The following is a 144,179-nucleotide window of genomic DNA, read 5'->3' as shown; positions in this document are numbered from 1 at the left end:
CAACTGCATTTGCACAAAAGTGGGAATGTAGCCTTTGCTTTCCTGCCTTAAATCCTGGTGCTCACTTCTCTTGCTTCCTCATAAATGTGTTTTGTGGCATTTTTCCCCAGAATAGGGCACTTCGATCTACATTAAGAACCTGATTCAGAAGATGTCCTTTTTCCTCATCGATTGTCTTAATGGCATCTAGCAACTCATGAGCTGTCTCTTGTTTGGTAGAAGATGCTGCTCCTGTTACCTTGAATTCGTTTTTTTTAAGCCAAACCTCTTTCTAGAATAACCAAACCATTCTTTTCTGGCATTAAATTCTTCAGCTTGAAAACCTTCCTTTTTCATTTCCTTTAAATTGTCATGTAATAAATTGGCTTTTGCTCAAATCCTATTAGAATCTTAGAGGTATGCCTTTCTTATAGCAATCCTGCACCCACATAAAAGCTGCATTTTCAACATGGGACAAAAAGGTATTTCACAAAAAGTGCAAGGATTTTACACCTGCTGGTGTAGCTGCAGAGATGGCTTCACCAATTTCCTTTTATTTTTTTATGATGGTCCTTAGGCTGGATGTATTTATGTTGAAATGGTGGGCAACTGCTCCTGCAGACCTCAATCTATGGTATAAGTAGAGTAATCTGACTTTTTCTTATCATGCCTTGACTTTGCTCTGCTCCTTGGGAGTACTTATGGCATTACTAGTGGCAATTTGTATGGGTCCTGTGGTGCTATTCAAGGTTTATTGTATTGGAGTAAACACGATGAAAAATAGTGAGGGCTGTGAGAGATCACTTTTACTGTGATACGCAATTTACTGAAGAGACAACAGCTCATATGGAGATGATTAGTGTCACATGGCTTTCTAAACAGATATTTGCAACATGAGCTCACTGCAATAGCAGCAGAAGGTGGCTGTGAAATTATTACAGTAGTCCAGTAGGCACTCCAGTTAAGATGCAGTATTAAATCAAAAATACATAAATTTTGTTTGTCTTTTCTAGGGCCACACCCACAGCATATGGAGATTCCCAGGCTGGGATTCAAATCAGAGCTGCAGCTGCCGGCCTACACCACAGCCACCGCAACACGGGATCTGAACTGCGTCTGTGACCTACACCATGGCTCATGGCAACGCTGGATCCTTCACCCACTGAGCAAGGCCAGGGATCAAACCCGCAACCTTATGGTTCCTAGTCGGATTCGTTAACCACTGCGCCACGACGGGAACTCCCCTAATACTGCATCTTTGTGTTTGTTTACATTTCTCCCAACTGTGAATGGTGCTGTGCATGGTCTATAAGTGTGGTGTGCATAAGTACTGACAAATGTAAAGTTTTTATAATAGATTTGTTTATTTTGTGGTTGCAGGTGATAAAATAGTATCTGGATATATTTTGTGTATTCATGACATACCAAAGTTTTTCTTAATTTTTTTCATTATTTCTAGGGTATGTGATTCATCTATGAGTTTCTTAAAATTGTCTCAAATCTCCAAAAAATGTTCCAGTATCTGTTGGAAAACACCCTCATATAAAGTGGACCCATGTAGTTTAAGCATGTATTATTCAAAGGTTAACTATATGATATATAAATATATATAAAACATCATCTTTTCTTTATCCATTCATCCATTGATGGACTCAGGTTGTTTCCACAGTTTGGCTATTGCAAATAATCCTGAACCAACAGGAGGTGCATATGTATTTTTCAGTTTTTGTTTCCTTCAAATAAATACCCAAAAATGGAATTGCTGGTTTCCATTTTTTATTTTTTGAGGACCCTCCACACTGTTTTCCAGAGTCGCTGAACCAATTTACTTAGCCGCCAATGGTGCACAAGGATTCCCTTTTCCCTGAAAACTCACCAACAGTTGTTATTTCTTGTCTTTTTAATAATAGCTGTTCCAGCAGGTCTGAAGTGATATCTCATGATTTTGATTTCAATTTCCTGATGATTAGTGGTATTGGGGACCTTTTCTTTACCTATCGACCCTCTTAATGTCTTCTTTGGAAAAATTGTTTCAGATCCTCTGACCATTTTTAAATTGGGTGTTTTTTTTTTGTTTTTTTGTATTTTGCTATTAAGTTTGTATGAGTTCTTTATATATGTTGGATATTAACCTATTATCTGATAGATGATTTGCAAATATCTTCTCCCTTTTAGCAGTTTGCCTTTTAATTTTGTTTACAAATTGACTTTTAGGGAATTCCCGTCATGGCTCCTCAGAAACAAGTCTGACTAGTATCCATGAGGATGCAGGGTTGATCCCTGGCCTTGCTCTGTGGGTTAAGGATCCGTTGTTGCCATCAGCTGTGCTGTAGGTCACAGACATGGCTCGCGTCTGGCATTGCTGTGGCTGTGGCATAGATCAGCAGCTACAGCTCCGATTCAACCACTAGTCTGGGAAACTCCATATGCTGTGGTGAGGCCCTAAAAAGACAGACACACACACACAAATTCATTTTTAGATATTACTCATCCTAGTGCTGGAACTAACTACAGTACAAGAAATAGAACAAATGGTGTATTTTTTTCTGGTTGTTTGGGAATGAATTTCAGTTTAACAGTTCTATTGATATAGATGGTAGTAAAATGAAAAAAATATTTATTTATTAAAAAAATGGAATAGATAATTCTTACATAATATTAAGGAAGGCAAAAAAAGACTCATAAGTATTTCTTCCATGACCTCTTTCCATGGTCAGTATTTAAAATTATTCTCAACATAGATTTTCTTAAACATCCTACTCCAAATTTTTGTAAAAGATAACCAGCCACTTTCTCATATTCATTAATTATATTTTAAAAGTTTTTATGGTCATTCTAAATCTTCTTGGACCTACAATATAGAGAAGCAGCTGGAATTCTTTCCATTTAATTTGTTAAACACTTTTAGAGATCTAGATTTGACTAATAGCATGATAGAATCCTCAAATGAGCAGAGTTTTCAGATTAGATGTTTACTAATCTAAAATCTAATCCTCAAATGAGCAGAGTTTTAGATTAGATTTTTACCAATCTAAAATATGCCAACCTCTATGTCTAGTTGATACTGTCTGTTGCAAATTAGTTACGCTGTTCTCTTTTTGAGTTGTAAATGTAATTTATGTTAAGTAGATTATTTACATATATTACCATTTTAAGAAATCAAATGACAGAATTTTTACAATATTAAAAATGATGCATTTCAAATTTTATAAAAAGAAAAATGAAAATTAAGTGACAATGTTAATGTGACTATGTAACAAAAGATCTACGTTTGGTGGTGGATGGGGAACACCAAAAGGATATACCAATATTAATAGGATAAAAGATCACTTTAAATAATATATACTGAAGAGCTTTAATCAAAAGTAGCGGTTACCAAATCCATTCTTTGATTAGAATTGCTAAAGTGTTTTTATTTTATTTCATTTTATTTTTTTGGTCTTTTTGCTATTTCTTGGGCCACTCCCTCGGCATATGGAGGTTCCCAGCCTAGGGGTTGAATCAGAGCTGCAGCCACCGGCCTACGCCAGAGCCACAGCAATGTGGGATCTGAGCTGAGTCTGCAACCTACACCACAGCTCACGGCAACACCGGATCCTTAACCCACTGAACAACGCCAGGAATCGAACCCACAACCTCATGGTTCCTAGTTGGATTCGTTAACCACTGCGCCTCAACGGGGACTCCTAAAGTGTTTTTAAAAGACAGAATTGCCTGGACTTCATCTTATATCTATCACGTTAGAATCCCTATGGGTAGTGCCTGGTAATAAGCATTTTTAGAAAAGTTTCCAAGGAAATTTTAGTCCATTGTTTTGTGTTTGGGACCTTGCAGTACAGTATCTATTCATTCTTTTAGAATATTCTGATTTGTAGAATTTCCTTATTAGAGCCAAAACTTAACACACCCTTCACTTTTATTGAGAATGGCTATAAGGAATGGCAACTCTTGAAGCACTTCTGAGTATTTAGCAAAAATTAACACTAAGGAGAGTATCAGTGGACATGCATTAGGTCTGATAGGTGGAGTGAGGATTCATGTGCACCAGACATTTGTTCTGAGCCTAACCTAAAAGGTACAGGTCAACATGAATGAAGGCCATCAAACTTAAGATTTTGACGTTTTGATTTCAAAGCATATGTGACGTTTAAGCGTGTGCTAAAAGGGTTAACTTCTTACATGTAGATATTTTTAATATAGCAATATTTTTGTAATTCTGCTTTTTCCTTCATTTTTAAATATATTAGGTACTAAAAAAACCTGATGTGGCCTGGACCTCTCTCAACTTTGAATGACCCTAGCTTAATACATATCTTCTATTTAATGACTTATGAAAAGAATTTCATTTGAAAATTAGGTAATGAGAGTTACCTAGTGAAAGACTTACCTATCTTGAAGAATTGTGAGACTGGGCATGAACAGAAATGCTGGTCCATATTCGAAGATTGAGACGTATAAGAATAGATAACTCAGCTTTAGCTTGCTCCTTGATTTATACTATTGACCCAGCAAACCAGCAGAACAGCTAATCCATATCAGAGAACAGTGGAGATGGTTACCTATCTCCTGTTGCCTCTGTTGTTCTCACAGAGGCCTGCATATCAGTAGTACCTTTGCAGAGTTAGGGATCCATTCAGTGAGACGAGCCCAGGGCCAGGTATCTGCTTTTTATTTTCATTTTTATTTTTTTAGGGCTGCACCAGCAGCATGTGGAGGTTCCTAGACTAGGGGTCAAATTGGAGCTGTGGCCGCTGGCCTACATCACAGCAACATGGTATCTGAGCCACATCTACAACCTATACAACTCACAACAGTGCTACATACTTAACCCACTGAGTGAGGCCAGGCGTCGAACCTGCGTCCTCATGGATGCTAGTCAGATTCGTTGCTGCTGGGCTGCAAGAGGAACTCCAGGTATCTACTTTTTATACACATGGCTCCATGGAAAGGCCACTGGCATTCAGGGTCCACCTTGAGTCTACACTCTACCACAATCATGTGCTTCTGAACTCTTGTCTTACTCCACAGTCAAGCCCAGAATGTTTGATTAAGCCTCCTATAGGCTGATAACTTATCCTGCCATCAAGTTACTCTTTTATTTGGCTCTTTGTTTTTGTTTTTGTGTTCAGTCTGTGTGTGTTCCGTCCATGATGGCAATAAGTTGGTCTTGCTCATCACTGAATCCGCAGTGTCTTTGATCATGCTTAGCCCAGAGTAAGTGCTCAGTGATTACTTGTTAAATACATGAATGAATACAGCAGCTTCTGTTAACCTTAAAAATTAATTTTAAAATTTTATAACAGGTTTTTGTTTTTTCTTTTTGCCTATTCTAGGGCCATTCCCACTGCTTATGGAGGTTCCTAGGCTAGGGATCTAATCAGAGCTGTAGCCACTGGCCTATGCCAAAGCGAGGTTCCTAGGCTAGGGATCTAATCAGAGCTGTAGCCACTGGCCTATGCCAAAGCGACAGCAATGCAGGATCTGAGCTATGTCTGTGACCTACACCACAGTTCATGGCAATGTTGGATCGTTAACCCACTGAGCAAGGCCAGGGATCGAACCCGAAACCTCATGGTTCCTAGTGGGATTCGTTAACCACTGAGCCACGAAGGGAACTCCTGCTGTTCCCTTTAAATAGCCTCCTCAAAACTTTTTTTGGAACACCTCAAACTATTTTCTAAAAATTAGGTTGTACCATGACACATACCTTATTTTTGTTATTTTTTACTTTAAATTTTTGCTCATTAATTAGCCATCTTTACTATGTATAGAACACTATATGGGGCACTTGGAGAAATGCAAAATATATATAAGACATAGCCTATATTTGAGATGATAAAAACCATTTATTCATCTGCATATATTTGGATGAACTAGACTTAATAATGTGTTAGGAACTTAATAAATGGAATTTCCATACAAATATAAATATGTAGATAAATAGATAAGGAGATAGTTATCTAGCTGAAGTTTGATACTGGTTAGAAATTGTAATTAACCAAATCATAACAAAATAAATTTTCTATGTAAAAGATTTAATACAATAAAAAAAAACCTGGGGAAACCAGGAAAGTTCTCATGTCTTTCCTAACCCCCCTATTTCTAATCACTTCCAATGAAATAACCAAAGAATCAGTTAATAGTTGGGAGTATTTCATTCTTTACACATTCTATGCATTTATGTTAATACAGAATAGATTTATCCAATTCTGAAAAGGCTAAATTATTTGGCACTAGCCATTTGCTTGATTTAAGCTAGTTTGACATTTTGAACATTCTTTATGAACAATGCTTTATTATTTTCTAAGCTGATTTATTTTCCATTATTTAGTCATATTTCACCTTATTGTCTAGGTGCTAAGATGACCTCATTTTGAGAATATTTAGCTCTTGAGATACTGGTTGATACAAAATTTGCTTTCTATATACATGTAAATATCTTAAAATAGCAAATAACACTTTTTAATTATTATTTAAATTTAACTTATTTTAAAAAATTTTAAAGTGAATAATGGATGCGGTTTTTCTAATTACATAGTGTCAGTCTTTCATACAGAGGCATTTCTTTCTTTTTCTGGTATAACTCTACCACTCTGGGCCTTATGCTCTTTGAAAATGGACTATTTCTAGGCAGGGGTTAAAAAAGAAAGTAGCCCTCTAATGGCCACTGACATATTTGCTGAAAGCGCGAAAGATTCTTAAGAATAACTGTGAGAAAAGAGAATTTTGGGAGTTCCCTTCCTGGCTCAGTGGTTAATGAACCCCACTAGGATCCATGAGTATGTGGGTTCAATGCCTGGCCTCGCTCAGTGGGTTAAGGATCCAGTGTTGCTGTGAGCTGTAGTGTAGGTCACAGATGTGGCTCGAATCTGGCGTTGCTGTGGCTGTGGTGTAGGCCAACAGCCATAGCTCTGATTCGGTCCCTAGCCTGGAAACTTCTGTATGCCACAGGTGCAGACCTAAAAAGAAAAAAGAGAGAAAGAATTTTGAGGGCTGCTTGTCTCCAGTTCTTCCTCTCATTTTATTCGAATGAGCCACGTCTAGTCCAACTAGATGCTGTTGTAATAGAAAATTAAGCATTTAGATTTCAGATAATGTGCCTTTAAATATATGCGCTTAGTTCCCAAGAAACTTTTCCTTTCAAAGTGCATTGATGTAATGTGCGTTCAGATCAGAAAACTCAATCAAAATGTATAATTTCTTAAAGCATGTAATGAATCTAACAAAGAATGGGAATCATGTTCTCTGGCTCTGAAATAGAGTTTTTAATGCTACAAGTGCATAATCTGGGTGCTAATTGTCAGAATAAAAATACCTCAAGCTCTAATATTCCAAGGGGCTGGCTCAAGGAGCTCACCAGCATTGAAACAAAAGGAAAAGGCATGATTAACTCTCATTTACAAAACGCAAGCATAGCATGTCCACTAATCGAGATTTAGATCCAGGCTAGAAAGTATTTTATGTAAAGAAATTATTAAATTTTCACATTAGCCTACTTTTGAGTCATAATAAATTGCTTGAGCAAAATATGTCCTAGGAGTGGAAAAGGGATTCCCGCTTTGCCCCAGAGAGCAATGCTGTGATTAATTTCACCACCTGGAGCGAAAGAACTCAGAACAAAAGATCTACCTTCAATATGACAGTCCCAACCAAGAAAAATAATTTCTTCAAATGTTCTCCAGTATATTTCTGTTTGTCATAATATATACAAAATTTCTAGTCTCGATACTGTTGAAACTTACATACTATAGGAATTACCTTTTATAATTAGGGTACTTTGCAAATCTTAACATAACTGGAGTCATTCAACTCTCTATGTCCTCGATTCACTGTTGTGTGGTCTATTAGAAAGGATAACTTTTAGCCATACTTTGGGTTCTAAGAATGTACATTTCATGTATATAAGCTTTATGTTAAGTACATTACTTGTGAAAGAATGTGTTTTTAGGTCAAAAATATTTTCCTCATGACTGAAATGAACACAGACTGAACAAAATTTGATTTTATGTTGCTCAGTTTCATTACTTTAAAGTAGGTGGATTGCAATACTGAGATTTGAGGTGAACGAAAACTAGAGATTCTGTTGAGTGTGTAGTGGGGTAGTCATGAGGGTATTAAGGATTAAGAAAATTTCAAAAAATTACCCTAGCTGTAGGTGGTATTTCATACATTATTTGAAAACTCCTTTTATCCCAAGTAGTATAATGAAATTGTACTTTCAGAGATTACGGGTAAAGATTAAAAGTCAAAGATGACTGGTAAAGATTGAAAGTCAAAAGCAGAGATCCTTTTCTGTCTTCAGTCTCTTCATCTTTCTTCAGTGAGTTTGATTTGACAGTAACATATGTATCACCTCAGACAACTGTTTCCTGTATTAACCACAGAGTTGGGTCACATGTTTTTTTTTTTTTTTTTAAATCCCGACTCAAATGTGCTTTTCCCAAAAGATAACATATTGGCTCATGGAACTAGGAAGAACAAGGGTGTGTCTATTCTGAGGTCAAATTGAATCTATAAAATAATAGAATTTTTATCCTCCCTTCATCTTTTCTCTCAGTTTCTTTCTGTGTGTCAGTTTGAAGGGGTGCTGTCCGTTTGGCAAATAATATGACTACTCAAAATTTGAGTCATAGTCCTCCAGTTTGTCAATCATGGGGAAAGAGAATTTCTCTTTTCTAGCATTTCTGAAAACCTCTGGGAAGGGCACCCCTTGGGCTCAGCTTTAGTCCATGAAAGCTCAAGTCCCTTCCTGTGACCATGAGGCAGTGTACAGTGACTGGGAACCCCAACAGAACCCGGTAGAACTGAGAAAGGGGGATGTCAGCCCCCCAGAGATTCAGGGAAGGAAGGTGAAGGGTCTAAGGAAACATTTCTTTATTCCTAATTCCCCTTTGATGTCTCTTGATTTCTTTTCCCCAACTGCTGCATTGTTTTTTTCATGCTCTTCTTATGCTCTGCCTCTTCATTTAGACATTCCTTAACATTCTACTGTGCTAAAAAATCTACATGATGGAGGATAATGTGAATAAAAGAATATATGTGTATTACCTGGGTCACTTTGCTGTACAGTAGAAATCATAGAACACTATATAAGCCAACTATAAAAAATCTATACTCTCTTCTACAAATATATTTTTTTTCATTTTTTAAAGTTTTATTGAAGTATGGTTGATTTACAATGTTGTCATAATTTCTGCTGGGCAGCAAAGGGATTCAGTTATAGGTGTACACACCTCCATTCTCATTCAATTCCTTTCACACATAGATCATCATAGACTATTAGGTAGTGTTCTTTGTACTATACAGCAGGTCCCCACTGGCCAGTCATTCCATAGACCTCAGTGTGCATATGCCAATCCCAAATCCTTACTCCATCCTTCCCCTCCCCCATCTGACATCTTAACACACAGTTTCAATTAGTATCTATACAGAAGCATTGTAAGTTTATATCTTTATACATCAATACAGTCACCTTCTACTTGTCACACCTGAGCACAGGTGTGGTTTACAAGTTTTCGCACCTTCCAGAAGCTTATATGCTGTAGAAAAAATGCAAACATACAACATCCATGATAAGCTAACTTTTGACCTATTTCTTACATCATAGGGAATTTGATGAACCACATTTTACACTTCCCCAGCACTGCTGACACGTATATGGAGTTGGCATTCTTACTAACAAAATTAGTTAAAAATTGTAAATAATAGAACTTTTTCATAGGTCAGAAACATAAATGTATATACATTACCAAAAAACATCTGAGAAAACATCCGGTGAAAGAGAAACCTTGGCAATATCTTCTACATCATGATAATACTCATAGAATTTCCTCACTCCAGCACTACTGAGTCTAGTGATTTGAGTCTTTATCACTATCCACATTGGTCACATCCTTAGTTCATTCCTTTATGCAATAGAAACAGACAGAAAAATCTCTTTTAATACATCATAGCAAAGCATAATTTGAGAAATCAGCCTAACTCTGTTCTGCTGCTGGTTCTGCTCACCCCAGCATCTGTATAACAACGGATCACTGTGGGGAAAGGAAGACTTCATTCTTTCGACTCAAAGTGGTCAACTTTACATCACTCTGTATCACCCATTATAGGGCAGCTAGAGGCATAATGTGACAAAGTCACAAGAAAGGAAGCAAATGTTAGGGAAGCAGAAAGGAAGGGGAGATGATTATTTGAAAGGACAGAATAGACAGAAAAGCAAATTGGGGAAGAATATGATAAGTTTGATGTTGAACATTTTTTTTTACATTTGAGAAACATTCTTCCAGAAGTGGAACATTGGAATTTAGAGTTCAGGACAGATTTCTGCTAGAGTTTGAAATATGGGAACCATTTAATGAATCAAACTGTACAAATGTTTAGCTGTGTGAATGAGTGAATAATCTCAGCATCCCTATTTTCCTATCTTCAAAATTGGGGAAAAAATATAACTTAGGATTTTTGTGAGGAGTATGAATTTATGTAGGAAAATGTCTTTGCCCTTTTCTGATTAACTGGTAAGCCATTGTTACCAGTATCCCACTCACCATTACAGTGTGCTTGACTCTGTCATGCTGATGGGAGTGAATAAGTTGCCAGGAAAGTGAGTCTAATAGAAAAGACCATGATATTCAACTCTGCTGAAGACTGCATTCACTGGCTATTCGTCACTTTGTCCTCACTCTCTTTCTTCATTTCCCAGGACCTTTATTATTTTTGATTTATTCCTTCCCTTTTATACCTTTAATCTCTCCATTGGCCAGTACTGTCAAACTATCATATCACTGATATGATTTTGCTGTATTACTAATAATATTGTGATAGTTCACATTTATTAAGTGCTGGCTAAGTAATCATTCTAACCACTCTATGAGGAGAAAATTGAGCCAGAGTCATATCAAAGAACTGGCCCATGATGCAGAGAGTAAGTGACAGAGGCAGAATTTGAACCAAGACTGTCTGAAATAGGGTATCTCAGGCTTTACCACTTCCCCAAAATATCTCTCTTTATAAGAGAAGTAGTTGTACTCAATCCTCTTTGTTTGAATTTTGCCTATTATCTGATATTTACTTCTAGTCTCAAGTTTTCAGGAAAGCATTTCTTGAACACAGTGACCACTGATGGTCTTGTCTAAAGCTCAGTACTTACACACAGCATCTTCCCCAGGAATATGATTCTGAAAGTTGGAATTTCTATATGAGATACAGTGATTGGTGAAAATAGCAGAATAGTCAGTTTGGAAAGCTGGAGAGAAGGAACAGAATCTTTTATACAGAGGTATGGCACAAGCTTAGGTACCACTTAGGAGTGAGCATGGAGTGACAGAGGAATGGTGAGGCCCCTCCTGGCAAGATAGATGTAATCAAGGAGAGAGTGACCAGAGAGTTGAATGACAGGTGGAGGGTCTTGAATTTTATCTTAAATGAAGTGATTAAACAGAAAATTTGAGAAAAGAGAGTACTAATTATTCAAGTTTTCAGGAAAACTTAACCCATGTTTGGTGTCTATGATGGATTGATAAAGAAAAAACAGAGCCAGAAAAACTTTAGAGAAGATGTTGCAACAATCCAAGAATGGAGTGTGAGTGCTTGGAATGTGGTATGGTGGGGAGCATGAAGACAAAGGTGTGTTGACTCACAAAGCATTTGGAGGTAGAAATGAAGGAGCTTAATGAGTCATGGGCCGAAGTCCAGGTGATTGGGAAGTAGACTGAGTCATATCTGCCTAGACTGGTCAAATCTATGTGCCTCTTTGACTTATTTTCCTTTCAGTAGGGAATTAAGAACTGAGGAACTCTGTAATTATGCCCCTCTTGGCTTTTCTTCTTATTCTGAGATGTGGATTTATCCTAGTGATATGAATTGTGACTGTCAGTTTTTGATATCTTGGCCATCCTTGTCCAGCATACTTGTTGACAGCTATCTTAATAATAGAGGATCATAGAATTACTTTATTTAGAATTTTAGGCCTAACTACTCTTCCCTGGCTGCTCAGTGAGGGAAAAGAAAGCAAGGGAAAGAGAATCACAGGGTTTCATGAATTATGTGATGTCATTTATTTTTAGGTGTATAAACTCTGTGTTCAGGATGCCCTGTTAACTTGAGAAAGCATTGGTCAACATTGACTTAGGCCACCTCCTATGCCTCCCCAGGCAGATGTAATCCATTCTCCTTACTTACTTCTATTATTTCTTTATTATGGCTTATACCCCATTTCCTCTTAATGAGGTATACAATTGCAGTCACTACCATTAAATTGTGAGTCCTTGGGGATAGTATTACACTTGGAAGCAACAGTAGCTTCTCAACAAATGCAAGAAGGATATGGAAAAAAGGAAAGAGGAGAAAGGAAAAAAAGACTTGGATATAGCATATATGAGTGTTTATATAAGTCTACATGTAAGCAAAGAAAATAAAACTTCATAGTAATTAGTAGGAATTTCTCATTGTCAGTAATTATGCACTATACACAGCACACACACATATAGCACCTGGCTATTAAAAGCTTGATAAAGTATCTATCATGAATGTTTTGTTTTAAACATGTGTCAATATATCTGTGGTATTGATGAGGTTAGAGCAATAAGACTAACTTTTAATTTTTATTTCTTGCTAGTTTTAGACATAAGTAGTTTCTTCCTTGAGCAAGATATTATCTTTTTATCCAGAATGAAGCTGATCACGAAGTGGTAAATCACTTCCTGTAGGGTTAATGACTGAGCCAAGAGACAGTGGCTATAAGACTAGAGATGAGTTACTGGGTGAGTAAAATATAGCGCTTTTTAAAATACAGCCACCCAGTTCTATTTATTTGTGGGTATTTCTGAGATACCTCAATATTTTCTATGTATATATTTGCCATCTTACATTGCACAGGTTTTCTCTTATGACCCCTTATGAACTCTTGTGCTTACTGTTAAATAATTTAAGATAGACATCATATCTTACTGTTTTGAAATTCCTCATAGTGTTTAACTGCTAGAATACAGAAAGCATTTTTCTATATTTAATAAATATGTTCATGTCCTATCAAAATCTGTTTCCCATTTTCTTTCCTTTTCACTTTTTTTGATCAATGTGTACTAACTGAGCACATTTGTCCAATACTGAGATAAATTCTAGGAAATGTTTTAAATGATAGAAAGAAATACAGGAAAATATGGTTCTTACTCCCAAGGAAAAAAACTCTTAGGTCACATGATATCAACACTTTCTCAATTTTTATTTGCCTAGTGGGTTTCCACTTTCAAAGACCATTTGTCTACACCTATTTTTTTCAGAATTTTATTATTCTCTACCCAGAGTAGAAAACTAACCATTTGTGTAGGAATTGAAATATTTGCCTCCATCTATCATTTCTATTTTCATCCTTTAGTTTATCTTTTCTACTTAAAAGAAAGATAAAATTGAATGTTATCTTTAAATATTAAGATGAGTGAAATGATGCAAATTTGGAAGGAGCAATGGAGTATGTGACAGTCCATAGTACTAAGGTCTGAGACTATTTGTTTTATGGGTCCACATTGTCTCTGTACCTCAAAATTGTATAATGGCTTAGAATAATAATTTAGGGAATCTATTTTTTCATCATTTAAGAAATAATCTGAGGAGTTCCCATCATGGCTCAGTGGTTAACAAACCCAACCAGTATCCAGGAGGATGTGGATTCGATCCCTGGGCCTGCTCAGTGGGTTAAGGATCCAGCATTGCCATGAGTTGAGGTGTAGGTTGCAGATGCAGCTCAGATCCTGAGTTGCTGTGGCTGTGGTGTAGGCTGCTGGCTACAACTCCTATTAGACCTTTAGCCTGGGAACTTCCACATCCTGCAAGTGCGGCCCTAAAAAGCAAAAAACAAACAAACAAATTAATCTGATAATCCATAACATTAAAGGTTGTACTATTATATGAATTTTATTGCTGTAAAGAATTTAGGAGCTTACCAAATCTGGTCAGTTGGTTTTATAGATGAGGTAATAACCTGTGCAAGTCTCAGTGACAAATTTGCACGGTCAAGGCAGAACTTTGCACAGAACCCCAAATCCATGACACTCATTTGATGGAAGATCTTTGTCTCAGACTATGTTTCTGAAAAATACCTCAGTTTCTGAACTCCCTCTCTAAATAACTTTCAAATATGCAATACAGTGTTATTAACTCTAGTCACCATGCTGTATATTTCATCCCCTTGATTAGTTTATAATTGGAAGTTTGTACCTTTTGACCTTCTTTACCCATTTTGCCCACTCCCCACTGCCTGGCTCTAGAAACCATTAATCCGTTCTCTGTATCTGTGAGTTCAGCTTCTTTTTTTTTTTTTTTTTTAAGTTCTACATACAATTGAGATAATATGGTATTTGTTTTCCACTGTCTGGCTTATTTCATTTAGCATAATGCCCTCAAGTTCTATTCATGTCATCCTCAAGAGAAAGATTTCCTTATTATTTATGGGCCAAATAATATCCCTCTGTGTATATGTATAAATACTTAAGTTGTTTCCATATTCTCACTATTGTCACCAATGCTGCAGTGGATGTGGGGGTGCACATATATTTTTGAATTACTATTTTCATTTTCTTCAGATAAATATCCCAAAATGGAAGAACTGATAGATGATATGACATTTGTATTTTTAATTTTTGGAGAAACCTCCAAACTATTTTCCACAGTGGTTGCATCAGTTTACATCCCCATCATCAGTGGACAAGTGTTCCCTTTTCTCCACATCCTTGTCCTTATTTGCTATTTTTTGTCCTTTTGGTAATAGCCATTCCATTCTGATGGATATGAGGTGATACCTTACTGAAGTTTTGACTCGCATTTCCCTGATGACTCGTGATGTTAGGCACATTTTCTTGGACCTGGTGGCCTTCTGTATGTCTTCTTTGGAAAAATATCTTTTTAGATGCTCTGCCCATTTTTAAAATAATTTTTTTTTTTTGCCATTGAGTTTTATGGTGTCCATATATATTTTGGATATTAATGCCTTATCAGATATATGGTTTACAAATACTTTCTCCCAAGTTCATTTTGTTGATAATTTCCTCTCCTGTCCAGAGCTTTTTAGTTTGATGTAGCCTCACCTGTTTATTTTTGCTTTTGTTGTCTTTGATATTGAGGTCAAATCAAAAAAATCACTGCCATGACTGATGTTAAGGATCTTATCGGCTATGTTTTCTTCTGGGAGTTTATGGTTTCAGGTCTTATGGTCAAGCCTTTAAAAAATTTTTAGTGAATTGTAGTTGATTTAAAATGTTGTGTTACTTTCTGATGTACAGAAATGTGATTCAATTATACATATGTATTCTTTTTCATATTGTTTCCCATTGCAGTTTATTACAAGATATTCAATATAATTTCCTGTACTTCTTTATCCAATTTGAGTTGATTTTTGTGTATGTTGTAAACTAGTGGTCCAGTTTCATTATTTTGCTTGTGGCTATCTAGTTTCCCAGTAGGATTACCGAAGAGACTATTCTTTCTTTATTGTTTATTCTTGGCCTCTTCAAAGTTAATTAATTGACTATATATTCATGGGTTAATTTCTGGGCCCTCTATCCTGTTCCACTGATCTGTGTGTCTGTTTTTATGCCTGTATCATCCTGTTTTGATTAACACAGCTTTGCAGTATAGTTTGAGGTTAGGAAGCTTGATGCCTCTAGTTGTGTTCTTTCTACAGATTGTATTGGCTCTTGGGGCCTTTTGAGGTTCCATAGAAATTTTTGAATTTTTTCTTCTATTTCTAGGAGAAATGCTATTGATATTTTGATAGGGATTGCATTGAATCTGTAAATTACTTTGGGCACTATGAGTCTTTTAACAATATCACTTCTTTCAATCAATGAACATGGAGTATATTTTTATGTCTTCTTCAGTGTCTTTCATCAGTGTCCCAGAGTTTTCAGAGTATAGAGCTTTCACCTCTTAATTAAATTTATTCCTAGGCATTTTTATTATTTTTGGAGTAATTATAAATGAGATTTTTTTCCCTGGTTTCTCTTTCTGATTATTACTCTTGTATAGACACACAATGGAATTTTTATACAGAATTTATATCCTGTGACTTTACCATATTCATTGATTTGTTCTAACATTTTTTTGATTGTCTCCAGAGTTTTCTACATATATTATGTAATCTGCAGATAGTGACAGTTTTTCTTCCATTCCATTCCATTTGAGATGCTTTTTATTTCTTTTTCTTTCTTAATTGCTCTGGCTACTAATTCTAATACTAGATTGAATAAACACTCATAGTGGGCATTCTTCTTTGTTCCTGTATCTATTTTTACTATTTATTCCCAGATTTTTTTATAATTTTAATACTAATATGCTCATGTTGAAGAAAAAGCTACTTCTCTATAAATATAAAATTTTGCATTTAAGAAATTGTCTTTTTTTAATGACATGACAGTTTCATTTTGTGATTGATATAGTGTTGAAGAATTAGGCATTTGCTATTAGGCCTTTGGTTTTAAATGAGTGCATATTACTAAACACGATGACTACTGGCTGAAGCAACATTATCTATGTTATGAAGTGACTTTAGTACACTGTACACAATTTGGAATCTCCTGCCAAGATGTCTTAGGTTTCATGTTCTTTTTAACACACATACTGAGTGAAGAGGACTCTGTTTCATTTTGTCCTTTTGTGAAATTTGATTCCATTTTTTTTTCTGATGGAATATAACATATTCTTTTCTTAGAGGGCTCTTGTATTTCTCAGCTACATAAAGTCCTTCAGCTTTGGCCCTATAATACTATCCAAGGTGCTTAAAAATCATATGAAAACGCACTAATCTTATTTCATTTACTCAGTGACTAGCTGACCTTTAAAGATTCACTAGGAAAGTAAATAACATACTGAGTTTATTTCGTGAGGTTAGCTAATTTCTGGATTACCTTAGTTGATTAAAAAAAAAAAAAACTAGTTTGTTAAGAGGCTGTAAGTTTGATTTTATTTAAATCTTGCAGACTTGGGGGACTTTCAGTAGTTTATCCAAAGTTTTGCATCTCTTACAGGGCCTTTAAGAAAAGAACTATTCAGTGTTCATAATGAAAATATGTTCATTAAAACTGTAATTGCTATTTATTTTACCTATATAGACTGTATTCTGTTGAGGATATCAGCAGAAAGGATATCTTGGTTTAAAAGAAAATTTTTAATTTGTTTATGTAGTCCTCTGAAAACCTGGGTTTTCTATCAATTTTCAGTAAAAAAAATTAGATAAAACAGTTAAAGAATGGTAGAATACCAAATAATGTGTTTAAGTAAATAGCTTTGAAAATTAGAACCATTTAAAATTTTTGCTGTATATTCAATATCATAAACTCATATTATGCAAATATATTCTACTGTTAATATGCATTCACAGCGTACATGGATAATAGTTCCAGAGGAACTGTTTTAAGATATGCTCTGAATATGTATGAAGAAAAATAGACACATGTATAGGTTCAGTATATAGTAAAGGTGTAAAAGGCAGAATGGCTCTGTTAATACTCATTCACTGAAAATATTGAAGAAACACAAAGAGACACATTGCAGTGTAAGTCTGAATACATATTAAATACCAGAAACTTAGCAAGCCTTTGAGTCCATTGTTTCTGTACATTAATATGATGAGTGGTATTTTGTTATAGAACATTAGTCATAGAGAATGATTTAGATTGGATAATATAGTTCACATTTTAATAAAACTAAATGCTTAAATATATTTATAACTGTGTTCTATTGATTGAAGTATAGGCTTGGTGGTTTTGCTTCACCTAAGGTGGAAAAACTCATAAGACATTGATCCTTCCACAGAGTACATCTGTCAGTTTTGGAGAAAAAAAAACAACAAACCTGCCACCTGTCTGAACGCTTGGATAAAGATAGAGGGTGAAAGCAGAGAGATATCAGAGGGGAGTCAAAACTTAAATGAAGAAAATGGCATTGTTTGAGCTTCTGGTTTTTGCAAGCTTTGGACTAAGGGCAGAAAGTTGAAAGTTCAGTAGAAAACCTTTGGTATTTTCGCTCTCAGGAATCAACTCAGTGTGGCCACTGCTATACAGAAATGACAAGTAACTCTGAAAATTAATTAGCCAGAGAAAGTAACCCATGTTACTTTTATAAATTCTGCTGAAGCTTCTGAATGATAAACAAGGACCAAAAAATTAAACTGAAATTTGAGATGGCATAGATAAAGCAGAGTTTTCAGTAGGAAAATAAAATCACTTTAATTACCTGGCAAGACAAAAATACAACACTCTTCAAAGGAATATAGGGGAATCTAGTCTCCACAACATAACAATCACAAAATCTAGGATACAAGAGAAAATGAGTTAACATACAACAAGACAGGAAAATGTGATACATTCTCAAGAAAAAGATAATCAATAGAGGAATAATAGTTTTCCTTGATTCATAATAAATTACCACAAGTTTAGCAGTTTAAACTACATCCATTTATTCCAGTAGGTCAGGAGTTCCAATAGGTCAGGAGTCTAGGCACCGCCTAGCAGATTTCTGTTCTCAGAGTTACAAAGTTACAATCAAGGTGACTGCTGGACTGAGCTTTCATCTGGAGGCTCTGTTGGGAAAGGATCTGATTACAAGGTCTTTAAGATTGCTGGCAGGATTCATTTCTTTGTATGGCTGAGGACCCCATCTTTTTGCTGTTGTCAACAGAAGGCCACATTCAGATACTGGAAGCTTCCAACACTACCTAGAGACAACCTGCAGTTCCTTGACATTCAGGCTTATTTAGTATGGCTTTTTATTTATCAAAAATTGATCAAATTAAAAGAAATAGATAATTCCTTAATTATCTATTGGGGTAGATATTAGATCTACCTAATCATGGGTAGAATATTAGGTTTGGGATTGGAATTTTATTCTACTTACAAGATATTAAATTAGCCAATTACTGTTTCATGGATGCTGACTGAAAGTGTAAGACTTCTGAGTCAGAGAAAAGGGAGTTTCTTTTTCACAGTAAGCAGCATAAATGTCAGCATACTTGTATCAGTTCCCCTTGCTCCTAAGTTCCAAGAGGTAAATAAGATGGACCTAGATGGGCATGCAGTACAGCTAAGGAATACTGAAATGGGGGAATCCACTGCTTTATATCAAGCAGTAAGCAGGTGTGCTATTTAAATGGGAGTTGGGGGTAGCACCTTATCTTTCAAGGTTATCAGAAGCATTAACAAGTCCAAGAAATGGCCCAGATAAAGAGGGGTCAGAGTTTTTCAGTCCTGGCATATCTGGCAAAAAATGTAGAAATGTAAGAGGCCAAGGAGAACCATATCTCACAATTGTTTTTAACACAATTCTCTCAGCAATTGATAGAAAAACTAGATCGTTTATCAGCAAACATAGAAGATCTGAAGGATAGTATAAAAATAATTTAACACAACTGGTATTTACAGAACACTATACTCAAGTATAGCGCTCATGGTATATTTACCAAAATCGATTATATGTGGGGCAGTTAAGCAAGTCTCAATATACTAAAAAAAAAAAAAAAAAATCAGATCTTACCAGAACAAGATTAAATTAGAAATTTATAATAGTCCCAGGGAAGATATAAATATTTGGAAAATAACACACTGATAAATAATTCACAGATCATAGAAGAAATTGCAAGGGAAATTAGAAAATATTTTAACTTAATAATATTGAAAGTGCAAAATATCAAACTTTGTGATATAGAGCTTAAACAGTGCTTACTGGGAAATTTAAAGCTTTAAATCTCTATGCACAAAAGGAAGAAAGCTGCAAATTAATGATTGACCTTAAGAACCCAGAACAAATAGAGCAAATTAAACCCAAAGTGCATAGAAAAAGGAAAAGTAAGAGTAGAATTCAATGAAACAAACAATGTGGAAAATCTAAGAAACAAAAGCTGGTTCTTTGAAACGATCAACAAAATTGGTCATCCACTACATTGCCTATCAAGGAAATGGTGGTCGGGGTGAGCCAAGAGGGAGATATATATCAAGACTTAAGTAAGGGATTATCATGGCATCCCCTGCAGACACTAAAAGAATGACAAAAATTTTCTTAACTCTTTGCCAAAAAATTAGCTACTTTAAATGCAGTTTACTAAGACTAACAGAAGGTGAACAGAAAATCTGCAACCTTAGTCTAGGCAAAGATTTCTTAGAAAGAAACACACTCATGTGCACACATACTGTTATGTAGTCCAGTTCCCTTTAATGTTCCTGGACCTAGTAACTTGCTTTTAAAATTGTGTTAATTTTTATTTTATATTGAAGCATAGCTGACTTACAATGTTGTGTTAGTTTCAGATATAATATACAACAAAATGATTTAGTGATACAGATAGCTATTCTTTGTCAGGTTATTTTCCCATATCATTTACAGAATAGTGAGTATAGTTCCCTGTGCTATAGAATAGGTCCTTATTGATTATCTATTTTATGTATAGTAGTGTGTATGTTAATCCCAAACTCCCAATTTATTCCCTCACCCCCACTTTTCCCCTTTGGTTACCCTAAATTTATTTCTGAAGTCTGCGAGTCTGTTTCTGTTTAGTAAATAAGTTCATTTGTATCCTTTTTTTTTAGATTTCACATATAAGTGATGTCATAGGATAATTGTCGTTCCCTGTCTGACTTACTTCACTGAGTATGATCACCTCTGGGTCCATCCATGTTGCTGCAAATGGTATTATTTCATTATTGTTTATAGCTGGGTAACATTTCTTTGTGTGTATATGTATATATATATACATATAGAACATCATCTTTATCTTCTTTATTCCTTTATTAGTGGACATTTAGGTTGCTTGCATGTCTTGGCGATTATAAATAGTGTTGAAATTAACATTGGTGTGCATGTATCTTTTTGAATTATGGTTTTCTCCAGCTATAGGCCCAGGAGTGACATTTCTGGATCATTTGGTAGTTCTATTTTTAGTTTTTTAAGGAACCTCCACACAGTTCTCCAGAGTGGTTGCACCAATTAACATTCCTACCAACAGTGTAGAAGGGTTCCCTTTCTCCATATCCTCTCTAGCATTTATTGTTTGTAGACATTTTGATGGAGGTCGTCCTGACTGGTGTGAAGTGATGCCTCATGATAGTGTTGATTTGCATTTCTCTAATAATTAGTGATGTTGAGCATCTTTTCATTCATGTACCCACATACTTCTTGGCCACTTGTATAACTTCTCTGGAGAAATGTTTTGTTTTTGTTTGTTTGTTTGTTTTTTGCTTTTTAGGGCCACACCCAGGGCATATAGAATTTCCAGGCTGGGGGTTGAAATTGGAGCTACAGCTGCCAGCCTGTGCCACAGCCACAGCAACAGAGGATCCAAGCCACATCTGCAACCTACACCACAGTACACAGCAACGCTGGATACTTAACTTACTGAGTGAGCCCAGGGATCGAATCTGCATCCTCATGGATCATAGTTGGGTTTGGTAACCACTAAGCCATGAAGGGAACTCCCTGGAGAAATGTTTATTTAGATCTTCTGCCCAGTTTTTGTTTGCTTGTTCATTTTTTTTTATTTTTAACTATAGACTGAAACACCTTGATGTGGGGTCTCAGTTCCCAGACTAGGGATTGAACCTGGGCTGCAGTGGTGAAAGCACCAAAATTCTAACCAGTAGACCACCAGAGAATTCCTGGATTCTTTGTTTTTGTTTTTGATATTGAGCTGCATGAGCTGTTTATTTATTTTGGAAATTGATCCCTTGTCTGTCATTTTGTTTGCAAAGATTTTCTTCCATTCTATGTGGTGTCTTTTCATTTTGTTTATGGTTTCCTTTGCTGTTCATAAGTTTTTAAGTTTGATTAGGTCTCTTTTGTGTTTTGTTTGTTTTCATTTTCTTTCTTCTTCTTCTTCTTCTTTTTTTTTTTTTTTTTTTAGGGCCAAACCTGAGGCATATAGAAGTTACCAGTCTAGGGGTCAAATCAGCAACACCGGAAGAGAGCCATCTCTATGACCTACACCACAGCTCAGAGCAAGGCTGGATCCTTAACTGACTGTGCAAGGCCAAGGATTGAACCCACATCCTCATAGGGGGTTTGTTACCACTGAGCCACTATGGGAACTCCCTATTTTTCTTTCTATTTGCATTACTCCGGGGGGTGTATCCACAAAGATATTGCTGTAATTTATGTTCTAAAGTATTCTGCCTATGTTTTCCTCTAATGGTTTTACAGTGTCTGTTCTTATATTTAAGTCTTTAATCCATTTTGTGTTTATTTTTTGTATAATATTAGAGAATGTTACAAATTCATTCTTTACATGTAGCTGTCCAGTTTTCCCAGCACCACTTACTGAAAAGAATTTTTTTCTCCATTTTATATTATTACCTCCTTTGTCATGTATTAATTGACTATAGCTGCATGGATTGATTTCTGGATTTCTTATTCCACTGATCTATATGTCTGTTTTTGTGCCAGTACCATACTGTTTTGATAATTACAGTTTTTTAGTATAGTCTGAGATCAGGGATCCTGATTCTTTTGGTTCCATTTTTCTTTCTCAAGGTTGATTGTTTGAGGTCTTCTGTGTTTCCATACAAATTTTAATTTTTTTTCTATTTTTCTGAAAAATGCCATTGATAATGTGCTGAATCTTAGATTGCCCCAGGTAGTATAGTCATTTTGATAATATTTAGCAATAGAGTATGGCAAAGGTGTTGGGATGTGAGCTCTGTGATTAGGTTACAAACGACCATATCTTTTATCTTGCTAGCATCCTCTGTCTTGCTGGTACCCTCTCTTGCCCTCTAGCTTGCTGGCTTTGTTGGAGCTAGTTGCCATGTTGTGAGATATTCCATGAAGAGGCCCAAGTGGCAAGGAATTGCATGAGGACTCTAGTAGATAGTTCAAAAGGAACTAATACATTAGTTCAAATGTTCATAAGAAATTGAAATCTGTCATCAACCTCTTAAGTAAGCTAGGAAGTGGGTACTTCCCAGTGCATCCTTGAGATGACTGAGACCTTTTGAGTAGACCCAAGGTCAGAGGATTTAGTTAAACCATGCCTAGTTTCCTAATTTATAGAAACTATTGAATAATAAATGTTACTTTTAACCTGCTAAATTTTGAAGTAACTTGCAGTGGTAAGTACTAATACATGCAAACATACACCTAACCATATGTTTAAAATAGAAGGGTAAAAGTAGAAAGAAACAGACCTCTAATTCTGAATATTTATATGTATAAGTTAGAGAATTTAGAAATTTTGGAGAGAGGGATCTTAAAAATCACTTGTTGAAACCACTTCCTTTTATTCACATGAATAATGAAGTCATGTGACTTGCCCAAAAATACAACAGCATGGTTTATTTTGGAATTCACTAGCAAATTAGTCTACTTGCTTAGTAATTTTATTTTGGCCCTCCATATTTATGTCTATATATATATTTTTTATCTGTTTCTCACTAGCAAAGACTCCTGACCCTAGCAGGAGTTGAATGCATGTTTATGAAAGAAAGGCGAAATTAATGAAAGTCAAAATTAATATCAAGTGAGATTTAATACATCCATGTTGTTGCAAATGGCAGGATTTCTATCTCTGTCATGGGCTTATAATATCCTACTATGTGTGTTGAACCTTGTGTGTATCACATCTTTTTTGGTGCACTTTTTAAAATGTTAGGTTAGTTTCAGGTATACAGCAAAGTGAATCAAAATCTATAGAATGCTTCGCAAATTTGCCTGTCATCCTTGAACAGGGGTCATGCTAATCTCCTCTGTATCATTTCAATTTTAGTATATGTGCAGCTGAAGCAATCACTGTATTATATATTCTTTACCCATTCATTTGTTGATGGAAACCTAGGTTGTTTCCTTATTTTGGATATTTTTAACAAGGCTGTGGTGAATGTGAGAGTGCAGATATATTTTTGATATCCTCTTTTCATTTCCTCGGAGAGTACCCAGAAGTGAATTGCTGGATCATATGGTAGTTCTATTTTTATATTTATTTTATTTATTTTATTATTTTTTTTAATAGCTGCACCTGTGGCCTGTGGAAGTTCCTAGGCTAGGGGTAAAATTTGGAACTACAGCTGAGGCCTATGCCATAACCATGGAACACCAGATCCAAGATGCATCTGCAACCTATGCCACAAGCTTTCACCCTTTCCAGATTCTAAACCCACAGAGACAATGTTGGGTCCTTAACTTGCTGAGCCACTATGGGATCTCCACTATAATTCTTTTAATAATTTCCCCTATAGGTCTTTCTAATATTTTTTCCTACAGGTCCTTTCTAATTCTTAATCTTGTGTATATATATATATATATATATAATGTATATAATATAGAAATATTAATACATTGCATATAATGTATTAATATTCTTAATTATTCTTGACTATACAGACCTTATTTTATAGATTTTTTTAAAAATTCTATTGGAGTATAATTGACTTACAATATTGTGTTAGTTTCAGGTGTACTGCAAAGTGAATCAGTTATACATACACATATATCCATTCTTTTTTCAGATTCTTTTCCTATGTAGGTTATTACAGATAATTGAGTAGATTTCCCTATTCTATACAGTAGGTCCTTGTTATTTACCTAATTTATATATAGTATTAATGTATATATTGAGCCCAACCTCCTAATTTATCCCTCCCCTCCACATTTCACATTTGGTAACCAAACGATTTTGAAATTTTTGAGTCTATTTCTGTTTTGTGAATAAATTCTTTTGTATCATTTTTATTAGATTACACATATTAATGATATCACATGATATTTCTATTTCCTCTGTATGGCAGATTTCACTTGGTATGATAACCTCTGTGCCCATCTGTGTTGCTGCAAATGGCATCATTTCATTCTGTTTTATGGCTGAATAATATTCCATTGTATGTATGTACCATATCTTCTTCATCCATTCCTCTGTTGATAGACATTTAGTTTACTTCCATGTGTTGACTATTGTGAATAGAACTGCAGTGAGCATTGGTTGCATGTATCTTCTCCAATTATGATTTTCTCTGGATAGATGCCCAAGAATGTGATTGCTGGATCATATGGTAGTTCTGTTTTTAGTTTTTTAAGGAACGTCCACATTTTTCTCCATAGGGTTGCAACAATTTACATTTCCACAACGTAGAAGAGTTCCCTTTTTTTCCATACCCTCTCCAAAACTTATTGTTTTAATGATGGCCCTTCTGACTGATGTGAGGTGATGTAAGTCATTGTAGTTTTGATTTGCATTTCTCTACTAATTAAAAATGTTGAGCATCTTTTCATGTGCTTTTTGGCCATTTTATGTCTTCTTGGAGAAATGCCTATTTAGGAATTCTGACCTATTTTATAGATAGTTATTTTGTTTTTGTTTTTGTCTTTTTGCCACTTCCTGGGCCGCTCCCACAGTATATGGAGGCTCCCAGGCTAGGGGTCTAATCGGAGCTGTAGCCACCGGCCTATGCCAGAGCCACAGCAACATGGGATCCGAGCTGCATCTGCAACCTAAACCACAGCTCACAGCAATGCCAGATCCTTAACCCACTGAGCAAGGCCAGGAATCGAACCCACAACCTCATGGTTCCTAGTCGATTCGTTAACCACTGAGCCACAACGGGAACTCCTTTATAGATTGTTTTCAAAGATTTATCATTGGATTTACTATTTCTGTCTGTTTTTATATAGAGATTTTTATTTTTTTCCATTAGAGATGGTTTACATTGTTCTGTCAGTTTTCTACTGTACAGCATGGTGACCCAGTTACACATACATGTATACATTCTTTTTTTAATTTCTATCTTTTAAAAGATCCTTTGTCCATCTTTAAGTCTGTTTATCAGTCTAAAATATTGTCTTTTTAAAAGTTTCTTAAAATTAATGCCATCTTCTTACTTCTTTAATCTTTTAGTTTTATTAATAAAGCCAGTCTAAGGCTACACATTGCCCTCTGAGTACAGCTTTTCCTCTGTTAGATTCAAATGTTCATTTGTGCTGTAGTTAGTTTGTAATCTCACTTCTGATTTCTTTTATTGAATGATTTTCCAGGAGTATGTTTCTTAGACTTTAATCACTATCTTATTACTTTTTAAAGATATATAAATCAATTACTTATATCTATACTAGTAATGAACAATGTTTAAAATAGCATCAAAAACGTAAGATATTATGAGACAGCTCTCTATTCATCTTTCTCCCTTTTGCATATTTCACCAGTGCAGACACTGCTCTTGTTCTGAACCATCTTTTCAGGTGTGCTTGTGTCACAAAAAACATTGGAAGACAGAGTTAGTGCCTTTCTATAGAGCAAAGGGAAGGCTTGATTATTGATCACTGTACAATGTTTAGGTATTTATTTATTTATTTAGTCTTTTTAGGGCCACACCCATGGCATATGGAAATTCCCAGGCTGGGGTGGAATCAGAGCTGTAGCTGCTGGCCTTTGCCACAACCACAGGAATTCAGGAACTGAGCCACATCTGCAACCTACACCACAGCTCATGGCAATGCTGGATCCTTAACCCACTGAACGAGGCCAGGGATTCAACCTCTATCTTCATGGATAGTAGTCAGATTCCTTCCCACTGAGCCATGGTGGGAACTCCAATGTTTAGGTCTTTAAACTTATGGAGTTATCACATGATTATTTTTTTTCTATCTCCCCATAGGAATTGGGATTTGGAGAAGTGGTGCAAATGCTAATACCCTGGCTAGTGCTATTGCTGTGAAAAAAAAGCTGTCATTTGTCTCTGACCTAGAATTCAACTGTCTTCTGCCAGCACCCAATGTAACTATGGCAGGCTAACTTGTTATCTTGCAAATAGGGTAACATTTCAGAAATTTCATAGTTATTGACAAAAATATTTAGGAATAGATCAAATAATGTATAAGAGCTTTACATTCAAATTATAAATATCACTGATATTAAGGAAAAAAACTAAATAGAGATAATATTACTGATTGAGAGTCAATATTTTTATCCATTCTTACTATATTAGTATATGGAGTCAATGAAATCTTATTCAGAACTTTAGCAGGTTATTTTCAAGAGATTTGACAGGTTATTCTAAAATTTACATGGTAATTCAGAGGATTATAAAGTCAAAGCAGTTTTTAAAAGGAACACTGTTGGAGGACATGTACCATATGATTTCTAGAATTAAGATAAACTACAGTTATGGCGTGTAGTATCTAGGTAACACCAGGAAAACAAGTTGATGGAACAGAATAGAAAGCCCAGAAATAGACCAACAGATTTATGGTCCTTTGATTTTGAATGAAACTGGCAAATTATTTGAATGTGGAAAGGAAAGTCTTTTCAACACTTAGTGCTGGAATAACTGGATGTCAGTATGAAAAAAATTCAATCAAGGAGTTTCTGTCATGGCACAGTGGAAATGAATCCAACTAGGAACCATGAGGTTGTAGGTTCGATCCCTGGCCTTGTTCAGTGGGTTAGGATCCAGTGTTGACATGAGCTATGGTATAGGTCACAGATGTGGCTCAGATCTGGCATTGGTGTGGCTGTGGCATAGGCCAGCAGCAACAGCTCCTATTAGACCTCTAGCCTGGGAACCTTCATATGCCGTGGGTGTGGCCTTAAAAAAAGACAAAAACACCAAAAAAAAAAAGGAAAAAAAGTCAATCATGATCTCTTTCTCACTCCATACATAGAAAGAACAATTTGAGATAGATTATAGATATAAATTTAAAATAGAATTTCTTGAAGAAAACACAGAAGCCCAGTTTTGTTACTTCAAATTAGGCAAAGATTTCTTGGACAGGCTGCAATAAACACAAACCATAACACTTAAAAATAAATGGCGCATTATCAAAATTTAACATTTTGGCTCCATTGAAAGACAAAAACAGAATCACAGACTTTGGAAAACTTATGGTCACCAAAGGGGACAGGCAGCAGGGAGGGAGGGGTAGACTGGGGTTTGGGAGGGTAATGTTCTAAAGTTAGGTTGTGATGATTTGACTATGAGTCTGTGTGTTCATTATTTTTATTTGTCTAGCCATGGGATTTCTGGGTAATCATATAGCTAACTTTATGAAAAACTGCTAAAGAGTTTATATTATACAACTATAAATATAATAAAATTAATTGAATTTAAAAAAAAGAATATGAATGGAGGAAATTATCATTGTAGCTTAGCAGGTTAAGAGTCCGACTAGTGTCCATGAGGATGTGGGTTCAATCCCTGGCCTTACTCATTGGGTTAAAGGATCTGTGAGCTGGAGCATAGGTCACAGACCTGGCTTGGATTCAGCATTGCTATGGCATAGGCCAGTAGCTGCAGCTCAGATTTGACCCCTAGCCTGAGAAATTCCATATGCTGCGGTGTGGCCCTAAAAAGAAAAAAAAAATTTAAAAAAGAATGTGAATAGACAAGCCACTGTCTGGGAGGAAAAATTACAGTGAATATATCTCAGGAACTTGTACCCAGAATACACACACACAGAGAAATAACAAAAATTCAAGCAACTCAATATAAAAATGCACAAGTTAATAAAAGTTTGAAAAATGCACCATTGCATTAGTTATTAGAGAAATTCAAGTTCATATCACAATGAGGTACCACTTTTACCTATGACAATGGTTATGATTAAAAAAAATTGACAAGATGAAATATTACTAAGGGTGTTGAGCAACTGGAATTCTTCTCTATTACTTATGGGATTGTACAATGTTATATATTCTTTGAAGAACTCTTTAGCAGTTTTTCCTAAAGTTAGCTATATGATTACCCAGAAATCCCATGGCTAGACAAATAAAAATAATGTACACACAGACTTATAGTCAAATGGTCATAGTGGATTTATTCATAATAGAAAAACTTCAAATAACTCAAATGTATGTCAGCAGGTGAATAGCAAAATAACTTGTGGTATATCCGCATAAGTAAAAAGATGCTCAGCAATAAAAGACAAAACTACTAACACATGCAACAATGTGGATGGCTATGAAAACTGTAATGTTAAGCTAAGATAACTCAGACACAACAAAATGCACTGTATTTAGAGCCATTATTATGAAATTCTGATTAAGGCAAAACTAATCCATGTCAATAGAAATTAGGTAGTTGGGAGGGCATGGCAGTCAGTGAAGAAGAATAGTAAGAAGAAAAAGGCAGAAAATGTTTCTGGGGTGATAGAAATACTCTTTAGCTTATTTTGGGTGATGGTTACATAGATATATACAATTGTTAAAACATCAAGTTAAGCTCATAATCTGTATATTTTATTGCATATTAATCATATATCTCAATTTTTCTTTTTAGAGCCATGCCTGCAGTATATGGAAGTTTCCAGGCTAGAGGTTGAATTGGAGCTGCAGCTTGACCCTACGCCACAGCCATAGCAATCTGGGATCTGAGCCACGTCTGTGACCTACACCACAGCTCATGGCAATGCAGGATCCTTAACCTACTGAGCGAGGCCATGGATTGAACCTGCATCCTCATTGATACTAGTCAGGTTCATTACTGTTAAGCCACAGTGGGAACGTCTTGATTTTTTAAATTGTCAGAATATCTGATGCTTTATGGAGGTAGAAGAATTCACTTATTACCCATAAGTATGATGGGAAAAAATCATGTGAGGAAAAGAATGTATATGTGTATGTGTGACTGTGTCACTTTGCTGTACAGTAGAAAATTGATGGAACACTGTAAACCAACTATAATGGAAAAAATAAAAAATATTTTTTAAAAAACAAAAAAAAAATCAGACACTAACAGGACAGGCACAAATTTACCCTTTGGCTGAAGGACAACTCTTGTGTTTATTTTGGTTGAGAAGCAAACAATGTTCCTCTGCTCCTGAAGTGCTGGACACGAAGACATTTGTCAAGGCTTGCTGTTCGCTTAAGTTCAAACAGTAGAACACCAGTTTGAATGGTGTTCTGTTGTCCGTAGATTTAGAAAGAAAAAAAAAAATGTTAAATGATGTATTAGCCATCACTAATGATTGTATTAGCCACTGGGCTTCATTACAAATTGCCCAAAATCTAATTGGCTGAAAACAACCCTGATTTATTATTGCATGGCCTGTATGGGTAATTAATCTAAGCTAAGCTTAGACAGGTTCTCTGCTTCAGGGTCTCTCAGAGGCTGAAATGAGGGTATCGGCTTGGGCTACAGTCTCATCTGAAGGCTCACCTGGGGGCAGATCTGCTTCCAAAGTCCCTTCTACCTATGTTTTTTATTGGATTTATTTCTTTAAATTACGCTGCTGGATGAGGGCAACCCTCAGTTCTTTGTCATAGGAGAGAAAGAAAGGAGAGAGAGAAGGTGCTAGCAAGATGGAATTTTCAGGCTTTGTGACCTAATCATGGAAGGTTTATAACATCACTTTTGCCTTATTCTGCTCATTGCAAGCAAGTCACTAAGTCCAGCCCACACTCAAGGAAAGGGATTGCATAGGAGGTGGGCGTCATTGAAGGTCAATGAATTCTGCCTGGCTGTACTTACTAAAGTGTTGAGCATAATGGACACAAAGTATAAGGTACTATTTTTTTATGAAAGTTATGTTTTCTGGCCTTCAGTATACATGATATTTTATTTAATAATGAGAAATTCCTTAGATGCTAAACATAAAATACAGCAATCTTAAATATACCTTCTTAGTGTATAGTTATGTGCATAATATAAATATTGATAAGAGAATGAAGAAATCCTTCAAAGTTATAAGTTACATTATAATTTGTATAGTAGCAAAGGTAATATGGTTTAAATAATTATTTTAATTCAGTTTTGTTAGCTGATCATTTTCAGAAATATAAATTTGGGCATGGTATAATACTTTTTGTAATATTGTAGTTTAATTGCATAAACAACTGATTACTTATTGGCTTGACAGTTCAGTGATGGAACTCATCCTGAACCATCAAAAGTAATTACTTTTCTTTAAAGATGGCTTTCTAGGATGTTGACTTTTTTTATGTATATCACTATTACTATGCATTTAAAATAACTAGGGAAACAAAATGATTTGAAGATATTTCTAATATCAGAAAAATTTTCTCTTTTATTCAGTATTTTGAAACTACCACTGGGCTTCTATAGAATCCACTAAACTACATAAACTATAGATAGGTAAAATTTTTCTCGCTATATTTGAATCAAGCTTCTGTATCATCTGTAATCCTGGAAGCAAGATTCTTATATGTAGAGGTTAGCACTTTTTGGAGAAATTTTAACAAACCTAAAGAAGAATGTTAAGCTTGTCAAAGACCCTCCAAAAATGGATTCCTTTCATTTCATCTTGCTTAAAGTATGCAGTTTTTAATTTATCTGTTGCCCTGGGTCAAAGGCCACTAGGGAAATATTTCAAACTGCTGATTGTTTTACTACAGTTTTTAACTTTCTCTTGGATTAAAGTTTCAAATTCTCTAATCAAAAGTCTTCTCTTTCCCCCTTGTCCTGTTGTCTACTCTGATTACGGTGAGGGCCTGGCAGAACAGATGGACTTCTTGACTTAAGAACCTTTGAGTCTTAGAAAGCATGACTTCAGCAGAGCCAAAGAAAGGAGTGACTTATCTTCTTCATGCTTAACTAAAAATTCAGAATTATAATTTGAGTTATTTGAGAATCTTCCATAGCTTTGTTTTTAAAGTAGTTTTCCTTAATTTGGGAATTATACTCAATTTTTAAAACAGCTTTTAAAAAGTGATGCTAAGACAATCCCAGATGCTCTTCAAGGACTGATTTATCAAAAAGACCAAAAAGGCAAAAACAAACAAACAAGCAAAAAAAAAAAAAAAAAACCCAACATCAACTAAATGGTCCTAAGAAGTTGCTTTCTTTAGGTTGTGAAGGTACTTGCATCCTTGTACAAAAGAGGTTTAGTGTCTGTAGTACTAAATGATCACAGGCAATGTTGGTCAGTAAGTATCTCAGGGTCTCAATGCAGATCTAAGTCAAATAGTCCAAAGATATTCCAGCAATTTTAAAGGTCACAATTTCATTTTGTAATGATTTGTTTCAACCTCTCTTCCTTATCATCTTTGGCCTTAACGACCTTTTTTTATATGATTTAGAGATTTCCTCTAATTTAGAAATAATTTTTAGAATTGTACTTTTAAGCATTATGTGAGCTTTTCAACTTACTACTCCACTGATTGTTGTTTAACCTCTCAAAGATTGTTTCCTTATTTTTATACAATGGGATTATATCACCTTCAATACAGGTCGCACATGGTTATCCCCAGGATAAAATTGAGGATGAGTGGTAAAGAATGTATAAACTTTAAAGACTTGGTATATGATAGTCATTGTAATTAATGCTAAGATATGGGCTATACCCATGCAGGTATTGGGGTGGATATATGTCAGCCTGGAAAGGTATTTTGATAAAAAGGTTGAGTCCCTTCAGGGATCAGAGTTGATTGTCTTTCCCTTTGACAGTGAGAGAACAGAAAAAAATAAAAAAATTAATGGTAGTACACTGGGCCCAAAAAGTTTTAATTTCACTTTTTCTAAAGATAGTTGTATTAGTTTCCTGTAGCTGCTGTAACAAATTATCCCAGGGTTGGTGGCTTAAAACAACAACAACAACAAAATGATTCTCATGGTTTCAGAGTCCAGATGTCCAAAATCAAGGTGTTGACAGGGCTGTCCTTCTCCTGGAGCCTCAGGGCAAAGGTGGAGCTGTGCCTCTGTAGGTCTCTGATAACTGTCAGCTTCTTTGGTTTGTGGCCACTAACCTCTAATGTCTGCATCCATCTTCATAGTGCTTCTCTTCTCTGTGTGTCTTTTATAAGGACACTTGCTGTACTAGCGTTCTCCAGAAAAATAGAACCCAGAGGCAATGTATATGACTTACGGTAAAGTATTGAATGGAGGCTGAGAAGTCCCAGGATTTGCCATCTGCATGCTAGAGGCCCAGGAAAGCAGGTAGTAGGGTTTGAAGGCTTGAGAGACAGAGAAATAATGGCACAGGTTCTCATTTAAGAGAACTTGGAGTTGTGAGGGTGACAAAAGATTGATATTCTAGCTCAGTCAGGCAGAGAATGAATCCAACCTTCCCCTGCCTTTTTGTTCTATTCAGACCCTCAAAGGATTAGATGTTGCCCATCCATACTGGGGAGGTGCATCTGCTTTACTCAGTCCACTAGTTCAAATGCTCATCTCTTCCAGAAACGCCCTTACAGACATACCCAGAAATAATGTGTAGGCAGCTATGTGGGCCTCCCCTGGCCTAGTCAAGTTGACACTTAAATTTAACCATAACACTTGCCATTGAGATGAGGGCCTACCTGCATGATCTAAGATCTCTTCATTTCAAAATACTTCATGATGTCTGGGACTTACTGTGTGGCTCACAACAAAATACTTCATGATGTCTGCAAAGACCCTTTAACCAAATAATGTAACATTCACGGGTTTGGGGGATTAGGATGTGGACATTACTTTTTAGGGGACACTCTTCTGGAGACTACAATAGTTGATATGCGAGTAAGTAAGGAAACATGGCTTTGTATAGATAGGCTCCTGTAACCAAAGTGTGTTTTTGGTATTGCTGACCTTTAACCCAGATCAATTAGGTAATCGTCTGCAGTGATTTTAAAGATATATGTGAGGCACACCTCTTGCAACAGATATCCTACATCTTCATTTCTTCTGGCCATGTTATTACACTGCCTGATAATCTACCAAATAAAAAATTCAAGCAAGTGTTATTATTGCTGTTATTACAAATGGATTTGTTACTGGCAATAGTAGTTGTAACTTTTGGGTCTCTAGAGCAAAGGACTGAGTTCATCAGCACCGTGGTATGTGGTATGTTGTCATTGGTCTGTACAAGTTTCCTATATTTATATGCCTATATTTATATATTCTCTTTGCTTCCTGTTCTTTGCTTCCTGTTCTTCGCTCTTCCCTCCCTGCATTACCATTTTACCATGTTTATATGTAAGTCCTGCTTGCATGTGTTCTTATAAATTGTGCTCTGTTGTCTTATATGTGCATATTTTTAATTATGAATTGGTGCTGCACTAGAATTAAATTGTTTCTTACTCTTTTCACTAAATACAAGGTTTGAAAGATCCATTTGGTTGCTAAAAGGTGCATAGAAACTGTTCCTTCTAGTAGCTACACAGTACCCCATGCTCTGCATTCACCCCATTAACTTCCTGCTCTCTCAGGGATGGCTGCGCACGTTGATTCCAACTTCCTGCCACTAAAATAATGTGGCAACAAATAACCTATGTCCCTTGACGGGCCTGAAGGCATTTTACGGGGACTATAAACATGGGAATAGGATTTTTCCTCCTAGAATTAGGAAGAGTTATTTATACCTATGTGTTTAATGCATTAAACCAGATTCATCCTTATAAACTTTGGAACATATGTGCACAGAGACTAAGGTTGGAGACCTGGGGTAGGAAGAGAATAGTAGGGGGATCCAAGTGCCTGGGGAACGGGGACTGTGCAAAGCAGGAGAGAAGAGAATAAGGGGAGGTGGGAGGATATTTGAGAAAACGGTGCCTTTCTCTCAGAGTAGATTAAAGGTCCCACACGCGAGTGAACAATGTAATTGACCTACAAGCCTGCATTTTTTATTTAGCGCCTATTTCTTAATACAAAACTTGGAAAAATGGAGGCATTTGTTTAAATACCAGAGTTGAAGTTCCCTTCTTTACCTGAGACTATAAATGAGTTGAGGGGTCATAGTAACAGGAGTCATCATCTTCTCCATCATTTTAAGTATCTTTGTCATGATCATCGTGCTGAAATTGCTTCTAATGGTGATTCTAGCATTGTTTTCAAGGCCCTCTTATATATGGATTGTTTTTCCACAATACCTGGTATATCCAGGTTCACTGCCTATGGACCTTATTATCTACTGCATGGGATACACTCATCTTCATTTGCCTTCAGTTATTCTTATCTGACAGGTGTCGCTGTCTGTCTTAACCTCCCACTCCCTTCATTCAAAACACAAGCAGGAAAGTATGGTGACAGCAAGGAAATACCCTGAAGGCCAGTGCCCCAGGCCAGAGGAGTCAGTCAACTGAAAGGGGCACTGACTGGGAGCTTGGAAGGGAAGGAAAAGTCAAGCTAATTCAGCAACAGGAGATTCTGTGCCCCATTCTTTGGTCAAACATCAACAACAGAAAATCTTTGGAACTCCTAAACACAAGATCAGACTTAGCCTAGCTTCCCTGTCACTTAACAGTGATGAATTCATTTACATGGCTTATCCAGATAATCACTGGGAACAAGGAGCCTGGATGTTAAGAAACTTAGCTCTGTCGTGAATCCCAGAAACAACCTTTGCCAAGTCATTTAACCTCTCTGGGGCTTTCACACTTCTGTGCCTTGTAGGCGTTAGCACTTCAGTCTGGAATTCCCGAAGCTCTTTGACAGGCAAACTTTTACTCATCAACAATACTCAGCTTGGTTATCTTCTTTCTGAAATGTCCCCTGGTTCTCCCCACCCACGTCTGTAGTTACAAGCTGCTTCCTCCAGGTTCCTGCAGTACAGCCATTATTTATGTGCTGTGAGTCCCTCTCTCATTCGGCAACCCTCCCCCCCCACTCCCCTGAACACTCTGAACGCCCAGTCTTTCCTCTATTTTTAAAATCCTACCACCAAGCATATGATTTTACATACAGTCAACTCTCAATACATGTTGGTCGAACCTCATTTATTAAGTTTGTCTTTGTATTTCTTTACATGTTAAGTGAAGGATTTGGGCCTTTGGGTAGTTTACAAATATTCAAAAAGTGGAAGAATCAGTTTTCTTGGTTAAAATTTAAGGAAAGGACTCATGCATTATGGTGAAAAAGAAGAAAGAGCTCTATCTGAAGTACGAATGGGATTCCAGAAAGCTGTCCACTTGACCTTCTCCCAGGAGGTGGAGAAATAGAGTTACAACAAATGGGCCAAGAATCATGATTGCTCATTTCCCTGGCAGCTATAAAACCATAATTGTGTGAAAGGTATTCTTTCAAGTAGCATTTTCTAATATGACCCTCTTTGGGGAGGAAGGGCGATTTTTTCTAAAACATAAAAATACCAACCTGCCTCCTTAAGAACCAGAACGCTGCACTAACATAACTGATTCTTTCCTTAATGACTCAGGTTCTTGTTAGGGACAGTCACTGTTTCACTGAGCTGAATTCACAAAGGTGTTATGACGTGTTTATTTCCCAGTATCTGCCCTGTCTGTCAGCTGTCATTTCTTCTGCTGTCACTTTTTCTGACCTAATAGCTCCCTGAGCTAATCTCTTTGCCTCAAAGCCCCTATGCCATAAATTTTCTGTGAGGTAAAACTACAGAAAAGAAAGTTGGTGTGGAAGTGTGTGTTCACACGAAATAATGAAAAGGATTTGATAAAGTTTGTGGCCATTGTGTTGGCCCTATGCGAAGGTTGTGGAGGTTACCTGAGGTATTGAGAGGCTCAGGGTTATTTTCTGGTTTCTCTGTCCTTGGGTGTGGGGATTGCTAAAGTCATGCTTCTACCTAAATGAGGTAGGTACACATGTTTTCTGGAAAAAAACTAACCTGCTATCTGGAAATGACTGAATGAATGTACCTTAAATGATTGTAAAGCATTCACACCATTTTTAAGTCAAGTAAAAAAATAAAATAGTTTTTAGCTGTATTCTAGAAAAACGAATTTTGGTACAATTTGGGGTTAACTGAGTGAATGTACCTTGAATGATTTAAAGCATTTAAATCCCTTTTTAACCAAGCAAACAAAAAAATACTTTTGAGCATGAACCCCTAATGTATATATGTTTATGAATTATTCATCTTTTTGTACTACTATATCATATACATTTAAAACATACTTAAACTAGAAATTACAAATGATGACATAAAAATAAACACACGCCCTATTATTTTCTTCTTACATTCTGGAGAATAGTCTTTTTTTTTTTCTTTTTTCTTTTTAGGGCCACACCCACAGCATATGGAATTTCACTGGCTAGGGGACAAATGAGAGCTACAGCTGCTTGGCCTGTGCCACAGTCACAGCAACACAGGATCCGAGCCAGGTCTGCGACCTACACCACAGCTCACGGCAATGCAAGGTGTCAGGGATTGAACCCACATCCTAGTCCTCATGGACACTAGTTGAATTTTTTTCCCACTGAGCCATAACAAGAACTCCCTGGAGAATAGTCTTGTGCACCCCCTGGGAAGCAGGCCCAATTGCACACCCCACTTGGAGACCTCTGGTTCAGATAACTCTGTAAGGATATTAACTTTGACTTTGGATAGGCAGACAGGTCTCTACCCAATTGAAAAGTAATGTTTTTCAAGACATTACATAAAATTAAAAAAAAAATTCTCCAGAACCTAATATGTAGCCTAGGATATAATAGCTGCTCAAGAAATGTTTGAAGGAGGGATAAAGATTAGGTAGTCCCTAACGATGCTTTATAAACTCTTTAGTTAATTGCATTTGCTTAGCTCGTGTCAGACCTCTTTCACAATATGTTTTCATGTTATTACATCATCATCCATGGGGACATAACTGAGCAGGAATGGTTTCAAGGCACCTCGAGATTTCACTGGCAGAGGGCTTTGAGCCAGGGCTAGGGCCTTTAATTCCAATGGAAGCCTGGTCCTCAGAGAATGTTTTCATCTACCCAGATGACTGTAGTATGAGACATGATAAAATCTGGTTTAATAAAAATCATATGATATACCTTGGGGTATTGGGGAAGGTGGGTGGGACAGAGACACTATCACTACCAAATAATGGAGATCCTCCAGGCTAGTCAGATAATAGTATTATGCCCTTGGAAATGACGTGGAAAAAGGGAGAGGGGCCAGTAAGGACATGTTTGGTTGTGTGTTTTAGGCCTTCTGTTTTTGCACTACATGCTTACTTTGGATACTCATAACCTCCTTGCCAGTAAACTACCATCTGTGTGCTTGTATTCCAGACACCTATCCAGCAATCTACTGGATGACTCCAATTAGCTGTTTCATAGGTTTCTCAGACACTACATCATCCACATGACGACCTCAGCAGCTTTCAGCCCAAAGTGCTTCTTCTAAATATTTCCATTTCTGTATGTTGCATTAGCACCATCTACCAAGAATCCTGGAAGTCACCCTTGGTTCCTCTTGCTCCCCCATCTTTTATCTCAGCCTATTTGGCTCCATTCCCATGGCTAGCCTCATGCTTTACCTCTTAACTCGACTTCCTAACTCCAATTTCAGGGCTTCCAGATCGTTTGACATATTACACCAGAGTGGCTTTTATATGTATATGTATTATTTTATATAATATATTTTATTATATACATATTTGCATTTCTTTTTTAAAAACATTTTTGTTAGTTTACTTATGTCAATTTCTGCTGTATAGCAAAGTGACCCAGTTATACATACATATATATATATATATATACACACACAATCTTTTTCTCATGTTATCATCCATCATGTTCCATCACAAGTGACTCGATATAGTTCCCTGTGCTACACAGCAGGACCTCATTGCTTATCCACTCCAAAGGCAATAGTTTGCATCTACTCACCTCAAACTCCCAGTCTATCCCGCTCCCTCCCCGTTGGCAACCACAAGGCTGTTCTCCATGTCCATGAGTTTGTTTCTTTTCTGTAGACAGGTTAATTTGTGCTGTATATTATATTCCAGATATAAGTGATATGGTATTTGTCTTTTTCTTTCTGACTTCACTTAGTATGAGAGTCTCTGGTTCCATCCATGTTGTTGCAAATGGTATTATTTTGTTCTTTTTTATGGCTGAGTAGTGTTCCATTGTGTATATGTACCACATCTTCTTAATCCATTCACCTGTTAATGGACACTTAGGTTGTTTCCATGTTTTGGCTATTGTGACTAGTGCTGCGATGAGCATAGGGGTTCATGTATCTTTTTCAATGAAAGTTTTGTCTGGATATATGCCCAGGAGTGGGATTGCTGGGCCATGTGGTAGTTCTATATTTAGTGTTCTGAGGAACCTATATACTGTTTCCATAGTGCTTGTACAAATTTATATTCCCACCAACAATCTAGGAGGGTTCACTTTTCTCCACACCCTCTCCAGCGTTTGTTATTTGTAGACTTACTAATGATGGCCATTCTGACTGGTGTGAAGTGATACCTCATTGTAGTTTTGATTTGCATTTCTCTAATAATTAGTGATATTGAGCATTTTTTTCATGTGCTTATTGGCTATCCATATGTTTTCTTCGGAGTAATGTCTGTCCAGATGTTCTGCCCATTTTTCAATTGGGTTGTTTGTTTTTTTTGCTTTTGAGTTATATGAGTTCTTCATATATTTTGAAGATTAAGCCCTTGTCGTTTGCATTATTTGAAACTGTTTTCTCACATTCTGTAGGTTGTCTTTTTTTTTTTTTATGGTTTCCTTTGGTGTGCAAAAGCTTTTAAGTTTGAGTAGGTCCCATTGCTTTTAATTTGTTTTTATTTCTATTGCTTTGGGAGACTGACCTAAGAAAACATGTAGGGTTGATGTCAGAGAATATTTTGACTTTGTTTTCTTCTAGGAGTTTTATGGTGCCTTATTTTATGTTGAAGTTTTTAAGCCATTTAGAGTTTATTTTTGTGCATGTTTATCATCTAATATATATAAATATATATAAATATGTTTACTTAATATATATAATAAATATATATTTATATTAATAATATAAATACATAAATCAATTTATCATTGATTTACATGCTGCTGTCCAATGTGGCTTTTATAAATATAAATTTGAAAAATATATCCTCTTTGTTCAAAGTTAATAAGACCCCTGCTCTTCTCTTTAGCTTCATCTGCCCTCTCTCTCCCCTTTGTACCAGGTTATCTTTTTTTTTTTTTTGTCATTTTGCCATTTCTTGGGCCGTTCCTGCGGCATATGGAGGTTCCCAGGCTAGGGGTCTAATCGGCCTATGCCAGAGCCATAGCAATGTGGGATCCGAGCCGCATCCGCAACCTACACCACAGCTCACGCCAACACTGGATCCTTAACCCACTGAGCAAGGCCAGGGATGGAACCCACAACCTCATGGTTCCTAGCTGGAATTGTTAACCCCTGAGCCATGACAGGAACTCCCAGGTTATCCTTTTATTACTTTTTCACTTCTTCAGTGATGCTAGAGTGCTCTCAAATCTCTGGGCCTCCATCCACACTGTGTGGACAGGTCTTTTCTTCTTTTGTCAATTTCTTCTGGTCCTGGCAGAGACCCAACTTTTTCCAGAAATTTTTCCCTGATCCCTAGACCAGACTGTACCTCCCTTTGAAGAAGTATTATCATGGCATTCTGGAACTTCCCTTGCCATCTCACTCAGCGATTGTGATTGTGTGTCCATATTTTCTTCTAGACTATGAGTGCTATGAAGGCAGTGGCCACATATATCATCTTTACTATTGCTTCCCACCACCTATGATAGTGCTCCCCACCTCCATACATATTTGTTGAATAAAACAATGAGAGGATGAGGGCACTGGAGTATGCAACAGAAACTGAGCTAAATGATAAGTCAGAAAGACTAGACACATACGGCAAAGGATGGGATAAATGAACAGCTTGGGCAACATGTGTAAAATACCAGACTTAGGGGCTTCTAGGCCCTCTAAGAAGGAAGAACTGAGTTTACTTGAAGAAGCAAGATACCCTTTCAGTCAGACAGAGTAGAGCTATACATCCTGGCATTGTAATCCTGGCGAGGTACTGATAGGGCTGATGTAAGAAGTCATTGAGATAATTTATGTAAGATACGGAGGCATGGTTACCTTCCTGGTAGTTGGATATGGCCCTTATGATATAACCATTATGTCAAGCAAGGCACAGAGAGGTTAACCAACTTTTTCCAAGTCACACAGCTGAGCAAAATACAGCATTTGGCTATCTGGTGACGCTACCACACAGACTCTCATTTGTTCCTAATATTTTTACTTGAATCTCCTTTCTTCCCTGTTGAAGAGTAAAATGTTTAAATTTAATGCAAGGAGTATTTATTGAAACACTTACTACGTGTGCAACATTAAGTACTGTGCGAAATTAACAAATATTTATCACTGATTATGACTTACTTAGAAGTGCTGTAGTTTCTTAAATATTCATGGAATTTAACACCTTAGTGTAGGTATATTAAAAAAAATAGGCAAGGAAATATATGAAAGGAATAAAATAGAATTTTCCAGAGCTGCTAAGTTCTATCCCATCCCTTTGATTACAGATTATCCTCCTGCAGTACACACGGACACTTCCTACATGTTTATTCTCTGATGGTAATGCAGAATTGACCTGCTTTCATCAAGGAGATTTCAAAAGTCCAGGCCCCTAGACAAATCTTCAGAGAGTTAACACACTTTTACACACTTCATTCCTGAAATGTCTAAATTGAGGGGGAAAAAAAAGCACTTGTTAGTCATAGGTCAATGGGCAAAATGTCATTCTGTTTTTGGGGTGGAGTATGGTCTGAATAACTATCATTGGAAACTTCAAAACTTTTTTTTTTAAGGTTTAATTGAGAATAAGTTTGGTTGCACTTGACTCTTTGAGAAGGCTTAATTCCTACCTTTAATCAGTTGGAATCAATTCCAGTTATTTAAGAAATAAAATTTCTGAGATATTATTCATACACCTAGAAGGAAAATGTATCCTATGCACATTTTCTTCAACTTTGATAACATGACTCTGATTACTCTCTTGTCCAAGAGATTCAGGGAATGAGTCTGAGGTTTCTACAAATGAATTTTGAGTTTCACTCACAATGCAATAGGGAGCAAAATTATCTGAAGGTATTATTAAAAAACGTCCTATCTGCAAATTGTATTTGTTATTCTGGCTCATCAGATTAAACTGCAATCAGAAAAAGTCTCCTTTATAAATGGAGACTTGGTCAGCTGTTCACTTCCTACAAGTTTATCTCCCCACAGAAGGTGTCAGTGGAGAAGGCATTAGGCTTGCCTTAGATTGGGCCTGAGGTCTTGGGCCAGCACATCCTCAAGGGTGTCAACCTTGCCTGCCCAGATGCCTCTAGCCTCCTCATGCAACTGCAGCAGGTTTTACCTGATCCAGGATCCTGTTTGACCAAGACAGAGAACTGAAAAACAAAATAAAGGTTACTTTAGATGAAGAGATGAAGAGCCAGGGGTCAAGGTTTCAAAACCACCCTTTCTGTATTCCACTCTCAAAGTGCGATACTTTTTTTCGTTTTGCATTGTCCACCCATAAGGTTTTTTTTTTTTTTTTTCTTTCCTTAGAGCATTCCCAAAATGTCAGTGGGTCTGCGGCAGGACTGGGCAAGGGAATTGGGAGAAAGGGGATGGGGTGACTCTGGGGGAGGGGCACTCTTGGGCAGCCTGGGAATAGCCAACAGCCTCCTTTTTCCCAGCCGGGGGAGGAACCCCTCTGCCTGGAGCCCAGTGCCAGCCCCGTAGGTCTTCGGCTTCCTGACCGAGACAGAGACGCGCGCTAGGGAGCTGGTGGCCCAGCCGGGTCGCGCCGCCCCCAGCCTCGGGGCCGAGAGCCAAGAGTTCGAGGCCTCCCTATCCGGATATGATGAAAAGGAGCAACAGAGGGAGAAGTGTTTCTGGCCTGTAGGAGTGGTGGAAGAGGGGAAAGAGAGGCAGAGGGGGGAAAAGTCCCCCTCGGAGGGGAACCGGCCTGGCTGAGCTGGCTGGAAAGAAGGGGCGGAGAGCACCAGTCACAGGAGCGGCCGCCGCTGCGGTTGCCGCTGCTGCGGTGTCTGCTGAGCCGGAGGGAGGCGGGGGCCAGTCAGGGGCAGCCGCCGCCGTCAGTCTGCCGAAACCTGTGGCCCCTGCCTGAGCCTCGCTAAAGGCGGAAGAGGAGGAAGAGGAAGGGGCTTTGAGCGAGTTGGGGGGATGCCGAGGTAGGTGGCGGTCGTCTGGGTGGTTGGAGGAGGGGTTTGCTCCCCTCCCCCTGGCTTCTCCCAAATCCGATCTCCCCTTCAGCCCCCTCTCCCTTGGGTGCCTCCCTCTGACCCCCAGGTCTCGCTGATCAAAGTGGTGGGTAACAGTTTTCCTCCCGGGTTTCAAATCAAAACTTCCCCGGGGTGGGGTTTGGGGGAGGGAAGCAGAGGGGGAGGGAATGTCCCGCTGGGGTGGTGTGCTCTTCTCTCCAAACACTCTTCTTCTTATCCTGGCCAGAAGCAGTTGGTTCCCTGCACCCAACATCTCCCAGCCCTTCGTGCTTCTGCCCCACAGGGCGGCGAGCTAGGCGGAGGCGCGGCGAGGGCTCGGTGGAGCGGCCCATGTCCGGCGCGGGCGAAGCCCTCACTCCCGGGCCCCAGCGCGGGGCCGAGGAGGGCGGCGGCTGGCTGGGTGCCCCAGCCCAGGGTGAGTGCCGCTTGCAAGTTGCAAGTATTGTTGCATTTTAAAACTTGTTCACGCGGTTACTGACTGTGGTCTCTGTGTAGGCAACTGGTGCGAGGACTGATCCGATTGTTTGGTTGTGAACTTTTGCATAGTTAGCATTACTTCCAGCGAGTTCTCTGGGATTGCAGCCCTAGATCAACAACCGGATAGGAGGGCGGGGATCCTCTGGTCCCTCCACTCCCCCTTCCTTTGGCTGCCGAGAAACTAGATGACAGGATCCCTTCTTTCTTAAGCATATGCATTTCAGGGCCTAAGACTCAACTGTGTGGGCTCTGAAGCACTTTCCCACTTCTCTTCAGTTCTCCGTCTTTATCAGGTCCAGAATTGCCGCTGCTTTCTGAGCAAACGTGCACTGCGTGTTGGTCTCTTTCTTGTGGGCTCCACACCAGCTCTGATAATCCAGGTTTTTGTGAGTAATTGCTTTGGAAAGGCTCATGCATACGTTTTTAGTAACTGTTTTTGTTTTGAAATAAACATGCTTTAACAGAAATGCTTTCCAAGAATGAATTAGTTCTTTGTGTTCTTCCAAAGTGTAAACACATACAGCCTGTAAAGAAAATACTCTGTTTCTGGGAAACTTCATAAAAAACTTAGAATCAAGTATCTTTCGCCTCCTGAAGGTAACATACTTCCGGTTTTCATTGGTGGCAGAGAGCAAGGATTTTACTCTTCTGATGCATTTTTCCTCTTAGGGTGGTTCTGATATAAAGAGTTCTGACACTGATGTGAACTCATTTTCTAGGCCTCAGAAACTTACTTTATACTCTTTATTTAAAGCATATCTGTTAGCTACCCCCAAACCTCCTTTAACAAGTATGTAATGAGCCTCCTGGGACTCTTTTTGTAAAGAAAAGGCAGTAAAAATTAGAAAAGTAGAAAAGAAGTAGTTCATGTTGAACCCACGATAGGTAAAAGCAGAAAACATCCATGGCTAAATTAAAATGTTCTGGCATTCAAGGGCTGTTAAATCGAATTATGTTTATCATTGCTTTTTGCTTCTAAACAGTGAGTCATTTTTTTCTAAATAGAGAAAATCAGAAAGTCAGAACTAGAATGATAAACATGTTTCCCAGAAGCAGCCCCTGTTTTCCGCAAGAAAATGCAGACATAGTCGTTTTCTTGTCACCAGGCATGCCCTCCATAGTCATATTGACTCATTGATGGACTATTTATGTTCACACTTGAGCTGTTAATCACTATTGTTAACAAATGCTTATGCCAAAAATCAACCTCAAGCACCCCGGAAAAGCAGTTGATTTGGAATGAGTGATATCTGCAATGCCCAACTTTTATAATGTGTATTCTTAAAGTCAGCTGGAAGAACTTGCAGTGATACTTAACGCACCTGTGCAAAGTGTTACATGATCTGACTTTAAGAACCAGGCATCTAGAATGGTCTGAAGGAGAATGTGGACTGCATACAACATGCACATTATCAGGATGCAAACTCTTGAGTTATATTTATCCTGAAAATTAGCTTAGCCTCGGCAACAGTTTTTGTTTTGCCTTTAGTGTTGCTTTTTAAAATTAAATTTGACTCACTGCATCTTTTAAATTGGCATCAATTTAATTGTAAATGTAGTATGAAGTTGTTCTTTTTTAAAAAAGAAAATCCTTCCAATTTTTTTTAAAAGATTGCATCACAAGCAGGCAGACTTGGTAAATTGTATTGAAAGAAAAAAAGTTTGGAAGGAAGTGGGTAGGGAGAAAGCTTTAAGATGTAGCTGCCCATGGTGGGGGTGGTTTTATTGGTAAAGATATTAGCGAAGCCCACTCTACTCTTAAACTCTTGCTCTGCTTTCTTCCTCTTCCTTCTGTCCTTGGATTCCTGATCATTTTTTTGGAAGACTAGTTTAAGAATGCTCTGGTAAGATATGGCTGCTTAGTTACTAGAAACCTAGTTTTAAAATTTTATATATTAAAAGCAGTGAGAAAAATGGAATGTTTTATGAAAGTTAACAGAAAATATCTTTATGAATATGAAGTGGTAGGATAAGGTCAAGTCTTCCTCTGCCAACAAGGATAAATATATGGGTATATTTATATGTATGTATATGCATATATACACTCATAAATACATATGACACAGCCTATGCACATATTACTGTGTTATGATCAGCTCTTTGCACTGCTGATAGAAATTTAAAGTTGAAAGTAGTTTTAGGGGGTCTCTAATCTGAAATCCCCGCCAAATCTAGAATTTCTTTCTACATTCTTGCAGGTGGTTAGAAACCTATAGTATAGTGCATTCTACTTACCAACATTTATAGTGTTGCAAGTTTTTCTTATTGAGAGCATAGCTCTGTCTCTATGACATATATGCTTTTGCTGTGATTCTGCAAGCACAATTCTGTTGCCCTGAAAGTCGCATAAAAAGTCTTGTGCAGTTTGAAAATTGTTACAGAGTAAGGACATAAGTTCATTTGCTCCAGGTTGTCAGAGAACAGGATGGATACTGGAAGGTAGAGGAGCAGTGGGGATTATTGGCCACTGGAGAGCTCGTGGGCCAGCAGACAGCACTTACCTCCAGCTCATCATTGCCATAGTGGGTTAATACCTTCCAATATTTCAAGAGATACTGGAAATACAGGCTTTTACATATCATCACTCCCCTTTTAAAAGTTGGCAACTAATTACAGTTTTTGTCCAGGCCAACAAAACAACCACACCTGCAAGCTGGAAATGGCCTCTAAGCAGCTGATTTGAAATCTTTATTACAGAAAATAGAAAGTAAATGTGTGATTTAAAACTAGTTTCCTATTTATGACTAACTTCTGTGAGACTGATGTGATTTGCCTTCTCATCTAAAGTACCTGTATAAATGTCTTGATAAGGGAAGGACAGTTTGGGCCAAACTTATTTTTGTTTTAAGAGAGAATGGATTTTATATACGTGTGGTTCATGTCATTATCATTTTTTTTCTTTTTTGGATTACGTGTCTTAAAGTTCATTGTGTTATCAACACTGCAAATGTAGGCACTGGCTTTTTTTATGCAAACATTACTAGAATCCATGTGGTTGAAAGAGCCTTGTAATTGCTTCCTTCATAAATTTGCAACTTGTAACTAGAAGATCTTTCAAAATAACTTAGTCCAGCTGGCTCACTTTCTAGGACGGATGTCCAAAGAATTTAAGTGACTTGCCCAAGGTCTCATACACAGTAGAAATCAGGGTAGAAGCACAAATTATAAAATATGTGTCATTGTGATACATGTGGTTGAAATAGAGAATCAATACAACTTTTCCTATGGGTGGATGAATTGAAGATAATCAGCTTTGCTTACTGTGAATCACTCGAGCCTCTTCCCATCTCTACGTTCCCCCTGCCCCCATTGCATTTGCCAAGATTTAGACGGTTGGACTGTGTGCTGGAATATTCTTTAATGTGATAATGTGTGATTTAATGCACTCTTCTCTCTTGGGAGAGTCCTCTGAGACTATTAGGCGGACTTTTCATAGCAGGATGCAAAATGCCAGTAAAGTTAATTAAAAATAATTTAAAATAGAAGCTAGGGAGAAAATCTTCGAGTTGAAATTACATAAGAAGAGCTTTGACTTAGAAGCTTAGCTGACTTGTCAGGAATTTATAGTGGCTAATCAGATTTCCTTTATGGGAAACCTGTTTATTTCATTTGATACCATGTATGCTTGTAAGATCCATATTCTTTGACTTTTAGTATATCATTTTATCCTTCTGATTAAGGATGGAGTTTCTCAAAGTGTGTCATCTTTGGGCAGCTCCCATCTCTGGTTCTCAGCCAGGGATGACTGTGCCTTCCAGGAGGCATTTGGCAGCATCTGGAGACATGTTTGGTGGTCATAACAGAGAGTGGGATGGGTGCTTGGGGCATGAGTGGGTGGAGGCCAGTGACAACGCTAAATATCTTACAATGTACAGGACATGGCAGCCCCTCCCAACAGAGAATTACTGACCCAGTATGTTGATAGTGTTGAGATGCTATCCTGGTCTCTCAAGGCTCCTGACATCTTTGGCTTTGCTCTTGGATTTATAGAATCAGACTCTGAAAAAGACTCAAGAATCTGCTTTTGGGGGGGGGGGGTTCCCATTGTGGTGCAGCAGAAATGAATCCAACTAGTATCCATGAAGTTGCTGGTTCAATCCCTGGCCTTGCTCAGTGGGTTAAGGATCGGCATTGTCGTGAGCTGTGGTGTAGGTTGTAGACGTGACTTGGATCCCACCTTGCTGTGGCTGTTACATAAGCTGCAGCTCCAATTCAGCCCCTAGCCTGGGAACTTCCATGTGCCACGGTGCAGCTCTAAAAAGCAAAAAAGAAAAAGAAAAAAAAGAAAAAAGAATCTTCATTTTTAACAAGTTCCACATGCTTTTTTACCTCTAGCTGAGAATCATTGTTTTTGGAGACATTTATCTGTAGAAAGACTGCTACATCAATAGTTTTGTTTTGTTTTGTTTTGTTTTCCTTGCTTTAGGTCCACAGCTGCAGCATACTGGAAGTTCCCAGGCTAAGTGTCCAATTGGAGTTGCAGCCACAGGCCTGCACCACAGCCACAGCAATGTTAGATCTGAGCCGTGTCTGTGACCTACACTGCAGCTCACAGAAACACCAGATCCTTTAACCCACTGAGTGAGGCCAGGGATCAGAGCTGCATCCTCATGGAACTGCTAGGGTTCTTAACCTGTGAGCCACGATGGGAACTCCCTGTATTGATAGATTTTTAAAAGGCCTTTTTTTTTTTTTTTTTTTGTGGTAGAAAGCCTTAGGAAAATCTTTTTTTGCTCCTTTTGGCTGTCTAGTGGCATATGGAATTCCTGGGCCAGGGATCTTTGCTGCAGCTTTGAGAACTTTAACCTCCTGTGCCAGGCCGGGATTGAACTTGCATCCCAGTGCTCCAGAGGAGCTGCCAATCCTGTTGTGCCATAGCAGAAACTCCAGGAAAATCTTTTTTAAAAATCCCTTTTTCAAATTCAAAATTTTAAGTCATGTCACTCCATGTATACTCTCTTTTACAGATCTTCAGCATTTTTATCCAGTATCTCAATGAATAAAAATAGGCCTGAGTATTAATCCTCAAAAGAGTTTCAGGTAGGGAGTTCCCATCGTGGCTCAGTGGTTAATGAATCTGACTAGGAGCCATGAGGTTGTGGGTTCGATCCCTGGCCTTGCTCAGTGGGTTAAGGATCCGGTGTTGCCGTGAGCTGTGGTGTGGGTTGCAGATGCAGCTTGGATCCCGCATTGCTGTGGCTACAGCTCCGATTAGACCCCTACCCTGGGAACCTCCATGTGCCAAAGGAGCGGCCCTCAAAAGGCAAAAAACCAGAAAATAAAAAAAAATTAAAAAAAAAAAAGAGTTTCAGATCAAGACTGTATAGACTGAGGAGTTCCCATTGAGGATCAGGTCGTTAAGAACCTGACTGGTATCCATGAGGATGTGGGTTCAATCCCTGGCCTTGCTCAGTGCATTAAGGATCCAGCATTGCTACAAGCTGCGGCTTAAGTTGCACATGTAGCTCAGATCCCAAGGTGCTGTGGCTGTGATGTAGGCCAGCAGCTGAAGCTCCAATTTGATCCCTAGCCCAGGAACTTCCATACACTGCAGGTGTGGCCTTACAAAAAAAAAAAAAAAAAGACTATATAGACTGAAATAGAGATATACTCTGAATGTTAGAAAAAGGTAAATAAAAATATAAAAGGATGAGATAAAGATAAGTAAATAAATAGATCTTTTACTACCTCAGTAGATATTTTTTCCTTCCAGCTTACACTTCTCTCTGGGCATCCCAACATTATGGCATAATAAGGAAAGATGTTTCTAATTTGCACATGGGTTGTGTTCATTTGTAAACTGGATTTTTGGAACCTGGATTATCATTTATTATAGAAACAATGATAAATTATGTTTAATTCTGTAATCTCAAAAGATTGTTGAAATTAAATGGTATTAAATTTCACATATTTAGAGTGATAAATGGTAGAGAACATACTTTATAATACTGGCAACCATATATAAATAACCAAGAACAAAATTGAGTAGAAGCTGGTTTGAAACTTTGAACATGGGTGCTTGAGAAAGAACAGGCATAATTGGAAAACTAGAAGAAGACTTGGCTAGATTTGGAAGGGGATTTGGGGGCATTTTCAAGTATCTTAGAGCTTTTACTCCCAATTCTTTTTATGTCTAAAGGAACTATTGTTCATTTTCTAAAGTTTAGTTCTAGAAGTGCAAGGTTTATCAGCTAGGCATAGTAATGTTCCCTCTAACAAGAAAAATAATCAAATGAGTAAGAGAAGGATGTAACTGGGAAAAAACAAAGAGTAAAGGGAAGAAGGAAGTGGCTAAAAAGATTGTCTATAAATTAAGAAAATGTTTAGAGAGGTTGAACTGTTTGAGCTGAGAGCAGTGAATAAAGTTCTGAGGGATAGCCAGCCTGTTATAAATTAAACTGGGAGGGGACCATGCTAAGCTAGTACATGATGGCACAAAATCTTAAGATAAGCAGGGAATAGAATACTGTTGACCTTGAGGTAGCCTCTCATATGTATTTGTGAGTACATGATCAGTTAAATGGAGGGCTTGATTGCTATCCAGAACAAGTGTGAGTCAAGGCAGCAAGTGGCAATGAACAGAAATAGTTTTGGGGTCAGGGTGGAGGATGGGAATAGGGAAAGCATTTATGTGTTTGTGTTTGTATACGTTACATTTTAATACTGATCTTCATCTATGCCATAGCCTTTTTGTTTGTCTTCACATTGGTTGTGCCTTACTCAGGTGCTCTCTAAGTGTTCCATTGTGTGTGTGTGTGTGTGTGTGTGTGTGTGTGTAAGATGCTATATGATATACAGAGATAGATAGATGAATGAAATCTGAGACATGTAGGATGATGGGGGAAATGTATTCATTCACACATATCTATAATATAAGGTAGATGGAAAGTTGCTATAATAGAGGCACAAAGAAAGTGATGGCAGAACATGGGGGGAGAGAGAACATAGCTGGGACATTTGGAAAAACCTCAAGGTAAAATTTCAGTTTGATTTGGACCAAGAAGCATGGCCATGGAACTCAGTTTTGTGGAGGTGGAATATGGAAAGCAAGGCTTGGAGGGGATTGTCACAGAATGTGGAGTAGTTCATTAAGACCATTGTGTGTGCTGTATTATTAAGGAGCTGAGAATGAACACAAGTTGTAAGATAAGCTAAAACAATTTTAGGAGGGCCCTGATTCTCCTGCTGAGGAATTTTTATATCCTTTCTGTAGCTAGTAGCAGCATTGAAAGTTCTTAACAAGGGGAAGGATAGGATCAGATTGGTGTTTTTAGGAAAATAAATCTTACGGCAATTCAAAGGATGATTTTGGAGGGAGGGGTAAGAGTGAAGACAGTGATTTTCCAGGAGGCTATTGTAATAGCCTGACAAAAGATGAGAGAACCTAGGGGAGTGCCAGTGGGAGTGGAATTGAGAATATGGACTTAACAACCATAAACACAGTAGGATAGAACTCTACCTTGCTATGAGATATTGAGAGCATCGATTTTTCTGTCTTCTCAAATGAGTTACCGTGTCCAAATTTTGTTGAATGACATTGATGTGGTTGGGCAAAATATTTAAGACGAAGATGGTGAAAAGGTAGAAGTTTAAGGTCATCCATAGGTTTGCTTTTTAGCCTGAGTAGAAACATGGGAGGAGCTGTCCAGTCTTCTTTTGATCACATAGCTTCCATGGAACTGATTCCTAAGCCAGGATAGTCTGTAGGCCACTGAAAAAGAGAACTGGTAACTAGGAGAGTGGTGAGAAGTAACTCATGGATGGACACAAGAGTGGGAAAGAGGACTGAGGACCAGATCCAGGGGAATGGCCACCCTCTAGAAAGGAGAAGGAAAAGAATAGAGAAAGAGAGTCCATAAGAATTGGTCACAGAAGAGTTAGATGTTTAGAAGTCATGGAAGATGAGAAGAGTTGTGGTTTGTTAAGGGAGAAACAAGGTGTACTGAGGGCTACTTTTTGGATGGGTGGGTTTTGAGCGTATCTACTATACACTAGTGGAAAGAAAGCCAGGGGGTAGAGAGAGAAAAATTGAAAGGGGCTGTATAGCACTGGGAACTATATCTATTCACTTATGATGGAGCATGATGGAGGGTAATGTGAGAAAAAGAATGTATATGTGTATATGTGACTAAGTCACTTTGCTTTCCAGTAGGAAGTTGACAGAACACTGTAAACCAGCTATAATAGAAAAATAAAAATCGTTTTTTTAAAAAAGAAAAGATGAAAGGGCATGGGGTAGTCTTGGGCGTGGATGATTGTAATTGAAAGAGTAAAATTCTGGGAAGGAAGGGGATGATGAGACCAGTCTTAGGAAAGTTGGGAACTTTCCCCTTTGAGATGGGCATGGGAGAAAAGGATGAGTGATAATTTAGAGAAAATTTCATATCAGCAACAGATTAATGTAGGCCTAGATCTTCTCTGCAAAATAGATGCAACATTTGCTGAGAGCAAGGGGGGTTAGGATGAGTCAAGAAATTTGAGATGTGTGGAAAAGATTTGAAAGAATGAAGAATTCAAGAGGGAGTCAATCTGGGCCAAACAGAGGAGCGGCTCAGTAACACTGAGGCTTAACTAAGAATGAATGGCATGAATTTTCAGTGGACATGGTCAGCATGGTTGATCGCCTTTCTCAGCAAAAAAGCATTCCAGAGCTTGAGAATAGAAGCAGATAGAATAGATTTTTGGAATTGGCTTAGGGCTGGAGGTTGACAGAATGGAAGCTCTAGGGTGTGGGGTGGGGAGGGAGGGATCAGACATGTTTGGAAAGAGTGTGTTTGTACCAGCTGATCTTGTGTTGCAGGCTGTGTGCGGAGCTGTAGAGACCAGCAAGGCAATTAGTAAGCTGTGATTTCTGGGCAGCAAGAATCATGCCTTTGGCCTTGTTTGGACTGTTCACCTACAAGGATTTAACGTATATATAAAATTGAGTGACCTTTTCAGGGCTACTGGGGAAGCTGTGGAATTTTTGGGTGTGTAAGAACCTTTCCTGTTGCTTTGAACCTCATTTCCTGGATCTTGTTGAGGTGATTTCATGGAAAGGTCTAATAACAGTGTGCAATTATTTTACTAGCATTATATTTTTGTAATAAAAGATTTTGGGAAAAAGGAAACATAAATTGTCACAATCTAAAGTATGCCATTTGCAAATGGAAAATTAGTCAGAACAACAACAAACAAAAGAGGGAAACAGTTCGACCAAATTGTTTTTCTGAGGTAATGTAATTATTCTACTGTAAGAAGGCATGGGATGTGATTTTTTTCTTTTTTTATGTTTCTATTCCTAAAATTGTTTATTTAGTTTTTATTGAGGGGAGGATATTGATTCTGTGCTGGCTAGAAGATTCTAGATATTTGGATAGTTTAACTTTGGTGATTCAGAGAGCAGATTAAAGATGCTGTAGCCCTTCCTGCTTAATCAGTCCTGTGTTTACGCACCAGTGTTTCGGATGCTTCTTGCTCTCTTTTCCTCTCTTTTTTTCTCTTTCTTCCCCCTCTCCCTCTTTGCCATAAAGACTTTACTGGAGTTACTTAAATGTTTTATATCTTCTTTTTACATTAGCATACACATTCTGAAGGAGGTAAGGGTTTAACCTAAAGGTTTTGAAATGGAGTTTTATTTTCTAGATTCAAATTCTAGTCACTTAAAGCTCACTAAGTAGAAACTATGAAAAGAGTTATTTTAACATTAATTTCGTTTGTGGTTTCTACTTGCAGTCCACTTCTGTTTTCTTTTTTCTTTTTTTTTTTTTTTCAAATTCATACCCACGTGATCTTAAGTAAGATGATTCATATGCATGTGCTTTTAAGCCTGATTTTTAAACCGTTTCAAGAATAAAGTCTGAAATACATGTTCATACTAGCTCATGTATTTTATTATTGGCATATTTCAAAGGGAAACCCTGTCAACGAATATTTCTTGTGTGCCTACTGTGTACCAAATGCTGAAGACTGAAAATGTATGATACATAGTTCTGCCCAGAAGGAAATTGTGAACTAGGAGAGAGAGAGGATAAGGTGTACGTGTGTGCCAAATTAAATTGAAATCCCTTGTCTCGATATCAATTCAAGACCGCAATAAGAACCATGTGCCGCATTAGTTCATGGCCAGTTGCCAGTTGACTGGCACGGTTCTGGAGCTTCCTAATTTAGACGTTGAGAGAGACTCTCAGGATAGCAAGGAGTCAGTTTTGTCTGGGTTGGGCTGTGAGTGACCCCGACTGAGGAATACACAGTTTGTTGGTCTTTTTGGTTTGGACCATGCAGAGCTGAACACTAAAAATAAAGCACTTGTGGTTGAGCAGGTGACAGGCCTGTGAAGGCAGGTGGCAGAGGACAGGGGAACCAGTTCCCTCTCCGCACTTTCTCTGCTCCAAGAAATAGTCCTCCTATTCTTTTTCATGGTGGATTAGCCTTTAATCTTCTGGGTTTCTATGAACGTAGACCCAGTCTACTCTTATTTCTTCCATCACATCACCTACTCAACATGCAGGATCTTAGGAAGATTTTCTGAGGCATTTGACTATTTCTCACTAAGCTACAACCTGAGATTATGGCACATGGGAAAAGTGGAGGAGTTTACAGCACTACTGTACATCAAAATATGTACAATGTTAAAATAACTCTATCAATTTTTCATCAATATGCAAAATGAATTTAATTTTGACCGAACCAAGGAGTAACATATTCAGTCTTTGTGTTAAAAAAAAAAAATCATCTCAGGCTGGAGGAGAAAAGGATGGGAGGCACTGGTAGTGGACATGGGCAAGAAAGTATAGGTTTAAGTGAAATTGGGAGACTGTATTTTAGCAGGGTTTGGTAATTGATTGTTAGGTTAGGGGAAAGAAGAAAATAGAGTTAAAAATGATTCTGTACTATTGTATTTGGAGTAGATAAGCAATGAGATCCTGCTGTTTAGCACAGGGAACTATTGTCTAGTCTCTTGTGATGGAACATAATGGAGGATAATGTGAGAAAAAGAACGTGTACATATATGTATGGGTCACTTTGCTGTACAGCAGAAATTGAAAGAACATGGTAAATCAACTATAATAGGAAAAAATAAAAATCTGAAAAAAAAAAAAAAAGATTCTGTGAATACCATTGATCAAGACCCAGACCACAGGTGGAAAAAAAGGCAGGGACAGAGAGAAGTGGTGATAGATTTTAGGAAGTGAGTTGCTAAAGATATGTTCATGTAGAGTTGAAACTTCAAATCCATAGATCAGGACAGGAATCAAGATGAAGGTAATGGGCCTACAAGTTATCCTTCTGGAAGTGACTGGAATTGGAAGTTAATGAGATTGCAAAGACTGTAAAGTCAGAATGGACCCATGGTCTTAAAGGAGAATTCAAAGAAGGTGGTTTCTGAAGAGATGATCCAGAGGGCAAGAGGCTGTGTTGGTGGATTAAATGAGAATCCACCTGGCTTGGGCCTTTAGCAGAATTACCAGAGAGGAAGCATACCCTGACTTCTAATCCATATCCATCATTCTGAAGTCCAAGAAATCAATTTCAATATACTTTAGATTCTCTTTTCATTATTTTATTTGTGCCTTTGCCACTATTTGAAACACTATTCTCCATGCTCTCACGCATTTATTTCAAGATCAGATTTACATCATAGCTTTGAAATGCCTTTACAGAACCAACCACCTCCTTTGGTTCATTGTTGATTTCCACTGGCCTTTGTTCTTGAATGAATCAAATGCAGGTTTATACCTTCACCAGAGAGCTTGGGATAGAAAGCGTTCTTGATTAAAAACTACCTGATAGAATGGAGAGGTAACAGAATCATTTTTAAAAATTGTGGCACTTAGAATAGTGATCATACTAAAAGACTAAAGATGGGTGTGTAGCCTTATTTTAAAAAAGAGGAAGAAAGCAAAGTCCTTAATTCCTTTTTATGACGGGGTTAATTGGCTGCTAAGTAAGGGGACTGCTATAGGTATGGCTTCTCTGGATTTCAAGAGTAAGGCAGTCTCTTTCATGATAGCTTTCTAGATAAGAGTAAGGAGACTGTCATGCCTATAAAAGTGGATAGACTGTGAAGGCTGTTTTACGTGGAGGCATGATTCAACTTTGTTTGATGGCAAAGAACAAAATGAGATGAATCAGTGAAAATTATAAGGAAGTAGATTTTAGGCAATTGTGGGGAAGTCTTTGAATAACTAAGGAGGCCTAAACTGAAATGAGCTGTCTTCTGAGTCTATTTCCTTAGTCCTAGAAGTATCCATGCTTCCTCTCTTTGCCTTCTTCCTGGGAAGGCTAGATGTTGTGTGTTCTCAACTGAGTTCATGTTATTAAGTTGGGCCAAGGGATCTATCTCTATGAGCCCATGTAACTCCAAATTCCATAAGCCTCTGAGAGTTTGGCTTTAACATGAGTATATTTGTTGGTGGAAATAACACAATTCAACTTGTATTTGAGGAGGCAGGATTTACTATGCTTTAGAGTCAATCATCCTGAAAATGCATTTTCTTAGGAAGAGGAACTTTAGATTTGGACATAAGAGGAGATTACAGTGACTGAAATAAGGTGTCTTAGTCGCCTGTATCAGCTTGCCTTTATTTAACCTCCCCACTACTTTTTTAGAAGTGGAAAGTGCCTAATTCTTCACCTCATCCAGAGCCCTGATTATTAGGATATTAATTGCACTATCACTGTATTTTACACTTATCTGTGTATTCATATTCAATTTCGTATTCATGTAATTTTTGTAATTGTTATCCAGTTTGCTCTGTGTAAAACCCATTGTTCTCTGCCCACTCCGACCTATAAACTAGTTGAGTTCATGTCATTTTTCTCATTCTTTACAGTTTAAACACACCATAGGCTCCCAAATGCTTAAGAAGCCCTTTGAAGGAAGAAATTTAGTTTTTGCTCAGAGGTCTTATTATTTTTCAAAATAATGGTAATCGTGATTTGTTGGTTAAATTGATTTAAGCATTTAATTCATTCAACAAACATTAATAGTACATCTATGATTATATAATTTTATTATATTTATACAATTATGAGTTGTGCCTCTGGTCATTCGTCTGTTAAAAGTGCTCTGGTTATCTTAAAATGTTGTTTTGGTCAATGAGATTTTAATCAGTTTTAGAACATTAGACAGAACAGGTAGGTTTTGCAATGTTTCTTAAAGGTCATTAAGCTAGAGGGATTTTTTTTTTTCTTTCTTTCTTTGGATCAGTGAAGAAGTAAAATTCCAGAGCCTCAGGTCTTCCTGAAAACTGCCTTATCTTTGGTTTTTAAAGGTTACATTTGGGAAACATTTGTAGATTTCCACATTGTTCCAAGCCTCTGGGAAATACAGACCCAGATTCCTTTCTTTTTTTTTTCTTTTTTTTTTTTTTTTTTGGTCTCAGATTATTTGATATTTCACAAACTAGAAATCACATAGATGATCTGAAATAATGCTGGTATTTGAATGGAAGAGTAAAAATGAAATTGTTTAAGGTGCTTTTGTTTACAGATAATGGAAGTATGAATATGGATTGCATAGCAATAAGAGTATATGTGTTACATAGATTATAAATTCTTTGTCATAAGTTATCAAATATTTAATTGAAGTAGAACTAACATGCCAAAATCCCAAATTTTAAGCATAAAGCTAATACTCTTTTCTGTAAGAAATAGGTGAATTTTATACTAAGTTTGATGAGGCTTTAAAAGGATATCTGCCAAGCACCATCATTTATATCACTCTTTCACAGAGTAAGCAAAGTATGGATAACAAGTAGAATATTTAATAACTGGTTTGTGCATTTACACATACCTCTGCCTAGTTCAGGAGAATATTTGAGGTAGTTTATAAGAGTATATTTAAAAAAAAAAGATTAAAACAGAATAATAGAAAATATGGATTCCCAGGAGACCTAAACCTGAGGGAAAATCAAAACACATAGGTATCACTATAGGGTCAAATCCAGTTATTCAACTTTGTCTGTAAATTTGAGGCAAAAAGAAAACATTCTCTCAAATATGCTTTTCATTGTCCATAAGGGAAAAAAATAATGCATATCTTCTCACAGGAAGCAATAGTTTTCCTTATATTCAATCTGGAAACAAATTTCTAGCATGGTTTTCCACATAGGGGTTACTGAATAGATAGATAGATAACGTCCTTGACAGCTTCCCTAAGGTTTTTAAAAGGTGCTTATTGTAATGTAATACTAAGAGCAAGTGTGAATGAGCCCTTATTATAAACCAGACAGACACTCTGCTTTCTAGGCATCATTCCATTTATTTCCACGTCCACCTTCTGAGATGTAGGTAATGCTGCTATTACCATTTTAAATATTAAGAATCTGGAGTTCTGTTGTGGCACAGTGGAAGAGAATCCAACTAGTATCCATGAGGATGTGGTTTCACTCAGTGGGTTGGGGATCCGGTCTTGCTGTGTTCTGTGGTGTCGGCCGTTGGCTACAGCTCCAATTTGACCCCTAACTTGGGAACTCCATATGCAGTAGGTGTGGCCCTAAAAAACAAAGAAAAAAAAATTAAGAATCTAACAAAGATTGGAGTTCCTCTTGTGGCTCAGTGGTTAATGAATCCAACTAGGAACCTTGAGGTTGCGGGTTCGATCCCTGGTATCGCTCTTTGGGTTGAGGATCTGGCATTGCCGTGAGCTGTGGTCTAGGTTGCAGATGTGGCTTGGATCCTGCGTTGCTGTGGCTCTGGCATAAGCCAGTGGCTACAGCTCCGATTGGATCCCTAGCCTGGGAACTTCCATATGCCATGGGTGTGGCCCTAAAAAAAGAATCTAATAAACAACGATTACGTCATTTGCCCACAATCCACATAGTTAGTGATGGACTCAGGCACCCTGATTTCAGATCCCGTGCTCTTAACTGTTTCTACAGTGCGAAGTACAATTTAGGATAATAGTTCTGTCCCAGAGAACCTAAAAAGAGTCTTTTTATTTATTCATCAGGAAGGATTCAGGTATCTTTTCTTATGTATGACAGTGTTGTCCCTATTTGTTAGAAAACCATGGCACCAACAGTATGTACAGGTTTTAAAAGTTCATTAGTATCTTTGACACGCTCATTTCATCCTCATGCAATGTTTCTAAATTCTTCTGTTACGTTATGTGTTAAAAGCATTTAGCTATTGAGATAATAAATTTCCGTGACTATAAAGTGATGAAAAAATATCCCTTTTCAGTAGATTGAATAGTTGTATTATGAAAAGTTTATTATTTCTACCTACAATGCGCAGAACTAGGACCAGTTTGAGATCACTTGATGGCATATTGATATTCAAAACAAACTAACCAAGAATAGAACGTGCTTGCTTGTGAGGTACCATCCCTTGGAATTTTGGAGAAGGGTCGAGATATTGCAGTGACGCTTTTACCCTGGGTAGGATAGGAAGTTAGCTGAGCTGCAAGATTCTTTACAATTCTGCACTTTATCGTCCTATTTCCAGTTGAGTATCTATCTCTGAGACTCGCTCTGTATTCTCATCAGTAGAATTGAGCTAATGTTTTCTTCATTATGTTGTTGATGGTTCTGAAGATCAAGTAAATATTATATATTAAAGTCCTTTGAAAATTGAAAATACTGTAATTGTAAAAATTCATTAATTCTTTCAACAAAAGAATTTTTGTTTTTTCTTTTTTAAATTTTTAATTTATTATTTTTTAATTTATGTTTTTACTTAACACATAGCTGAGTGGCTGTTATATGGCATATAGAATATCTTACCTATGTTATTATACAGTTTACTTATTTTTAATGCACTTAGATATTTCTTTTTTGTTAGTCGCCATTCAGTTATTTTATTCTCCAGCTGCCTGGGATAAATAAAACTCTCAAAGTTTTAAATTTGGATAAATTCATTTGAGTAATAAAAAAAATGAAAAAAATAAATGATATAATCAACATTTTATGATAAATTACTTCACCCAATAGACCACATAGAATTATCCTCTTTAAAAGTATTTCATTAGGAGTACTGTTAGTAGCAAAAATCATGTTGTAAAGTTTGAACTTGACACAAAACAAAGAGAAAATATTTCAAATGCCATTTCAAGAAAATTCAATAATACCTTATCTAATAGATATAGTGATAGCATATTTGGAGAACATAGACTTAATAACTGAAAATCATCAAGAATAGAAATGTCATTTGCATTGAAATTATTAAATTGAACCTAAGGGATGAGGGTAAGGTGCAAGGAAATTAAGTTGTTATATTTTATTATATCCTTGTTTTTATTTTCATTGATATCAATAGCATTTGAAATAAAATAGAAATTATTCTGACAAAAAAAATAAATTTGGATAATGCCAACTAGGTAAAATATTATAGAATTTTAAGTTAAATGGAAATTCTCTTTATTTGAATTTTTCTCATTCTTCTTTAGTAGGGGTAGTTGAGATTAGAGCAAGATTGCTTCTCACCATTATGCCCATCTTAAGAAATATAGCAGAAAATAAATAGCATTGATCCTGTAAGGGAGATAGTCATTTCTGAAGGACATACTTTATTTAAATTGATAACTTTGGAACTCTTACTTTTTTCCTTTGATTCTTTGGTGTTTTCATGCTCACGATTTTCTTTGAAAGTTAACTCAAAGTCAGTGCTTTACTGAGGTTTTTCTATGATCTTCTCTACTCTGTTCCAAACACCCTACTGTGCGTATATGAAATTTTGGCTCTATTTAGCCCTTGGGCAGACTCAGATTTATAGAATTTTAGAGCCAAAAAAAGTTTATGCAACTATCCAACTCAGTGCCCTGGTTTCTGGATAAAGGAAATGAGGCCCAACCCCCTTCTTGTCAGTCCTTAAGCCAGAATTGTGACCCAAGGCAGTTTTCATGACTTTCTTTTTTGTAGTTGTTTGATGGTTTTATGTGTATGTTTGGTCTCCTCAGCTAGAGGATTTGTTGTCAGGGACCAAGCTTTTTCCCCTCATCCAGAGTCTTCTGCATTTCCCTATTCAGTGTAGGCACAATACAATATTTGGGAGCTCATCTTTTGGAAGCAGATGCCAGTAGTATACTGATAGCCTTTGGTCTAGTGCTACATTTAAAGTGTCGTCAATTTTTGTTTTAATGTCTAAAACGTATTTTATATGTTCGTCTATTGGTAGAACTGTCTAGTGCTGTATATAATTTAGGTTTTGTATTCTCAGAGTTGTCCTGACATAGAAATGGAACTAAATACATGTATATTCATTAGTGATTAGGTAAAATTGTGTTTTCTGGTAACTTGGAATCCTGTGACAAGGGGATGAGAAGCAAGGTCTGCCTTTCAATGTTTGTTGGGCTCTTCTATGTTTTCTTTAAATTGTACAGAGGAGCTGACGTAGAATAGTGCCCCTCAAATCTGGCCATATGTAATGATGACACCCCTTCCCTCTCCATACTACCTGAACTGGGACCCCTGAGGCTGGGACCTGTGCATCTTATGTTTAAGGTGCACTAGAGTAGTGAACCATTAGCTTAGGAGAAGAGGATCTTTGAGATGGTGTAGGTCCCTTTTAAGAGAAAGTTACTAAGTTGGGGAGAAGTGTGTGTGTGTGTGTGTGTGTGTGTGTAGTTGGGGAGGAATGGATGTGTATATAGAAATCTTATAAAAAGGTACAGATTGACTTTATTCATCACCAAAATGACTTGATTGCCTTTGGAATATGTCTTTCAGGCCCACGTATCAGTTGAATCGCAACTACAAACCTTCATAAATCTAGAAAGGTGTTAACTAAACCAGGACAGTGGCTTCTGCTGGCGCAATTCAGAAGTGATAGAAAGCCTATACTAATAACAGAAATTATTAGAAACTGCTATTTTGTCTTTTTAATGAGTAGCGGCTGTGACCCAAACCTATTGAAAGTTGTAGTAAGGTTGTTCTGTGGCCGGATGTGAAGGTATCCATTTTAGAGTTTTCAGTTAATCAAATCCCACTCTCTTTCGGTGCCTTTAGTCAATATTAGATATAACTGCACATCATTTATGAGGCTGCTATATTGGTGTCCATTAAAAATTAAAGAGGTGTTAATAAAATAAAAATACATATTTTAAAAAGCCACAGTCCAGTCAAGTGGTCACAAGAGTTTAATTTATAAAAATGGAGAATTGACGAGTCAATGCAAAGTTTATACTTGGAATAATTTCTGAACCTTGCTTTGGGCTGCATGCTATGGACCATAGCAAAAGCCTAAGACTGACTTTTGAGCCAAGACTTCTGAGTTTTCAAAGAAGGCAAAGTTGCATAGACCAATAATTGTGATTTAATAGTAGTTACATATTTATTATTGCTTAGATATAATGAGATAGAGACTGATCGTTTTTCTTTTTTTAAAATTTTTAAAAATGTTTTTGTTTTTTTAGGGCCACACCCACGGCATGTGGAGAGTCCCAGGCTAGGGGTTGAATTGGAGCTGTAGCTGCCAGCCTATGCCACAGCCACAGCAAATCAGGATCCAAGCCGCATCTGCGGCTCACACCACAGCTTACGGCAAGGCCAGGGATTGAACCTGTGTCGTTGTGGGTGCTAGTCAGATTTATTTCCGCTGAGCTACAACAGGAACTCTCGTTTTTATTTTTCAACTGGAGAAAGACTCTGGGCATCACTTAATTCTATAATTGCACAGATAAGGAAACTTAAAAAAAATATGATAACCGTCTCAATAAATATTTAGGGCAGAAGGAACTTTGTTTCCCTTTTAGTAGTGGGTCACTCTAAATTCATTTGCACATGGACCACATGACATTTTCATTTGTTCGGTGCAGAGTTGAGAAGGGTCTGTGCTTAGCACTTGAATATTGGACATGATTCAAATGTGAGTCAAGTGTGTCTAGAGGCTTTATTCATACCTATTTTCTTTTAGTCAGCAATGCTTCATAATGCCCTGGTTTCATGAATTAATTTTAATGGAATTAAACTTGAACAGCTCAAAATTATATAATTAATTTCATTCAGCTTCAATTAGAGTTGCTAATTGAATCAAGCCTACTAGCATGACACCTGGCGGCAGTCAGCTACATAACAGTAGCAGAAAGTCTGTAGGACTCTGCTGGTAAAGGAGTTCGTGTGTGTTAGTGAATTTGTATATAAATCTTTTCTGTTGATCATCTCAGAAAAGCCTTGGGTTGACTCCATCAGTGGAGATATTTCTGGAGTTGTTTAAAAAAGTCAAAGATTTTAATTGAAACTAACACCTCTCAGGAAGATTGCATTTTTTTCTATGATAATGCTGTGTAAATGTTACATAAATCTAGAACATATTAGTTTAGCATGCTTCTAATTTATATCTTACTGCTGGCTGAATATGGTTTTGCTTTCTAAAAAATGCTTAGTATTGAAGATCCCATTTTTTTTTCTAGAAATCTTAGCCTCTGGACTTACTCTTTATTGAGTGTCCATCTATTTTCATGTGTTGAAATGTGTTTCATGGCAGAACTCTTCAATGGTGAAATCCCCATGGTACCTGAGAAATTTCTGAGTGTGCAGAAACTTTTTTCCTTCTACTGGAAATGTTAATACTGTTGACTAACAACTTCTGTTTAAATCTCTTTCCTTTCCTTTCTTCCATGGCTTGACATCATCTAGTTTTTCTTTTGTGACTCTTTTCTACACTTATGCATACTCCTCTTTTTAAATTTTTTTTTTAATTTTTGGTCTTTTTGTCTTTTTAGGGGTGCACCTGAGGCATATGGAGTTTCCCAGGCTAGGGGTCGAATTGGCGTTGTAGCCACTCGCCTATGTCACAGACATAGCAATGCCAGGTCTGAGCTGGGTCTGCAACCTACACCACAGCTCACAGCAACGCCAGATCCTTAACCCACTGAGCGAGGCCAGGGATCGAACCTGAAATCTCATGGTTCCTAGTTGGCTTCGTTTCCGCTGTGCCATGATGGGAACTCCCTAGGCTCCTCCTGATACTCTTTTTTTTTTTTTTTTTTTTTAATGTACTCACTCTTTTGGTGAGCCTGGTCATATGAATGGCTTAAGCAATCGCATTTATGAAGATGACCCTTTCCAGCTGTAACTCTGTGACTTGCAAAGTCAGATGTGCAACGTTAAACTCCTCTCCTAGACTGTAGACTCCATGAAGGCCTGGGCTGTGTCTTGTGATTAACTGCATAATTTGATGTCCACACATCTGCTAGGTACAAATATACATTTTTATAATTATTTTCCCAGTCTTTAGGTTTTCCCCATCCAATTCAGACTAAGAGAACTCTGTTATCACCAATCCCATTGTCTCTGATGATCTGTGAATCCCTCTACGTATTTTCTCACACTTATCTCCTTTCCCATCTTTTTATCTAGTTGATGAAACTCATCAACTTCTGCCTGGACTATGTTAAGTCTCCCTTTTAGTTTCCTTTACTCTGTTCTTTTCTTAGATGCATCCATACTCTAGTGATTCTCAAGGATTTATGTACAGTAGAATCATATATTCTTCCTCCCCCCAATTAAAATAGAATTTCAGGTGATGGGGCCCAGGAATCTGTTTTTTTAAAAGTCCTCTGAGTGAATTAAAATACACTCAGGATTGAGAACCACTGGTGTATACAAGTTTATTAATCTTCCTAATGCATATCATTGATTAGGCAATTCATAAAGCTTCAGTGGCTCATGTCACTTATCTTGTTTTGAAATTAGGTCCAGATATCTCACTTGGGCATTCAAATGTCCATAATGTGTCCCTCTTCAAACTTGTACTGTGTTATCTCCTGACATCCGTCTTAAAGTGCTTCATAGTCCAGAAAGTTGGAACTTTTGTCCAAATGCCTGCTTGTGGAGTTTCCCATGCTCTTCTTGCATCTGGAATGGCCTTTTTCCCATCTCTACTTTGAAAATTGCTACTGATCTTTTAAAAGACTATCCCACATGCACCATTTTCTATAGTGCCTTTCTTGAGCTCTGAATCCTAGTGAATTTTTTTTCTTCCTCTGAACCTCTTTAGTGCTCTAGGCTTCTCTTATCATTCATTTTGCCTTGTGTTATAGTCTGCTTTTTGCTTGAGTTATGTTTCCAATAAGACATTACTTTTCCTTATCTATTGGCTCCCCCCCACGCAGGACCCATAAACCTACATATAAATCTCTTTTCTTTGATGCTTCCCCTGCCCTGACCCCCATCCTCTACATATATGGACTCATTTCCATCCTTGATATAACTGTTAAACATTTCCCTATCATGACAGATCATTTGCTGTGTTACTATGACTTGGTTACAATAATCTTAACATAATTTTTACAGTAAAATCTTTTTATTCAATGCTAGTCATAGTAGGTACTCAGGAAATCACAGTCATTGAGTCAATAACATATCCAACAGTTAGAGATATTGATCCCATTTCTTTAAATTATGACAGATTTAGAAGCATTTAGGAAATCATCTATAAAATGAAAAAATAGATAAAATCATGTCATATTTAATGATAATAAATATATATATTTTTTTGAATTTAGAAAAATGTGATAAAGAAAATACTGACCGAGATATTACTCAAGCCACCAATAGCTGCTTCACACACGGAGAGAAGCAAGACCAGTCCATTTGGGGAAATTGTTCGGATGATGAACTCATCAGAAGTAAGTATTTTTGGAGAAAATTGGAGTGATTCAGACCCATGACTATGATCGTATCCTCTCAGTTAATTGTCTCCTAGAATTCTGTTAGAAATCTGTAAATCAACAGAGTTTATCTGAAAGTGTGTTCATGAGTCTTTTGGCATACAAAGCTTAATACTAGGATACAAATAATTCTGTCAGTTTTTATCCTTTCTTTAGAAAGGGAAAATTTACCTGTAAATTTTAGATCCCATTCTCAGAGAGATTTAGACAAAATTTAATTCCTTCTTGAGCAGCAACTAAGTAGAAGTCAAACAATTCTAAGTAAAAATAGACTGAAACCGAAAAGACAATAGAGGGAGTTCCTGTTGTGGTGCAGTGGAAACAAATCAGACTAGTATCCATGAAGATGTGAGTCTGATCCCTGGCCTTGCCCAGTACAAAAAAGACGGAGCTAAAGGAGAATGCACAGTACTTTGGTATCACCATGTGATCCCTGCTGTCCTGGTTGAATGATTCTAAACTGTTATTTTACAATTAACATTTTATTACTCTTTGGCTTTTAAAAATTCTCTTCCTCTTCTTAAAATTGCTCTGTAGAATATATAAAAAGCTTTGGCTTTGCTTTGTTTTACTCTGGGAAGACCCTGAAATGCCAGTGTCTTTGGGATGCTATTTGGAATGCTGATCAATGTCAGGTTCTGCTTGTTCTGGTCACCACATTTCCCCAGTTGTGGATTCAAGATGAATATGCCAAACAATGAACAATTTTCTGTAGCGAATGTGTAAGTAGAAAGATTGCTGCTGTTCCACACCTGGAAAGGCTTAGGAGTACTACATCTTTTGAAATTCTCATTCATGGTAACCAAATTACCACGTCACTTCTCAGTTTTCCAGAGAGGACAGAGAAGATGTTCTATTCTGAGAATCAAGTGTTGGTTTATTTTATTCTTTTAATTTAATTCTTCAGTTCAGACAGCTTCATAATATAGATCCTTTTTCTGTGTTACATGTTACATTTACTTTGAATCTTGGAATATTGTCTTGCCTCTTCAGAATACACAGTGTCTCTCCCTAACTGAAACCAAAGAGAAAAAAACAAATGAAAAGGAAGGAAAAAGTGACCTTGTAGAAAACAAACAATAACAATAAAAACACTATCAAAGGAAATTTCAAGTTTTCAAACAAAGCTCTAAAAGTGAGCGTGTTTTAGTTTAATTTTAGGACCATTTGTTTTTTTAATACTTTTCTAAAATGTGTGAAAGGAATTGGGGAAAGGAATAGAAAGGAAATGAGACTCAGAAATTAGTGAAGAACAAGATTTATATAGCTCTCTCAAAAGAATCAAATAAACACTATTGTAAGTAAATATTTATTCCCAAAACATATGTTGGTTGTCTTCTAAATATTGACTCTGCTTGTTGTGAAACTTTATAGCTTTTGTGAGATACTGGAATATCTTATCTGTGATTTCCCAGCAACCTGAAAATTAGAGCAAGGGCGTTCTTGTCGTGGCTCAGTGGTAATTAACCTGATTAGTATGCATGAGGATGTGGGTTCGATCCCTGGGCTTGCTCAGTGGGTTAAGATCCAGCATTGCCATGAGCTGTGGTATCACAGACACAGCTCAGATCCCACGTGGCTGTGGCTGTGGCTGTGACTCTGGTGCAGGCTGACAGCTGTAGCTTTGATTTGACCCCTTAGCCTGGAACTTCCATGTGCCATGGGTGTGGCCCTAAAAAGCATTAAAAAAAAAAAAGAAGAAGAAAAAAGAAAGGCGATTATAGCCAGAAGAGCCCTCCTTTTCTGTAAACAATTTTACCTTCACCTTTTGCAGGCATGATTGTTTGCTCCTTTTTTTTTCACCCTCTAGTCACAGAATTTAAATATGTGTTTCATTTAATCGATTGATTTCCCTAATCTCCCTTTCCAAGGCCACACTAGAAAACCATGAATATGAACTCGCAGGATGAAAATCAAAATATAAGCATGGTTGTATAAGGATAGGGAGAGTCATAGTAACATGTTAAATTTTCTTGGTGCCATTTGATGAAGATCGTTTTAGTTGTAGGATTCATACCATTAAAGGGAATGGACTTAAAATGAACTCTTTATTGTCTATACTGGCTACATGGACAGTGATTTAAAAAAATGCTGTAAATTACATGAAATAGTTTCTTTATTGAGCTAATGATGCAGCCTGTACCATGGAGCACGGAAGTATTTGGGAACAACTGTCTGGTTGTCCTCATCCGCGCCGAGGGAATGCAGAGAGGGAGATTTATGCCCCCCTCTGAGGTCTGCTGGGAGAACGGACAGATGAATGGATCTGTGAAGGGTAATGGCCCAAGACAGTAATGCCATTCCTGCCTAAAACATAAATGGCCAAGAATTTCCAGAAATGTGTGGGTAACTTTAGACTCTGACTTCTGATTACAAATTTCAACAACTACATTTTTGTTATTTCCTTGGTCCTGCTTTTCTAGACAATGGTGACTCTGTTGGGTCTACAAAAAAATTCGATATCTGGATTTGCTGGAATGGAACATTTTATGTCATCTTTAAAATCCACTCAAGTCGGGAGAGCATTTGCAACTTTGATAATCTGATAGCTTCTGCTATTCCAACTCCCAGATACTAAACTCTCCAAAGCTGCCTGACTTTCCATCTTTGGCTTTCCCGCACTGAATCATTGGCCATCTCTGCGTCATCTAATGTCTGTCCCTCTTAACTGAGCAGTTACGGAGATGGGTGTTTTCATCTTGTTTCAGCACCGAGCTCATTCTGGGGGCCCAGTGAATCTTTTGTAATAACAATAGGCCCTGGAAAGAAGGCTCTGGCTCAGAGCTGCCTGGGGGAGGAGGGGAACATATGTGGTGAGTCAGGACCGGGCGGGCTCCCATGCCAGGAGTCCTGTGTGGCTCCCTGAGCACCGTGGAAGAGGCGGACAGCTGGCTCTCATGGAACTGATTTTAGTGTTCCCACTGTAGTGTGAGGTTGGCTGGATGGAGGGATCATCAGAAAAATGAGGCCGGCTGGGATGTGGGAACGTTTTCAAATGTACAACCCACTCTTTTTCCAAGCTTTCATGGGATAATTCAGCTGCATAAGCAAGAAGTGAAGGAAAGGGACTCTGTTTAATGTGACTTCTCTTTATCAGTCTGTTCTTGAGATGGGGCTGTGCCGGGTGGCAGTTAACATCTCTGTTGTCCCGGACGCCTGCTGCCTTCTTGGTTTGGACATTGAAGGCATAATTTATAGGGGACTGTTAGCTGTCAGTGTGATGCGGCTGTTTTTACTTTTCTGAGAATAGCCGAGCTCTGGAAAGTCAAGGGAGTGGCTGCTTTGGAAATTGTATTCTAATTAAAGGGTGTATTCTCGGGCCTCATAAATGAGATCCAAGCTGAGAATAATTTCCAAATTATCCTGTGAACTTTAACCCTGACCTCAGTGGACCACCCACTTCTGGCTCACACTTCTGAGTGTGCCCCACATGGAAATTTGAGCTTTGCGTGCCTTCCCTGGTCCTTCTAGCAAACATCACAGGTGGCAGACCTGAGGTACTGTGCTCTCAGGGCCTGGATTTCATATTGGTTGCCCTTGAGTTGCTACCTTATTAGAGAAAATTCTTTCTGGAAGTTGTACATAAAATAGAAGAAATCCATATGGACTCAAACATTTCGAATAAATAGGCCACACACAATCTGGTCAGGGGATGTACATTGTGATTCTCTTGTGAAATTTAAATTAAAAAGATGATTCCAACTACTTAAGTTTGTTTAAAAAAATCTAAAATCATTAAAGAATTAAAAACAATGGAGGTTTTGTGAGGAAATTTTGTAATTGGAAAGTTTTATTTTTTTTTCTATTTTATAATTTTGTCCTTTTTACAGTTTAAAAGGCATTTACAGTCTGAAAAAATCTTTTGGGGTATAGTTTAATTTCTGGAATAGGGCTTACATTTTAGAGTGTAGAAGGGTGTCTTTTTATGGGAATACTGGCTAAGACTTCGGCTTTCACCCTCAGATTAGCATAAATGGGATTGTATATAATTTGGAGCCATGCCTTATTTTAATACTCACTAGTCTGCTGACTTAATAAAATAAATGTTGCAGTGAAGTGACACCCTCAATTAATATTAACTTTTCTGTTTAACCCATAATATGCATAAACTGATAACGGGCAAATGGGCAACATTTCATGTTTTAATTAGACTAGAAAAGAAGCAGAAGTAACATTTTGATCTCAGTCTTGGGGGATTTATAAGGTAGGAAGAAGTGTGTGTGTGTGTGTTACTATGCTTATGCTCATAGGCATGACGAAATTTTCCTTTAATTTAGGTCAAATTCTACTATTCTAATTATTTCCTATAGAGAGAGAGCTTACATTTTTCTTTGTTCTTCTTTCTAAAGTGCCTCAGGTCTCTATCTCAGATTTTTCTAGGTCTTCCTGAAAAATTCTTATTAGTTAACTTTATCCTTGGACATTGCTTTTTACATAAACGGCTCCTAATTCTAAATGTCATTACTTAACTCCAGAAATTTTCCTTAGCATCTCTTCTGAAATAAATTTCCCATTAAATTAAACTATTTTGTTCAGCTAATTCTCTCCTTTGTGATTTGGTAGAATTCCCATGATCTAAAGCAAAGTTAGATTGCTCTACTTAAATGGTAATCCCCATTCTGTTTAACCCATTTATTCATTTTGAAGAGTTTTTAGCTCTCATAATAGTAAGCACTTGATTGGTGGTAGAACGCAAGCCCTCTTTCTCTAATCCACACTTGCCTCTTCTTTATGGAGCTGCTGCATCATTCTTTTTCACCCATCCTCCTCCTTGAAACCTTCCTCTTGGCATCCTCTGAGTTTCTTCTCAACATCACCAGGCTCTGTTGTTAGCGGCTGTATTATTTCTTTTGCCAGCTTATCTCTGATCACCCCTCATTGAATTCCATTTTGTCACGTTGGGCATGAGGGAATGCTTCTTCAGTGCAAATACTGAAAGAAAGGCAGATACTGCTCAAGTGCTCAAGTGCACTATTTATATACTTAGAGCATTCCTTACTTTGAACATAAGGAAAGAGCACTGAGAGGTTTGGATTTAAATTTTTTCAATGGCTCTCATGTTTGAATGCTCATTGCAGTAAGTACTATTTGGTTTTCTTTAGAATTTAAATAAAAGTGGCCATAAGCACATTCCCCCTCCCCGCCAAGAGTTACCACCCAGTATGACTGGGAAATGCAGCTTTTGTGTTAGGATTCTTAGGTAATCTGGGATTCTTTCCCTAATACATGGTGCTCATTCATGGGAACCCGTAATGGGAGGAAGTCATGGTGACGTCTTTCTTGCTCAGTCCCTAATCTTCTATGTGTGTCTCAGAAAAATTCTCTTTTTTCAAGTGCTGACCAAATCATCATGCAGCTGTAGTTCAGATGCTTTGGTTATTGCTGTAGAGAGGAATTTTTAGCCATCACTTATTCCAAATCTCAACATTTGGTTTTAGGGTTGAGTGGATAAGCCACTTTCAATGGCTCTCCATATTTAACATGATGGTTGATGATAACTGCGTTCTAGAATGGAGTTCAAGTTCCCAACACACTTTTCCTCAGGGTACATTATTCCACGCTCATTTGGGTTTTGCCCCCAAAGCCAGGGAGAACCATTGTCTATCTTCTGTTTTGATCATCTTAGATTCAGGGTGCTGGAGAACAATGGAAAAGTTCAGACCCTGGGTGCATCGTGAGTACTGGTGTTGAGCAAGTTGCCCAACCTCTCCGAGAAAATGTTTCTTTAAAATGGATATCTTTAGAATAGAATCTTTAGAATGGAGGTACTAATTCTGTATATCTCATTGTGTTACTTTAAAGATTATACAAGAAAATGCATATTTAGGGAGTTCCTGTTGTGGCTCAGTGGTAACATACTTGACTAGTACCCATGAGGATGTGGGTTTGATCCCTGGCCTTGCTCAGTGGGTTAAAGATCTGGAGTTGCCATAAGCTGTGGTGTAGGTCACAGACGTGGCTCAGATCCAGTATCGCTGTGGCTGTGGTGTATGTCGGCAGTTGTAGCTCCAGTTTGAGCCCTAACCTGGGAACTTGCATATGATGCCAGAGTGGCCCTTAAAAAAAAATGCGTATTTATGCTTAATTAGCACAGAGATAAGTGTATAAACACTCAATGGATTTATCATTTTTTATTATGATTATTCTTGGGCCCAAGTATCAGTTATGAAACTTTTTTTTCCTCTGTAGTTCCAGTGGGTTAAATGTCCAGACATGCTGAGTACAGAGACCAGGCGTTTCTGGGACCATAGATATTTATGTCCCTAACAATAGCTGACACATTGTATGCAGCGTGGTTTATGCTTAATAAAAACTTGATTGCTTAAGTGTATTTAATTAAGGAGAGGAGCGAAGAGATTCTTTATCCATCTTGCTTCTACTACTTCAGACTTTAAGGTCCTATGATGCATTCTCAATAACTGCATTTTTCCTTCTAGTCCTTCTAGCCCCCTTCTTATTCCCAAGCCACAGATGGTTCCTTCATGTCAAGTTCCAAATGTTCGTAGATGACTCTAGTGATGTCCCATCACGCGCTAGATTTGTGTGCTGTTCATGATGAGGCTCTTCTGAAGTGTTCTCAGTGAACTTTGGAAGAAGCTCTGGATAACATTTATTGTCTGTGGAGGAGGGTAGGGATGACACTTTCTGTAGGACCTTTTTGGATCCCCTGTTGCTAATTTTTCTTGCCTACCTAGAAGAAAAGAGATTGCGGTGACTTTAGTTCCCGTCCTTCCTTCTTTATCCTCCCTTTTCTTGCCTTCTCCCTACCTCCCCACTCTCCTCCCTTCCCTCCCCCATCTTCCTTCCTGTATGGTTCTCTGCCTTTCTAAATTAGTTTTCAAATTTTTGTTGTCTATAAAAATATGTTCTGTTATTGTTCTTATTATTCCTATTAATATTATTAATTTCTTCACCTTTCACCTTTATCAGATACCAGGACCCATTCAATTTGCAATCTATATCCTACTACACTTTTATGAAAGATTTTTCAGATATTCCTAAAATCTTTAGATCTTTATGGGGGAGATGCAATGGTGGTGTTGGAGTACAAGTGATGGATGAAGGCTCAGTGAGGGATCCAGATTTATTCCTTTCCCATTTGGGAGTTCTTCAAGCCTCAGGGAAGAGCTGAGGCCTGGGAACTGGCTTAGAGATCACCCTGAAAATGCTAACTACTGAAGAAATAAATAACTTTTAATGATCAGGACCGTAAATACTGTGGTCTAGATAATTTTAGTTCTCAAGCCTCAAACTTCCTGGATCTGAATGCTGTGTGAATTTATGCACAGATTATTATTTGTAGAGCGAGTTGCTGCAGTGAACTTTGAGGATTCAGAATCAAAATGTAATTTTGAAAACCGAATAAAAAAATCAGTTACATTATGATGGAGTGCTTCCAGTACACTGGTTCTGTGTTGTGTTGGGGATAGAGTGATGGATGGTACAGCCTCTGATTTCAGAATTTACAATCTGGTGGAAGAGATACATGGTTTATCTTGAAATGATAATGTGTGTTATGAGTGCTGTGATGAGGAAGTGCAGGTGGCTGTGCTCACATTTGAGAAATGCAAATACTTAGGTAGGGGGAGGGTCTGAAAGGGCTTTGCAGAGGAAATGATATCTGTGGTGATGCCTAAGGGAGGTGGCCACCCCGCGCAGAGTGGGAGAGGAGATGGGGACAGAGTGCTCCAGGCCGAAAGATCAACACACTGATGGGTCTAGAGGTTAGAGAACACAGCCAGCTGGAAGAGAGTAGAAGTTTGGTGTCAGCTGGGATGTCAAATGTTAAATGAGGGATGGTGAGATGGAAGGAAGGACTCTGTTAACAAAGGGTTAAGGGAAGATGGAAGATATTGAAGGGAGTAGTAAGTTCAATGTTAGTTTGGCCCTGTGTTTTAGGATGATTGCTCTTGCAGTAGTTAGAAAGTAAATAAGAATAGGAAGGATTGAAAGCATTAAGAGACCACCGCATTTTCTTTTCTGAGGAGATGTTCATTTGTGCTAATCATGGACTTGGAGAAGAGACTTGCGGCTGCCTGATGGGAGGGGGAGGGAGTGGGAGGGATCGGGAGCTTGGGCTTATCAGACACAACTTAGAATAGATTGACAAGGAGATCCTGCTGAGTAGCATTGAGAACTTTGTCTAGATACTCATGTTGCAACAGAAGAAAGGCTGGGGGAAAAAAATGTAATGTATACATGTAAGGATAACTTGATCCCCTTGCTGTACAGTGGGAAAATAAATATATATATATATATATATATATAAAAGAGACCACCTGAGACTGTTGGATGCATCCACCTGAGAAAAGAACGTAGCTTGGACTGGGGTAGAGGCAGGAGCAAGAAGTGGGTGGATTTAGCTTTTTTCTAACGTACAGTCAGTAAGACAAATGGGGTAAGGGAATGGTAGGTGCTGGGAAGGAGGCCAAGATCTTAGTTTGGACAAATGATAGTGTGACGAAAGGATAACAGGACGAAGAATTTAAGGATGTTGTCCGAAGAGGGCTTGAAGTGATGGGCTGTGAACATCAGATGGGTAGGGAAAGAAGGAAAGACAGGAAGGATCTTAAACATGAGAAAGAAGAAACCAGTGAGACTAACAATCCTTAAAGTGTTCTGTTTCTAAGAAACGAAACAGGTATAGGTGCAGTAAGTAAATACGATAAGTAGAAAGAGAAGGCGGATGATGAGAATGGAAACTGTGAATTTAAGATGTCTGAGGTGGAGTAGTCCCAGGTGAGGACAAGGACCACAGTGTGGCCATGAGGATGGGTGCCTGTGATAGCTTGTCCTAAACCCAGAGTGCTCCCTTGGGAAGAGGTTTTGTAGGCTTTGTAAAAATTGCCATACTTGACAGGCGAGGAAATAGACATACAGAGGTTTCCTTCAAAGGACATGGCAAAACTGGGGCTTTATCTGTGTTTTTCATGAAGCTCCCTCTCTTGAACTCCTCACAGAACCTTGAGAAGACAGCCAGTTGGTCCTTTCTGGGTCTTCGCTGCTTTGCCCTTGGGTCACCAGTTGTAACTAAATGGAGTGGTAGTTTGATATTTTCTAAGCGAGGCCCCTGAAATGAGCAAAAAAGAATACATATGATTCGAAGCTGCTGGTTTTCTTCTTCTTATAGTTATTTTTTGACTGTGTGGTGCAGCAGCTTGATGTGGAATCTCAGTTCACAGATCAGGGATCGAGTCTGGGAACTGGACGGCAGCAGTGAAAGTGCCACATCCTAACCACTAGTCTGCCAGGGAACTCTCCTAATTTAAAATTTTTTTTCTTTTCTTTTTTGGCCATACGGAAGTTCCTGGGCCAGGGATCAAATCTCAGCTGCAGCCGTGACCTATGCCGCAGGGTAGCAATGCTCGATTCTTAACCTGCTGCACCACAGCGGGAACTCCTTAAAGTTTTTTCTTAATGGAAGATATCTCCTCACGTTATTTAGCCCTAGGTGATTGTATGAAATTGAGTGAGGACATATTAGTGAAGAGGACTTATATTCTGTATACTTTTCTTCTGTATCGTTTTTCCCCATGAGGTGAATTCTTTATTAAAAGCAGTAATATTTTTAAAAAGACAATTCTCCTGAATGGCAGAAATGATCAGGGTGAGGGCCAGCTTCCCAAAGCTGCATTAGAGCCCAGTTACCTGTAGGAAATGCTCAAGTCACAAATAAATCAGGAGATTGAGCTTCCTTCAAGTTCTGTAGAAGATGAACCAGCTCCATCACGTTGGAAGTAGAGAGCAGTGTAAGATGAGACTGCAGGGCCCCTTGTTAAAAACTTATTATATGAAATTCAAGATGGCAACAGCAGAGCATTAAACCAAGCTCACGCCCTGGTTCTTTTCAGCATAACGCTCCATGCTCTTGCCCGGCTCATATGCCCTTGAAGCTGGGCCTGGCTGAAGCATTGAGGGAGTGGCAATTCAGTTCTGGTAAGCAACAAAGAATATGTTGTACCGATTCTATCATGTGTTCTTCAGTAAGTTCCCAAAATTCAAGAATGTGGGAGTTTTTCTGGGCTTGGCGAATCAGTTGATACGCTGCTAGTCCCAAGCCTCAGTAGCTTGTGTAGTTGTCTGAAACAGCTGCCATGATGCAAGCTCTGGAAGGCATTGGTTCCTAGTGTTTGTCCAGCCTCTGGAGGGGTGAGACTGCTTCGAGCTTTGCCGAGGCTCAGTATTGAGAGTGAAGGGCTGTATGTCAGAATAAGAAGTGTTCGGTGGAATCGCCTCTCCACTGCTGTCCAGAGCTCCATGGTTCTTCTGCCTTAGTACAGATTGGAGTCACTACTGGGACTTGTCCCGTGTTTCTTTCAAGGAGTCCTTAGGGCATTAGTGGTAGATCCAAGCAGTTCCCTCCTGGAAGCTGGATTCTTGTCCAGTCCCTGGGTTCTCTAGCAAGAGACACAAAAGTCAGGGAAATCTCTTTAAAATCCCTCAGATGCTAATATTCAAGGGTAAAATTGCTCTAAGTGAACCAGAGAAGAGAGTGGGTGGAGAAATTTGTTCTGCTTTGGCACATTATTTAATTAAATATGTTTTCCATGGTTCTTGGGAACTTGGATTGGGAGATTTAGGAGGAAAACAATGATTCCCACCATTTCAAATTGTCACAGATAATTGATTCATGCTGGTGTGATTGTAATCAGACCATACATCTCATCTTTGGAAGTTGCTCATCATTTCTTGTCTTTATGAAAAAAATACTCACATGTCATCTGGAGGCCTGTCTTGGCAGGTTATCTTTTGCATATTCCTTCAAAGTTAAAAAGGCATTGACATAATCATAGTGAGTGATAATTTAGGCTGGAGTGGTGACAACAATACATCTAACAAAGAGTGTGTTCCTGTGTAATCAATATTGTCCTACCATTCCTTTGAGTTAGGCTTTTCTCATTGCGCTTCTCCCATATACAGTATATTTTTTGGAAATCTTATGAAATAGATCTGAATGAAAATTTACTACTGGAAATGTAAAATTTAACCCATGTTCTTACATGTTTAGGTCTTCAGTATTTTGCTCCTTAGCCAATTTAAGGGGGTTTTTGGTCTGGCTTTTTGAGAGAAACATAACGGAAGCCGTTCAGTAATTTTTAGTCAGATATGCATAACTTGCCTTTTAATTTTTTTTTAAATAAAAGCATTCCTTTTTAACTTTAAAATTTTAAATACCATACTTCTCTCTATATTATATATATTAATATGTAATATATATTATAAATTATATATATCCTTTTTTAATAAAGGATTGAATAATACTTAGTTTTGCCATGAAGCCCTACTTTGGACTAATTCAAGGCAGGGTGAACCACTAATTTCAGGCTATGACATCTTCTCATTGTTTCAGCATTAAATGTGAGCCTAGTTGCCAGTCTGGTACGTGGAAAGTTGATGCGAAGGGGTGTTGAGAGTACGTGAATTCCCTGGGGACACTGAAAATCAAATGACAGAACCATAGTTAGTCATTGTGTAAACTGATGTTGGGTGTAATATCGCTGTGACTATTTATTCATGCCTTTAGTTCCACTTTCTAGCATAACCTATTTTATGCTTAACTAGTGTCTTATTTGTTCTCTAAGTTAAGGCTCCCCAGTGTTTGACTGATGTAGAGCCTCTTTTAATATGTTTGAAATGACTTCGGTCCTTGCCTTCTTTAACTCTGAAGACTTTATATCCATGTTACTTTAGCCATTTTACACATTTTGCACGTGTGGACACACCTTGGACCTTGCTGTCAGTGAGATCTGCTCTTATTCTAAGATTTTGAAAGCAGAAATTAACTTTATCATTCTTCCTGTTCTTTACCTTAATAATAATTATGCCTCATCTGCTAACTATGTTCTTTTCCCCCGTAGTATCTCACCTCCTTCTTCACTTCACCTAGCATTTTTTCAAGGTCATCTGGGACCTGCAGATGGTCCTTCATTATCCCACTAAATTCTATGACCCTATGCCATATTTGCCAAGCTTATGCTGAAGCTAAGGTAATGGACTCCAGCATAAGACTCCTCATTTCTGGCTCCAGAGGCTCTGGATCATAGACAAAAATGTTATGCAGCAGAAGGAGGAGCCTTGATAGGAATTTGTGGTCTCTAATCTCAACTGAGTCAACTCTGCTACTAGTAGATGTACAGTTTCTGGTGGATTTCCATGCTTGGTCCATTCTGGCCGTTTGATTTTATGACATTGTTTTATAAAGACTCAGGTTATATTCTAAATCCTCCATCACTGAGATATTTTGGGTTATATTTAAGCACCAGCTCCTTGGATTCAACCCCAGTTCTGGTCTACAGGGCTGATACCTTAGCCTGTCTTGATCTGTGTCATGGAAGGGTTAAATGCAACTAAAATGGTCTTCTTAATAGGTCATTTTTCTCAGTTAGTCCAATGGCTTCTTCTCAGTCCTCATTTTTCCTGTAGAATTTGACAGGGCATAATTCCTGCTTGAAATTCCTCCTCCTTCTGCCACTCCTCCCCACCTCTTTCTTCCTCCATAGCTATGACTGGCTTCCTTTCAGTTCCTCAGATGCCCCGAGTTCCTTTCTGTCTCTGGGCTTCTGCATGCTAGGTCCCTTCCAAAGGCAGGCTTTCCCAGACCTCTCAGTCTAAAGCGGGTTTCCCTGTTTCTCATAGCACCTTTTCCTTCCTAGCCCTTATCACAATTTATAATTGATTTTTGCTGTTATGTGCTCAATGTCCGCTGGCTTTAAGTTGCATTCCCAGCAATGAGCATCATTCTAGGACGACAGCAAATTTTCAGTGAACTGTTTTGGATGACTGACTGTGGGAATAAGATAAATTTTACTTCTTCCTCCACTACTTCCTCTTAGGAACTTTTCCCACAACCACAACACAATGCATTCCTCACTCTTGCCTCTACCTCTTGAGTTTTCCTTCTCCCAAGGTTCATTCCTGTTACCTGCCTTGCCACATCTCAAGCCAGCTTTCCGCATCTCAAGCCAGACATCTGAGATTTCTCCTCCGTTTGGACTTGCAGAGTGTTAATCTTCATCTCTCCCAAAGGACTCATTAATTTCAACGTTGGAGCGTGTCTGTGGATGGTCCCCTTCCCCGTCACTGAGCTGAAGGCCGCTTAAAGGCAGAACCGGCATCTCACTCAGTTTTGTAGCCCTCGCAGCATCTGGCCCAGGGCCACACATGAGAGTTGGTTCCCAATACGTACATGTTAATTGTTGAATAGATGAAACTCGGTACCTTTTGACTACACTTAGCTTCCCTGTAGGAGACTGACAGCTTTGAATTGGTTAAGCTGTAGTAATTTGTCTTAAAATGTGGACTGACTATCGTTGCTTCTCTTAAGGAGCTAATTTTCTCAGTCTACAGTTCATGCATATCAAAGGATGCTTTTTATTAGTTATATTAACAGTGTTCTTACTTAGAGCTTTTTAGAGTTAATGGAATTTTTCATATTGATGATCTAACTCAGCCTATCAGCAGCTTTACCAGGCACGTGGGGATACCTAGTATCTGTAGATGAAACTGAGCTCAGAGAAGTCAGGCCATGTGCCTGGGGCTGCACAGCTAAAATCTTGATTGCCTAGCAGTGATCCTCACATAGGGGTGGGGTGGAGCAAAGGAAAGGGTAAAGACTTCATGGTGTTTATGGTCCCCTAGAGACGGCCTTAAAATCACAGGGGGAGGAGTTCCCATTGTGGCCCAGTGGAAACAAATCTGACTAGTATCTATGAGGATGCAGGTTCAATCCCTGACCTCGCTCAGTGGGTTAAGGCTTGGGCGTTGCTGTGAGCTGTGGTGTAGGTCACAGACTCGGGTCAGATCCTGTGTTGCTGTGGCTGCGGTGTACGTGAGCAGCAGCAGCTCTGATTTGACCACTAGCCTGGGAACCTCCATATGCCGCGGGTGTGGCCCTAAAAAGACAAAAAAAAAAAAAAAATTAAAATCACAGGGGGAAATGGTGGTTTTTCTCAAATTATAAGCTTATTCCAGGCTGGAAATTCTAACCCATTTCCCGAATTGGGAATTATTAACGTTCTGCCACCATGAATGATATGACTATATCCTGCCTTTGTGTTAGGTCAGAAAAAAAGTCGGGGAAATTGCAGTCTGCTATACTCCTTTGGAATGTTATTTTTGTTGTGACAAATTGAAGATAATTCCTGGGCTTAATATATACTGGACATCTTAGCAAAAATGTCTGTCTGTCTGTCTGTCTGTCTGTCTTTCTTTCTTTCTTTCTTTCTTTCTTTCTTTCTTTCTTTCTTTCTTTCTTTCTTTCTTTCTTTCTTTCTTTCTTTTCTTCCTTTCTTCCTTTCTTCCTTTCTTTCTATCTTCCTTCCTTCCACCAGACCAGTCGCATATGGAGGTTCCCAGGGCAGGGGTCGACTCAGAGCTATAGCTACTTCTTTAATTTTCAGAACTATTTACTCATTGCCTCCCTGAGCACTTGTTCTCCTTCCGAGAGATAGGCAGAGTCTCCTGGCATCTGCTATTCTTGTTGTGGTATAAAGCTGTGCATTTTCCTTGTGCAGCAAAAGGAGACCTTAGTAAGGGACGCTGAAGATCTGGCTCTGGGGGTGGAGAGCAGGAATATGATCCTACCGTCAAGTCCCTTTGTGTCCTCAACTCTTCACATTAACTCAAAAATAGGCCCCCCTCTCCAGACCAGTGACCTCAGAATCATTTGGAGGTAGGGTCTGGACAAGCTTAATTTTTAAAAGCTCCCCAGTTCTGAGGTGCAGCTCAGATGTAGAACAGTAAGGTTTTTCATCAAATATGTTGCCATACAAGAAAGAGTGTGTAAGATGAGCTGAAAACTATGAGAACAGATTTTTATTTGAGGATTTAAAGCCTCTTTTTTGGAAAGTGGTTTCTTAAAGTTGTGACTGTAAGACCCAGAGGAACTGATAGACATGGCTGCCTATTTGCTAGAAACAAATAGGTGCTGGCTTCTTATCTTACCCCTTTGGGAAAGTTGTTTTCTGGAGAGATGTTTCCATTGTTTAGAATGTGATTTTTACTTCTAATTTTGCTGTGTAGCACTTAAAGTTTTATTTATTTTTATTTTTTTATTTTTTGTCTTTTTGCCTTTTCTAGGGCTGCTCCCACAGCATATGGAAGTTCCCAGGCTAGGGGTCTTATTGGAGCTGTAGCTGCCAGCCTACGCCAGAGCCACAGCAACATGGGATCCGAGTCACATCTGTGACCTACACCACAGCTCAAGGCAACACTGGATCCTTAACCCCCTGAGCGAGGCCAGGGATCGAACCCACATCCTCATGGTGCCTAGTCGGATTCGTTAATCACTAAGCCATGACAGGAACTCCAAAGTTTTATAACACCGGTAAGGAACAATTATAAATTGCCTTGTTAAATGGTACAGTGAAAAGACTTTAAAATCTAAACCTTGGCATAGCTTTAAGGAATTATGGATTATCTTAGGAATCTTGAAATTTATTAAATCAAAATCAAGGTTTGCGTTACGTGAGTCACATGTTTCAAATACATAAACCCTTTCGCCTGTTTCTCTGAAGAATTACAAGTGCTTGCTCCTTTTATCTTCTTTAGACACTCTCTCCCGAATTAGAGTAAGCTGTCTCTTTCACTTAAAAATATTCTGGAATAAGCAGCCTCCCAATCACGTATTTGTAGATACATTGAAAGAATATCTCCATAACTATTACAGCTAGAGTTTGTTCTTTGAGTAAAGCAAAGTCTCTTATAATAGAGATACAGTTTACCTAAGAGTCATATTAATAAGTTAAAAAAAGAGATCAGCTTTTTGAATAATATATGAATTCATATGGTATCAGTGGTATCTAGGCATTTGGGACAATACATAATTAGTTTCAATTCCCTTTTGAGACAGAGATGTGGATGTTAAAATAAATTGCTGATGAAGCATATACTTTGGAGAACAGTGTATTTCAAAACTTTGTGCAATATCAGCTGTTTCTTTCAATGGTATGGAAGCATATAGCCTAAGACCGAGAAGATTTATTAGGGGTGGTTTTAAACCATTCTTACTGTATAAAAGTTCGTAGTTTGCTACTTAGAACTGGATACCAAAAAAGAAGAAGAAATATGTATGGGCCTGCTCGGAAAATGTTAGTTCTATGCAGCTTCTGGCACTATTGTTTATAGCCAACAACTCAAATAATAATTTGCTTGAATAATAATAATTAGTATCTCAATAATTAAGCATTTAAAAGGGATGGGTTATGTAGTTAATATGTCCTACACTTTTACAAAATGCTGAATAATGGACCTACTCCAGAAAAATGAGCACTCAGAATAAGAAGACTTAAATTTGTGTGATAAAATATTCTGAGGGAGGAAAGAAGGAATAGAGTTTAGAATAAATTGATTTTATTAAGTAACAATGAAGAAACTACCTCTGTGGAAGGAACTATTTTGCTACCAGGAATAAATATTCCAAACTTGCACAGTAGAATATCTGATCATTCTCACCTTGAGGGGCTTCCTTCAAAGGTTTTATTTTTGTCATGGAAATTAACCAGGCTACGATAAGCGTAGTATCTGTAGTATAAGACCCTATGCAAGCAGTTTCCATCAACTCTTTTTCTGAGACTCATAAGCAAAATACTGTTCCTTCTTATCTTTTGTACAACTCCTTAAAGGTGGTACTATGAAATTGATGCAGATTATCATTGTTATTTTAAATATGATCAAGAGTTTTCTTCCTGAGAAGTGGAGCCCATCACTTAGCCAAGGATTCATCCCTCTGCTCAGCATTGTCTTTCTCAGGTTTTATTTTGTAAACACTGAGTTTGTGGTCAGTTTCTTGTCCCCATTAAGTCTAAAGAAAATGAGAGGTTTGTTACGACAGTCACTGGGAAGAAGTCTTCAATTTAGTTTGTTTTTCTGATGACATCTACAGTGTTAGAGTAAAAATATTTAAATGGATCCATTCACAGAGTGCATGCTTAATGTGCTAAAAACACAAATGGTGGGAGTGTTCATTTCCTGCATTTGCTTTTTTTTTTTTTCCTTTTAACTAAAAACAAACAAAAGCCTAGCCACTACTTCTTGGTTCTAAAAAACAGAATAGGATAGCTCAGCTCACAGGGTCAGAATCTACAGTTCTGGCAGGCTGAGTAGGTGCGATTATAGCTTGGTCAGTAATAATGACAAATTTTAGTGTCCATTTTAGTGTATGAAACACTAAATTACAATGAATTGAAAAATGGGTAGTTTCTAGTCCTAGAATAGCTTTTCTTGGGAGGGGGGGTAAGGGTGACGTTAAATCATTTCAGGATGGTTTCATTCTTTTCCCTTTTAATTGCAAGTACAGTGTTGTTTTCACTTCTTTGCAGGTTAATACAAATGTGAAAATACATTTTTAAATGCTTAATTATTGAGATACTAATTATTATTATTCAAGCAAATTATTATTTGAGTTGTTGGCTACAAACAATAGTGCCAGAAGCTGCATAGAACTAACATTTTCCGAGCAGGCCCATACATATTTCTTCTTCTTTTTTGGTATCCAGTTCTAAGTAGCAAACTACGAACTTTTATACAGTAAGAATGGTTTAAAACCACCCCTAATAAATCTTCTCGGTCTTAGGCTATATGCTTCCATACCATTGAAAGAAACAGCTGATATTGCACAAAGTTTTGAAATACACCAGTGCTTAGAGAAAGGGTATGTGTGTGTGGGAAAGGTGAGGGGTAGAGTCCAGTGATTTGGATTCTAATTCTGCCTAAAACCTATTAGCTGTTGGGCATTCGGTAAGTCATTTTTTGTCACCCAGCTTCAACTTCTGTATCTTTAGAATATAAATGGGAAGAGTACCTTCCCTCACTGCTTTATGAGGTTGGGAAGAGCCAGACATGGAAATCTAAATGGAACTATTTTAAGTCTAAGTTTATATGTACATATACAAATAATATAGCAGTTAGTATACTAACTGTTATTACTTTAGTTATATGTAATGATGAGAATAACCAGTACTTGGGTTAAAGGTGAAAGTGCTGGGCCACTTTGAGGTATGCCTTGGAGATTATGGAATGTCTTCCATAATTGCATTTTTAGGCTGATCCAGAGATACTAAGTGGAGAACCAGGAAAGAAAACAGGGTGCAATGCTCTACATTTTCTCACTGCTTGTCCAGGTGTGGTGGGGAGGAGTCAAGTACCTGTATCATGGCCTCTTTCATAAGATCCTAAAAATAACCACCCAAATCAGATCATCGGAAAAGGTGCACTGAATAGACCCTCCTTATTTTAAACTTAATTTTCAGATTTAAATATAATGAAAATCTCTCAGATAAAAAATATACAAAATAATATGCTTTTACAAAAAAGAACACCCTTTTTGTCCTTGATTCCTGGTAATACCTGTGCTATTAGTGTTTCCAGTGTAAAATGATGCTTCTACCTAAGTTACCAATCAATTGTGATTCACTGCTGTGTGGATTTACATGCTTGTTAGTCAGTGGGATTCTGACTTTTGTTAACATTAAATTAACTACTTTAGAAATGGAAAAAAAAGAATATGCAAATACCAGTATACTTATCATGCTCAGATGTAACAAGCATTAACATTTTTCAGATTTTCTTGAGTTTTTTTCAGTTTGTTTTTAAAAATAAAACATGTTTTGTTCACCATAGCAGGGTGACATATATATTCCATTCTTTTTGGAAATATATCTTATATGATAATAAATTCATAATTTTTAAAAGAAATTTAAGGAGAGGGAGAACTGACAGGGATATGACAATGGCTCAGAGATGCTAAGAATTTTTTGGAAGATGAAAAGTAATGGAAAAATAATAACTGACTTGGTAGCACTGACAGCCAGAACCAAAGTGTCAGTATATGAGATAATACTCACTACCCACCAGAACTCAAGCTTTGGGTGAACCTGGGCTCTTGGGATCTGGGGTAAAATTTGGACTGGGGAAGAAAAGGGCAGGTGGGAAGCTTACACTCATAAGACTGAGACCCTCAGACCTCTTCCGCCCACTGAATCTGAGCAGCCGTGTTCCTTCCACTCCAACCCTCATAAGACATGAGCGTGGTGCTCTGGAGAATTTAAACCAGGGAGGCTCCAGACGCTGGGCACCTGGCACAGTGGAGGAAGGGAGCGAGGGACATGCTGACCACAGGGTGCTGGGTGATGATCCACGGCCTGAAGGACGAGACACAGACGCAGTCCTAACCTTCTCTTGCATTTATAGCTGTGAACCGAATGTCGCAAACCAGAGGAAGTACTTATCTTCATATTTGCTTTTCTTCATTAGTTTTCCAATTTTGGGGAAAAAAAAAAAGTGGATGTGGTTTCATCTTTACCTCCTGCTGGTTACCATAGTCAGTACTAGCAGCCGTCAGCTCCTGACAGCTGGCTAAGAGCCGAGAGCCTGTGAACCTTGTTAAATTGGCCACTGTTGGCTGCAGGTGGACAGAAAAGTGTTCAATCCCTGCCACCCCTCCTTCAGGTTAATCCTGCTCCCAATGACTGTACCTTCTTAAGGTGTTATACCTTCCACCCTCTCATACTTCTTTCTCTAGAAAAAGAAGAGAATTTTAATAATTGTGTTAATAGGTATTATCTAGGCGGCTTAGATTTTAACTCACAAGGTCCTAATGAGGAGAGTACTTACACTGATTCTTTCCAGATTGTTTTCTAGATACCATGTCATAGATACTGCTTTTCTCCATGTTTCCATTGAATCATGAATCTCTATGCTTTATGAAAGTTAGGGAAGGTGCCTTAGAGATCCATGTGTGCAACCTCTGTTTTTTTCAGTCAGCAGAAAGAAGTGAACAGTTTGTCCACAGATAATCAGGTGGTTAGTGGCAAGATCAGGGCTATCATTTTTGGAAATGATCTTTGGTTATCAACGAGAACACCTAGTTTACCCCTCGTGATTTGTAAACCACAATGTGGGATTTGAAAAGCTATGTTAGTAGACACTAATTCTTAGAATTTAAGAGGAATTTTAAAGGTTGCAGGTAGGTAAACTCATTCAATTCACTGTCCAGTTGCCCATTTTGTTCTTTCCTATGAGTTTACCTTGATGATAAAAATTGCTCTTGGTCAGCATTCTGCCCATCCTTGGTTCCAGTATTAGAATTATGATTCTCTAGTCGAGTGCGTGAGGCAAGAGGCAGAAGAATCCCTGGAGGAAGAATGTGTTTTTTGAAGCCACACCAAGATGTTGCTAAAGGGTGTGCATTGCTCAAATAAACCCTGTGGAGTTGGGAAAAGGTTGAGACTTACTGCTAGAGAATTGCATTTTAATTGAGTAATAGAATCTGATCTAGGAAATTGGAATAAAATATGAAGATAAGTACAAATGAGAATGATAATGTCATTTCTAAAATCGAGCAGATTCATAAGAATAATAGCAAGATTCCCTCCCAACCATTCGTTTTACTCTTAAAGAACATCAGATAATTCATGCTGTTCTCTCTAACCTCAGAACAATTTTCACCCAATTTCAATATAAATAGATTTGTACATTTCAGAGAAATGGATGCATGTGTGTCTTTCTTGGAAAGTAATTAAAGGATAAGATTTCTATAAATGTTTCCTAATATTCCAAATTGTGGTTGTGTTTTACATCTGTATACAGTTGATGGCCCCTTTATGTAACTTCCTAAGAACTCTTTTATTGAGAGTATCTTGATTCACAGTAAGTATTTAAGTCCACTTCTGGTCACTTATACTGAAAGTGGTCTTATAAGTGAATAATTTATTATAGTAATGGCTTCTATAGTAAGGAAGCACACTCTCTGGACAAATATTGCCAGGAATTGTTTATGGAAGCACATTCTATGATTTTTCTAATATATTTGTTAATGTTTACTATTTCGGTTAGGCAATAAGATGTGCTCCAAAGAACTGTGTGAGTATTCTCCAGGCACCCTGGCTTCCCATCAGTTCAGCAAATGTGCTGAGTCACCCTTGACTGCTTCAGGGCTGGTCACATGTTGTTAGCCTGGCCTGGAATCCTGGTCCCCCTCTTTGCAAGCTCCTTTCCCCTTGACCTCTCTGTTGAAATGCCATTCCTTGCTAACCAGATCAAAATAGTTCCCCTTGTTATCCTTGCTGATAGCAGTACCTTCCCTTTGTAGGACTTATTATCATTTCACATGGTATATTTATTATTTGCTACTTAATGTTTAAAATCTTTTTTTTTTCCCCACCTCTATTGAGTCTCAGGACTGTCTGATACACAGACGTTCAGCACATGTTCGGAAAAAGACTATATAACACATAAAGAAAACATCATTTTATAGATAATGAGCACTTCTACTCACTCTTCTATCTTCAAATGCTAAGAAAAGAATCTTTCAGGTTTTTTTTTACTAGCTCCAGTTATTATTTATGTGTTTTTGTCTACAGTTAGAAAACAGAGCATCGCTCGTTCTTTTGATTAAATTAATATGAGGTCATTGGGGCTGAATAAAGTTGACATTCTCATTTTTCCAACTCATTTGAGTTACAAATAATGATTGGCCTTATAAATTATAGAATGTGGGTGGGATAGTTGCGGGGGTTTGGAGGATGAAGATACTTGCTTCGGGTTCTAAAGTTATCTGGATTAAGTAGAAGTCATTGTATCAGGGAGGTGTGGGAGAAGGCAGTTGTGCTTGTTTTCCTTGTTTACTTGACTAGGTATCCAGTATGTCCTTAGAAAGCTTTTGTTGAAATGATTGAAATTGGGCACTGCAATATGAGCATTATTGTTTCTTGCTGTCATTCTTTCATTCACTTTTTCTAAGTGACCACTCGTCTATGTGCTGGAGCAGATATTTGTAAGTGTCCTTCAGCACTTAATAAATATTCATGGAGTGACCTTACAAGTGAATGAACTACATGTTTCTTGCACAAAGGAACGTATGGTCTGGTAGAGAGTGCAGACCTGTAAATAAATTTTGCTCTGGTGCCAGAGAGGAAGATTTGGACTCAGCACGTGACGCAGTGCTGACCAATGAAACTTAAGGGATGTCCCCCAGAGGGTTTCTGGAAATGGCATTTCTATATTCTTTAATGAGACAGTCGGAAAGAGCTCTCTTTTGTCAAGGACTGTCATCATTTCTGGATATGGTGTCTGGAGCCACATCAGAGAGCCTTGTAACTTTGAGGGGAACAGTCAGATGGGAAAGTTGACATGCAAAGGATGGAAGTGAAAACATAGAACTTGTGAAATTAATAATTCTAGGGCTTCTTATCTTTGGATTTCTTGTAATGCAAGGTAACACATAATACTACATTTGTGCAGGCAAGGTCTTTGTAAATTTTGTTCACTGTAATATCCCTAATGCCTAGAGCAATGGTCTGTATTTAGTCATTTCCTGGTGCTTATGTTTGGGTAACATTTTATTCCCACAGAGGATAAAATTATCTTGATTTACTGGTGAAGACAAGAATTTAAAATTCACATTCCTTAAATCAGGCTCCCAAAATTTAAAGCAGCCTGGCAGAGGGGCGAAAGAACAGATTTCATCTAGGAGAAGAAAAGATAATGAGAAAATAGTATTAGCTTTATTTAGTTATTTGCATATTGAAACCATTCCATTATGTTTAAGTTTATATTCTGTTGTTCACATACAAGAAAAATTTTAAATTCATACATGTGATACCACCTCCACAGATGTGAAAAACTTCATTGCACCATTTTTCTGAATATTGTTGTTAGCTATAGGCAGCTTATTTATTACTTCCTTAGTAGGAAACTCACCAGGTTCTCCTCCTGGGGTTGGACCCAATAATCAGGACCATCCCAGTCTTACAGTCAATTCTGAGAACTTTGCTTGGAGTCCTATTTTTAAATTTATGTCAGAGACAGCATCATCTATAATGAGAACTGTTATTAGGAGTAAAGTACAAAGGTTTCCTTGTCTTGGGCCATATCTTAAAGGAATTTATTGAAGAATGAAAAGCCATCCTAATAACAAATACTCAACAGTGAACTTTGAGGGTTACGTGCTCTCTTAAAGCTCTGGGGAATTCATAATAACAGCATTTACTTTTCTTCTGATTTATCTTGTATAAGATACTGAAAATAAATTTATTTTTAAATGTTTCATTTAGCAATTCATAGCTTCCTCTAATTCTGTATCTCCTAACTGGAACTTCATTTGCATTCCCACTCCCGTAATCTCAAGGAGATAGCAGTTTGACTTGTATGTTAAGTTGGATTTACTTTTATTACAGGGAAGGAGGAAAACTTTTAGCTATGTAATTTAGTACTGACTTTGCTTAGGCTGTTTTCAAAAAGGTCATTTAACTAGTATTTTCGATGCATTGCCCTATGCATAGTTTGATATCTGTAACTGAATCTTTAATTCCCTTGTTATAACTGAGAGAGTTTCTCAAATCCTCGCCATGGCTCCACCATACTCTTATTATGCTTTTATAGCAATTCCCTAGACTCATGAAGGTGAAGGATGAAGTTTATAATGGTATTGAATACCAAACTGTTGCTAGATTTATTCAGGAAGGCTGTTATATACTGGGGATCAAGTGACAGCTTAAAAGCTAGTATAATTTATCATCATCAGTTAATTTCCACTGGGTGTCCACTGGGTGCTGAACGTTGTACAAGGCTTTTTTGTCAGCAGGTATGTGCCTGATAAGGTTGATGGGACTCCGAGAGACAGAATCTTGTCCTTAAGGCACTTGGCATATAATCAAAGGCAATTCAGCAAATGCCTAGAGTTGTCAAGCTGTGTGTACAAAACATATGTAACTGAAAATACTGGCTTTTGAAGGGTTTTTGTCAGCAAATTGAGATCCTGCTCTCATTAATACTATACAGCCACCAGAATAAAGAGGGTGACGTTGGGTTAGACTGAGAATAGCTATCTCCTATTGTTCAGTCCTTAGCTGGTCAGCACACACTTCTCTGTGTGTATATACACAGATATATTTTGTTTCCTACGTATCATTTCAAAATATTTCTACCTAATGAGATCCAGTTATCTTTTGAACAAACACTGTGTATTTTGCCTCTCCCTAATGAGAGACAAATCAAAGTCACATGCAGATGATACATCTAGTACTAGTGTCATATAGTCATTATTCCACAGACCTCTGGGTGATCTTTATTCCTCTTCTGAAATGATCCAGCAATCTGATCTCAATCACGTTTGGATGGAATGCCTCATGGTCTGGACCTTATGCCTTAAAACCTATCTGCATAATGTGAAGAAAGTAGAGGGTAGCCACGGTGTAAACTCACAAGTACAGTAACTGTCTAGGGAATACCATATTCCCCTGGTTGAGGATAATCCAGAAGATGCTGTGACCATGAACTATGTTTCCCTAACCTTGACCTGGCTTCTGTGGCCAGTGCTGGGCATCCTTTATGGTTATCTCTGAGAAGGGCTTCGGAGAGGTTTCCCTTACAGGGGGCTTAGCAGTTCTTTCCTGTTGGTAACAAGGACGTAGAATGAGGGATTGCTTTAGGGTGGAATGGTCACAAGTCTTTATTTGCTAGGCTACACATTATTTTCTAGCAATATAATTTCTTTAATGTCTTTATTCGTTGCTTATCAATATCCTCCCGCCTTTTTTGTTTGAAGATGGTGGTAGCATACTTCCTTTTCTGGTCACTGTCACCAAAAGTTGTGTCAAATAACGATCTTTGAGAGGGTCCCTTGCTTTACCACTTGTGCTTTAGCACTCAGGGCTTTCTCTGTCTCCTTTAGTCTTGATTCCATGGCTTCCTGTCACTAGCTTTACTTCTGTGGGTGGTGAGGCTTGACCCAGGCTGGTTCCTTTCCCTGTGAAGGAGTTACATGAACTGCTGAGTGGGAGAAGTGCTTGAGAGAACCTGGAGTTTCAGGCTTCCATTTTTGCACCTCCCTGATACCCCCTCTTCCATGTTCCAGCACCTGACGTATACCTAATCAGCACGCCGCATTTAGGCTGTAAACAAATAATTTGGCTGCTGAAGTTTTGATAACACATCTGAACTTGAGTGGTCCCACATCACTGGCTACCAAGGCTGTTGTTTATGGCTTTATGTCTGTGAATTGCACAAAGGCAAGTGGGGGAAGAAATCTAGCCTGTGCTCTCCTCACCAAGGCTTGCACTCAGGCAGGAAAGCCTTTTTGTTGATTTGCATGTAACTGTCCAGGTTTCCCAGCAATTCTTGCTGTAAAGACAGTCTTTTTCCCATTTCATGTTCTTGCCTCCTCTGTCAAAGATTCATTGACCATCAGTGTCTGGGTTTATTTCTGGGTTCTCTATTCTGTCCCATTGGTCAGTATGTCTGTTTTGGTACCAGTACCACACAGTCTTGATGACTGTGGCTTTGTAATAGTGCCTGAAGTCTGGGAGGGTTATGCCTCTTGCTTGGTTTTTGTTCCTCAGAATTTCTTTGGCAATTCTGGGTCCTTTGTGATTCCATATAAATTTTTGGATTGTTTGTTCTAGTTCTGTGAAAAAATGTCATGGGTAATTTGATAGGGATTGCATTGAATCTGTAGATTGCTTTGGGTAGTATGGCCATTGTTACAATATTAATTTTTCCAACCCAGGAGCATGGAATGTCTAAGTTTGTCTCCACAGAGGGGAGCGCCTCTTTAGATTTACACAATAGCACATTTGTGTGTTTCTGGCTTTGGCTGTATTGCTTTCTTGCAGGTAAACAAAACAAGTAAACAAAAAACTTTCTTTTTAAAACTGTCCACTTTTTCTGGTAGGCTTTTATGTTGGCCAGTCAGAATGAATTTGTTATTTATCGTAGCAGCCACCAAAAGCCATGAGAAATCCAATATACCAATATATGGGTAGATTGCTGCAGAGTACCCTAAAGCGTCAGGCTTTATGTGTATACAAGCTGTGTTCCAAGAGCTGATGGCTGCTTAGTCTAATTGGCTATTTTGCTGCAATTTCATATTGACTGCTGATTTTCCAGCATAGGATGGAGTGATCTTCATTTTCCTCAATCTTGCCTTGGTTAGTTTTGTATTTTAATAGCCTTCTGATGCAGGTTTTTCTATTTGATGTGAGTCCTTCATTTCAAGTTTTTTTGAGTTGTATCTTGCTCCACCAGAGCCCCTTATCACCCAGAGGAGGGCTAAAGGCACCCAGAGGCAGAGCGGGGTCTAAGACCTATGTCCGAAAGCAGTTCTGCACCTACCCAAGTATGTGGATGTGTGTATTAAGTAGAAACCTAAGAGTGCAGCACGCTTCTTAATGGGGTGTCTTTTTATATGCTTTGTGGTCCTTGAAAGCTGTAATCAGTGTGTAAAGCCTCTGGGTGAATTCTGAAGTTTCAAATATTTGAGATTTTCAGTATTTGCTTTTTGAGTGCTGTTCACCCTCATTTTACTGTGGTATATGTTGCTTTGTGTTTGTACATGTTGGTTAAGTATTTCTGGTGTGTTATTTAAAAAGGCAAGACTTGAATATGGTCTATCCCTTTGTGATAGTCAAATAAGCTGCTTTTCAAGTGATTTCTTAGGAAAAATAGTAATAGTTTTAAAAATCTTTGCTCATAAACCTCATGGTGAAACACTATCAGGATCAAAAAAATGTTTAACTAATGGTCTGATCCTTCTTGACTTGTTATGGTTTTGAGAATTCTGAGAACTTCTGTTTGTTGAAACATATAAGGGTAACAGTAGGACTTTTCCAAACTTCTGCTTGTCCACTAATTGATCTTAAACAAAGGAAATGCCTTTTTATATCTAAAATAAAATACATATATGTGTGTGTGTAATATATACATATATATATATATATATATATTTGTCCTGAAGCTGCCCAAGATTACTGTCAGAAAACTCGAGTCATTCTTCAAAGAACATGAAGGCATTATATTCCTGATTAAGTAACCATATTAAAAAAATTTCAGTGTGTAGATTTTTGGAAGACCATGCCTTTGTGCTATCTTCTTATTCATGTTTTCTGTTGTACACAAACACTGTTGAGGATATTTGTTTTTCTGCACAATCTAGGTACAAATACATTTATACATATATTTATAATAAGTTATACATAATTATAAGCAGAAGTCACTTTATTTGTTGAATCAAATGGTGGAAATACCTGCTGAATCAGAGAACAAAGGAGACCACAGTAAACAGAGATTCCATCTTCACTGTGGGCTTATATGGGAGGACAATATGATCTTTTAATGTATACATCAAGTTTGTAGACAGCAAGCCATAAGGACACCTGCTCACTTAAACTGAAAATGTTCTACTCTCAAATACATGAGAATCGGCCTCTGTTACCCAGATAAGTTAACTAAAAACTGTGAAGTACAATAGGTAGCATAAAGTTAGGCCAAATTTGTCATTCATTTGAGGATAAAAATAAGCATTAGAGAAAAGCTCCATTTGGAGGGGATTTAGTAAAGATTTTTTTTATTATTCATTGGTGTACCGTATGGGGACTTTTCAGTAATAAATGCAAATATTACAATGTAGATTGCTTTCCTTAATAATCTTAATTTTTGAATTGATTTTTCTGTTGGTATATGTATTTGAAACATGTTTACTTATAAGAAGGTTTGAGGTTGATTTATAGGAAAAAAAAACTGGGAACATAGAATAAAAAATAAAAGCCAAGTAATAAATCAGAAATAGGAAATGGGGGAGGGGAGATTAGGTAGGGGAGAGTGAAGAGTGAGAAATCAATGGGGTGGAACTGGGAAAACAAACCTCTCCAGGCCCATGAGGATCTATTATTTTCTCTGATTTTGCCAGGAAGGTCCTACTGCCCGGGGATAGGAAGTAACTTTCTCAAGCTCCCAGAATTGGGAATTGCTAAACTCCAGAATTCAAACCCTAGTGGGTCTTGTTTGTCAAAGCCTGCGTGCTTCGTACCATCTGTTGTTGCTGGTATCTTGTTGAAGAAAATCTTGTGTACAAATTGCTTCTGATGTAAAGGTGACCAACTGGTCCCAGTTTGCCTGGGACAGTCCTGGTTTTAAAATTACAAAGTTCTGCATGCCAGCACCTCCCTGAGTCCTGAGCAAACTGGGATAGTTGGTCTCCCTTCTGGATTTCCTTCCAGCCAAGGCAAAGACAGAACTTTGACAGTTAGATCACGGTTTTCAAATGGCAGAACAAGGCTCAGATGCTTTTCCTACAGAACTGCATGATGTCAAGCCCTCAGTAATAATCAGCTTCTGCCTGTAAAGGTGAGCTGCAGCTAGGATCTACCAGAGTCTGTGGATTTGGCAGTAGTCTTTCCACTGGTTCAAATATATCATTTTGTTTCTGTTTCTCTAGTGAACCATGATGTCTTCTGGGTCATTTGGGCTAGGGGCAGGTTATGTATATTATATGTACTGTGCATATTTGTTAGTAGGCGTTGATAGAGGTACAGTGTTTTACAGTCATTCCCAGTATGGGAGTTCCCATCATGGCTCACCGGAAATGAATCTGACTAGGAAGCATGAGTTGTGGGTTTGATCCCTGGCCTCACTCAGTGGGTTAAAAGGATCCAGCACTGCCGTGAACTGTGGTGTAGGTCACAGATGTGGCTTGGATCTGACATTGCTATGGCTGTGGTGTAGGCTGGAGGCTACAGCTCCAGTTCAGCCCCTAGCCTGGGAATCTCCATATGCCGCAAGTGTGGCCCTAAAAAGACAACAACAACAAAAAAAGATGAGTCCTAGCATTAATCTGGTGGTGAAATCAAAGTTTAGTTTTTATGTAACAGTATGTATGAGCTGAGTGTTCCAGGTTGGTTGAGAGGCTCTCCCTGCTGTCATGCGGTTCCTTCTCTTTGGTTTCTCCAACATCCCTTAGGATATTTCCCTCAGCTGTGGATAAAGCTGGGTTGCCGCCAGTGTGAAAAATAAATAAATAAATAAAAGAGAAGTATAGGGAGGATACACCCAAGTCTTCATGTATAAGCCTGGAAGTGGCAGAAATAAGAAATGAGATTATTTCTTCTCTCATTCCTTCAGAGCAAACATGGATACATGATGTAGCTCAACTATAAGAAGACTGGGACCTGGGTTAACCCAGTGCCTGAGATTATGGGGAGGAGGGATCCTGGAACAGCTGGCCTTTGCCCTCTTCCAGGTACTACTTAAAGATGTTTAGGAACTTTCTAGATGCTCTTTATGAAAGGGAGAAAACTGCTCAATTCTCCCCAAAACTTCTAAAGTTTTATTCTTTTGTCTTGAGAAGAAGTTATCTCCAACCCCTGATATCTGGTGGTTGATTTTGCAATAATTAAAAAGGAATTATTATTAAAAATGCTCATAGATGTGATACCATCATAAGACAAGCCCTTCTACCCTGCGAGGTCCCAGTTGCGTAGTCACAGAATTTAACTGGGATTCTCAAATGATCAGAGTTCCCCCACCCCCGAAATACAAATTGTGATTCCCAAATGTATCTCCATATGTTAGTATACACATTAAATGAAATGAAGACGGGAAATGTGTAATGAAAAAGTTCAGAAGCTTGAGAGAGAAATAAATTTCAGAAGGCCCTTGGAAGGGAACTAAAGAAATGGAGAAAGAAAATGCTAGGGAGCTTCCAGAATGTGTGTTAGGATGTAAGGTCCACCCAGGGTCTGCATGCTGAGAAAAGCTTGCATCAGGCTGATGGAGTTGTCTAAAGCACATTCATTTTAGTTGATTTTAGCTTATATTTACATTATAACAATAAAGTATATAGTTGTACTATATTATTCCATATTGAAGTAGTAACTTTTAAAGCTGTTATTGGGTGTAGATGTATATTGTAGACATACATAATAAAATAATATTGTATGTGTATGTATAAATAAAATCCACCATATGTGTGTGTTTGTGTCTTGTCTGTCTCATAGTGACCATGGAATAGCATAGTTCTGAGCACCCAATAAAAGCTCTAACTGTCCCTGGAAAGGATAATTTCGGTTTACACCAAGTCTTTTTTCCCCATCCATGTTCTATTCTCCATATTCTATTTTGATCATTTTGTTACTGATAATTTTAAATCCTAAGCATTTAATTTAGTTTCTTTGTATGTGTACAACAACCATTTAAGCTGACTATGTGGCATGAGAATTCTTTTGTAATTTTATTAAATCTGACTTGTGTAAAGAGACTGGCAACCGAAGGTGATTTGCACACGCTAATAGATTATATGCTATAGCAGGATGTTGCTTTATATTGCTACTCTAGCAGCTGCAGTTTCAAGTATAGTTATTACTAGCTACAATATCACCCAGTTTAAAAAAAATATATCAAAAGAAGTTCATGCTATTGACTCATTACTCCCATACTTATTATTCTCATTGAAAATCACTAGATCTAATTCTATTGGTTTCCTTCCTGATTGAAAACATTTGAACCTAGAAAGCACAGAATTTCTTAAGACATTTGTGACTATTCATCATGGATATTAAAATTACAATCATGCTGCATTGTATGAGCAATGATTTTTTAAAAAAATTCTTTACACACACGGTAAGCGGGTGACCATTGCTATACAGGTTTGGAGATGCTGAATGTTCATATAACTGGTATTAGAAATTTTGATGTGTATTGCATTCGTTACTGAATATCAAGAATACATTTTTTTGCTCATATAGAGTAAGTTTAAAATGGGGTCTTTTGTAGAAGCACCCATCCTGTTTAGAATGATATAACAGATGCTGAATGTTCACATATCAAACAAAATGCCAGCTTTCTGTAGAAAAGAGGTGTCAAAAAGTTTCTTTGTACCTTTAACGCATGTGATTATGTAGTACAAAATGCAGAGTTTGTAAAATTTCTTGAATATACAGGCAAAAAAAATGAATAATTCAAAACAACTCATAAGTTCTACATTCTATTGTCCCTTTATAACGCAGGCAGAAGATAGCAGTGCACTCCCAATAGAGCTGAATTTGCACAAGTTACACCTCTGAAAATGCCAGATGGTCTATGGTCTACTTTTGAGAGCTGTCACATATGTAAAGATTTGAAAAAAGAAAGACAGCTGAATGAGAGCAGTGGATCATTAAAGGGAGAGCGAGGGTCCCTAGGCATCACTTGTGTTTTAAGAAGCATTGTGTCGTTCCCATATTCGTGTGCTTTTTTTTTTTTTTTTTAAAGCCATACACAACTTTTACACAATAAGGAAAAGAAATCTGTTGAAAGGCACGTAGTTATGGTTTAATCAGTCAGACGTTTTTTGTTCTTTATTTGAGAATAAAATCACTTCTCTGACTTGGTTTTAGCTGTGCTTTTACTGTATGATTTAAGTCACATCTGTGAAAAATTATCAATGAAAGTAAAATAAATGTCTGTTAAGATAACTCCCATATCTAGCGTTTATCCAGTTTTGCTTTGACTTACATATTGCATGCATCTGACAAAATCATAAGGTTAAGAAACTGGAGTGAAGAGATAATACTTGGTTACCTGACCATAATACAAACTATGCTAAAAATAATTAGGTGAGAGTGAAACAGAAATGAATGTACTATCATTTATCTGCCAACAGAAATAGATATCATTTTGAAGATTGAAATGTAGATAAATCATTAAGGATGTGTTTGACTATCACTCTAGCCATACCCAGTAATTTGCAAATAGTCAATTTTGAGAGTAGATAAAGGTCAGATCTGTCAGTGTTAGATTTTGGTGGCAAGACCTGATTGTCTTTTACCACATTTACTTTTATTTATTAGAATGTTTTTGCATAGTAATTTTAAATTTATCTTGGATTATGGAATATGACAAGGTGTTTTGTTTTTTGTTTTTTTTTTTTTTTTTGATAAGAAGTCTCCCCAGCATTGGTCAGTATTTGGACTTAACCAAGCTCTCAGATTGCTCGAATTATTCTTTTCAGAGAAGTAGCCCACAGCATTCCATTTATGTGGTGAGCTTACTGGAAAGAGCTCTAAAACAAAACAAAGCAAAACCCCACCAAATTAGGTTTAACTGTCTTCTTTGGCATCCCATTAAATACATGTGCATCATGGGCTTTATGTTCAATACCAGTCATTAGGATGTCATGCTAGTTGATACAAGAAGCTACAGGAGCAGCAAATTCATCTCTAGATCAAATGATTGCACACCCATAAGAAATAGATCTTTTTTTACAGAAGCTTGATTATCGATTTGAGTTTTGAGAAGGGCCTATATAGCTGCTCAACAGAGAAGTAACCTTTTCTTTTTTTCTCTTCACCAGAAGTTAGGAGTAACACACTATTTTGATAAATTTTGCAACCATTACTTTGTGTTATCCCCAAATGTTAAATTTTTAGATAATGATTCTCCTTTGTTTATCCCTGAAGAACTGAAAAACTCTTAAGAGGAGTTCGTATATTTAGTTTTATAAATTGGGTATTAATGTTAATAGACTTGGTGGGAAATGATGCTTTTTGTTATGTAAAAGAAAAACTTTTCTTATAATAGGTACATTCATGGGTAAACTATTCTGGTATGTTAAGATATTTTTTCTTCAAGAAACAAAGGATGTATGAACAAAAATGGAAGTAAACAATGTGTGCTAATGATTTATTCAAATACAAGCAGACATCTTTGTCAAAAATATATACCAAGTCTTAGTAGTCCCCAGATCACAAATGTTCAGTCCCCTTTAGACATTATCAATGCTATGTATAACTGTTACAGCTTTTTTTTTTTTTTAATTGCAGTATAGTTGATTTACACAGTGGAATTAGTTTCAGGTATATAGCCAAGTGGTTTCGTTACATTTTTTTTTCAAAAATTATTTTCCCTATAGGTTATTACAAAATATTGAGTATAGTTCCCTGTGCTACACAACAGCTTCTTGTTCGTTATCTATTTTATATATAGTAGTGTGTATATGTTAATCCCAATCTCTTAATTTATCCTTTTCTTCCACATACTTTAGTAACTACAAGTTTATTTTCTATGTATGTGAGTCTGTTTCTATTTTGTATATAAGTTCATTTATACCACCTTTTTAAAAAAATATTCCACATATAAGCAATGGCGTATAATATATGTCTTTGGCTATGTATGGCTTACTATGGTAATCTCTAGGTCCATCCATGTTGCTGCAAATGGCATTATTGCATTCTTTTTTATGGCTAACATTCCATTGTGTAGCTATACCACATCTTTATCCATTCATATATCAGTGGACATTTAGATTGTAAATAGTGCTACAGTGAACACTGGGGTTGTTACAGCTTTGCATGCAATACTTTTTGTAAATTGAAGACCTCTTAGTATTCAGATTTAATTTACATTTCATAACTGTTCATAATCATAAACAGAAAAAGCTAATTAAAACAAGTTTAGGCTTTGAAATTCCAGGAGATTATAAAATAATAAAATTTGACAATGAGTGGTTTTTGTGTTGCTATTGTTTCTGCAGAAATGCTAAGATTGATAACTTTGCTAAGAACTACACAAGCAAGGCAAACGTTAGTTTTAAGAATTTCATTTCTGGCTCTGTAGTGAAGTAAGTCAGACAGAGAAAGACAAATATCATATGAAGTCATTTAAGTGTGTAATATAAAAAATGATATAAATGAACTTATTTACAAAATAGAAAAAGACTCACAGACTTTGAAAACAAGCTTAGAGTTACCAAAGGTGAAAGGGGGGAAGGATGGAGGGATAGATTGGGGGTTTGGCATTGGCACATGCACACTACTGTATATGCAATGGATGGTCAACGCGGACCTGCGGTATAGCATGGGCAACTCTACTCAATATTATGTGATAACTTTTGTGGGAAAAGAATCTGAAAAAGAACAGATAAGTGTATATGTATAACTGAATCACTTTGACGTACAGCAGAAATTAACATGACATTGTAAATCAACTATTTCAATACTTTTTTTTTTTTGGTCTTTCTAGGGCTACACCTGCAGCATATGGAGGTTCCCAGGCTAGGAGTCAAATTAGAGCTGTAGCTGCCAGCCTACACCACAACCACAGCAATGCCAGATCCAAGCCTCATCTGTGACCCACACCACAGCTCATGTCATCGTTGGATCCTTTAACCCACTGAACGAGGCCAGGGATCAAACCTGCATCCTCATGGATGCTAGTCAGATTTGTTTCCCCTGAGCCATGATGGGAACTCCTCAATAAATTTTTTAAAAATGAAAAAAAAAAAGAATCTCCTTACTTAACAAATATAAACAGATTACATTTTAAGGGGAGATCAGAGCTCTTAGCTGCAAAACCATAATCCATTTTGGCTAATGTAAATAGAAAATGAATTCTTTAGTTGCCCATAGACTCTCCTAAGAATTATAAGGATCATTCTCACCCATTCAAGGGGGCTTCCTTACTGAAAACCCCACTACTGTGCACCTGTGGCCCACTGGTTTGCTAGGAAGTGGGCACCATGCTCTGCACTGCACTCCACTGCCAAGACTAACACCTTCTTCACTGTCCGTGCCAAAAGGCTCCACCTCCTGGGTGCAGCTACCGTCTTGCATTGGTCACTTCAGCCTGTACGTCATACTTCTGCTTGTAGAACTTAGGTCACATATATGCCTTCTAGCTGAAGGGGAATCTAGGGATGAGAGTGAGGAGGTTGTCAAAATCTGTGAGGGTATTCAGAAATGCTGGGCAGTACAAATGACACTGTTTTGAGATTCATTGTCCAAAAAATCAAATTAACTTGCCCTTTTTCATATCATGCTATTCAAATACTTTGTACTTTTCTTTTAGGCTTTTCAATATAAAGGGATTTAATACATTGTAAATATATTTATATGAGAGATACATGCACTTACATGTATACACACATTTTTGGAACTTTCTCTGCTGTTCCATTGGTTTGTGTATCCATGCCTAGACCAGCATCATACTGTATTAGTTATTGCAGGTTTAAAATAAGACTTTATATCTGATAGGTCCCACAACTGTCATTTTTTTTCCTTAAAATTTCTGTAGTGATTCTTGATTACTCATAAATTTTTTGATCAGCTTGTCAAGTACCATAAATAAACCCTTTGGAAATTTTATGGGAATTACATTAAACAAATAAATTGGAGAGAATTAACATTATAGCAGAATTAGCACATTATACTCTTCATTTATTAGCATTTTCTTTTATGTCTTTCAGGAATGTTTTGTCATTTCTGCCATAAAATCTCTGCCCATTCTTTCCTAGCTTAATTCCTACTCATAAGGTTTTTGTTTGTTTGCTGGCTTTTCTTTTTTGCTGTTATGAATTTTCTTACGTATTTGCTAATTGCTTACTGTTGGCTTACAGGACTTTGTTGATTTTAACATGGTTCATTCTGTATAAATCATGCTAAAATTCATTTTTCACAATGTATAGTCTCTTAGATTTCCCCTGGAACATTGGAAGCATATATCCATCTCAAAAATGTTTTTCCTTTCCAGGGCTGAGACCTCTTTTTTTTTTTTATTTTTGGTGTTTATTGCTTTTGCTAGTGTCATGCTGCATAAGAGGGTGAAGGTGAGCATTCTTTTCTTGGTCCTGACCAAACAGGAACCCTTCTCTGGTGCTGACATTTAATTCTGGCAGATATGTTTTATCAGATTAAGGAAGTTCTATTCCTGACTTTTCATAAATGGTTTATTTTAAAATCAAATTGAAGAATATAGAAAAAGGTTTTCTTCTCCAGAATTTAAAGTCGAATTAAAAATAAAAACAAGGAGTTTCTGTTGTGGCGCAGCAGAAACGAATCGGACTAGGAACCATGAGGTTGTAGGTTCCATCCCTGGCCTTGCTCAGTGGGTTAAGGATCTGGCATTGCCAGATGTGATGTAGGCTGTGGTGTAGGTTGCAGCTGTGGTGTAGGTCGCAGATGTGGCTTGGATCTGGTGTTGCTGTGGCTGTGGTGTAGGCTGGCAGCTGCGGCTTCGATTAGACCCCTAGCCTGGGAACCTCCATATGCTGCAGGTGTGCCCCTAAAAAGACAGAAGACAAAAAAAATTAAAAAATAAAAACAATGCTCTCTCCCTCTATTAACTTTGTCAGAGTTCCAACTGAAATTTTCTTATAGAAGACACATCACTTTTTCTCTTCTGTTTATCTATCCCTCATGTAAAGTTATGTTTGGTGACTCCTCCCTTCCTATTTTCCCTTTCAGAAATTATACTTTCTCTATGTTCATGTTTATTAATATTTTCCTTTTTTCTCTTTATTTTTGTATTTTGGGTAAAAAATATTTTTTGTAGTATGGGTAAAAAGGCTGCTATTGAGTGTTTTTTGATTGTTTAAAAATACTCATTTTTTTTTTTAACTGGATAAACTTTCCCTGTTTTTTTTTTTTTTTTTCTTTCAAATTTAGCCCAGCCTCAGCGCTTGCCTCAGCTTCAAACTGTAGTGCAGGAAAGTGAGGAGGAAATAGGCAAGATAAAGAATGGTCACCCAAGTCTGAGCAATGGAAATGGAATCCACCACGGGGCCAAACATGTATCTGCCGATAATCGAAGACTGTCAGCACCTGTTTCTCAAAAAATGCATAGAAAAATTCAGTCCAGCTTGTCTGTCAACAGTGACATCAGTAAGAAGAGCAAAGTAAATGCTGTCTTTTCCCAGAAGACGGGCTCTTCACCTGAAGGTAAGTGTAAAATATTTGCATATTTTATTTGACCAGATGTAAAATTATAGCTACTAATAATTATTTGATTAAGCAAACATCAATGAAGAATCTTGCTTATCCTTCAAACAGGAATTTTGGTAAAATGCAACTTCCCCAAAGGAAAACACAGGCTAGGAGCGGAAGCATTGGCAGCTGACATCCTGCTCTTAGATTGTCTTCTAGAGTAAAGAGTCATTACTTTAGGTGTAACTGCTATACTTTTTTAATACCGCTTTTAAAAATACAAATACATTTTGGTAGCATATGAATTTATGTATTTTTTTCATCCCTGATTCAATGTGACATCCACTTATATTTTTGTCTTCCAAATTCGTTTTTTATTAATTTTTATTTTTTTTTTAATGGCCACACCTGCCTGCGGCATGTGGAAGTTCGCAGGCTAGGGAATGAATTCAGGTCGCCGTTGTGATCCTCACTTCAGCTGAGGCAATGCCCGATCCTTTAAACCTGCTGCACTAGGATGGGGATTGAACCCATGCCTCTGCAGCAACCTGAGCTGCTGCAGTTGGATTCTTAACCCACTGTGCCACAACGGGAACTCTGCAAATCACTTTTTAAAATTTTACTGGATTATAGTTGATTTACAATGTTGTCTTAATTTCTGCTCTACAGCAAAGTGATTCAGTAACACACATACGTATCTTTTTCATGTTCTTTTCCATTATGATTTATCACAGGATATTGAATATTGTTCCCTGTGCTATGCAGTAGGACCTTGTTTACCTACCTTATATATAATAGTGCGCCTTTGCTAATCCCAAACTCCCAATTCTCTCTCCCCCACTCCCTTCCCCCTTAGCAACCATAAGTCCACTCTCTATGTTTGTTTCTGTTTCAGAGGTATGTTGTATTTTAGAGTCCATATGGTATTTCTCTTTCTGACTTCACTTAGTAGGATAATCTCTAGTTTCACCCATGTTGCCGCAAATGGCATTGTTCTTTTTATGGCTGAGTAGTATTCCATTGTATAAATGTACCACATCTTTTTAATCCATTCATCTGTTGATGGATATTTAGGTTGTTTCCATGTCTTGGCTATTGTAAATAGCACTGCTCTGAACTTTGGGGTGCATGTATCTTTTTGAATTACAGTTTTATCTGGAATTATGCCCAGGAGTGGGATTACTGGCTCATATGACAACTCTATTAGTTTTTGAGGAACCTTCATACTGTTTTCTATAGTAGCTGTATCAATTTACATTCCCACCAACAGGGTGTGAGGGGCTCCCTTTTCTCCACACACTCTCCAGCATTTGTTATCTGTAGACTTATTAATCATGGCCATTCTGACCAGTGTGAGATGGTACCTCATTGTAGTTTTGGTAAATCGGTTTTTAAATATATAGAACTAAAGCCAAGAGGTGGTCATGTTCATGCTCTTGCCAGGGAGTGGCCTAGGTGATCTCTGGTGCTTGACTGACCCTGGTGACTTCCAGCTACCAGTGCTGCCACAGATGTGCTCCCCCAACCAACTCTGCCTCATTCCAAACTCCCTGTGGCCTGGCCTTTAGCACCTTCCCTAGATGCACTTGGCTGTGTTCTCTGACCTCTCAGGAATTAGCGATTACCTTGTTAATTAAATGCTATGAAGCTGCAAAAGTTTTTATTATAACACAAACCCATCTGATTACATTGAGCTTATAATCTATGGACTCCTTTTATAAAAATGGCTTGTGGTGTGATATTAAAAGAAGAATATCTTTCCCTCATGTTTAAGGTTCCAAATTTCTCTTAGCATGTGCATGTTCCTCTGTTCTTCCCTCTTCTGCATAATGTAAATATACCATATTTATTTTTTTCTGGTTCAGATAGCATATATACTTAAAATATAAAATATTTTTCTTATTCTCCTTAGCTTTCTATTTTAATTACCATGAAATCTTAAATAGTGGAAATTCTGGGCATGCTTCTGTGAAGTTGGCTATGCTTATTCATAGAGATAAATTGAGTTGTAAATAGGAAATTGTATTGAGAGTTACCAGTAATGAGTGAGAGAAGGATATTACATTTTGGCTACAGGTGTCTCAAACTCAACTGAGGTAAAGTGTTAGGTTGATCAAATGATATGATAATAAATGGTCTGCATAGTTCCAGGTCAGTGACACTACTTTCCAAACTAATTAGATTGAAAGGGACATGATTGACACTTTAAAATGAGTTTGACATGTAAGCTGCATGGTCATCTCTGAAGCATAGGTAGGCTGTTAACTAAACCGGCTCTCCAAGGAGTTGGGAAGGCAATGTAATTTTCTTTAGAGGATCTTTGCTTCTAGGTGATTGGGTGAAATAATTGAATGCAATTGAAATCTACTTGTTTTATACATTTGACTTTTCTTACTATGTTCCTAACTTCTTGTCCATTTGATATTTACTGATTTTAAAGAATGATAACATTTACATATCAATCAAACTTGAAATAGCTTATGGAATTTTTATAAAATTTTTTATTCACTTCTTTTTAATGGCAGGTCTGAATTTATTATTATTGGAATAATGCAGCTTCATAAGTAATATATGAAGATAAAACTCTCCCTCTTCCTTGCTTTTTCCTTTCCATCTTCCTCTTCCCCTCTCACCCACACATACTCACACTTATGGCCGACTACAAAGGTGTGGTGGCTAAGGGACATCCCTTATAATCCTTCTTTTACCACAAATCTGTTCCAGATTGGACTGGGGGCATGAGGAATAGGACGTACCAATGAAGTTGTCAAAACATACTGTACAATATCCCATCCATTACTTTGCTGTTAGGTTAGTCTAATGGTAGGTTCCTTTTAATATGATCCCTTGAATCTAGATAAAGTCTCTTGTCCTATTTCATATTTTCTCAGAGGTAGACATCTTCCTGCTTCTCTTTTTTTTTTTTTCCTATTTAAGGTTGTGCCTTCCAATTTTATTGTTTCTTCTTTCAGTTTTGAAGTTAAGTTTATTCTTTGATAATGCACTATAGTTAAACAAAAAACCCCAAAACAAACAAACAAACAAAAAAAGCAGAGAATTGGTAGACAGCAAATTAAAAGAAGGATCTCAGCTCTGCCAGCAGCTAGCTGGGGGACATGGATTTCTATGGGGCTGCTTTTTTTTTTTTTCTTGAAAATGCTTTGGATTAGAAATCTTTAAGGTTAGGTTTGGTTCCCAGATTCTGTGAGCTCTCTTTATAAGCAAAGCTGCCTAATTCTCAGAATAGGTCTTTTGGGCTATAGAATATATGATTCCTGAGTGAAGAGAAATATAGTACCTGATAAGTAGAACAGGACTATGGCAGAAATTATTTTGATAAGATTTGAGGAGCCCTATACGTCAGAACAGTAGGTCTTGAATAGGCTATGATACTATGAAAAATGAATACAAATTACTATTTTTTAAAATAATGGGGGATTTAATTACTAGGCTTTTCTCAATTTCATGTTTTTTTCTTTTTGTTTCACATTTTTCTTAAGACTTTATTGTCTCTGCTGTTCTTACAGCAAAATGAGCAAACAAGTAGCAAAACAATATTTACTTAAAACCTCAAGATCAGCTAATTGTGCCGAGTCTGGCAATGTGTGTGTGTCTCTTTTTTTTTTTTTTTTTAAATCAATGGTGTTTGTGGTTATGATTTTTATATGGCACATAAAAAATAATGAGAGCTAGAGAAACATTTTTCTGGTTCAGATGATGTAATTAAATGCATAACCATTTCATGGTGTTTCATTAAGGACTCTAAGGGCTGCTTTGCTGACCGAATTTGGAAAACACTGCTAGGATGTGGGTCCATTGCCTATACAGAGGTAAGGATTGACCCAGTCACGTAATTGAGTCAGTGGGTTGGTGACATCTTTTCATATGTCTTTAACTGTGGGTTATTTAAAGCCTCAGTACAATAGACATGTGTTCCATCAGATTCTCTTTTTAAGCTATGTTGATTCCTAGAATTAGTTATGTAGGGTCATTCTCTGTACCAGGTACTGGTCTACCTGCTTCATTCATGTGAACTGACTTAATCCTCCCCAAAGCACCATGAATTCTATGAACTATATGTTATATTATCTAATTATAAATGAGAGAGTTGAGGCACAGAGAGAGGTTAAGTGAATCTGCCAAAGCCAATTGGCACACAACAGAAATGAGATTCAAACCCAGATCATTCTGGCTCCACAGTCTATGCTCCTAGCCACTATGATATTTTTGCCTTCAAGTTCTCTGAGAAAAAGGTATTTTACTGGTCCTTCTAGCATCACATGGGATGTTGACAGCATTATTGCTGTGGGTCAGGCAGGATCTCTTTATTACTGTAATCTGCCTTCTTTAAGCACTTCCTCCTGAAATTTTAAAAACAATTCTCGCACCAATGTTCTGCGCCCATTTTCCTTCCCTACTAGACTGTAAATTCCTGAAGAGGCTGGACTAGGCCTGAGTCAATTTTGTTTTTAATTTACAGTGGTGCTTATTACAATAGCTTCATAGAGTTTCCCACCAGTTAATAAGTGATGCAATGTTTTATTCCAAACCACTTCCTTGAAACTAGCACTGCAAAATAAAATGTATGCTCACATTCATTTAAAAATGGTTCTTTAAAAAAAAACTTCCTTTTATGCAATAGAGGAAGAAAAATACCCATGTGGGGAAATATTGTATATTTTATTTAAGGATCATTAAATTAGCAGATTTCTACTTGTTTTGTATAATTAAATATTTTCATACATATGTCAATTTTCTGATTGCCTCACCCAGGTAGAGGGTTTTAAGACTAAATGTTTAAGATTTTTGACCTTTGAAATAATTATAGTATAATTTAGTATCATATAATATTCAAACTGCCAAGGGTTTTCATTAGACTCAAAGAGGATTTACTATTCCTGAGATGAGAAAAATCTTAATACATTTCAGGTGTGCCAGACATAGCTACATGTTTTTGTAAAAATTTTCAACAAATATTTTTGGGAGACATTTTATACTTTTTAGAAATATTTGTTAACTTATACTTCATATTCATAGACAGACTTAGTATATAGAGAAATGCATTTCCAAACCCAGCAGCCCTTTGAACATAAATTCTGGACAAGAGAGTCAAGAGCATTTGTTTACACGGAAGGATGTCTCATCTTTAATTCTAGGGGCAGTATAGCCTAGTGATTACAGCACAGACTCTAGGACCAGTCTTCTTGGGTTCAAATATTGGCTTTACCAGTGACCCATGATCTGTTCTTGGGTCGGTTACTTAACCTCTTTTTGACCTCAATGTCTTGTCTATAAAGTAGCAATATAATTAGTCACCTATATCAGAGGATTGTTGTGAAGAGTTGAGTTGATGTTGCATTCAGCTGAGTCAGAACAGAGCCTGGCTAGGATGAAGTATTGGCTAAGTGTTAGCTGCTGTTATCATCATCATGAAGGAGCACTCAAGGAAGGAAGGGTCAGGAATGTCAGCTTTTTGGAGAAGGCAATGCCTGGATAGAGACCATAAGGATAAGACCAGGTAAGGGAGTTGAAGGAGGCATTCAAGGCTAACGAGGGCTTATGAAATAGTGTGTTTTGTTCAGAGAACCATATAAATAGCTTTGTTATTTTGGAGAAGTCAGATCAGGAGAGATAAGCCCGGAAAAGACCAGTCCATAGGCAGCCTGGAATGCCCCGTTCTGAAAGTGTATAGCCAGATACTTAAGACTTCTCTGAAGGACATCAGTCTGTATCCAGTTTATATTTCTTTGAAACATTATATTTTCTCTAAGGCAGAAATTCTATAGCTGCAATTATGTAAGCCACCAAAAATTAAGGGAAACATTGTATTCAGTTCCTTTTCTGATGTAAAGTTAAGTTGTATAGGTTTTTAATGCACTGAATATAACCTGTGTTGTGATGTAAATGCTAAGATTTTGTTGATGACATTAGATTAGTGGTTGCATTAAAATATATAAATTTATATAAATGTATATCCTGCTATATGTTAAGAACCTGCATTCTTGATAGACTGTAATTGGTACTTTAGTAATGAACTATTTACTATAGGTAAAATGATGAATTGGTTTGAAACTCGTCAAGCCAGGGATGCTAACAAGTTTTTTAGGAAGGCTTTGAACTTAAATGGATGGACTTAAGCCCATCCTCCCTCTATCCTCCCATTTTATTGGTTCCCTCTGCTTCCCTTTCTTTAAACTAGTCTCTTGGCTGCTTACCTTTAAGACCCTTCTCTGTCTCCTTTCCAGACTCTTCTTCCTCCCCTTTTCAGTGTATTTCCACCTTGCATTCATAGCGTAGCAGTTTTTCACAACCCCCCATAGGGACAGGCATCATGTCATCGTAGGAGGAGTACAGCCTTGACTGTACTAGGAGGCAGTCTGGTGGGGCACACAGCCGTTAAAGGAGATGGAGCAGGACAGCTTGAAAAGCCCACTAGGTGACTCAGCTAGGTCACGCCCCCTCCTTCCTTGAGACTTGCTGGTAAAATGGTAAAAATATCTTTCCTTGACCTCACCACTTCCCCTTCTCTCCTCAACAGTGCAAACTGGGACTTAACTCCTTATACTTAAAATTGTGCCTTCACTGCTATGCATAAAGGTCCCTACACACATGGTTAATGACACAGCCAAATGCCTTTCCTGCTTCTCTCCCCTCATTCCAGAATGTTCTTCTCACTCGCTTTTGCCTTCTTGGCTTTGACATATATATTTTTTTTTTCCAGAGCCCAACTCAAGCATCATTTCCTCATACCCTGATGGGCTAATAGCTCTTCTTTTGGTTCCTCCCAGTGTCCTCTCAATACAAAATGACTCTAGAGTTTTGTTCGCTTAACTGTCTTCCTACAATAATCTGTAGTATCCATTGAAGGCAGAGATTTTTGTTTTATTTATCTTTTAACTTTGAGCACATAGTCTAGTGCCTGGCTCATCATAAGTGTTTACTAAACATTGAAACAAGCAGGAACATAAATTGGAAACCGTAGGTACTTATTCTTTAACATTCCGCAATATTATGGTGGAAACCTCAGGAATCACTGAAGGTAGTATAAGGGAGATAGTGTGGGGAGATTAAAGGGAGTGCAGTTATTTAAGTTAAAAGAAAGGCAAAAAGAAACTCAGCTGAGGCAGACTTCAAACTCGGAACTTCTGCCTTCCAAGTCCATTAAGATTTCTCCTTACTCCGTGTGGTTTTTCAGTCAACTACACATTCCCAGAGTCTAAAACCAGAAAAAAAAAATTAGAAAGTTAAAATTGGAATTGAATAATTCATTCTTAGTTTTAGTAGTATTGTAAAATCTTATTCATTTTTCCCCCCATAAAAACCTCTCTTAGAGAAGTACTAGTATTTTAGTGGAAGGATAATAATAGCACTTTATGATATGACTGTAGTATTATAATCCGAACTTCCAGAAACAAATTTTCTGTGACTTTGGCAAGATATAGTGCTGCATTCCTCAAAATACTTAATTTGCTTGGATGATGTTTTGTTTTGTTTTGTTCTGTTTTCTCAGGCAGAGTGCCTTCCATTCCATGTCAGAATAATTGTGTGGGAGAAAGGTTTAGAATTCTGCTTTCCAATGCAATATTTGCCAGTCCATTGGAAAATAGGATTTTAATAAATTTCATTGCTCAGCCAACAAGCTAAATGGAATAATCGTAATACAAAGAGAAGGGTGTGTGTATGTATGTTTGGAGAGCAGGCATTATCAAAGTTGACTATGTCAAAGTATAAATCATTGCTTTTTATTTACTTGAAATACTGAACTAGCTGTTTGTAAAAATAAATTAAAACAATTATCTATCCAGAGTATTTATAGTAATAAGTGTTACTTTAGGGCCAAATGTAAATATTCAAAATATACTTCCTTTGGAGTTTAGGAAAATAGGTTAACTTTATAATTTATGATCTAGAGTAAATTATTCCCATACCCATCCATTTGATGAAGAGCAACAATTTTACAAGGTTCTGAAATATATATAATTTGACATTTGAAACATAGAGACACCTCAAAATATACCTCAAATCTCATAGCACTTCTTTTATATAATATACATAGCTTTCTACTGTGTATGGACTCACCCTTGATGTTTGGTTTTGTAGACAAGCTTAGTCCAGTGCTCTGAGAATTTAAATTAGCTTAGCATTCACTCAGGAGATGGGTGGGGAGGAAATAAAACAATGAGGATACAGATAGATTGGCCAGGAGGCTTTGGGGTGTGGGGAAGGCAAGTGAAGAGACTATTTAGAAATCCAGCTTCAGAATAACAGGCTAAATGGAAAGAAGAATCGAATACATCTAATGATGCTATTAATATATCAGTTTTCATTTCTTCTCTGTATGGTAATGGAAAGTTGAGCTGGTGTTTTCATTAGGTGAAACAGTAACAGGTAAATACACCAACCAGTCTTGTCCAGGATTACAGTTTATTTTCAACTTCAAGAGTCATGGTACCATGTGTCCGTGGTAGAGAACCTGGTGGTTTTCTTTAGGCTTTCAGGATTGAGTAGGGGGGTCCTGGCCCAGGACTAAAGCTAAAAGAAGTGGAACAGCAACCAAATAGTCATCCTAAGCAGACTGCCATTCATTGTCTTGTTCAATTAGTTGGGAAAATGAATAAAATTAGGAAATCAAGAAGAATAGCTGAATGTAGTTTGAGGCTGGTCATGAGTTGTTTTAAACAGGTTCAATTTCAAATGATGATATACAATCTGAGGACCTTTGGAAATAGACAAGTGGAGCTTGAGAGAAGGAGTTAGAAGCAAACATGTTAATTTACATTTGTTCTCATAGAGGGGATATTTGAAACTATGCATCTGAATGAGTTTTCTTAAGCAGAGATTGAAAGCAAAGGTCAGATGGCTGAGAACTGTGTGACTCAGGGATCACTGGAGGACAGCCAGTTTGGTGGGATGGGAGTGTGAGTTCAGCTTGAGCCCTCGGGAGACAATCCCATGGAAAGTTCAGACTTTTCTGCAGAGGTGATGTCAGAATGGGGCCATGACCCTGATAAGATAGCCTAGAGGAGAGGCCAGCAAGCAGAGAGAAGAGGAAGATGATCTGGCTGAGAGAAATCAGTAAGAAAGGTGAGAGAAGAAACAAACTGGAGAGGGTGGTTTCATGGTGGCCTGGGCAGAAATACTTTAAGTCGAGGAAGAGGACTGCACTCGATATTGCACCAGCTCTTGTTGACAGCTTGCATCAGATGAGAACTGAAATAATTCTGTTGAATTAAAAACTGTGGATATCTGTTGGTGACCTAATGAAGAGCCGTTTTTTTGTGGAGAAGCTAGAATGATGTAGGTTGTGGGATGAGATGCAACACACTGATGACAAGAATTCTGAAAAGACCAAAGTCTAGGATGGGGAAGCCTAGGTCGAAGGGAGGTTGTCTTGTTTGGGGTTATTTTGTTTTAAGCTGGGAAATCTTGGTGTGTGTTTACATTTAGCTGGAAGGAATCCAGGAGAGAGAGAAAGTATGAAGATTTAAGGTTATATCATACCCTTCTTAACAAGCCATCATATAGAGTTTAGATCTAGAGTTCAACATACTCAGCTATGTAAACATGCATCCATGATCATGGCATGAGAATTGAGCAACCAGACAAGCATTTAAGGAACTGTTAACCTGGATAACTACTTCTGTATGGGTTGTGTGGTTGATTAATCTTAGAAGCTTTTTGAGTAACTTCTATGGAATGACTTGGTATGAGGAAACGAAACCTTTAAAAAGATTAAAGTCTATCTTTAGTACTTAATACTTTTAATATTTATTAAAATATTAAATACTTTAATACCATCCTACCCATTCCAGAAGTATTAGTTGCCTTTGAATGGAAGACATTGACAGAGAAGTCTTTTATGATTCTGAGTTCTAAATTCCTGACTTGTGCTCTGGACCACTTGGTTAATGGATGTTGATGGTTTCCTATACTTGAGCTTGATAAGGCTCTTAACTGAATTTAATCATAGCTTTTACACATTGTATAGGAAAAGAAATAGAACACAAGTAAGTAAGCTGTTAAAGATATAAAAGTTTAGGAAAGATGAGTGATGAAACTACTGTGGAATTGAGTTGCTTAATTTTAAAATGTATTTAAAGTAAATTTGTGTTTTAGTGTGGTCTACTCTTAACTGAATTACTCTCAACAAGCAAAGGCTTTAAAGACAATCAAAATTCCAAGTTATTATAGGTCAATTGTGATAGTCTTTAACACAGCGACTCTGGTCATGTTTGGTTCATTTGCTTCTTTGGGAATCCAACAGTTACATTTCTTTTCCTTGGGTTTTTAAGGTGGTAACAATATCCTATTAGCTCTTGTATTACTCCCAAAGGTAACCAAAGACATTGGATACCTTTAGATGTCTTATCCTAAAACACTTATCTCAAAGAACTAAACAGTGAAGGGTGTTAGCTTATCGAGGAGCCCAATCAGCCACTGTACAGATTTTGATTTTGACCTGAGTGAGGTCGGAAGCCAGTAACAGGGTTTAAGCTGATGACTAACAGGCTCTGACTTATGTTTTTAAGTATTACCTGCCTTTTGTGCTGAGGGTAGACTACAGGTACACAATGTCCAAAGAAAGGAGGCCTACTATGTGACTTATGTAGTAATTAAGATGAGAGATGATGGGGGTGGATTGGGGTGGCAGTGGAGGAAGTGGAGAGATGTTGTATACAGACGCATTTTGAAAGTGGAGTAAGATTTATTGAAGGATGACATTTCAGTGTGAGAGAAAGACATGGGTTAAAGATGATTCCAGGTTAGTCGACCTGAGCAGTTGAAAATATGGAGTTCCCATTGACAGAGATGGTTTGGAACATGTTGGATTTGAGATGCCCGTTGCCTTTCCAAATGGTGATGTGAAATAATCAGTCAGATAGAGGAGTTTGGAGGTCAGAGTAAAGATCTGCATCCTGAGATATTTCATGCCATCATCAGGGTACGGAATATTCAGTGGATGGGATCACCTAGGATTGTAATTCTTCTCTATCCCAGCACCTGGGTGTTTGGAGTAAGAGCTCCTGGGCAAAGGGAGTAGAATGTGAAATATCACTCTGGGCAGAGCCCCCAAGAAGATCTAATTCATTTGGAGTGAGCATCCTTTAAAAGCTCCCCCTGTGATGTTATACACATGCAGGGTTAAGATCTACTTGCTCAGGGAGTAAATAGACTCATATTCCAAGCAAGGAGCTCTGGACCAGTCCAATATGTAGAGGTCAGAAAATGAAGAGGAACTGTGGGGAGGAAAATAGGATGAACAATTGGTGATGGAGAAGGAACTAATAAAGAGGAGCAGCTTGGAAATCAAATGAAGAGTGTGTTTCAAGATGGAGGTAGTGCTCATGTGTCCAGTGGCAACTGAGAAGACCAGTGAGATGAGTAAGACGTGACCATGGACATTGTCCTGTGAAGGTCATTGGTAGGCCATCATACTTATGGTGTTGTGATAGAGAAAAAAGTCTGACTGAAGTGGGTTCTGGAGAGAATGAGAAGAAAAATTATTGCAAAAGAAACAGAAGATCACAAGTCTAGGCTACTCTGTTCAAAGAGTTTCCCTAGAAGAGAAGAGTAAAAGGGCTGTGATCTAAAGGGGAAATTTTTTTTGGAAATACGATATATATTGCTTGAGTGTTGTTGGTAATGACCTGGTGTTCTATGTTGTAGTTACTGGTATTTTATCAACCCTCTCAGATTTTATATCTTTAGAAGAAAGTGGCCATACTTTGAGGTTATTTTTTATAGTGCCTTCTTTAGTAGGATTATACATATGAGGCACTTTCTATTTATTTAACTGGCCATCTTTCAAATGACCAGTAGGATTTGACATTTTAGATTTACAGTTTTGCAAACCTTCCATCTCAGAAACTGTTTTATCATTTGTAGTGATGTAAAATATGCTAAAAGTTTCCATTCATTTTAGAAGGATTTCAAAAAATTATTTCATAGTTACAATAATAGCACTAGACACTGCATAATACTACAATTCTCAGAGGAAGAACTTTTGGGGTAGAGATACAGAATGTGCAGGATGTTTTGAGTCCTCTGACAAAAACTGGCTGATGACTCACAAGTCTCTTGTTGTTTATGGAGTGCATTTACAAGAAAAATAGTATCAGAGAGTTGTTCATTGAATATAATTTGACTTCAAATATCTGAGGTGACCACCTACAGTAAAACTTTATCTTAGATGTCCATTATTAATCAAAACATTTCTTTATATTTTGTGTTTCACTTTAGCCTAAATTTTACTGCTTTAGCTAAAGTGCTTTTCACCTTAAAAAAAATAGTTCCAATTTTGAGGATAGAAGAAGAAAAGTATTTACCTTAGCTAATGAACTGAATGCTGATGAATATAATCCATATCTTAATTCATGTCCAGATGCCAGGTGGTCTGCCCATTGACAATCTGGAGGAAAGCAAAAATTCAAAATTTTACGCCTAACTGGAGTATATGCACTTTTCTTTAACGGAAATGGTTTTGATTATACCATATTTTTTATTGTTGCCTTTGGTGCTGTCGTAAGTTTTCTTTTTCTCCAGTGTTTTATTACTAGATTCTTTCAGTTCCTTCCCATGTGTGCCCCCACAGCTCTCCATACACCTGAAATATCTAGTGTTTTATTGCTTAAGTAGACATGTTAACCAATAAATGTTTATGAATAGAGAATTGTAATGTTTAGAAACATGGAGTTTCTAAAAAGGAAGTTTCTGGAGTTCCCATCGTAGCTCACTGGGATGCAAGTTTGATCCCTGGCCTTGCTCAGTGGGTTATGGATCTAGCATTGCCATGAGCTATGATATATATATATATGGCAGATTAAGCTCAGATGTGGTGTTGCTGTGGCTGTGGTGTCGGCCGGCAGCTGCAGCTCTGATTCAGCCTCTAGCCTGGGAGTGTCCATATGGTGTGGATGTCGGCCCTAACAAGAAAAAAAAAAGCAAGATTCTGAAGGAATAGGAATGTGTCTGTTTTGTACACTCGTCATAGAAGGTTCTATGAAAATCTGGCCTATGAGCCCAGAGTTTTTGTCATCTCATTTTGGTTGTTCCTTCAAAGCACACCTTTATCTCTATTTATTTCTCTTTCAAAAACCTGCCGCCTCATCTCTCCTTCCTCTCACCCCTCCCCCATTTCTTTTCCTTACTTTCTTTCCGTCCTCCCTCCTGACTCATTTCAGTTAGAAATTTTGCATGATTTCATTGAACAATTTATTGCAGTTTAGAGGAACTCAATGGTAGTGATTCATGACATTTTCATTAATGTTTTAATACTCTTTTCAGACAGTTTTATTATTAGCTTATATGTTTGTGAGCATGGGTATATATCTTAAAAAGAATACCTTCACAATTCTTTAAGACCCAAGTTTTTGAACAATTATTTTTTTTTCTAGCTTGAATTTAGAGTCTCATGATTTTTGAATTGGTTTCTTTTCCTTCAGAATACATAGTTACTTCGCTATTTGATTTTTTTAAATTGCGTTCTTAAATGACCCTGTCTGACTCCTAAAGCTAATTGAGGTAATGTAGAAATAATAGTTTCTCTCAGAAGTATTCTCATTAATTTTAATACTTATAGTATTAACTATAAAAGGTCCTCAGAACTATCATAATTAGTATAACTCACCACTAGTATGTCATGAAATAGTATAGAGGGGGGCTCATGGTATAAATTTGCCATATTTATGAAAAACTTGTGAAGAAAAAATTTTTTTATATATTAGGTGTCAGCTGAACATATTAGGAAGCTGCTGCAAAGATCCACTATGATCCTCTAGTTCTGGGATTCTTAGCTTTGAGAAGAGTCCATAAGTTTGGCAAGAATAAACAACCAGATTTCAGTAACTTCTAGACTAAGCAAAATCTAGCCTTTTCCTCAATTATAAGTGAAAGCAATAAACTTAAGTAGTATTAATAACATCTGTGACTTTGTCACTGATATTTCATATTAGATTAGTTGTTTCAGAAATCATGAAATACTATTTACATTAATCATTACTTTAAAATTATAATAGTTTTCAGATCATCCCTAGATCTTGCTTATAATGTGCTAAAGAAGCACATAATTATTATACCTCAACTTTTAATTTTATGATAACTATTTCAACATAATTGATTTCCACTGAAATCTTTTAATTTCTTCACTTTTAAAAATATTTTGTGTCCATGGCACTTGCAAATAAATAAGAATCCCTGCTCTAGCTCTCTTTGCATCCTAAGCATTCTTTGCAGTATAAATTTCTTTTGTAAATTACTTGTTTTGTAAACTTGCTAATTTTTATGTGCAGTTTTCATAATGCAGAGAACACATTTTTGTAAATAGCTTTTTCATTTTTACTCATTTTAAATTAAGGACATAACTAAATTTCTACCTTAGAATTGTATCAAATAGTCAATTCCTAGGTAAAGATTGTACTCATGTTTCCATTTAAATGATAGGCTTTTACCAAGGTATTATGAGCAAACCAAGACACAGAGGCGTGGAGGAAATTAACTTCATGGTTTTGCCTGCCACCATTTGGGTAATCTTAATGTAATTCTCCATAAATACGTACAGGAGAAAACAGAAGAAAGAATCGGAGTCAACCACCTGGTGAAAAATGTGTTTCAGACTAATTTTCAAAAAGGGTTTTAACTGATAGGTAGCACTGTGTGGCCTCAGGCTCCTTTCCCAGCACAGGCTCTTGGCAATTTAAAGGGGCTTCCCTGCTTCATGTACATTTGACCAAAGGGGGAAATGGAAAGGTGGGAGACATCTCTTAAGTGGATATAGGAAGCAATTAGAAGAAAAAAAATTGAACAATACAGTTTGCTCAGGGAAATTATATTTCCTGTTTTGAAGGGGAAAGTATTTATACAAATAAATAGTAGTTGTCTCCTAAAGATTGAGAAATATAGGATTTTGTGAGAAATGTGAAGATAATTGAAAGAAAAGAGCAAAATGGATTAATATACTAGTTTTCCAACAACATATTAAACCTGTCTAAATTTCTACTCTGACTTCTCTTGGGAAATCAAACTGGAGGAACTGGACCTCTTGGGGAATAGCATCCCCTTAACATAACATGATTTAAAGTTGACACTAGAAGTTTAGGTTTATTTTTTTTCCTAATAATTATACTCAGTGAGGGACATAGAAATTGCATTTTGGAATGACAGAAGAGTGGTTATTTTAGAAAGAACTTATCAACAGCTATGGTTGCTATCTCCTAGAAAATGTGTTCTGTAGAGTGACAGGAGACAAAGTAAAACCAAAAGTCGCCTTTGTCTCAGGCCCTCCAAATGAATTTCATCAAGTCAACAGGTCTCTTAGTAAGGGTCTGTCCTGTGTCCAGGCTTGTGCCATAAATTCTCTGCAGAAGTCTGTTTGTTTTTTAACCTAGTACTTTTGCTTATGGTTGTTGCTTTAAAATATATATGTATCTTTAGTCAGAAATAAGTATGAACATACTGGCTCTTGAACCCCAATTGACCGTTTTATATATAAATAGATATTTTAAAATGATACTTATACAATGCCAATAGATAGATATAGATATATCTAATGGATTTTATAGAGAGCCTGGCATTTTAATGTATAAATACATAGGTAGAGGTGTATATCTATTTTGGCTTGGATCTCTTGACGTATCTCCTAACTTGCTTGAGACCCTGTTATTCTGACACACTTCCCTTTCAGAACCCCGACTCTAGATTGTCTTTTCACCCTCTCTCTATACCCAGGAGCTGACTTCTACTGAAGAAACCTTGATGTCCATAAAAACTTTGTTCCTATGCACGTGTGGTCCTGGGTCTCATCTAGAGTCTCTCTCTCCCTCAGCAGGGGTCCTCTGCATCCCCAGTTCCTTCAGCAAGTCACCATCGAGTTTGCTCTGTGGCATGCGCTCTTCCGGGTACTAGATTACAGGAGTCACCTGTCCAGGGAGCAGACCTGCCCCCCTCCCACTTTCCACACTGGCTGTTTGATTTTGTGGATACTGTCTTTCAACAAAGCTCTCTGAAACTTGTCCTCACTCTGTATGGATAGAGGAGGTCATTCAGCATTTCTTCAGGTGCTCTTCACCTTGAGTCTGTTCCACAAACTTACCTAAATAATGTGAACCTGTTTACACCTCCCTCTGCAAAGGAAGAGATATCTGTCTTCTATTGTGGCTCATCCTGTTATGGCAGAGCCTATCACCCACTCAGTCCCTTGAGGAACCCTTTCCACATTCTGTTTTGACTCCTCCTCCAGTTCTTCATGTCTCTCCTATCTCACAGCACACATAAGCATTTGTGGGTATCTTTTCCTCAACTCCATCCCTTTGCAATGCTGCTTCTTTCTCTTCAGGGTTTCTCTGTCCCTTCACAGACATCTTGAAAGGCATCTGCCTTTGTGTTCTCCACTTCTTCTCTTTTCAGTCACTCCTCATCTCAGTGCTGTTCATTTCCATCCTTATCGTGTCCCTGAAATTTCTCTGACTAAGCAGAGGAGTTGACCCAACACCTCCTTGAAATATTTTTCTCTCTTGCTTCCAAGGAACCTCCTTTTCCTGGGGTTTCTATTCCCTTGTTAAGTGCTCAGTCTCCTTTGTCTGCTCCTCTTCCTCAGTCCTTTACTTAAATGCTACCATTCTCTTCCATCTATTCCCTTTTTGCTCAGGACATTCTCCCATGGCAACTTGATTTTATTCAAGTTTCAACTACTCTTACTCCCTAGTCCAGATCTAAATCTGACAATTTCTCAAGCTCCAGACCAATGTCTCCAGCCATCCCTTGGGCATCCGCATTTGAGTATACTCAGACTATCTTAAACCCAACTATTTTTTTCTCCTCTATTTCTCACCTGGTAAACAGCTCTATAACCGGGGAGTCATATTTGACTCTACTCTTCGCATCACTGCCTCATACAGGGTCTGGCCAACTTCTTCTAATCCTACCTTCTTTATTATTTCTTAGAGTCATCCTGCCTAACCCCACTGCCATCCTATTATTACCTGCTTCCTCATTTCTGACATGGTGAATTTAAGGCTTTCTACTTGGTTTTCCTGCCCCAAGAATTTTGAGCCACTCAATTCTCTAAAACTATTGAATTCTTACCTCTGTGCCTTTGCCTAGCCTCCCCACTACCTGGATCTAACTTTGCATTCTCTTCACTTAACATATGGTATCTTAACATATGGTATCTGACTTAGCCAGTTTGGAGTCAACTTGTATTCAGCATTAATACACAGTTCCACTGTGCTTTGACAAAACCCTGAACTAGACTTTACAATCTATTGTTCATAGATAATTATTTCATCATAGAGTCTTAGTGCTTGAAAAGAACTTGGAGATCAATTTCCCCCTCATTATGCATACGTACACAAAGGCAGGACTTGTTCAAGGTCACTTAGCTTATTAGTGACAGAGTCAAGACTAGAAAACAAGTTTAAATATTCTAGATCCGAATAAACAGGAGAATACTTGGCTCCCTGTGCTACTCATGAAGATGGGGGGGTGATCATAAATCGAAACATCTTTATTTCTATGCCCCCAAGAATGTTCTTCCCTGTTGCTAGAAGCCTTGTCAAAACCAAACATACAGCATTTCTTTTGGTAGTTAGAGCATTTTCAGCCTGAATTGTCATAGAAGCAATGAGCTGTGACTCAGGAGGACCTCAGCTGGGGGGTGGCCCTGATGAAGTGCAGAGGATTAGGAAGCAGCTGAGTACAAGAGTTTTATTTTTATCTTCTTTTGCACGATTTAAAGCATTTTACCAAGGCTCCATTTTTTTTAAAATGAGAAAACCAGGTTTATCTGTTTTTGTCAGTTTTAGAGGACTTGCAGACATGTTTATAGATTTGCTTTGGCTCTGGAGTTGTTTGTATACTAAATTAAGGTGGAGATATTTATACCTTATAATTTCAATGTCTTCCTGGCCAGTTCATCTGACTTGTGATCATGCCTTTAAAAAAAGTTTGGATGGTATTAATAGATAACATGGGTGGAGAGAGAGCGATGTGGAAAGAGTAACAGTGCCATCATTGATTCACAAATTAATTCCATAAACAACAGAATTTACCTCCTGTGCACAGCTTTGAAATGTGCTTTGGTGTCTCATTTCACCCTAACATATTACGCAGCTTGTTGCTCTTCATCTTGTCTGCAGTGTCTATTAGACTGCTGTGCCTCTTTGGTTGGGGCTTGGCTCCTCTGTCAGGTCAGAGAAGCACATTCTGAGACTTCTCAAGTGAGGCTTCTCCTGCCTATGTGAGGCCTGTGCGTCCTGCTGGGCATGCTACCCTGCCTCCATGGAGGGTTGCAGCACAGTCACTGCTGGGGCCACTCAGCCCTTTGGACTCTTACTAAAGAACATGCCAGTGCCTCACCCCAGCCCTGTGAATACTGTTTGCTTCCTCTGAGTGCGTTTACTCCTATGCTGTGATGAAACTCTCATGTCACACAGCTCACCTGGCCATCCCTGGGGGCTCTGTAATAGCCTCTGATATTAGCTTAAAAAATTCCACAAGGGGAGTTCTGGTTCAAGATGGCAACACAGGAAGATCCTGAACTCACTTCCTCCCAAAGACAACCCAAGTCTATAGCCACATCTGGAATAATTTCCTCTTAAAAAAACAAAACCTGAAAGCCAGCTGAACCTGAGGTCAGTGACAAACAAAACCCTCATCAAAGCAGGCAAGAGAGGCTGAAACACAATCTTACCACAAACCCCAACCCTGGTGCAATGACTCACATCAGGAGAGTACTCAAAACTGGGATCTTCTCCCTGAGGGGTAAGGGGTTAAACCCCATGCTGGAGAACCCAACTTTTAAGACCTGTGCTAGAGAGACAATCTAGACTTAAATACCAGTGGAACTCATTTCCATGAGACCCACAAGGCTACCGTGACTGAGAAACAGCTCTTAAATGGCTTGTATGACTGGGCCCACCTGTCACTTGGGACCAGTACACAGCCAGCCAGTTGAGAGGTGCCAAAACATTATGTCAAAGAGACTTATTTGCCTAGCTTAAAGTGTCAGCCTATGGGGCATGCATCTAATTCAACACACATCTAGAGGTCTATCAAAGTTCTCTCTGAGGACAGAGGTGAGCAGGCTTCATCTTTGTGCTTTCCTTCTGTTTCCCTCCAGACTGCTGTTTCCCAGAAAGGAACTTGTACCTCCCCTAATACTCAGAGGTGCTGCCCTGGAGACACCTCTAGATCACCTGGCTCTGGTGGCCACTCAAGGGACCCATAAAAACCATCACCAATAGAAAAAGAGCTCTTAAATGGCCACCAACCCTAGGACACATCTAGAGGCAGTAGTCCAAGAAAGTCTGTCTTTGAAAGAAGCCTGTTAGCTTATCTTCATAGCTATGGCCCAAGAGGCAGGCTTCCAATTAAATACGCATCTAAGGGCCTTACTGTACACCTCTCCAGAGACCTCAGAGGGCAGGCAGTATCTTTGTGCTCTTCCTCCACTGTGCTCCAGAGCACCAGCATCTCCTACAGGAGAGCATTTACATCTGATGACCAGTTTTTATGGTTGCCACCCAGAGAATGCTCTGTGATTAGCTGGCTCTGCTGGCCAGCAGGACTTGCCTTTCTAGGATCCAAGGGATGTAACAAATGGAAAGAGCTCTTCACTGGCTGCTATTCCCAGAGCACTGCAGAAACAGAAAACACATCCCCAGTGTTTTTATGAACTCTGACTGTTTGCTTGAACTGAGCTTGGGACTAAGGGGAAGGCTTCTGGCTTGGCACATAGCTAGGGGCCTACAGAGAATGGAGGTCAGTGGCCTTCTTTGTGTTCTCTTTCTGCCTTGCTACAGATCACCAGTATTTCCTAGAAAGGAATTTGTACACTCATTTGACACCCTAATTTTGTGACTACTACCCAGGGGACAACCTCTAGATTGCTGGCACTGGTGGCCAGTGGGACTTATGCTTGTGGTCCCACAGGAATGTAACATATTTGCATACCTGAGGGTCTGGCTTCCAGTCATCCTGGATCTAAGTGCTAACTGAGATCCTCCTCTTCAGGACAATGTTGTGTTTTGACACACCCTCAAATACTGGGAGCCACTAAAAATAAAAGAGGCTGCTTCAGCAATCGCAAAGGTTTGAGAAACAACCAAGAGCTAGGGCAGGATTGAATGGTAAATTTCCTGTTATATACAAGGTTACTCCTTCAAGACTGGTAGAGATAGATGACTGTTTTATCTAATGCATAGACGTCAACACAGAGAGTCAGAGAACTTGAAGAAATAGAAATATGTTCCAAGTGAAAAAATAAGGAAAAAATACCCTCCAAAAAGTCCTTAATGAAGAAGAAATTAAATGATTTAACTGATAAACACTTCAAAATAATGTTTATAACCATGCTCACCAAACTTGGGAGAAGAATGGATGAACATAGTGAGAACTTCAGCAAAGAAGTGGAAACACAAAATAGTACCAAACAGAAGTCACAGACCTGAAGAATATAAAACTGAACTGAAAAAAAATACACTAGGTTACTTCAACAGTAGACTAGATAAAGCAGAAGAAAGGATCAGTGAACTCAGAGATAGGCAATTTAATTATTTAATCAGAGCAGCAGAATGAAAAAGTAAAAGAAGATTAAGGGACATATGGGATAAAATCAACTAGAAAATATTAGCATTGTTGGGGTTCCAGAAGGAGAAGAGAGAGGGAAAAGCATGGATAAATTATTTGGAGAGATAATGGCTGAAAATTCCCCTTACCTGGAGAAGGAAACAGATATCCAGATTCAGAAAGCCCAAAATTTCCAAAAAAAAGAAGAGAACTTAAAGAGATCCACACAAAAATGTGTTATCATTAAAAGGTCAAAATTTAAAGACGGGGAGAGAATCTTAAAAGTATCAAGAGAAAAACAACTTGTTACATAAAAGGGAACACCCATAAGACTATACACAGATTTTTAAACAGAAACCTTGCAGGCCATAAGCAGTTTACACAATATATTCAAAATGTGAAAGAAAACCTCCAACCAGTAATACTCTACTCAGAAAAGGTGCCCTTCTGAACTGAGGGAGAGAGAAAGAGTTTTTCCAATTAAGCAAAAACAAAACAAGTTCATCATCATTAGATTAGTCATACAAGAAATGTTAAAGGAACTTTTTTAAACTAAAGAGAAAGGGCCCTGATCAGTAATACTAAAACATATTAAAGTATAAATCTCACCGGCAAAAATCAATATAAGATTAATCACTTATAAAGCAATTAAGAGATTAAGACAAAAGTAGTAAAAATGATTATGATTATAACTCCAATAAGTAGTCAGTCCAACAAGAGGATATAACATTTTGTATATATGTTTACACCCAATGTTGAAACACCTAAATATATAAAGCAAATATTAACAAATCCAAAAGGAAAAATAGGCAGCTATACAATAAGAACAGGGGACTTTAATATCCTACTTTCATCAATGGACAGATCATCCCTACAGAAAGTCAATATGAAAACACTGGCCTTAAACATGTTAGAACAGATGGACTTAACAGATATACACAAAACATTTCATCTGAAAAGCAACAAAAACACATTCTTCACAAGTACAAATGGAGTATTCTCCAGGATAGATTATACATTAGGCCACAAAACAAATCTTAATAAAATTTTAGAAGAATGAAATCGTATTAACCACAAGAGTATGAAATGAGAAATTAAAAGAAAAATTGGTAGATTCACAAATGTGTACGGATTAGACAATATGTTACCAAACACCCTGTAGGTCAAAGAATAAATCAAAAGAGAAATTTCCTTGTGGCAAATGAGATTGAAATACTTATGGGACACTGCAAAGCAGTTCTATGTGGAAAGTTTATAGTAACGAATGCCTACCTCAAGAAATCAGAAAAATCTCAAACCACCTAACATTATACCTCAGTGAACTAGAAAAAGAAGAGCAAATGAAGCCCAAAGCTCAAGTAAATAGAAGGAAGGAAATAATAAAGTTCAGGTGAAAAATAAATGAAATAGATAAAATTGACAAACCTTTAGCTAGACTCACCAGGAAAATAGAGAGATGACTCAAAATTAGAAATGAAAGAGGAGAGATTATAACTGATTCCACAGAAATACAAAGGGCATAAGAGAATACTTTGAACAATTATACACCAACAAATCAGACAACTTAAAAGAAATGATAAATTTCTAGAAACATACAGCCTACCAAGATTTAATCAGGAAGAAACAGAAAAGTCAAACAGACCTATTTCAAGGAAGGATATTGAATCAATAATTTTATTTATTTGTCTTTTTAGGGATGCACCCACAGCATATGGAAGTTCCCAGGCTAGGGGTCTAATTGGGGCTGCAGCTGCCCGCCTACACCACAGCCACAGCAATGCAGGATCCAATCTGCATCCGTGACCTATGCCACAGCTCATGGCAATGCTGGATGGATCTTAACCCACAGAGCAGGCCAGGGATTGAGCCTGCATCCTTGTGGATATTAGTTATTTTCATTACCCCTGAGCCACAGTGGGAATTCCTGAATCACTAATTTTAAAACAAACAAAAAAAACTTTCCAACAAACAGAAGTTAGGACCAGATGATTTTACTGGTGAATCCTGTCAAACCTTTAAAGAATTAAAGGTTAAAATTAAGAATTAAACCAAACCTTCTCAACTCTTGGAAGAAATAGAGGAGGAGGGAACACTTGCAAACTTTTATGAGGCCAGCATTCTCTGATACCAAAACCAGTCAAAAACATCACCAGAAATGAAATTATGGAACAATATCCTTGTCAAAAAGGGATGCAAAATCCTCAACAAAATATTAGCTGAGTTCAACAGTACAGTAAAAGGATCTGACATCATGATTAAGTGGGATTTATTCCAGGGATGCAAGGATGTTTCAACATCCACAAATCAATCAATGTGATATACCACAGTTACAAAGTAACAAAGTAAAGGATAAGAATAATGATTATTTCATTAGATAGAGAAAAATACACTGGACAAAATTCAACATCCATTTATGATAAAAAAAATACTCTCAAAGTGTATATAGAGGGAACATATCTCAACATAATAAAGGCTGTGAAGAACAAGACTACAGTTAACATACTCAACGGCAAAAAGCTGAAAAATTTTCTTCTAAAACCAGGCGCAAAACAATGGTGCCCACTCTCATCACATTTATTCAATACAGTACTAGAAGCCCTAGACAGAGCAGTAAGACAAGAAAAAAAGAGTGGACATTTAATTTAAAAGGAAGAAGTAAAACTTTTACTATTTGCAGATGACATGATCTTATGTATAGAAAACCCTTATGAAGACACTTCCAAAATTTTTTATTTAAAAATTTTTTTAGGGCCACACCCACAGCAAATGGAGGTTCCCACGCTAGGGGTCAAATTGGAATGGTAGCTGCTGGCCTATGCCACAGCCATGCCAGATCCAAGCTGTGCCTTCAGCCTACACCACAGCTCATGGCAACACTGGATCCTTAACCCACTGAGCGAGGCCAGGGATTGAACCTGCATCCTCATAGATACTAGTCTGATTTGTTTCCATGATGGGAACTCCCAAAAACTTTGTAGTCAGTAAAGTTGCAATATCCAATATTAGTGTAAAAAGCAGTTCCGTTTCTATACACTAATAATATGCTATCAAAATTTAATAAAATAACCCAATTTACAATTGTATCAAAATAAATAAAGTACCCAAGAATAAGTTTAACCGAGGAGGTGAAAGATCTGTACACTTAACACTATAAGACCATGAAGCAAGAGATTTAAGGAAACATAAGTAAATGGGAAGATATTTGTGTTCATGGATGGGAAGAATTAATATTATTAAAATGTCCAAAGCAACATACAGGTTCAGTGTAACCCCTGTCAAAATTCTGGCTTTTTTCACAGAAATATAACAACTCTAATATTTGTTTGGAACTACAAATGACCCAGACTAGCCAAAACAATCTTGAGAAAGGAACAAACCTTGAGAAATTATGCTGTCTGATTCTGACTGTATTACCAAACTACAGTAATCAAAACAGTATGGTGTTGGCATAAAAAGAGACTCATTGACCAGTGGAACAAAATAGAGAGCCCAGAAATAAACCCATCATTATATGGTCAATTAATTTATAACAAAGTAGCCAAGGGTATACAATGGAAAAAGGACAGACTCTTTAACAGAGGATGCTGGAAAAACTAAATGGCCATGTTCAAAAGAATGCAACTGGACCACTCTCTTACACCATACATAAAAATTAACTCAATATAGATTGCAAATTTGAATGTAAGACCTGAAATCATAAAACTCCCAGAAGAAAACATAGGTTGTAAGTTCCTTGATATGGGTCTTGGTGTTAATTTCTTAGATTTTGCTTTTGTTGCCTTTAATTTTCAGGTCAAAACAAACAAGTGAGACTACTTCAGACTAAAAAGCTTATTCAAAGCAAAGGAAACCAACAAAATGAAAAGGCAGCTTACCAAATGAGAGAAAATACATGTTAACTGGAATTCATATCCAAAATATCTTTAAGAACTCATAACTCAATAGCAAAAAAATAAAATAGTCCAAATAAAAGAATAGACAGAGGTTCTGAATAGACATTTTTCTAAAGATGACATACAGATGACCAATAGATATATGAAAAGATGCTCAATATCACACTAACCATCAGAGAAATGCCAATCAAAACAATAATGAGATACCATCTCATATCTGGTAGAATGGTGGCTATTATCAAAAACATAAGAAATAAGAAGTGTTGGTGAGATTTGGAGAAAAGGGAACCCTTGCGAACTACTGATGGGAATGCCCAGTGGTAGTCACTATGGAAAACAATATGGAGGTTCCTTTAAAAATTAAAATAGAACTACTATATGATCCAGCAATTCTACTTCTGGGTATTTATCTGAAGGAAACAAAAACACCAAATCAAACAGATATATGCATCCTAATGTTCACTGCAGCATTTATTTACAATAGCCAAGATATGTAAACAATCTAAGTGTCCATTGATGAATGGTTAAAGAAAATGTGGTGTCTATGGAATATTATTAAGCCATTACAAAGAAGGGAATCTTGCTATTTGCAACAATGGATGGACCTTCTGAGCATTATACTAAGTGAAATGACTTCTAAAGAAAAACACACATATCATTATGATCTTCTATGTGGCATCTTAAAAACAACAATAACAACCAGGAGCTATAGATACAAGGTTCAGATTGCTGGTGGCCAGAGATGGGGGGAGGGTGGTTGTAGGAGGTCAAAAGCTACAAATTTCCAGTTATAAAATAAATAACTGATGGGGATTGAATATAATTAGTAGTACTATATTACATATTTGGAAGTTCATCTGAAAGAGGTTACATCCTAATTATCACAAGAAAAAAAAAATTTGTAACTATGTACCATGGGGGATGTTACTAGACATATTGTGGTAATCATTATGTAGTATACACAAATAGAAAATCACTGCAGTGCACACCTGAAACTAATATGTCATATGTCGATTATACCTCAATAAAAAAAATAGTAAAATAACACCTTTGCCATGTCAGATGCTATCGTCCCCATCAACATCTTCTGCAGAATCTCCCAAATCAGGTATTACATGGCTTAAAAAAAGGTTGATTTTTTTTTTCATAATATACCTTGCATAATATTTAAACAAGCACAAATCAGAAGGGGGAAGCTGAAAGTTGAACTATGAAATAAACATAGTTGAAAAACTAAAAATAGGAAAAAATCAGGCTAATCTTGAGAGAGATTTCTTATATCATTTTTATATAAATACATATTTTCATTAGATATAGAGAATTGACTTTTTTTTTGTCCTAGTCATAGTGTTATGACCAACTTTAGCAGAGACTATTAGACAGTGATTCTTTCTAGGAAAATACTTTTAAGCTCTAAAGTAGATTTTGTTATCCAAAAGTTATATGCAACCTTGCTATTAATTAATTTTTTTGGATTAGAAATATTGCAACTGGCCAACTTAATAAAGTCAGCATTGAATAGATTCAAGTGTGGTTTCACTCTGTTTTTGCTTTCTAGCTTCCTGAGAGAATAAATGGATGATAGTTTAAATATGGAAAAAGATTATTATTTTTAAAGCTTCTGCTGTAGCCAAACACAAGACTGACTAAATCTTTCCGGGCAGATTTCTGCTCCACTCTTCTGCAGATTCTGTCTCTTAGAATTGACTTCTTGGTTCTCTCTTTTTAAGTGTTTGAACTATGTACAGAGCCTTTTATAAACCTCCTTAGGTTAAAATAGAATGGCTCTATTTTGGTGTGGTAATCAGAGTGAATGAAACATCAAAAGGTAAAGCATTATAGCCTCTCTATTATAAGTCTTTTTCCATCATCTTTGTTGCTATCACAGTAATAATATTTAGTAAGTACTTACATGATAAATTCTTTATTGAATACTTCATATACATTGACTCTTTTAATCCTTACTATAACCCTATGAGGACAGAACTGTTATTATTAGCTACCAAATGTGTGATCTTAAAATGTCGTGGAGTTTCAGTAATCCAACATTAATAATACTTTCATCATTGATAATTTTTTAGCATCTCTTTCCCTACCTCTCTGTCTGCATACTAACTTTGCATTTATTGTGTATTAAATAAAATACTTCTACCATCTGAGTGTTTATTTCTGGGCAAATACCTGTGTAAAGCTCCTGGGAAATAAAAAGTGACCTGATATATATGTTATCTTCCTAGACTTTATTTATTTATAAAATGAGACTCGTTAAAAACGGCTGCTTGAATCAGTGCTACAGTGAAGTCATGACCAACAGTTATTGGATAAATCTTGAGAGTTTGCAGTAATGAGTCAACTTCAGGCAGCAAGATAAACAAAAGAATCAAAGAATCTGTGCTATCCATTTAGTGTAATTTAAAATCCGAATGCACTTCCCATAGGAGGAGGACAGATTCCAGGATTTGGATACATGCTAGGAAAATTACTGAGGAATCCCTTAGTGGGGTGTGGGAGAATGGAGCTGGTTTTTTCTATGATTCTTTTGCATTTATTGAAAGATAATAGTAGATGTTATTGTTCAGTTTCCCTAAAGTGTGGTCGTCTTTGTGCTGCAGTGGAAAATGTAGCTGTTCTCTTGCTTTTACCTCCTGACCTATCTCACTTTCTTCCCTACTAGGAAAATGTTGACTGTGTTTTGGCGAAGCTGCATGGCCTCGCGGGGACAGCAGTGTGCCAGAGGGCTCTGTGTGGGAGGCGTACTTCAGGCCAATTTATGCAAGCAGCAGGTCATTCTAGGGCCGTAGGCCAGAATGCTGTGCGTCCTCTGGCTTGGAGACGTGCAGCTACTTGGAGCTGAGCTACCGTGCCGTCTTTGTAAATATTTCCTGCCCCATGATCACTTGAGGAGCAGAACTCCCTTGAGATGTCTGTGTCTTGTCCCTCACAGCTGGCTTTTCACAGAGGCCAGATACTGACCTAGCCATCCTGGCTAAGATTCAGGATGACCAAAACCAACTTTTAGCCTGTTTATTTTATATTGAGAAGCAGTTGCAGCAAAGCACTATCTGGGGAAGAGAATGCCTCTTTCTCTGCACGGTGAGCCCACCCTGTGCCCCTGCAGGGCGGATGTGAGCCTTTGCAGCTGAAGACATGGGAGCACCTGTGGGTTCGCAGTGGCTTTGATGGTAAAGCTAGAGTCAGTTTTGATCTCAATGCAATTTCCTAAATTGCTAATTACACATAAGTGACTGCTCATGCTCTAATCTACGTTTGCTCTTTTTCATACAGTTGGCCTGTTAAAAATGATAATGAACCCGTTTCTTAGTATATAGTTTACATGATGGGGGCCTGATTAAGATAGTATTTTCAAGCATTTTAAGTCACAGAAAATGTTATTATAGATTAGTCAAGACACATACAAATCTGCCTTTGCTCAAAAATGGGTTGTGGGTTATTCTCAGAATTCTCTGTACTCCACTGTTTGGTGTCTTTGTTCCAAGAAATTCAAAGCACCTGTCATACCACATCTTAAAAGAAGGAAACTAAAAGACAAAAAAAGAACACCTTATTTAGAATACAGCTGAATTTACTGTGCAAAGAATTTTCTTAGGGTTCCCTTCACTGTAACAAACTACTTTCCTCATAATTGCGTAGTATTTTGGGCCACATATGATTTGGTAAATAAATTTGGGATAATTTTATTATTAAACTAATGTATTCTTATAAAAATGAATCTTAAATCTCATTTTTATTTTTTTGTCTTTTTAGGGCCACATTCAAGGCATATAGAGGTTCCCAGACTAGGGGTCAAATTGTAGCTGCACCTGCTGGCCTACACCAGAGCCACAGCAACGCAGGATCTGAGCCACATCTGTCATACACCATAGCTCACGGCAACACCGGATCCTTAACCCACTGAGCAAGGCCAGGGATCGAACCCACATTCTCATGGACATTAATCGGGTTCATTAACCACTGAACCACAACAGGAGTTCCTTCAGTCTCATTTTAAACAGAACAAAGGCTCTCAGATCAGTCACAGATATTTCCAACAGTCATGTAAGATGCTTTCAAAGTAGATTTTAGTTGTTACCTTCACAGTATTGGGAAGCTAGATGTGTTCAAGATATGCCAGTTGCACGGGTTTAACATTGATGACCTTTCAGAAGACTCAAAGATTTTGTTTGGGTTTGTGTCTGCAAGTAATTCATAACTTTTTTTTAAAATCAAATGTTGTGCTAAAGATTTTCTATTATACTTTCTTTTTAGCTCCTTGGCTGCTGGTATGTTCCTTTGTTTTCCTAACTTTACAGTAGCTGTCAGTCTTGTGCTGAGTTCTCCTCTCAGTAATACACTGAATTGGGCAATCCTTTTGGGCCCAGTTAGGAACAGGCATCCTTCCCAGAACCTAGTTGGCTTCTCAAAGGTTAAACGCTTTTGGCAAAAACTGCACATATGACTGAATAAATCCATAAAAACTAAAACCCACAAGAACAGAGGGAAAAACAATTATTTCTGACAGCAAACTACATGGATGCAGAGGACTCATATTCTTTAGTTAGTTTCTCCATTTAAGTCTTCTTAGTTTTATAATTCTTATAATCCTCTCTTTGCTTCAAATAAAACCAACAACTTAATGCCTTTTATGATTCCACATCCCCTGGGGGTAGGAGGAGTGGTAGAGGCAGAAACTCTAACAGCTATTCTTATTTTAACTTTTTCATTGCCCCAAGTCACAGTCAAACTGCTTTTTGTAGAACACAACTGAAAAGAAAAATGCTTTTGATTCTCAACAAAACATTAGCAAACCAAATCCAAGAACACATTAAAAAAAGATAATATACAATAACCATATTGGATTCATCCTAGGGTCACAAGGGTGGTTCAGCATATGCAAGTCAATGTGATACACCACAACAGCAAAAGAAAAGACAAAAAATGATCATCTCCATAGATGCAGAAAGAGCATTTGATAAAATTCCACATCCATTCTTGGTAAAAACTCATACCAAAGTGAGTATAGAGGGAACAATCTTAACATAATTAAAGCTATTTTTTTTAATCAAAGTGTAATTTATTTACAATGTTGTACCAATTTCTGCCATAAAGCAAAGTGACAGTGACATATATATGCGTTCTTTTTTTAATGTTATTTTACACCATAGTCTATTCCAGGAGATTGGATATAGCTCCCTGTGCTCTACAGTAGGATCTTACTGTTTATCCATTCTAAATTTAATTGTTTGCATCTACTAACCCCAGACTTCCAGTCCATCTCATACCCCTCTCCTCCTTGGCAACCATAAGTATGTTTTCCATGTCTGGCTGTTTCTGTTTTGTAAATAGGTTTGTGTCATATTTCAGATTCAACATCTAAATGCTATCTTATGGCATTTGTCCTTCTCTACTTTGAATTTACTAACTCTTTCCATCTACAAACCCTACTTAGTATGATAATCTCTAGTTCATCCATGTTGCTATGAATGGCATTATTTTGTTCTTTTTCAAGGCTGAGTAGTATTACATTATATATATTACCACATCTCCTTAATCCATTCATCTGTCAATGGACATTTAGGTTGTTTCCATGTCTTGGCTATTGTGAGTAGTGCTGCAGTGAACATAGGGGTACGTTATTTTTTTTAATTCTAGGTTTGTCCAGATATACCCAGGAGTGGGAGTGCTGGGTCGTATGGTAGTTCTATTGGACAGCTGCCTATAAATCAGTGAATCTAGAACACACCCTTACACCTTGCCCCAAAATAAACTCAAAATGGCTTAAAAACTTAAACATAAGCCATGACACCATAAGCCTCCTAGAAAAGAACATAGGCAAAACATTTTCTGACCTAAACTTATCAGTCTCCCAAGGCAATAGAAATAAAAACAAAAATAAACAAATGGGACCTAATCAAACTTACAAGCTTTTGCACAGTGAAAGAAACCATAAAAAGCTAAAAGACAATTTAAGAAATGGGAGAAAGAGTTGCAGATGATGAAACCAACAAGGGCTTTATCTCCAAAATATGCAAACTACTCATACAATTCAACAACAACAAAATAAGCAGCTTGATTGAAAAATGGGCAGAAGACCTAAATAGAGATTTCCTCAAAGAAGACATACGGATGGCCAGTAGGTACATGAAAAGATGGTCAACATCACTAATTATTAGAGAAATACAAATCAAAACTACAGTGAGGTACCATCTCACACTGGTCAGAATGGCCATCATAATAAATCTACAAATAAAAAATCCTGGAGAGGGTGTGAAGAAGAGATACTGTATATAGAAAACATTAATGACTCCATATCAAAACTACTAGAACTGGCAAACAAATTCAGCAATTAGCAGGATACAAAGTTAACGTACAGAAGTTGGCTGCATTTCTTTACACTAACAATGAAATATCAGAAAGTGAATGTAAAAAAAATCCTTTTAAAAATTGCATCCAAAAATATATTTAAGAATAAACCTTACCAAGGAGGTGAGAGACTTAGAGGAAACTGAAGATGATTCGAACAAATGGAAAAATAACCCATACTCCTGAATTGGAAAAATTAATATTGTTAAAATGGCCATACTACCCTAAGCAATCTACAGATTTAATGTGATCTCTATCAATTTGCCTATGACATTTTTTCACAGAATTAGAACAGATAATACTAAACTTTATATGAATCCACGAAAGACCTAGAATTGCCAAGCAATCCTGAGGAAAAAGAAAAAAAGTAGGATGCATAACCCTCCCAGACTTCAGACAATACTGCAGAGCTACACTAATCAACAACAACATGATATTGGCACAAAAACAGACTGTGGATCAATGGAACAGAATTGAGAATCCAGAAATAAACCCACATAACCAACAGTCAGTTTTCGATAAAGGGAGGCAAGAATATATACAATGGAAAAAAGACAGTCTCTTCAATAAGTGGTGCTGGGAAATTGGACAGCTGCATGTAAACCAATGAAGTTAGAATACAGTCTCCCACCATACACAAAAATAAACTCAGAGTGGTTTAAAGGCTTAAATAAATACAAGGCATGATACCATAAAACTCCTAGAAGAAAACATAGGCAAGACGTTCTCTGACATAAATCCATAAATCATACCAGTGTTTTCTTAGGTCAGTCTCCCAAGGCAATAGAAACAAAAGCACAAATAAACAATTGAGACCTAATCAAATTTACAAGCTCATTTTCAGCAAAAGAAACCACAAATAAAATGAAAAGACAACCTACAGACTGAGAGAAAATTTGCAAGCAATGCAACTGGCAAGGGCTTAATTTCCAAAATATTCAAACAGCTCATACAAGTCAACAACAATAAAACAACCAACTCGATCAAAAAGTGAGAAGATCTGGAGTTCCTGTCGTGGCGCAGTGGTTAACGAATCCGACTAGGAACCATGAGGTTGCGGGTTCAATCCCTGCCCTTGCTCAGTGGGTTAACGATCCGGCATTGCCGTGAGCTGTGGTGTAGGTTGCAGACGCGGCTCGGATCCTGCGTTGCTGTGGCTCTGGCGTAGGCCGACAGCTATGGCTCTGATTAGACCCCTAGCCTGGGAACCTCCATATGCCGAGGGAGCGGCCCAAGAAATGGCAAAAAAAAAAAAAAAAAAAGTGAGAAGATCTAAATAGGCATTTCTCCAAATAAGACATACAGATGGACAACAGGCATAGGAAAGGATAATTGCTAATTAATTGCTAATTATTAGAGAAATGCAAATCAAAAACTGCAATGAGGTACCACCTTGCACCAGTCAGAATGGCCATCATTTAAAAATCTACAAATAACAAATGCTGGGAAGAGTGTGGAGAAAAAATCTACAAATAACAAATACTGGAAAGAGTGTGGAGGGAACATAAGCTGGTGCAGCTACTGTAAAAAAGGGTAGGGAGGCTTCTCAATAAAAACTAAAAATGGATTTGCCATATGACCCAGCTATTCTGCTTCTGGGCATATAGCCTGGCAAAAATATAATTAAAAACATAATGCCACAGAAAATGGCAAAAAGACAAAAAAGATAATGCACCCCAGTGTTCAAAACAGCACTATTCACAATAGTCAAGTCATGGAAACAACCTAGATGTCTATTGACAGATGAATGGATAAAGAAGATATGGTACATATACAATGGAATGCTATGCAGCAATAAAAAGGGATGAAATAATGCCGTTTGCAGCAACTTGGATGGATTTACAGATTATTATACTAGTGAAGTAATTCAGAAAGAGAAAGATAAAATGCCTAATGATGTCACTTAACATGTGGAATATAAAATATGACACATGTGAAGATATCCACAAAATAGAAACAGACTGGCAGTTGCGAAGGGAGAAGAGAGGTGAGGGAGGATTGGGAGTTTGAGATTAGCATATGCAAACTATTATATACAGAATGGATAAACAAGGATCTGCAGTATAGCACAGGAGGCTATATTAAACAGCCTATGATAAATCATAATGGAAAAGAATATAAAAAATATACGTATAACTGAATCACTTTGCTGTACAGCAGAAACTAACAACGTTATAAATCAACTGTACATCGATTAAAAATGCTTTTAGCAAGGAATACAAATCCGATTATTCGATTGATTTAATAGAATCTAGGAATTCATTTTTCGGTTGGTTTCTCTTTTGCTGTCCTATCTAGGTATTTCTCTACTTATACAGAAAACGAATGTGTTTCTAGTAGATGTCTCTGTAAATGGACCTTGTTTAATATCACTTTAATCTCTAAAATAAATTTTAGTCTGTGGCTTCTTTAGGTAGATTTGATAGCACTCATGGATTTGATTTTCAGAGTTGCCTAAAGTGCTTTTGTAGTAAATTATGTAGGGCCTATGTTTTAAGAGGTTGACTATTTTTTGTAAGTTTTAATGTTTATCTAAAGAACTTATTTTTTGAAACCTTTTTACTGTATGTTTTACCAGTAAATTCCTATGTAATCATCTCTACATTGCTCCTGTTTGTCTAACTGCGGACCTTAATTTTTAAGTTTTAAATTTAGATTTATTTCTTTTGATTGAGAATTCATCTCTCTCTTGGCTGCCTGCACTCTTATGTCTATTTCAGCAATATGACTGGTGGTTTATGAGTTCTCCAATTCATAAACTTTGCTCTTAACTCATTGAAGGATAACATTTACTACCAAGTTTTCATTAAAACTACAATTTAGAATCATCTTTAGAAAGGGAGGGGAACTTGAATCAAGGCCAACTGCAGATCAGCAAGACTTCAGCAGAAACCACTTGGATTTCTTCCCCCAGGAAGATGAACCAAGTGTTAGAAGTGACCTATCCCTTCAGTGGCAGCATAGCACACTGGATTAGACCATGGCCAAGAGAAGCGAATTGACCACAGCTCTCTACTTCCTACCTGTATGACTTTGAGCAAATTTTCTAAGTTTTCTGTAATCTGTCTGTGGTAAAATGAGGATAATACCATTACTGCTTCTTAGAAATACTATTTTAATAAAAGTAATTAATATTTGTAAAGAGATTAAAACAGGATTTAACACAAAGTAAGTTTCTTAAATAGTTAAAAATGAAGTGATAGAAACATCTCTTCTAAGATAACACATTTCTTAATTAATAAATGCTTTTTCTTCATTAATGCCAGACTTGTCTATGTAAAACCACTACTTGTATCTATTATATGAAATGTCATTATCAACTAGAATCTGGAAGACATTTTGATTCTCAAATGATTATTATCTATGAGCAGCAATGAGTCGTTTAGTTGGGAATGTCACTCCCATTCCTCTTCATCCTGAGGGCAGCCACGTCACACCAGCCACATTCAACCTTTCTCCTGATGACTTATTGGTTTCTTATCTCTTCCTTCCTTCCTTCCTTCCTTCCTTTTTTTTGGCCACACCAACCACATGTGAAAGGTCCTTAGCTAGGGATTGAACCTGAGCCACGGCAGTGACAACACCTGATCCTTAACCTGTTAAGGCACCAGGGAACTCCCTCTCCTCCTTTTTTATCTTCAGAATGGCTGGACTCCCTTGTTTGAAATCAAACACTAAAAACTTTTATTTCATTCAGCTACCACGTCTTAAGGATGCCTCCTCTTCTTTTCACTCACTCATTTGTCAGGCTTGGCTATCTGCCACTACACTTTCTCAGCCATGTAATCCCGTATTTCCAGCTAAAATCAAGAATTGATAGGGATTTGTCTTCATCACTTCAAACTCTCAAACTAAAATTTAATTCCTCTTGTTATCTTAACTACAAAAAAAAGCTATATACTGAGAGAGGACAATCATATTTGACAAAGGACCACTGTCTTGACTATATGAAAAACTTCTACAAATCATTAAGGAAAAAAGACAATTAATAGAAAAGTGAGGGGAAACCATGAATATCCATTTCAGAGAAGAGGATACATGAATGCCCAGCAATATAAAAGGATGTTCAAATTTATGAGTAAACAAGTAAGTGCAAATTAAAATCATGAGATGCCATATCACACTCAAAAAATTGCATATATGAAAATATGACAATTTCAAAGACTAGGATGTGAAAAATAAGCATTCTCACACTTTGTTGGTGGGAGTAAATTTTGGAGCAATCACTTTCAAAATAAAATTGATATTACCTAGCTAGATTCGACATATGCTTATACTGTAGCCCAGTAATTATACTGCTAATTATTTAACATGTGTGCTCCAGGAGACTTACGCAAAACAGTTTAAAAATTAAAGTCTGGAATGGCAAAACACTGGAAATGACCAAAATATTCATTATTAGGATGGATAAATAAGTTACAGTGTACTAAATTAATGTAAAACTGTACATCTAGAAAATAAGTGAACTTTAGCTACATGAATCAACAAGGGTAAATCTGAAACACATAATATTGAGGAAAAGTGTTACTCATGGGAATTTACTTGGTATTGTTTCCTTTCTAATAGATTATGTAGGGCTATTCTCACATTCACTGTTGTAAAAGTGCAATGAAAAGCAAAGGAAAGATTCACTCATCATTTAAAACAATGCTTGATATCTCAGAGGAGGAAGACGTACTTAGGAAGGGACCAAAGGAGGCTTCGGTGATATTGTAACCCTCTATTTCCAAGGCTGGGTGGGAATACTGTTCTTTCCCCCTTTGAAATTGATAGATTCATTAATACAGTTCCATGTATGATGTATTTTATGATTAATGAGGAATCTAATGTTCAGTAATTATATTTAAGGTTCTTTGGTGTCAAGTGAGTTTTTGTAGATTCCTTCTCTTAGTCTTAAAATACAAGCATTCCATAGCACAATACAAAGCTAAGAAGTGTCATTAAAATTAGTTAATATAGGTATTTGTTTGAAGGCATATTGACAAGAACTGGCTTGCTGACAAACACTAGTTTCTTAATAGAATAATAATAAAACTAGCTCTTTATTATATTTTTGATATTTTACAAATCACAATGATAACATAATGCTGGAAAAACTACATTGAACAGAAACATCTAAGATATTAGAACAAAATTTATAGAAAAAAGCAAAGGAAAGAGAGAAACTACAGACTCTCTAGAAACCCAGATCTTTCCAAGGCTATGGACTTGCATCCATGTAGTTGAGTTCACTGTTTTCCTGATATGACTGGATATGGATGTCCCCCTTATTTGTGGTTTTGCTTCCCATGGTTTCTTTTACCCAAGTCAACTGCACTCTCAAAAAACTATAGGGAAAACACTAGAAATAAACAATTCCTAAGCTTTAACTTGGCTGCCACTCTGAGCAGCATGATGAAACCTTGTGCTGTCTAGGTCCATCTCACTCACAACATGAATCAGCCTTTTGTCCAGTGTATTCCGTCTGTTCATCACTTAGCAGCCTGTTTGGTTATCAGACTTGACTGTCATAATACTGCAGTGCTTATATTCAAGTAACTTTTATCTTAAAAATAATGGCTCCAAAGCACAAGAGTAGTGATGCTGGCAATTCAGATTTGCCAGACAGAAGTTGTAAAGTGCTGCTTGTCTGTGAAAAGGTGAAAGTTCTCAACTCAATAAGGAAAGAAGAAAATTGTATGCTGAGTTTGCTAAAATCTACACTAAGATTGGAATTTTCTCTCTTTGAAAGTGTGAAGAAGGAAAAATAAAATTTGGGATAATTTTGCTGTGGCACTTTAAACTTTAAAAGTTATGGTCACAGTGCATAATAGGAGCTTAGTTTAAGATGGAAATGGCATTAAAGTGGTACAAGATAATTTTGAAAGATAGAGTACATTCACATAACTCATATCACAAATATTGTTTTGATTGTTCTATTTTTTATTATTGTTTATACTTTGCCTAATTTGTAAATTAAACATCACCATGGGTGTGTTCAGTACTATCTGAAATTTCAGGCATCTACCAGGTGTCTTGGAGCATATCCCCCACTGATAAGGGATGACAACTAGATTACTAAAAACATTAGATCAAGATGTAGAGAAACTCCCAGACTTGCAACACTGTGATCTTTTTCCAGTTGTTCCATAGACCTTTTAATGAGAGTGGGCTTGGCACTGAGAAGAATAGGAGCAAAGACTGGTGTATTTTTTTAGCCTTCAATTCTGCCAACAACTCTGGAGTGCCCTTTTTGAGTTCTTTTCTCACCCTTGCCCTTCTTTGCCATCTGGCATGTGGAATATGTATTTCCCACATTTCTCTCTTTTTACAACATCACAGACTCTCTACAAAGTTAGAGACTACAGGGAAAAAGGAGAATGTTCATGGAGTTGGAGAATTTATTATGTAATACATGATTTGATGAAACTCCTTCAAATGTACTCAGTTTTAAATCCAAATACAGAAACACACAAGTCATGTGACAGTGGGATCGGGGTAGGGATTGTTCTGTACTGTTGCTGTTGTTGGAAGCAGAATCCCCTCATTAAAGTTTGCATTGTATGATATTTAAAAAAGAAAAAAGAAAAAGAAATAATCCTGATAAAAATTCACAAAATACTTCTGAAATTAGGCCTATGTTATATAACATTGTTCTTAAATTATTTTATTGCATGTGCTGAAGTCCTCCAGAAATAGAAAGTATTCAATTACTTTCCCCAAAAATTCTGAAAAAGAGGTTAGAATATGTTGTACTAACTTTATTAGATTGTATTTTATGTTTCATTTCTTACTTTTTTATATCAGTTTATGTTTGTTGTTTAGAGAGGCATCATGAGAGATATCTCAGGTAATAACAGAAATGTGAAGCACTTTGCCACACATGAAGTGGTAAAGCAGTGTTACTATGTCATCTGCTAAGGCACAAATTGTTAGAGATAGGCGTAAGAACTATCCCAGAAACAACGGTTGGAGCCAAAGAGTCTCACTGTTTTTCCTTAATTCTTGGAAAACTGAAAAAATCTGAGACCGTAAAATTGAGTCAATTTTATTGGAAAATAAACTGTGTTGATCCCAGCTTAATGGATTCCAGTGTAACTGTTGAATTAATTATTCAGTAACATAATGAATATATCATATTTCAATACTTTTCCTTATAATTGTGGAGAAAGTGGGTAGAGTTGAAGGAAATTTCTATTTTCTGAAAGACTGTAATATCATGGAATCATTTTACAGAGAGCAGTAAGATGTAAGGAGTATAGGTGAGAGGCATAGAGAAGTGGAAGCTAGGACTCAGGACCATTGCATAGAATGTGAGAGTAGTGATCTAACATATATGCACATACACGTGTATACACAACAATGTTCTTTTGTTTTCGAATGCAGTTATCTACCTCGAAAGATTATCATCTAGAATTTAAGTTTCTCTTTCAGCTTCCAGCCCACACAAGACTTGTAGGACTGCATGCTATGAGGTTCTGGATTACTTAAACTCAATTCTGATTATTCAGTATATTCATGATGTGTATGTTTTGTGTTCCTTCTTTTTCTGACTATGTGGTCTCCTCCTAACTGAAAATGAAGATTGCTGTGTCCACTGTATCCTGGCCTGCCTGTTCTGTGAATTCCTGACGCTCTGCAACATTGTCTTGGGACAAGCCTCGTGTGGCATCTGCACCTCAGAAGCCTGCTGCTGTTGCTGCAGAGACGAAATGGGAGATGACTGTAACTGCCCTTGTGACATGGACTGTGGCATCATGGATGCCTGTTGTGAATCATCAGACTGTTTGGAAATCTGTATGGAATGCTGTGGAATTTGTTTCCCTTCATAAATATTTATCTTCTGTGTGTTAAAACTGGAGAGTGTTTCAAAATTTTTCTTAAGGAGGAAGAAAAAGCACATGGTAAGATTTTCATCAAATAACTCAGTATTTGCACTGTTAACTCATTATTGTAGGTAATCTCTGAAAACCTTTTTTTTTTTTCTAACCAAATCAGCATGGTTTAATATGTGAAATTTTAACTCCTTTTAAACTTCTTAATAGGTGACAATGACTGAGGGACATTTTGACCAAAAAAAAAAAAAAAAAAAGACAGAAAAGCAAAATGTCTCCTCCTTTTTATACTATTTACATTTCTTTTAACCAGTCTTAGGAGCCCCTATTCCTAATGTATTATTTCTCAATGGGTATTTAAATCAGTCCATTTATTTTTGGTGTTTATTGATGGTTAAGAGTAAAGGTTCTTTAAGCTTTGGGAAACAAATCCACACCCGGGTTGGGCACCCCGTGTTCACCTCCACGCTCTGTTCTCTACTTGCTCAGCGGCCAGTGAGTGCCTACTCTGTGTAATTTCTAGCTGTAGTACAGAGGTGGATGCCATTCAGCTCCCATCCAGGAGAACATCCCCAGATTACCAGACAAAAGAGGCGTGTAAAGAATGAGCCAGTCCATGGAAGATACTGAAGTGAGCATTAAGAGAGAGAGAAACTCAAGAGGCTGTAGGATACACAGAAAAGAATATCTAATGTCTCCTGGAATCTTCAGAAGGCTTCCAGGGAAATGTGGCATAGGGGGCCTCTTAGGATGAGTGATTCATCTCCTGCTTTAATGAACTAGATTTAGGACCAAGTTTTAGGTGGCTAGCCTGAGCTGTGTGTGCCCTTGAGCAGTTATAAGAATAACGCCTTCAGTCTGTATTTTCTTTAGTTGGAGCAAGCCATCTTTCTTCTTAAACTATAAAATTTAAACTAACTAAAAACATGCATTTTACACATAAATTTAGATGTTATAAAGTTTTGATTAACAACATGATGCTTTATAAAAATAGCTACATGTCATGAAGAATGTGGAATACTTTGACAGATTTCACTTAAATTAGGAGGCTTTTTTCATATGAAAATCCCAGCATCCTGATTTTGATTTATTTAAAAGTTTCGTTTTAAGAGCTTTACGTCTTTTGGAGGGGGTTGTTTGGTTAGGACACAAACCAAAAAGCCCCCCCAGTATTTTATAAACAGAGTTTATCTTCATTGCAAATCATTGCTTCCAATGGAGTGGGAATCTAGACAAAATACTGCAATTTTATGTTAAGTTAAACCAATATGGCAGGTATTAAGATCCTTAAGTTTAAAGAAATATGTCTTGTAATGACAAGACTTACTGTGTAGTGACTAAGACATAGAGGCTTTGTGTGCTACAGATCAAAAGGAGAGTAAATTTTCATAGTACATGATCTAGTAAGTTTGATCTTTCCAAATTGTAGTTTGGTTTGATATAATGTAATTGCTTGTAGAAATTTTGAAAGTATACCTTTGGATGAGTATTTATTTTCACTTTTCCCGTTGACTATCAAATCGATAGTTAAAAACAAATGCATACTTTTAGGAAATGTAAACCTAGGCTTTTAAGAAAGATTTTAACCCTAAAACATAGGTATGTCACCAATTTTTTTTTTCCCTTTGAGATTAAAACGTAGTTTCTACTAATATCATTACTTAAATGGCTTAAAAAAATAGCAAACTCTCAAATCCCCCTTTCAGTGTACTCTACACACACACACACCCCTACACATGCACACATACACACACAGTTAAACTGTTGGGTTCAAATACAATTCTGGTAAATGGCTATCTTTCTCATCCTTGTCTAAAGAGCATCTTTGATGTAACAAATGAAATGTAAGAACAACTTTCTGCTATTTCATAGTAACCAAAATCTGAATATTTACGTATACCCAAAGTTAACTTATGCATATATATTAGGATATAAGAGTTATCAACTTTATGTTGACATATAAAACCTTCTAATGACCTGGCATCTTTAAAATATAATACTTTTTGTCCTACAAAAATTTTCAGTCAAATGGTTTGTCTGATATTTTGTGTATTCTGCTACTATTTGCAATGAAGATATTAGCACTTTTAAAATAATGTTTCTCTGTAACAGAGAACATTAATTGACAACAGAATTTTATTTTCATATTTATATTCATAGTACTTTTCCTCTCTTGTCTATTCCATAGTCATTCCATAAAGTACCTTGTATGATTTTCTAAAAATAAATGAAAAAAATGAAAGTAGGCAAATGTGAAAAGTTTCAATATCTATTTTAGGATTTCTGTATGTAAAATGTTCTCTTGAATTATATGGCCCTCATGACTAAGTGTTCTAGTTTACAGTTATAGATTTGGTCTCTTTTTAAATGTGGAAACTTAATCTTAAATATTTTTAAACTGGACCTGTATTATCCTGAATATCTTATTTTGAAATAAAAAAATGAATTCTCTATTGTTCTTTAGCATATTTTCAATATAATTGATATATTGACATTTAAATGAATTCAACCGTAATTTAAAACCTGAGGCTTTTCTTTGCTTGCTACATCTCTTTCTGAAGGTTTCCTAGTCTCCTTATGTAAATCATATGACTCATGTCTGTAAATGAAAGATTCAGATAAACTTATACTGCAAATCATAATTGACTTAAGATTTCAAAACATAATTTCTCTTTAAAATTCATAATAGATCAAAATATAAGTTTTGTACTCTTTTTAGTAAATTGCTTTTATTTATTTGCTTTGGAAGTATCTCCCAACTTATAAAAACCAAAGTAGTTTTTGAATATGTATGATGAGATTAAACACCAAAGATATCTGAAACTAGGTATTAGATTTAATGAGTTTCACCCTAAAAATAAATCATCAGAAATACTTTCAACTGGGATTTTGAGTAGCATAATTTTTAAGTAGTAGGAAATACTTTACTGTTAGTACTTAACTCCCCATATCACTTAGTCTATCAACTATATCCATTTTCCTCCCCTGAAGTAATCATTGTTTCTCCGAACAGTTCAAGTAGTAACCAAGGCAACCTTATGTAATAACTTTTCATTCTTTACCCATACAAACACTATCAGTGCCCTAGATTCTAATGTTATCAACGTCAAAGCCACTAACATAAATAAGACTCGAGTCTCTGTGGTTTGCTGTCTTGAATTCCCGTGTAAATGCCTAGATTTACCCACCCACCTAATGAGTAAGTTTCTTTATTAATAAGATTATTTTTCAAATTATTCAAGACCTTTATGCCCTTTCCACTTACTTGTGATTTGTAGGCCTGTAGGTTTATTCCATCTAATCTGACAGGCAAGATAAAATTTCATCAAATACTACACTACCCATTTTACTCTTAATGTAGGAAAAAGTACCATTTTTGTTTTAATCAGCAGTTAATATATGGAGAGGGGTTATTCCACACTTACTATTTATATTTTAAAATCAAGGATTGGGTACAAGGCAGTCCTTTTAACCCTTAATCTGCATGACTCCCTACAAGCAATAAATTGATAATGACTTTTTCTTTAAGCTCCTCAAGGGAATCCTATAACCCTCAGGATGTTTCATCCTAGAGGAGAAGGTTAGCACTGCTCATGAGAAAATGGTTCCTTCCAACAGTGAGGCTACTAGTATTTTCTTGGTCATCTCAGCTTACTTTTAGAGATTTTGGTTATAATGGAAGGGGTTGTAGAAAGGGGCTATCATTATGATGCAGCTCTAATGGTGGAGGGTAGTTTTTACAAAAATGACTAAATCCACCCTGTTTTCACATTGCAAAGTTCCCAGTGAGAATTGGCTGCACCTTCTCTTTAAAGGACTGTGTGAATCAAAATATCATCCAAATGATCAAATTTTCATGAAGTCAACAGGCAATCTGGAGGGAAAAGTATTACAACAAAGCCACAGTTGAGTCCCACCTGGAAAGCAGGGTCTCTAGGTGAGCAGAAATCTGCACCACCTCATTCTTCATCAAACTGGAATGACTGTGTGACATTTTCCATTGGGGCAACAACTACAGCTCCTAAACTGCAAAATGGAAACATGAATACATTCCTGCCTTCCCACGGAACTGCGGCTACTAGTTCTGGTTCTGTTGTTTGCTTTCCATTATTCATGCTCTTGATCCCTCACCATAAGAGAATCTTGAATTTATTTGTGAGGTGATCATGAAAAAATTACTTTAGATAACCATCCCTGGACACATTGCCAACATG

At 37.3% G+C, this 144,179-nt stretch overlaps 1 protein-coding gene, 1 long non-coding RNA gene and 1 other non-coding gene across 5 annotated transcripts; 2 read left to right on the top strand and 1 right to left on the bottom strand.

Annotated features, from left to right (window-relative positions):
* Positions 1-23,630: 23,630 nt before the first annotated feature.
* LOC125117832 (U6 spliceosomal RNA) lies at positions 23,631-23,737 on the bottom strand. The gene has a single exon (XR_007132739.1). It is a non-coding gene; the product is annotated as a U6 spliceosomal RNA (small nuclear RNA).
* Positions 23,738-42,264: 18,527 nt separating this feature from the next.
* MDFIC (MyoD family inhibitor domain containing) lies at positions 42,265-142,412 on the top strand. Of its 3 annotated transcripts, none has more exons than XM_047763171.1 (5): positions 42,265-42,767; positions 43,048-43,233; positions 64,726-64,848; positions 101,079-101,351; positions 139,715-142,412. In XM_047763171.1, the coding sequence occupies exons 2-5, from the start codon at positions 43,149-43,151 to the stop codon at positions 139,960-139,962; spliced, it is 729 nt and encodes a 242-aa protein (XP_047619127.1). In that variant the 5' UTR covers positions 42,265-42,767; positions 43,048-43,148; the 3' UTR covers positions 139,963-142,412. The 3 variants fall into 3 exon arrangements, with proteins under 3 accessions (XP_047619127.1, XP_047619126.1, XP_047619128.1); XM_047763170.1 differs by having other exon boundaries at positions 42,304-42,767; positions 43,045-43,233; XM_047763172.1 differs by having other exon boundaries at positions 42,431-42,767; positions 43,102-43,233.
* LOC125117360 (uncharacterized) lies at positions 119,137-134,247 on the top strand. The gene is made up of 3 exons (XR_007132595.1): positions 119,137-119,149; positions 120,633-120,635; positions 134,106-134,247. It is a non-coding gene; the product is annotated as an uncharacterized LOC125117360 (long non-coding RNA).
* Positions 142,413-144,179: the final 1,767 nt, after the last annotated feature.

This window comes from Phacochoerus africanus, chromosome 16 (assembly GCF_016906955.1).
Source record: "Phacochoerus africanus isolate WHEZ1 chromosome 16, ROS_Pafr_v1, whole genome shotgun sequence".
Taxonomy (NCBI): domain Eukaryota; kingdom Metazoa; phylum Chordata; class Mammalia; order Artiodactyla; family Suidae; genus Phacochoerus; species Phacochoerus africanus.
This window is presented reverse-complemented; position numbering and strand designations above follow the sequence as displayed.

Excerpts from the sequence above, each read along its gene's own strand:
- MDFIC (XM_047763171.1), top strand. The coding sequence starts at position 43,149 with ATGTCCGGCGCGGGCGAAGCCCTCACTCCCGGGCCCCAGCGCGGGGCC. Across the intron at positions 64,849-101,078 it reads GGATGATGAACTCATCAGAA|CCCAGCCTCAGCGCTTGCCT; the intron begins GTAAGTATTTTT and ends TTTCAAATTTAG. Across the intron at positions 101,352-139,714 it reads GACGGGCTCTTCACCTGAAG|ATTGCTGTGTCCACTGTATC; the intron begins GTAAGTGTAAAA and ends CTGAAAATGAAG.